The 119,834-nt window shown below is 26.9% G+C and overlaps 12 protein-coding genes across 17 annotated transcripts; 11 read left to right on the top strand and 1 right to left on the bottom strand.

The window, feature by feature from the left end:
• Positions 1-8,630: 8,630 nt before the first annotated feature.
• On the top strand, positions 8,631-14,724 carry LOC145741664 (uncharacterized). The gene is made up of 15 exons (XM_082559290.1): positions 8,631-8,791; positions 8,957-9,298; positions 9,532-9,732; positions 10,153-10,266; positions 10,381-10,443; positions 10,846-10,992; positions 12,204-12,405; positions 12,479-12,610; positions 12,795-12,947; positions 13,071-13,221; positions 13,291-13,430; positions 13,582-13,765; positions 13,905-14,085; positions 14,164-14,378; positions 14,474-14,724. Exons 1-15 carry the CDS (start codon positions 8,631-8,633, stop codon positions 14,722-14,724), a joined length of 2,637 nt encoding a protein of 878 aa, XP_082415416.1.
• A 2,037-nt stretch (positions 14,725-16,761) lies between these two features.
• On the top strand, positions 16,762-27,901 carry LOC145741673 (uncharacterized). Its single transcript, XM_082559302.1, has 23 exons — positions 16,762-16,810; positions 17,302-17,435; positions 17,845-17,934; positions 18,073-18,183; positions 18,462-18,529; positions 18,644-18,707; positions 18,850-18,904; positions 21,541-21,642; positions 21,764-21,812; positions 21,976-22,314; positions 22,547-22,747; positions 23,169-23,282; positions 23,397-23,459; positions 23,821-23,964; positions 25,103-25,295; positions 25,364-25,495; positions 25,685-25,837; positions 25,960-26,110; positions 26,179-26,318; positions 26,470-26,653; positions 26,786-26,966; positions 27,045-27,259; positions 27,355-27,901. Exons 1-23 carry the CDS (start codon positions 16,762-16,764, stop codon positions 27,603-27,605), a joined length of 3,183 nt encoding a protein of 1,060 aa, XP_082415428.1. The 3' UTR covers positions 27,606-27,901.
• Positions 27,902-30,501: 2,600 nt separating this feature from the next.
• Positions 30,502-33,819, top strand: LOC145763327 (transportin-3-like). Of its 2 annotated transcripts, none has more exons than XM_082574756.1 (8): positions 30,502-30,662; positions 31,072-31,161; positions 31,300-31,410; positions 31,689-31,762; positions 31,877-31,940; positions 32,091-32,196; positions 32,422-32,549; positions 32,723-33,819. In XM_082574756.1, the coding sequence occupies exons 1-8, from the start codon at positions 30,540-30,542 to the stop codon at positions 32,747-32,749; spliced, it is 723 nt and encodes a 240-aa protein (XP_082430882.1). In that variant the 5' UTR covers positions 30,502-30,539; the 3' UTR covers positions 32,750-33,819. The 2 variants fall into 2 exon arrangements, with proteins under 2 accessions (XP_082430882.1, XP_082430884.1); XM_082574758.1 differs by having other exon boundaries at positions 32,975-33,819.
• Positions 33,820-34,595: 776 nt separating this feature from the next.
• On the top strand, positions 34,596-41,290 carry LOC145741681 (uncharacterized). The gene is made up of 16 exons (XM_082559314.1): positions 34,596-34,797; positions 34,941-34,989; positions 35,154-35,495; positions 35,728-35,928; positions 36,282-36,395; positions 36,509-36,571; positions 36,974-37,114; positions 38,579-38,774; positions 38,843-38,974; positions 39,164-39,316; positions 39,439-39,589; positions 39,658-39,797; positions 39,951-40,134; positions 40,266-40,446; positions 40,527-40,741; positions 40,837-41,290. The coding sequence occupies exons 1-16, from the start codon at positions 34,602-34,604 to the stop codon at positions 41,085-41,087; spliced, it is 2,709 nt and encodes a 902-aa protein (XP_082415440.1). The 5' UTR covers positions 34,596-34,601; the 3' UTR covers positions 41,088-41,290.
• A 3,249-nt stretch (positions 41,291-44,539) lies between these two features.
• On the top strand, positions 44,540-48,862 carry LOC145750995 (transportin-3-like). 2 transcript variants are annotated; one of them, XR_014283700.1, is made up of 8 exons: positions 44,540-44,700; positions 45,107-45,196; positions 45,335-45,445; positions 45,724-45,797; positions 45,909-45,972; positions 46,126-46,208; positions 46,474-46,549; positions 48,828-48,862. XR_014283700.1 is itself a non-coding variant. In XM_082567067.1 (7 exons), exons 1-7 carry the CDS (start codon positions 44,578-44,580, stop codon positions 46,551-46,553), a joined length of 597 nt encoding a protein of 198 aa, XP_082423193.1. In that variant the 5' UTR covers positions 44,540-44,577; the 3' UTR covers positions 46,554-47,243. The 2 variants fall into 2 exon arrangements, 1 of the variants encoding a protein (XP_082423193.1); XM_082567067.1 differs by lacking the exon at positions 48,828-48,862 and having other exon boundaries at positions 46,126-46,180; positions 46,474-47,243.
• LOC145741691 (uncharacterized) lies at positions 48,734-54,318 on the top strand. The gene is made up of 15 exons (XM_082559326.1): positions 48,734-48,929; positions 49,071-49,119; positions 49,310-49,621; positions 49,855-50,055; positions 50,430-50,543; positions 50,658-50,720; positions 51,123-51,266; positions 51,466-51,593; positions 51,783-51,931; positions 52,053-52,203; positions 52,273-52,412; positions 52,566-52,749; positions 52,891-53,071; positions 53,150-53,364; positions 53,460-54,318. The coding sequence occupies exons 1-15, from the start codon at positions 48,734-48,736 to the stop codon at positions 53,708-53,710; spliced, it is 2,478 nt and encodes an 825-aa protein (XP_082415452.1). The 3' UTR covers positions 53,711-54,318.
• Positions 54,319-56,560: 2,242 nt separating this feature from the next.
• On the top strand, positions 56,561-68,148 carry LOC145746199 (transportin-3-like). Its single transcript, XM_082564416.1, has 23 exons — positions 56,561-56,721; positions 57,121-57,210; positions 57,349-57,459; positions 57,738-57,811; positions 57,925-57,988; positions 58,140-58,245; positions 58,498-58,625; positions 59,184-59,359; positions 59,458-59,596; positions 59,785-59,931; positions 60,187-60,386; positions 60,785-60,924; positions 61,093-61,232; positions 62,602-62,653; positions 62,928-63,041; positions 63,768-63,928; positions 64,010-64,080; positions 64,428-64,560; positions 64,999-65,138; positions 65,691-65,847; positions 66,305-66,466; positions 66,941-67,047; positions 67,508-68,148. The coding sequence occupies exons 1-23, from the start codon at positions 56,599-56,601 to the stop codon at positions 67,566-67,568; spliced, it is 2,796 nt and encodes a 931-aa protein (XP_082420542.1). The 5' UTR covers positions 56,561-56,598; the 3' UTR covers positions 67,569-68,148.
• On the bottom strand, positions 68,126-71,410 carry LOC145746208 (E3 ubiquitin-protein ligase MARCHF6-like). The gene has a single exon (XM_082564427.1). The coding sequence runs from the start codon at positions 71,225-71,227 to the stop codon at positions 68,609-68,611; it is 2,619 nt and encodes an 872-aa protein (XP_082420553.1). The 5' UTR covers positions 71,228-71,410; the 3' UTR covers positions 68,126-68,608.
• A 5,782-nt stretch (positions 71,411-77,192) lies between these two features.
• LOC145741699 (ras-related and estrogen-regulated growth inhibitor-like protein) lies at positions 77,193-79,474 on the top strand. Its single transcript, XM_082559338.1, has 5 exons — positions 77,193-77,353; positions 77,440-77,537; positions 78,644-78,768; positions 78,911-79,102; positions 79,211-79,474. Exons 1-5 carry the CDS (start codon positions 77,193-77,195, stop codon positions 79,472-79,474), a joined length of 840 nt encoding a protein of 279 aa, XP_082415464.1.
• Positions 79,475-81,485: 2,011 nt separating this feature from the next.
• LOC145753962 (dual adapter for phosphotyrosine and 3-phosphotyrosine and 3-phosphoinositide-like) lies at positions 81,486-86,335 on the top strand. The gene is made up of 7 exons (XM_082570519.1): positions 81,486-81,590; positions 82,148-82,267; positions 82,464-82,597; positions 83,274-83,410; positions 84,279-84,389; positions 84,795-84,977; positions 85,429-86,335. The coding sequence occupies exons 1-7, from the start codon at positions 81,535-81,537 to the stop codon at positions 85,465-85,467; spliced, it is 780 nt and encodes a 259-aa protein (XP_082426645.1). The 5' UTR covers positions 81,486-81,534; the 3' UTR covers positions 85,468-86,335.
• A 4,390-nt stretch (positions 86,336-90,725) lies between these two features.
• On the top strand, positions 90,726-104,736 carry LOC145753480 (uncharacterized). 3 transcript variants are annotated; one of them, XM_082569893.1, is made up of 10 exons: positions 90,726-91,158; positions 91,350-91,487; positions 97,299-97,860; positions 97,967-98,137; positions 98,421-98,614; positions 99,024-99,163; positions 100,005-100,239; positions 100,617-100,723; positions 101,646-101,869; positions 102,096-104,736. In XM_082569893.1, the coding sequence occupies exons 3-10, from the start codon at positions 97,453-97,455 to the stop codon at positions 103,170-103,172; spliced, it is 2,556 nt and encodes an 851-aa protein (XP_082426019.1). In that variant the 5' UTR covers positions 90,726-91,158; positions 91,350-91,487; positions 97,299-97,452; the 3' UTR covers positions 103,173-104,736. The 3 variants fall into 3 exon arrangements, with proteins under 3 accessions (XP_082426019.1, XP_082426026.1, XP_082426017.1); XM_082569900.1 differs by having other exon boundaries at positions 91,390-91,487; XM_082569891.1 differs by lacking the exons at positions 90,726-91,158; positions 91,350-91,487 and having other exon boundaries at positions 95,567-97,860.
• A 7,209-nt stretch (positions 104,737-111,945) lies between these two features.
• LOC145755092 (frizzled-10-like) lies at positions 111,946-119,308 on the top strand. 2 transcript variants are annotated; one of them, XM_082571298.1, is made up of 10 exons: positions 111,946-112,122; positions 112,380-112,543; positions 112,851-113,088; positions 113,194-113,412; positions 113,567-113,717; positions 113,929-114,090; positions 114,352-114,561; positions 117,135-117,301; positions 117,902-118,517; positions 118,682-119,308. In XM_082571298.1, exons 1-10 carry the CDS (start codon positions 111,996-111,998, stop codon positions 119,013-119,015), a joined length of 2,388 nt encoding a protein of 795 aa, XP_082427424.1. In that variant the 5' UTR covers positions 111,946-111,995; the 3' UTR covers positions 119,016-119,308. The 2 variants fall into 2 exon arrangements, with proteins under 2 accessions (XP_082427424.1, XP_082427434.1); XM_082571308.1 differs by having other exon boundaries at positions 113,197-113,412.
• Positions 119,309-119,834: the final 526 nt, after the last annotated feature.

Below are 119,834 nucleotides of genomic sequence, written 5' to 3' on the forward strand. Positions count from 1 at the left end.
CCCTGTTCTTTATTTTCAGATTCTGGTTGACGAGCAAAGCTATTGAGTTTGTATAAAACCTTTTTAATGTAAAAAGTCACCAACATGACAAATAAATAACCATATCTTAATTTAAATGGTACATTTAACAATAACACAATCAAATAATTACAACCACACTTTGAATATTTGTATGCAATATTCTAATCTTCATTATTTTATAGGAAAAAAAATCAGAGCATACATACAACATTTGCTAAAACATAAAATTACATAAACACTTTTGTAAATAAAACTGGACATATATTTATATAAACAGTAAAAAAATTTTTTTCTTAACAATGTCTAAATATGGAAAAAGTTATTATTCTTATACCCGGGCTCTTATACAGCAATGTATACCATTAAAAAATGTATCCAATGACATAAAATAAAACCTTAACTTTGTCCATAAAAAATAACTTTTTTGGTTCAATTAACCTGGCAAATATCTTAAGACTTTGTCCCTTATCATAAAAGTAATTTAACATCGGTTCCATAACATAAAAGTAATTTAACATTGGTAGCATAACATAAAAAAAAATTTAAAAAATGGAAAATAACTTAAAACTTTGTCCAATTAACATAAAAAATAACTTAAAATTAGTCCAAATAAAATGGAAATAACTTCAATTTGTCCCATTAAAATATAAAAAAATTTAAAACTGGTCAACATCGAAAATAACTCGAAATCGGTCTAATTAAATTGGCAATAACTTATTTTGTCCTAAAAGATAAAAAATAATTTAAAATTGGTACAATTAACATGGAAATTAACTTAACTTTGTCCTAAAACATGAAAAATCACTTTTTACGTTTATCGATAACATGAAAAATAACTCAAAAATGGAACAATTAACATCGATATAACTTAACAAAAAATTATGTAAAAAATTTAATTAACAAGTTTTTCCCATGCATAAATTAATACATTAAACTCAAGGCCAGGTCAAAGTAAAACAATATATTTTGATATTTAATAAGTCCAATAAAGAATTAATTTCTATTTCTAAGAAATTAACATTAAATTGTAGTGGTTTAAAGATTGTTTGGATGTCTTTTGTCAATTCTCTCAAAGGATGGGTTAGATTTAAATACAGGTTTTATTTTCATTTTTTCAACAATGCTTACAACATGTTGCCGTATTTTTATGTCACTTTCCTTTGCAAGTTTACCATTGATTTGATCCCTGACTTTGGTCATTTGAGGGCGCTGTTGAGGGTCTACATTCCAACATTTTTCCATTAGTTTTTCAAGGAAGTCAACTAGTTTTTTTCCATGGTTCGAAACTGACAGCTTCAACTCCCCGATCTCTCTTAAATTCGGATGCATTCCTTGTAACACTAACCTTTTGTGGTCATTTTTCACCCTATTGAATGTGATGAATGGAAGCTTTCGCGAAAGAATTGTAAACATCACAATTGAAAAGCTGTACACATCACCATCTGGCATATTTTTTGCTGTGATGTTTTGGAGTTGCTCCGGTGCTGTGTAAAGCCAAGTGATATCGGTTTGAGCGGTATCTGAAGTTGTTACTACTCTAAAATTAGATATTTTGCAACGAAGATCATTTGTTAGAAAAATATTTTCAAGTTTCAAGTCGCCATGTGCCATTTTTTGATCATTTTTTATGTTGTGGATAAATGAAAGTCCACATGCGATATCGGATAGAAACCTTAACCTAAGAGCAACTGAAATCTCTCTTATGCCATTAACTCGATCTATCATTAATGTATATAGGGTTCCACATGGCATGTGCTCCATTATAACTGCCATACTATTAGCCCACTCTGTATAGCCAATGTAACTGACTACATTGGAGTGACAGGCTTGTAGGCACGTTTCAATATCCGTCATAATTCTATTATAAAAATATGTGTTTAAATGGTACTTGAATACAAATCAGTAGCCTAAATTTTAAATTTTTAGTTTTAACTTACTAAATTTCGATTTTACTTTACAGAATATTAAAATTTTTCGAATAATTTACTGTTTTCTTTGCTTGTCAATCTCTGTTTTATCACCCACAAGTAGAATTTCTTCAACCGAAACAACTCCATAATGATTTAGAAAGCCAAAACTTTCTTTACTGAGAACTCCCTTTTTATCTCTTTTGATCTCAACATCTTTTGGTTTGTATTGCTGTCATAAAAGATCGAGCACATCATAAAACATATACAATTAATTATTTTCTTGTTGTAGTGGTGGCAATATAAAATACATTGGTCAGTTAGTTGCATAACATGTTGTTTGTGGGTAGGTGTATAATAAAAAACTTTATACCAGTATACGGTGTGACAATTTTGTGGTAAATGGATGGGCACAACGCTTAAGGCATTTAACATAATGCTAAAGGTCTGGTTTAATTTTCACCTTAAAATTTTTCGCATTCTATTTTTTTAGATAGGTTCTAATAATACTTACTCTTAGTTTAAGAGTTATTAGACATATCACGTTAAGTTAAGTTGGCCCTATTTTAGGAAAAAATCATTATATTTACATTAAACTAAAATACTTTTTAACCTTGTTTATGGATTGAATTTGTTTTTGTAAACTTTCAATTTTTTTTTGTTTTTTCTCAAGAATTTCATTTTGTTTTTCATTGTTTTCCTACAAAAAAAACAATCTTAAATATTTTTTTAATTCTATTTAAAGAATTAAATTGTACTAGCCTGAATATGAACTTCAAGGTCAACTTTTTTTTGTTTCAGCTTTAACTTTGTTGCTGATAATTTTTCTTTGCATTGTTTTAACTCCGTGGTAAGTTTTTCAAGTTTCTATAAGCAGAAAATATAAAAAGCGTTTAACGTTTTAAATAAACAAAACTCAGTAAAATCAAGATTGTATTCTAAATCTTTGGGTAAGCACAAAATAAGTTAGTTTACTTACTAAAATTAAAACTTTAGTGATATTTGATTTTATTTTACAAATGTATTTTAATAACATAGTTACTTCTTCAGTTTGGGTATAATCTTTTTCAAGTAATACTTGGGATTTTGTTTTGTCAGTTTCTGTCAGTGCATCTGGCAGATGTTCTTGTATCTAGGTTATATAAGAAAATTAGGTCTTATATAAATCTATTTTTTGTTCCTACTTTAATTTATCTAGATTAGAAAGGTCGACTTAAAAAGCCTAAATTAGTCAACACATACACTAAGTTGTTTTTCTGTATAAATTTTTAAATTTTATTGCCTTAAAATTTATTTTATTTTACTAACCTCGGATTTTTTTTCAAATTTAGTTTTGTATTCTTTTTTTGTTTTTTCTAGAAAATCTTGAAAGTTTTTGTTGTTAAAAAGATGAGGTTTTAGTAAATTTTTAATCACATCTAGTGTTTTTTTATGCTGGTTTTCAAATTCCTCATTATCAATCATATCATCTTTACTAATCTGTTTAAAATATTAAAACTTGTTTATTTCGTAAGTAGTGGTAGCTTTTTGGCACTTTACAATTGCATAACATAAGAAAAATTGTTGAACTATGGTAGTAATTTGTTAAGACCAAATGTTTTGTGTTTGGGTTGACTGTTTTAGCCTTTTGTTGCTAAAGTAAACATTAAAAACTGGATTGTTAAAAAAATTAAGGTAACAACTAAACCTTTTCCATTTCTTCTTTGTATGTGCTTTTTGCTTGGTTGATTTTCTACAAAAAATGTGAAATTATTACAAAATAGACAATCCTATTTTACCAGTTTATTTTTAGATGTAAAATTAATTAACTCTTACCTCTAAGTTTTTATCATTTTTAGCTTGATATTTGTTTTTAATAGTTTTAAGTTGTTCAGAAAATGTTTCGTCTGTTAAAAAATATGAGAAAATGGGTTCCACAATGCTTCGGAGTGCTTTTTCATTTTGGTTTTCAAATTCTTCACTTTCCAGTGCTTGATTTTCACACAGCTGTTAAAAGTAAATTTATAGAATATAAATTAACTTATTGTTTAGGTGGTATATTGAAAAACTTAGAATAAACTTTAAACCTGAATATGCTTTTACGAAACAAGACTTTAACATAAGGTTTCTACACAAATAGTTTGGCATATACCCTTCAAAAAAATTTAAAAAGGTTTTGTGGTAAAGATTAATTAGAAATATATTATTTACCATTTACCAAAGTTTTAAATAGGTTTTTAAATAATATTAGCCTTAACAATACTGAGTAGTCTTGAAATAAAAAGTTACATCAAAATCTGATTAGGCCAAGTCATAATAAACTTATCCGGAAATACTTTTTGTTGCGTTAAAATAATTAATATTTACTGTTTTTAGGGTTTCTTGATAATTTTGTAAAACTTCTTGTAATTTCTGTAAATAAAGTCCTGTTATTAAAACCCTATTAAGGCGGATTATTTATAAAAAAAAGTTAACTAATTTTTAAAATTTTAAGAAAAAATAATGCCTACAGGTTGCAGATAATAAGGCATAGACTTAACAAATGAATTAACTATTACTTTTGAAATTTAAATTTTTTTTAAACTAGTTATTTACTTTTATCAAAAAATAAATGTATATAATAAAATGGATTAAAAAGCAAAATACTTACTTCCTGTTGTTCCATTTACCATGAAAAAAAAAAAAAAAATGGGTTTGACAAATGAATCATATAAACAAAAAATTGTGTTATTTAATTCAAATAAAAATTAGAAAAAAAATTTTTTAACTACTAGCTGTAGTTTCTTACAAAATAAATATAGAATAGAATAATAAAAATAAATAAAAAATGTAGTAATTTCTATGGGTAACAGACTAATTATTTCTAAATGCTAATTTCTCCCTTATCCAAAACAACCTCGTCTTCAAAATACAATTGTGGTATAGGGATAGTTTTGAGCGTGGTTAATTAAGTTGAAATAAAAACTGTTTTAAGTAAAAAATTTAAAAAATAATTTTTACCTGAAGTTCTTTTTCTGAAAGAAATTAGGAGTATTTTAAGTTTTGAGTATTTTAAATAAATTTATTATTTCAAGTCTTGAGTATTCTTAAATTTTAAAAATAAATTAAATCTTAGATTTAATTTAAATCTTGTTATATTACAAAACACGAGTTTTAAAAGAGTATATGGATAACTCATCATTTAAGTAACAATAAGCCTGTTTTAAACAATTTTTTAGTTACCTGAATTTGGCATTTTGTAATCTTTGTTGTAGCTGAAGCTATATAGAGAGTAGAATTAAAATGAATATTTAAAATGTAAAGTTACAGCAGTATTTTTGCAATTTAAAAAACTGTTAAATTTAAAATATTTTAGAGTAAACATCACCCTTTTATTAAACTAGTTTGCTAATTTTGATTTTAGTAAATTTTCCTTTATATCACTTTTTAAATTTTCTTTTATATTACTTTTTTTTAAGTACTATTAAGTTTTTTTGCTAGCACAAATGCCACTGTACATGAAATAAAATTGTCCTAAAATTGGTTGTCCTGGACTACCAATCTGTAGGTTTCGTTGATAAGGCAACATTATTAATATTGGTTTAATGATAAGGTTTTGTAGACATTTGTATGCATATTCTACTCAATATTTATTTATTACTTGAATTTAAAACTAGTTGCTAACAGCATTAATAAACACTGAATAACTATTTGTTTTTAATTAACTGCATTTTTGTTAATAAATTAGACAAGTTTTGTATATTTTGTACCAAATACTAACATTTATACCTTACTTTTTATATCTAGCAATATAGAAATAAATTTGTAAAAATAATTTTGTAAATTTGATGTTAAATTTGGATTTATAATTTCACTTTTAAAAACATAAGATAACATTTAAAAAAATTGGCACAATTTAACTACTTATGTAAAGTTTTAAACATGTAATTATGGCTCAATTGTATACCGAATTTTAATTACACAATTTAGTTTGTTGTTGCCATTGGTAACATGTCAATAAACTTTGAGGGGGTATTAAAGTTAATTAAGCTTTATTTGCAAAAATGTTAAAAATACCAATTGAATTTTGAACTTTAAACAAAATTGAAAAGAAAAGCAACCTTTATATATTTACACTACCCATTTTTGTTTGTTGTATTCAAATTAGGTGGTTGCAAGATTTTTTAGTTTTAAAAACAATTTTTAAACTTTTCATCTGGATATATCTTTAAAATTACTCTAAAATATTGCACTTTAGGTAAAAACCCAGACTTGCATTAATATAAAAAAATGATCTTTTATTTGGTTTTAACAACTATTACCACATATCACATTTTATAGCCTATATTTAATGTAAAAAAATTGTAGAATGATTTTAATTTGACTATAAGCTTATTGTTTATTAAAAAAATTTAACCACTAACTTTTATTTTACTAAAATGTACATAGATTGTAATTTGATATTGTATAAAATAAATAAGATTTAAAATTAAGGAATTATTATTTATTTGCCATTGTTTTTAATTGAAAAAATTTAAATTTAGCGTTAATTTATTAATGTTTAGATGTCAAAATTAAAGTAAGTTACAATGTCAAAATTAAATGTGTTATTATTTTATCAACAAATAAAAGTGAGGTTATAAAATAATCAATGGTAAATCTAATATTTCTTTGTAAGGGGCCTAGAAGTGCACTTCGAATAAAGCTAAAGATGGTGCAGCTGTACCCACAGCAAAATCAATTAAAAGTATTAGTATAAAATTATTTTGACATCAATACTTTGTTTACCTAAAAGACATTTAAATCTGATTTTTATTTTTATATTTTAAGCTGTTCACCAAGTCCAGAAAACCTCTGGACCTCAAAAAATGCCTACATCCTTTTTTCGGTCGTCTGTTTTAATTTACTTCACCATGTTGTGCAACTATTTAAAAAAAATGTATGTTGCAGTTGGAATATGTCAGCCAGGTGATAATAACCCATGCTTTATTGCTTTGCCCCAATCTGAATTTTAAAGCTTGAAATTTAAAGCTTTCAAACTGAATTTAAAACCCCTATTTTTTATGGTATTATTCAAACAAAGAAAAAATTATGAGAATAAAAGACGTGTGGGTCATGTCTCAAAAACAAATTTTTTTATTAATAAATTTCCTTGTGGAAAAATAAGTTTTGTCTTTTTAAAAAGATTTTTTTGGTAAATTTATTTTCAGTCATGCAAAAAAATATTCCAAGATTAATATTTACATTTTTAATTCTGCTTATGCTTTCTTAATCTTTATCCAATCAACAGCTTACATAACCAAATTTTGTACTTTAATGTTTAAGATAAGGCTTTGAGACTGAAAACTTTAAAAAAAAACCTTTCAGCTTGCCTATCTGGGTAACTTTTTTAACCTTTCAGCTTGCCCATCTGGGTAACTTTTTTAACCTTTCAGGTTACCCATCTGGGTAACTTTTTTTTTCTGTATATATTTATATCCTTGATGTGGAAAAGTCGAATGCGCGACTTAAACACAGAGTAACAGTTACTCCGACCCAGTATCAAGTTGCCTGTGGCAGTTTGGGATATTATAGATTATAATTGCCCGATAATTATACTGCTGATTAAGTGCTGGCTCAGCAGGAGTTCGTACCGTTTATAGCGCCTTACTCAAGGGCACTACAGCATGATATCAGTGGGGATTGAACCCACGACCTCATGTTTGGTGTTGCAAGAGTTCTTACCACTACACCACGCTGCCGGTTAACCTGAATAATCATAATGTAAAACTGATTAAATAAAAAGCTATAAAATAGATTGATTTTATTAAGTAAAGGCTGTTATTTAATAAATTTACTTTTGCATGTTAGCTTATATGTGCTATACAGTATATTTTTAATTTTATTTAAATAAAGTGGTCACAGAAAATTAGTTGTTTTAGTTAAAACCAACTTTTAAATTTACTAAAAAATTTAGTTTTTTGTTTACTATTTTTTTTTAACTATTAGTTACTAACAGTACACAACAAATCTGTTATAAACCAGTTATGCAGTACAAAGTATATTTTTTTTATTTTTGATAGAAGTAAACATTTATTAGTATAAGTTTAAATGTGTTAACCTAATGCCTAAATAAAATTTAATAAAATTATGTTATAAAAGTATATGTAAAGAAATTGAGAGTTTTTACATATAAGGCATCTAGAAGTAAATTTGTATTAAAATTATTTTTGTTGGTTTATATTAGTTTTAAACATTTAAATGGTTTCAATTATGTTTTAGTCAAGTTTTGGGTAAAATGCTTAAAACACTGTTGATGATAGATTTATTTATTAATAATTAGCATAATTTAAAATGAATGGTATTCAATATTTCCGGTGTTTAGGATTGTGGTTTATTTGTATTTTTAAGATTGTGGTTAAAATATGCTTTTACCACATAATTTAAAATGAATGCTATTTTTTTCTAAGAATTAAATTTCTAAATACTAAAAAAGGTTGAAAGCTTTGTGGTTTTAAAATCAATTTTTATTGCATATTAAAAACATAAAATAAATAATTGAAATATTTTGTCTAATATACAGTCATCATGTACTTTATTACTTATATAAATATAGATATATTATATGAAATATGATATTAAAAGTTAGAGAAAAATAAAAAAAAAATGGATTTTTTTTATTTTAATTTTATTTTAATGAAAAATAAATTAAATCTAACTTCAATTTTAAAATTATTTTTTGATTTTATTATGTTAGAAATCAAAATGAATTTCTTCTTAGTTTTATCAATATTGTTTTTTGGTTGGCAAGTCTTTGGAGATAAAGTTTATTCTAATTATTCCAATGATGATTCCGGGGAATATGAAACTGAAGAACTTTTAGAAAATTCTGGCACCTATTCTCCGGATTATAGTGATGAATTAAGGTAGGTCATAAAGTTTTACTTAAATTACTAAAATAAAAAATTTTTTTTAAATTTTTTTAATATTAGAATTTTAAAATTTGTTTTTGTTTTTAAAATTTTTTTTTTTTATTATATGAGTTATATATACTATTTTTACAAGTATGCTTATATTAAGTCTTTTATTAGTTGTGATTTAAATTTGACTTCCTCTATAACCAATTTGTGGACATATAATTCTGATGATGTTTACAAATGTTCAAAGCTCTACCCAGAATTGTTTTTTGAATGTCCTTACCAATCTGAATCAACGGGCTGCAAGAGTAGTGCAAACAAAACAATTTGTTTGCGGGGTGGGATTAACAATGAATTCTTACCTTCCTGTTATGAAAGTTTTCAAGATCGAGGATTCAGATGCTCAATTCATGACTTTCAGTCTTTTTTACCCCAATTTCTTGTATATGATTTTATTGCTGACTGTGACAATGAAGCTGACTTGTGTTTTACCAAAGACAAACATTTAGATAGCGGGTAAGAATATATCCTGGCAACAAACATTGCATCAAGCAAAAGATTACAAAAATATGGCACAACTAATTTTCTGGTTTAATTTATGTTAAAGTAAATAAACTTTTAAAGAGCTTGTAGTTTTGGAACAATCATTTAATACAAACTAACAAATATTAGACTTAGGTTTTATAAGTAAGAAGGTATTGTATTTATAAAATTAATATATAATTTTATTTAAAATATGTTTTGTTTAGTTTTTTTCAAACGAAGAATTTAGTGTTTAATGAATCAGCGTGTTGGAAATGTTTTGATTCCACTATAATCAATAAGAAAAGTGTTTGTGATGGAAAAATTGATTGTCCAGATTTATCAGATGAGTGTCTTTGTCAAAATCAATTGAATATTTTTACCAATTTATGTCAACATATAGTTCCGGTTGCATCAACTTCTATAAGGTATTTCATTAAACAATGTAATATTGGTAATCTGTTTTTGCAGAAACATTTTTGCGATATATTTTAAATTAAAAAATCTGACAATCCTACTATGCTAATTAGGTTAGATATTATTATTTAAGAGTAACACAGTTTAATTAAAATCCAGCAGTGGTAATAAGTACATGTTTTAGATTAAGATGATTTATATGCTTTACACTAATGTTAAATGTAGCCTAAAAAAATTCTTTTAAATTATTGGTTATGGTTTAAGATCAATAGCTTTGGCTTTCTTAAAAATAAATATTTTTAATTTTTTTTTAACTCCAGTAAAACAACTTCACAGCCTTATTGTGGGTTGAATAAAATGTATTTTTGATTGTTTAATTTTACTATGTTTTATGCAATATAAGTAATGCAGCCTAGCAGCCTTTTTTACAGTAAAAAAATGAACATTTGCAATGATGGAGAATTGATGTGTGATAATACAACTTGTATAGACAAAACAAGGATTTGTAATGGAATTGTTGATTGTGAAAATCAAATGGATGAGAAGTAAATTGGAATTATTTTTTATAATACTTTTTTTAAATCCCTTTATATTTTAAATTGGGTAAAATAAATTTTGTTAATTTCCTTAAATCTGGTTGCTTTTTGTACTATGTTTAGTCTCCAATTTTGCATTAAACCATTACTATGCTCGCAAGCTACAAAACAAGGACAAATATGCAGGTACTGCTAATAGTATTGGTAAAACACTTGGCCTTTTGGCTGAACTTCGATTCGATTAGTTTTGTTACCTATAAATTACTTGTCATAGAATTATTAACTATAATTATTTGTCTCATTGGTTTATATACATTAAGTTAATTTTGTCTATTATTTTTTCACATATATATGCATTATTATTCAAACTATTATTTAGATTAATATGTAATAAGGCACAACACTACATGTAATTAGGCACTAATTGGGTTGAAATTTCAGAGTTGGGTCTACCTTTAAAATTGTTTAGGTTTTGTGTAAGTTTGTTATAATTAATTCAGTTAAAAATGTGAAATAACATAAAGTTTAGTGTTAATGCTTGATCTGGGTATATTTATTTAAAACTTTAAACAAAATAATCATTTTAAGGTGTAATTCTTATTATGGTGATGTTATTGCAACATTCTGTGATGAAGATCCACAATGTTATAAAAGCGAAGATGAGTGCACAACACGTTGTGATCGATATAATCCACGTTCTCAAATGTGTAACCTACGAAGACTACATCCATCGAGGTAAAAAGGCAAAGTAATAATGCACATTGATATTTGTTAAAATAATTAAACATGAAATAACTAAAACAATGGTAAATTTTTAGTGTATTGTTGCGATGACTAACATGTAAGGGTCTTAATGACACTTCTACTTTATTCATGTTAGTTGCTTGGGTTTTGACTCTTCTTGATTATTTTTTTATTTTATATTTTTGACCATACTTTTATGATCTTACACTAACAATATACACGAGAATTTTGTTGCCGACCCCCATTGTTATTCGCAGTCTGAATCTTCTGTCCAAATCTTTTCACGGCCTTCTGGCTTAATCTTTTCACATTTAAAAAGTTTTCATGCAGCCCTAAAGGTACAACCATTTCATGCCATATTTCAACAGGAATACCTCGCCCTATTGTTTCATTACTGTAGCAACATAATTATTTACTAATATACACGGTTTATCTCATTTGAAAAAAATAGCATGTCTGATTGCTTTTTTTACATGTCAACATCGAGTTTGTCGAAAAACTACCAATGTTGCAAAAAAAACCTTATGTTCTGACAAATGTGAACAAATTTACTAGATGGTAAGAAGCAATCCCATAAAAAAAACATTACAAATATAACTGTGGCTCGTTCTATATTTTAATATAGATTGCTTAATTTAGTATTTCAAAGAGAATAACTGTGTTAGCATTCTTTTTTATAGTATGACAAATTTTGGTTAAAGCCGATGCACACAAGGCGATTCATACTCACATTACATTTTATATAAAATTTAGGCGCATATATGACGAACATGTGTTAGTTAAATATTTTTTTTGTCTTTTAAAATCTGCTTCTATGACTCAACTACTGGGTAATAACTGGATTAATAAATTTCAATGAATTTTTTCACCATTTTTTTTAACCTTTGTAAAAGCAAGTCCCAATTTGAATTTTGTAAGCAAGTCCCAATTTGAATTTTGTGGCACACTTAACCAAATTTTAATTGCAATTCTTGCTATAAGGTTCTGTTTTTTACGAAAACAGGGTAAACAGCCTGCACTCCACCCTTACCATACTCGGCCATACAGAATCATATTATATTATGTAGTCCTTTTCAAATAAAAGTTAAAGAAAAAAAAAAAATTCCTTATTCTGTTTTTTTTTAATTTTTTGTTGTGGGGTTCAAAATTACAAATTTTAACAATATTTTAACAAATTTGGTTTAACTTAAATGTTATTATAGACCCCCGTTTTGTAACAACGCTTCACTTGAATATGATGAAGTTAAATGCTGTCAGTGCTTAAAAAGTTCGCCATTTTTTTCTGAACGATGCTGCGATGGTAAACAAGATCGGTTTCCTAATTCTTTTTTTGATCTAGACTTTGAGAATTTACAATTGTGTCACGATCGAAAACGTTTTTTTTGTGAAGCGAATAATAAAAGGGTATTTAAATTTTTTTGCAGATCAAACATTTCCAAATTTAAAAAAATATTTAGTTAAAACTTTGTATTTGTAGATATCCATTGGTAAACAAGAAGTATGTGATGGAGTTATAAATTGTGTTGATAAATCTGATGAAAAAAATTGCACAAATGATGGAAGATTTTATTGTGAAAATAAAAACCCATTGTTTGTTTCAAGACTAAGAGTAAGTTTAATGAATAAAATTGTTTTATTAAAAACCTTTTTTTTCTAACTTATTTAAAATAATAGATCTTCATTAACAATTTGTGTTTGTTATTAGTCTTTTTTCAGTAATATCCACTGTTTTATGTCGAGAAATACCCATTGTTTTTTAATTATTGTTAATTAAATCATTTGTAATATCATAGATAGGGGATGGGGTTTTTGATTGTAAAGATGGAACAGATGAATGTCCGACAACTAATGATGTTTTTTCATCACCCCAAAATCTTATCGGAAACAGTATTTTAAGATATTTTGGAATTTGGGTTATGGGAATTTTCGCTATTTGTGGAAACTTGGTATATAACATTTTTATATAAATGTATTTAATTTTCATGTTATAATGCTGTATTTATTTTAAGTGTAGTTGTAAAGTAAACTGGGAAAACTGGCAGTTTTTCAGATTTTTTTTTATCTTTTAGGCTGTTATTGCTGGAATTATAAAAGCTGTCAGAAATGATCCCCTTAAATCTATTTCTACAAATGAAATACTGGTTATTAATCTTGCATTTGCTGACTTTCTCATGGGAGTGTATTTACTAGCTCTTGCCATAGTTGGAGTGTATTATCAAGGTATTAAGTTTATTGAACAAAAAAATCATACTAAATTTTTTTTAATATAAATTTTATAATTTAATACAGATAGATACTGTGCTTATAGTCGAATATGGAGATCTAGCACCTTGTGTACTACCCTGGGTATTCTTATTGTGTTTTCAAGTGAAACTTCTGTAGTTACAATGGCGTTGTTGACTTCATACCGCCTTTTTTGTATTCTGAAGGTTAAAAAAATAGTATTTAGAATTGCAATACAATATAATATGTATGTACCTTTATATAAGGTATAAAAAATACCTATTATTTTTTTAAAACATTTTTGTTGTTTTTTGTTCATTTCGTGGCTGAAGTTATACTAAATAAAATTGTTTTTAGCCTTTCGCATCACAACATTTTCCGAAAACCAAAAATGTGGTTGTTGCAGTTTTAATGAGTTGGTGTTTTTCGGCTCTGCTTGCACTTCTTCCACTTGCAAATGTTTTACATAAAACATTTACTACTGAGATTAATCTGTCCACTAAAAGTCCTTTGTTTAATTCCAGCGAAGTTAGCTTTACAGGTCAAGTTGAATAAGTTTAATAATTTTAAAGCTTTATTTACAATCTTAAAAATGTTATTTTCGTGTTGCTCGTCAACTAAAATAAAATGCATTGAAAAATTATTTAATTAAACTACTATTTTACTAAAACTTTTTTTAGAATTTCAAGACCACCTTATCCTTCGAACTAAATTTTACCCGGCCAACTTAACAGAAGAATATTTAAACTCATCTTTTTTGGTGCTTGAGAAAATTAAACAAGCAACATCATGGCATCAGTTACAAGATATACAAATTGACCGATTTCCAGATTCACCGTTACAAATATCAAAGTACTTTGGGTAGGTTTAAAACATTTTAAAAGCAACATATATATAGTATGTATGTGAAAATAAAAGCTATTATTTGTTTTGTTATAGCTATTATAGTTTTCATAGCGTATGTGCACCAAAGATTTTCGTGACTACAAGTGATTCCTCTTGGCGTTTTTCCATCGCCATAATTGCATTTAACCTAGCAACATTTATTTACATTTTTGTTGCATGTGTTTTAATCTACAAACATTCTCAAGGAAATGCAGCATTACATCAGAATAATGATAGGGCAATTGCTCGAAGGAATAGAAGAAAAAAAAGTAAGTAATAAAAAAGGGATAGTTCAGTTTAAAAACTTTTAAGTTTGTGTTCGTTTACAGTTTCACAGTGCCAATACCAATGTATTTACTTTTAGTCATGCAAAAGAAGATTATGAGATTGGTGTTAACAGATTTTTGTTGTTGGGTTCCAATCTGTATTATGGCTTTCTTAAAAATTTCAGGAGTCCACATTTCGGATTCTGTTTATGCTTATTCTGCTATTATTCTCTATCCAATTAACAGCTCACTTAACCCACTTTTGTACTCCAATGTGTTAGATAATGCTTGGAACAAAATCAAATCTATTTTCTCCAGAAATCAAGATTTAAATCAAATACCATACTAATTAAACCAAAGACCAGTAAAATAAATTTTGTTACTTTTAAATAATACCTAAAACATGATAATTTTTAAACATAATGACAAAAATAAACCCTTTTTTAATTTTTTTTAAACTTTTTGTTGATTTTTTTACTACATTCTAATTTATATTTGCATGTAATCTTTCTTTGTCTGCTTAAACCTTTAGACAAAATAATTTTATTGTTGGAAATCTGGTCATTACTTCTTTTTGTCTTTGTAATAATTTGATTTTTTTTTTCATTTTAATTTGCCATCATGCATAGTAGCATATTGTATTTATTTCATCTTTAAAAAAAAAAATTTACTAAATGTAAAAAAAAAATAAAACATAGAATTTTTAGAAGGTTATTTTTTTTGTAACCAATTTTGATGTTTTCTGTTTTTCAAGATTATGTTTGGCTTTGGGACTGTAGCTTATATTGTATTTATTTGGTATAACAACATTTTGGACACAATTACTTATATTTAAACCTTAATTCTTTTTTAATGTAGACCCAATACAAACATTTTGTTAAATTCTATCGCACCAAAAGTTATTGTGTATTCGATGTCAATAATTTTCTGTTTGTTTTTTAATTTTTTTAATGTAGCTTATAACCATTTTATAAAAAAAAAAAAAAAAAAAAATTTTAGTAGCCTTTTTTGTTACTTGTTTTTTTTTATTGGTTTGTTAATATTATGTTTACTCTTTGTGATGTAACTTACATCGTATTTTTTTTAATATAGCAACATTTTTGAACACAAATAATTATATTTAAACCTAATTTTGTCTTTAAATTTCTCAAACAAGCATTTTGTTAAATTTCATTGCAGTAAAAATTTAATATCGATAATTTTCTGTCCAAATTTCCATTTTTAAAATGTAAATTATACCCATTTTATAAAAAAAAATAAAAAAGACATAAAAAAACTTTACTAAATACAAAAAAAAATTGTTTTTATAATTTCTTTCTTTGTAGTTTTCTTTGTTTGTTAAACTGGGTTTATTTTTGCCTAGCATGATGTCCCATTGCTCTTTTTGCAATGTAGCTTAACATTTTCGTCATTATTTCACATAGTTTATCTAGTTAATACCAAGTGTTTTTAAATCACTAACTTTCTGGTTACTTGTTATTTTTTTACTGGTTATATTTTGAAACTAAATTATAGTAATTTTGTTTTGATACCCATCGCATGTAAACTTTACATGTTATAAAATTATTCTGTGAACAATACAACAAAATTTAGAAAAGTTTTGTGTGTTTGTTACAGAATCCTTGGTTTTTTTGTGGTCTTAATCAGATAATTTATTTGTTGGTTTTATATAGAATATGAAAATCTGTGATAAATAGTAAACTACAATTCTGGGGTATAATTCCTACAAAATTCAAATGGCAATAAACATTTCATCATACTACATAGCAATGTAGCATGGTGTTGTGGTAAGAACACTTTGTACCCCACCATGAAGTCGTGGGTTCAATCCCCACTACTCTCGTGCTGTGGCGCCTTTAAGCAAGGTGCTATAAATGGTATAAACTCCTGCTGAGCCAGCACTTAATCAGCAGTATAATTACCGGGAAATTATAATCTCGAATGTTCCGAACTGCTAAAGGCATCTCGAGATTGGGTCGGAATAACTAATGGAACTCTTTGTTCAGATCGCATATTCGACCTTCCCACATCATGGATAAATATATATACAAAAAAATAATGTGATTTAAAAAAATTGTTTCCATTTAAAAAAATGGAATTCTTGTTGAATGTTTAATTATTATGCAAGGACATAATTGTAAATCATAAGAATCTTGTTTTTTAACACCTAAAATGCAATTTAAGCCCTTTTTTATCTCTAAAAATACCTAACATATGCATCATGGTTAAATAAATTGAATACATAAAACTGTTTAACTATGTAGATAAGTGATAAAAGGTTGTACCTTGGTAATATTTTATGTATTTTGTTGGAATATATTGTTTATAATACAAATTGTAAATATTACTTTTAGAAACTAAATAAACAAACTATTGTCAATATAACATGCTGGGAAATGTGTGCCATAAAATACAAGCCAACAATACTTCAACAGGTTTGACACGTTTGGTTATATCTTCTACTCGAATACAAAACTCATGTGCGATTTCATTTAAAAGGTTTTATTAAGTTGTCCAGAAAATGAATTTTGTTTAAATAAAAAACTGATTTGCTTTTGGTTATTAGCTTGTGTAAAATTCAAATTGCGTTTTTACGCCTAGTAGTAAGACTAGTGCGATTTTTCATTTTTGATGAACCTGTTTTACGTTTGCCAGGACAGGACTCACAGTCGAAGTACGAACGAGACAAGAGAGTGAAGTACTGTCTGACTGTTGTTAGCACATTATTAAATGGCTTTAAAACATAAAAATAGAAGCGATTGCTCCAAAAATCTATTAATTTAATATGGCAAAGCCAAATTTATTACTACACTATTACTTTTATATAACTTTAAAGTAAGTCTGTAAGTACACTTTGTAAGCTTAATTCAGTATTTATTTGTAAATTTTATAGATTTTATACATTTAAAAATAGAATAAATTTTAGTCTTTATAATATTGTCTTGTGGTTTGAGTTCAAATGCCAATAATGTTTTGCAAGCAGTTAATAAATTGTATCATGATTCGAACGTTACCGAAAAAGAAAAGGCTTCAAAATGGTTGGGTGAATTTCAACGATCAGTAAGTAATTATATTTCTATTGGTTAAATAAAAATTGGTGGTCTTGAACATAAATTTTTATTTTATAAGTCAATATTTAAGAATATTCTGCCTAAATATATAATTTTTTTGTAATTTATTTGTAACTTTACTTTCAAATTTTATGATCGGAATTAGAATAAGCCTACTTGATCTCCTGTAGAAACCTATGACAACCTAACAGATTTTAGAAAAATAAAACGACTAATTACTATTGTAAACCTTTGTTCGTTTAACATTATCTCAACCCTTTTTGTTCACAAAGTTTAGGTAAACAAGTTAAACCCATTCCTAATATTAACTATGTTTTTCTTAGGTTTCTACTAAAAGATTGAATCTTTTATCAAAAAAAGGATTAATATAAAAAATAATATTGTTGTTGTTGTTAAAGGTTTTTGCATGGGAGACGGCGAACCAGTTATTACAATTAAAACATGATGTCGAATCAACCTATTTTGCTGCACAAACTATGAGAACCAAGGCAAATTTTGTTTATTTTATAACACCCTTATACTAAAAAAATCTAAGGTCCAAGCTTTACTAAACTAATTTTTCAACATTTAAAATCCATTGTAAAAGAAAAAAAATTTTTTGTATTAAAAAACAAATTTAAATTTAGATCATGTATTCGTTTCAAGAGCTACCACCAGAATCTCACGAATCTTTAAAAGATTCTTTATTAACTCACATCGAACATTTATGCAATATGTCACCAATTTTGACCACCCAGGTATAATGTTTATTGACATTTTTAATCAATCAAATAACAATTATATTGGTGTGGCTCTACTGGTAAGGTTTATTAACAGTAGCCAAAATGTGTTTTTGTATCTAGCGAGTGCTGATGTTTTATTGCCATCATAATTAGGGTTAAATTAAATTTTACCTGTTTTATGGTAGACAAAAAATGTAATTTTCATTGAAAAATACGATATTAGTTGTTAAGTATTTTGATCCATTTGGTTAACTTACGTAAATACAAATTTTAAATGTAGTTGTGTTTTTTAGCTTGCCCTTGCAGTTTGTGACTTAGCTTTACAAATGCAAACTTTGCCGGCAGTAACTTTTATGCAAAAGTAAGTTAAAAACAAGTAAAAATGTTGTGTTTCTATGACTTAAATTTTTGGTTTGGTTAAAGTATTGAACATTAGTATGTCTTAAAAAAATGCTGTAAAGAATATGTTATGTAGATATGGCAAAGAAAAATCCTCACTACCCTACCTCCTTGAAATTTTAACTGTACTGCCAGAAGAGGTAATATATATTTTTGTATATAACATTGACTATGGCTTAATATTTTTTTTTATAAATAGGTTTGTACCATATTCTTTTTATAAATCTCTATTTTTTGTTACTGAACTTTCATATTCTTAAATTTTGCTCTTTTGTCCATTAGGTAAATGCACGAGCATTAAGATTGGGGGAAAACAGAGGAACTGAAATAATGAATGGTGATTGAACTTTTACAAGCTTGTGTTAGTAGGTTCTTAAGTAATTGCTTTTTTTTGCCTTTTTTGTTTAAAATTTTTATTTTTATCACTTTTAGTTTTTTTTTAACATTTTACTATTTGAATTTTTGTTATATCTTTACCCAATTTGCAATTTTTCTAAAATATATAATATAAATACAGTTTAAACTTTTTATGCCTAATATTAACATGAACTTGTATTCTTGTAATACCTTAAGGTATTGTTGATGGGGAAAAAATGTTGACTAAAATTTTCAAATGTTTGGCAAGTTGGTTTTATATGGATGTTTTACCTGGGAATCATGTTGCTAGATCAAAACTTCTGGAAATTCCCTTTAATATATTGGTGAGAAAAACAAACATACTTTTCTATATTGCTGTGTAAAAGTTATGTGTGTAAAATTTTTATAAGTTTTGTGTATTTTACCCCAATATTGAAAGGTAGACTGCATACTCTAACAATAAACTATGCTCCACAGTTTTAGGAAACCTTTGCTAGCTTTGTATCTAGTATTATTAATAGTATATCTACATTGACAAAAAACATAAACATAATTATCCTTTTTTTGTTTTAAATATTCAGATAGTTATAACTACATCTTCAAGTTGAATTTATTTTCAGTAATACAAAAAAATATTACAAGATTAGTGTTTACATTTTTTTGGTGTTTACATTATTGATTCTGCTTATGCTTTTTTTATCTTTATCCAATCAACAGCTTACATAACCAAATTTTGTACTTCAATATTTAAGATAAGGGCTTAAGACTGCAAACTCTAAATGTTACCCTAACAAAATGTGTTTACTGTTAACGAAAGGCATTTATTTTTGTAGGTTTGGTGCTTATAGTTGGGTATACCTACAGTTTAATTACCATTTGTTTTCTTGCTTTAAACAAAAAAAATAATTTTATAATTTTAATCATGCCAGTTAACGACCACCTTATTATTATTCAAAAATATAAGTTTTGTTAATATATTTAATGGTGTAAATTTAACCATAAGTAGTTTTCAAAATTTTTGTGACCATGTTAAACTTAAGAATAATATAAATACACAATTTTTACAATATTATTTAACATTGATGAGTTAAAAATATATCAAAAAAATTATTTGCAGTTTTGAAGGCATCTTTGACTTTAAAACTTAGTTGTTTTTTTTAAATGTGTTTACAAACCTTTTTTAAATACAAAATATATTTTCAGTTTTTAGAAAATTTATTTGCCAAATTAATTTATTTAATTAAAATATGTCATTGTTTTTCAAACTTTATTTTCACTTTCAAGATTATGTTTAAAATTAACTTTCAGATTTAAAATATATTTTTAGTTTTTGAAAATTCTATATTGCCAAATTAATTTATTTAACTAAAACATGTTATTGTTTTTCAAACTTAATTTTCTCTTTTAATAATATGTTTTTAATTAACTTTCAATTTAAGCAAAACATTTTAGATATACAGAATACTTTTAGTTTCACAATATATATTTTAAAAAATTTTAAAAAAAAACTTTCAGCTTGCCCTCCTGGGTAACCTGAATAATTATAATGTAAAACTGATTAAAAAAAAAGCTATAAAAAAATTGATGTCAATAAGTAAAGGCTGTTACTTAATAAATTTACATTTGCATGTTAGTTTATATGTGATTTACGTTTTTTTTAATTTTACTTAAATAAAGTGGTTACCGAAAATTAGTTGTTTTAGTTAAAACCAACTTTTAAATTTACTAAAATATTTAATTTTTGTTTACTATTATTTTATACTATTAGTTACTAACAGTACACAACAAATCTGTTATAAACCAGTTATGCAGTACAAAGCATATTTTTTTTATTTTTGATAGAAGTAAACATTTATTAGTATAGGTTTAAATGTGTTAACCTAATACCTAAATAAAATTTAATAAAATTATGTTATAAAAGTATATGTAAACAAATTAAGAGTTTTTACATATAAGGCATCTATAAGTAAATTTGTTTTAAAATTATTTTATTGGTTTATATTAGTTTTAAACATTTAAATGGTTTCAATTATGTTTTAGTCAAGTTTTGGGTAAAATGCTAATAACACTGTTGATGATAGAATTATTTATTAATAATAAGCATAATTTAAAATGAATGATATTCAATATTTCAGGTTTTTAAGATTGTGGTTTATTTGTATTTTTAAGATTGTGGTTAAAATATGCTTTAACAACATAATTTAAAATGAATGCTATTTTTTTCTAAGAATTAAATTTCTAAATACTAAAAAAGGTTGAAAGCTTTGTGGTTTTAAAATCAATTTTTATTGCATATTAAAAACATAAAATAAATAATTGAAATATTTTGTCTAATATACAGTCATCATGTATTTTATTACTTATATAAATATAGATATAATATATGAAATATGATATTAAAAGTTAGAGAAAAATAAAAAAAATTGGATTTTTTTTATTTTAATTTTATTTTAATGAAAAATAAATTAAATCTATCTTCAATTTTAAAATTATTTTTTGATTTTATTATGTTAGAATTCGAAATGAATTTCTTCTTAGTTTTATCGTTATTGTTTTTTGGTTGGCAAGTCTTTGGAGATAAAGTTTTTTATAATTATTTCGATAATGATTCTGTAGAATATGAAACTGAAGAACTTTTTGAAAATTCGGGCATCTATTCTGCGGATAGTAGTGATGGTTTAGTAGATCGTGAAATTCAAAAACATAGTGAAAATTATGGTATTTATTTAAGAATTTTAAAAATATAATGGAAATTCTGGTATTTATTTAAAAAATTAAAATATCATAGATTTTTTTGAAAGTAATAATATTTTTATAAATTTACATGATGTTTTTACAGTTGCTGATTCTTATCCTTCTCGGTTAAAACGTAGTTATTCACAATTATAGTATGTCTTAAAGTTTTACTTGAATTTCTAAAATAAAAAATTATTTTTGAAAATTTTTAATATTAGAATTTTAAACTTTGTTTTTGTTTTTAAAAAAAGTTTTTTAATATATGAGTTATATATACTATTTTTACCAATATGCTTATATTAATTCTTTTATTAGCTGTGATTCAAATTCGACTCCCTCTTTATTCCACTTGCTGAATTACGATTTTGATAATGTTTACAAATGTTCAAAGCTTTACCCAGAATTGTTTTTTGAATGTCCTCATCGATCTAGATCAAGATTCTGCATAAATAGTGCAAACAAAACAATTTGTTTGCGGAGTGGAATTTACGATAAATTCTTACCAGCCTGTTCTAAAAGTTTTCCAGATCGAGGATTCAGATGCTCAATTCATGACTTTCAGTCTTTACCCCAATTTCTTTTATATGATTTTATTGCTGACTGTGACAATAAAGCTGACTTGTGTTTTACCAAAGACAAACATTCAGATAGCGGGTAAAAAAATATCCTGGCAACAAACATTGCATCAAGCAAAATTTTAGAAAAATATGGCACAACTAATTATCTGGTTAATTTTTGTTAAAGTTAATAAACTTTTAAAGAGCTTGTAGTTTTGGAACAATCATTTAATATAAACTAACAAATATTAGACTTAGGTTTTATAAGTAAGAAGGTATTGTAATTATAAAATTAATATATAATTTTATTTAAAATATGTTTTGTTTAGTTTTTTTCAAACAAAGAATTTTGTGTTGAATGAATCAGTGTGTTGGAAATGTTTTGATTCCACCATAATTAATAAGAAAAGTGTTTGTGATGGAAAAATTGATTGTCCAGATTTATCAGATGAGTGTCTTTGTCAAAATCAATTGAATATTTTTACCAATTTATGTCAACATATAGTTCCGGTTGCATCAACTTCTATAAGGTATTTCATTAAACAATATAATATTGGTTATCTGTTTTTGCAGAAACATTTTTGCGATATAATTTAAATTATAAAATCTGACAATCCTACTATGCTAATTAGGTTAGATATTATTATTTAAGAGTAACACAGTTTAATTAAAATCCAGCAGTGGTAATAAGTACATGTTTTAGATTAAGATGATTTATAGGCTTTACACTAATGTTAAACGTAGCCTATAAAAATTCTTTTAAATTATTGGTTATGGTTTAAGATCAATAGCTTTGGCTTTCTTAAAAATAAATATTTTAAATTTTTTTTTAACTCAAGTAAAACAACTTCACAGCCTTATTGTGGGTTGAATAAAATGTATTTTTAATTGTTTAATTTTATTATGTTTTATGCAATATAAGTAATGCAGCCTAGCATCCTTTTTTTACAGTAAAAAAATGAACATTTGCAATGATGGAGAATTGATGTGTGATAATACAACTTGTATAGACAAAACAAAGATTTGTAATGGAATTGTTGACTGTAAAGACCAAATGGATGAAAAGTAAATTAGAATTATTTTTTATAATATTTTTTTTAAATCCCTTTATATTTGAAATTGGGTAAAATAAATTTTGTTAATTTCCCTAATTCTGGTTGCTTTTTGTACTATGTTTAGTCCCCAATTTTGCATTAAACTATTGCCATGCTTGCGAGCTACAAAACAAGGACAAAGATGCAGGTACTGCTAATATTAATAGTAAAACACTTGGCCTTTTGGCTGAACTTCGATTTGATTAGTTTTGTTACCTATAAATTACTTATATACATTAAGTAAATTTTCTCTATTATTTTTTTACCTTTTTATGCATTTTTATTAAAACTATTATTTAGGTTAATATGTAATAAGGCACAACACTACATGTAATTAGGCACTAATTGGGTTGAAATTTCAGAGTTTGGTCTACCTTTAAAATTGTTTAGGTTTTGTGTAAGTTTGTTATAATTAATTCAGTTAAAAATGTGAAATAACATAAAGTTTGGTGTTAATGCTTGATCTGGGTATATTTATTTAAAACTTTAAACAAAATAATAATTTTAAGGTGTCATCCTTATTATGGTGATGTTGTTGCAACATTCTGTGATGAAGATTCACAATGTTTTGATAACGAAGATGAATGCACACCACATTGTGATCGATATAATTCAAGTTCTCCATTATGTTACTCATCGATAAATTTATCGAGGTAAAAGGGCATAGTAATAATGCACATTAATATTTGTTAAAATAATTAAACATGAAATAACTAAAACAATGGTAAATTTTTAGTGTATTGTTGCGATGACTAACATGTAAGGGTCTTAATGACACTTCTAATTTATTCATGTTAGTTGCTTGGGTTTTGACTGTTCTTGATTATTTTTTTATATCATATTTTTGACCATACTTTTATGGTCTTACACTAACAATATACACGAGAATTTTGTTGCCGACCCCCATTGTTATTTGCAGTCTGAATCTTCTGGCCAAATCTTTTCACAGTTAAAAATTTTTCATGCAGCCCTAAAGGTACAAACATTCTATGCCATATTTCAACAGGTATACCTCGCCCTATTGTTTCATTACTGTAGCAACATAATTTATTTACTAATATAGATGGTTTATCTCATTTGAAAAAAATAGCATGTCTGATCGCTTTCTTTACATGTCAACATCGAGTTTGTCGAAAAACTACCAATTTTGCAAAAAAAACTTATGTTCTGACAAATGTGAACAAATTTACTAGATGGTAAGAAGCTTTCCCATAAAAAAACATTACAAATATAACTGTGACTCGTTCTATATTTTAATATAGATTGCTTAATTTAGTATTTCAAAGAGAATAATTGTGTTAGCATTCTTTTTTATAGTATGACAAATTTTGGTTAAAGCCGATGCACACAAGGCGATTCGTGCTCGCATTACATCTTATATAAAATATAGACGCATATATGACGAACATGTGTTAGTTAAATATTTTTTTTATCTTTTTAAACCTGCTCCCATGACCCAACTACTGGGTAATAACTGGATTAATAAATTTCCATGAATTTTTTCTAAGCAAATCCTTATTTTAATTTGTGGCACACTTAACCAAATTTTAATTGCCATCCTTGCTATAAGGTTCTGTTTTGTACGAAAACAGGGTAAACAGCCTGCACTCCACCCTTGCCATACTAGGCCATACAGAATCATATTATATGATGTAGTCCTTTTCAAATAAAAGTTAAAGAAGGAAAAAAACATTCCTTTTTCTGTTTTTTTTAATTTTTTGTTGTGGGGTTTAAAATTACAAATTTTAACAATATTTTAACAAATTTGGTTTAACTTGAATGTTATTATAGATCCCCGTTTTGTAACAACGCTTCACCTGAATATGATGAAGTTAAATGCTGTCAGAACTTAAAATATAATTATTTTTATCGAAACCGATGCTGCGATGGTAAAATAGATAAAACATTTGTTCGTCCAGACGATGAGAATTTACAATTGTGTCACGATCAAAAACGTTTTTTTTGTCAAGCAAATGATAAAAGGGTATTTAAATTTTTTGTAGATCAAACATTCTTAAAATTTAAGAAATAATTAAAACTTTATATTCATAGATATCCATTGGTAAACAAGAAGTATGTGATGGAGTAATAAATTGTGTTGATAAATCTGATGAAAAAAATTGCACAAATGATGGAAGATTTTATTGTGAAAATAAAACCCCATTGTTTGTTTCAAGACTAAGAGTAAGTTTAATGAATAAAATTGTTTTATTAAAAACCTTTTTTTTCTAACTTATTTGAAATTATACAAGGATCTTTCTTAACAATTTGTGTATTGTTGTTGGTCTTTTTTCAGTAATATCCACTGTTTTAGATCGAGAAATACCCATTGTTTTTTAATTAATATTAATTAAATTAATTATAATGTCATAGATAGGGGATGGGGTTTTTGATTGTGAAGATGGAACAGATGAATGTCCGACAACTAATGATGTTTTTTCATCACCCCAAAATCTTATTGGAAACAGTATTTTAAGATATTTTGGAATTTGGGTTATGGGAATTTTCGCTATTTGTGGAAACTTAGTATACAACATTTTATATAAATATATATAATTTTCATGTTGTAATGCTGTATTTATTTTAAGTGTAGTTGTAAAGTAAACTGGGAAAACTGGCAGTTTTTCAGATTTTTTTTTATCTTTCAGGCTGTTATTGCTGGAATTATAAAAGCTGTCAGAAATGATCCCCTTAAATCCATTTCTACAAATGAAATACTGGTTATTAATCTTGCATTTGCTGACTTTCTCATGGGAGTGTATTTACTAGCTCTTGCCATAGTTGGAGTGCATTATCAAGGTATTAAGTTTATTGAACAAAAAAATCATACTAAATTTTTTTAATATAAATTTTATAATTTAATACAGATAGATACTGTGCTTATAGTCGAATATGGAGATCTAGCACCTTGTGTACTACCCTGGGTATTCTTATTGTGTTTTCAAGTGAAACTTCTGTAGTTACAATGGCGTTGTTGACTTCATACCGCCTTTTTTGTATTCTGAAGGTTAAAAAAATAGTATTTAGAATTGCAATACAATATAATATGTATGTACCTTTATATAAGGTATAAAAAATACCTATTATTTTTTTAAAACATTTTTGTTGTTTTTTGTTCATTTCTTGGCTGAAGTAATATTAAATAAAATTGTTTTTAGCCTTTCGCATCACAACATTTTCCGAAAACCAAAAATGTGGTTGTTGCAGTTTTATTGAGTTGGTGTTTTTCGGCTCTGCTTGCACTTCTTCCACTTACAACTGTTTTACATAAAACATTTACTACTGAGATTAATCTGTCCACTAAAAGTCCTTTGTTTAATTCCAGCGAAGTTAGCTTTACAGGTCAAGTTGAATAAGTTTAATAATTTTAAAGCTTTATTCACAATCTTAAAAATGTTATTTTCGTCAACTAAAATAAAATGCATTGAAAAATTATTTAATTAAACTACTATTTTACTAAAAGTTATTATTTAGAATTTCAAGACCACCTTATCCTTCGAACTAAATTTTACCCAGCCAACTCAACAGAAGAATATTTAAACTCATCTTTTTCAGTGCTTGAGAAAATTAAACAAGCAACATCATGGCATCAGTTACAAGATATACAAATTGACCGATTTCCAGATTCACCGTTACAAATATCAAAGTACTTTGGGTAGGTTTAAAACATTTTAAAAGCAACATATATATAGTATGTATGTGAAAATAAAAGCTATTATTTGTTTTGCTGTAGCTATTATAGTTTTCATAGCGTATGTGCACCAAAGATTTTTGTGACTACAAGTGATTCCTCTTGGCGTTTTTCCATCGCCATAATTGCATTTAACCTAGCAACATTTATTTACATTTTTGTTGCTTGTGTTTTAATCTACAAACATTCTCATGGAAATGCAGCATTACATCAGAATAATGATAGGGCAATTGCTCGAAGGAATAGAAGAAAAAAAAGTAAGTAATAAAAAAGTGATAGTTCAATTTAAAAACTTTTAAATTTGTGTTAGTTTACAGTTTTACAGTGCTAATACCAATGTATTTACTTTTAGTCATGCAAAAGAAGATTATGAGATTGGTGTTAACAGATTTTTGTTGTTGGGTTCCAATCTGTATTATGGCTTTCTTAAAAATTTCAGGAGTCCACATTCCAGATTCTGTTTATGCTTATTCTGCTATTATTCTCTATCCAATTAACAGCTCACTTAACCCACTTTTGTACTCCAATGTGTTAGATGATGCTTGGAACAAAATCAAATCTATTTTCTCCAGAAATCAAGATTTAAATCAAATACCATACTAATTAAACCTAAAGACCAGTAAAATAAATTTTGTTACTTTTAAATAATACCTAAAACATGATAATTTTTGAACATAATGACAAAAATAAACCCTTTTTTAATTTTTTTTAAACTTTTAGTTGATTTTTTTACTACATTCTAATTTATATTTGCATGTTATCTTCCTTGGTATGCTTAAACCTTTAGACGAAATAATTTCATTTTTGGAAAGCTGGTCATTACTTTTTTTAGTCTTTGTAATAATTTTTTTTTTTTAATTGCCATTATGCATAGTAGCATATTGTCATTAATCCATCTTTAAAAAAAAAACAACATAGAATTAATCCATATAAAAAAAAAAAATTAAAAAAAAAACAACATAGAATTATTAAAAGGTTATTCTTTTTTGTAACCAATTTTGATGTTTTATGTTTTTCAAGATTATGTTTGGCTTTGGGACTGTAGCTTATATTGTATTTATTTAGTATAGCAACATTTTGGACACAATTACTTATATTTAAACCTTAATTCTTTTTTAATGTAGACCCAATACAAACATTTTGTTAAATTCTATCGCACCAAAAGTTATTGTGTATTCGATGTCAATAATTTTCTGTTTGTTTTTTAATTTTTTTAATGTAGCTTATAACCATTTAATAAAAAAAAAAAAAAAAATTTTAGTAGCCTTTTTTGTTACTTGTTTTGTTTATTGGTTTGTTAATATTATGTTTACTCTTTGTGATGTAGCTTACATCGTATTTTTTTAATATAGCAACATTTTTGAACACAAATAATTATATTTAAACCTAATTTAGTCTTTAAATTTCTCAAACAAGCATTTTGTTAAATTTCATTGCAGTAAAAATTTAATATCAATAATTTTCTGTCCAAGTTTCCAATTTTAAAATGTAGATTATACCCATTTTATAAAAAAAAATAAAAAAGACATAAAAAAAATTTACTAAATACAAAAAAAAATTGTTTTTATAATTTCTTTCTTTGTAGTTTTTTTTGTTTGTTAAACTAGGTTTATTTTTGCCTAGCATGATGTCCCATTGCTCTTTTTGCAATATAGCTTAACATTTTCGTCATTCTTTCACATAGTTTATTTAGTTAATAGCAAGTGTTTTTAAATCACTAACTTTCTGGTTACTTGTTATTTTTTTTACTGATTATATTTTGAAACTAAATTATAGTAATTTTGTTTTGATACCCATCGCATGTAAACTTTACATGTTCTTAAATTTTTCTGTGAACAATACAACAAGATTTGGAAAACTTTTGAGTGTTTGTTACAGAGTCCTTAGTTTTTTTGTGGTCTTAATCAGATAATTTATTTGTTTTTAGTTTTATATAGAACATGAAAACCTGTGATAAATAGTAAAGTACAATTCTGAGTATAATTCGTACAAAATCCAAATAGCAATAATCATTTCATCATACTACATAGCAATGTAACATGGTGTTGTGGTGAGAACACTTTGTACACCACCTTGAAGTCGTGGGTTCAATCCCAACTACTCTCGTGCTGTGGCGCCCCTAAGCAAGGTGCTTTAATGGTATAAACTCCTGCTGAGCCAGCACTTAATCAGCAGTATAATTACGGGGCAACTATAATCTCTATAATTTTCCGAACTGCTAAAGACATCTCGAGATTGGGTTGGAATAACTAATGGGACTCTATGTTCAGATCGCATATTCGACCTTCCACATCAAGGATAAATATATATACAAAAAAAATGTGATATAAAAAATTGTTTTCATTCAAAAAAATGGAATTCTTGTTGGATGTTTAATTATTATGCAAGGACATAATTGTAAATCATAAAAAAATCTTGTTTTTTAACGCCTAAAATGCAATTTAAGCCCTTTTTTATCTCCAAAAATACCTAACATATGCATCATGGTTAAATAAATTGAATACATAAAACTGTTTAACTATGTAGATTAGTGATAAAAGATTGTACCTTGGTAATATTTTATGTATTTTGTTGGAATATATTGTTTATAATACAAATTGTAAATATTACTTTTAGAAACTAAATAAACAAACTATTGTTAATATAACATGCTGGGAAATTTGTGCCATAAAATACAAGCCAACAATACTTCAACAGCTTTGTCACGTTTGGTTATATCTTCTACTCGAATACAAAACTCATGTGCGATTTCATTTAAAAGGTTTTATTAATTTGTCTAGAAAATGAATTTTGTTTAAATAAAAAACTGATTTGCTTTTGGTTATTAGCTTGTGTAAAATTCAAATTGCGTTTGAATTTTACACAAGCTTTGTGCGCTTAGTAGTAAGAGCGCTTAGTAGTAAGATTGGTGCGATTTCTCATTTTTGATGAACCCGTCTTACGTACGCCAGGACAGGACTCAATCTAAGTACCAACGACGGAGTGAAGTACTGTCGGACTAGTGACTGTTAGCACATTGTTAAATAGGAGATGTATTAGCGTCGTCCGCCCGCTTTAAAAATGGGGAAAAGACGAAATTTTTATAACCTTACCCTAATCTTCCCTTTCGCTTTATAGTTGACTTTGCATCATTTCTTAGCTGTGCAAGGGAAGATTAGGGAAAGGTATATAAATTTCGTCCTTTTCCGCCTTCATTTTAGTATTACTAGACTATCCCTTTAAACCTGGCGGACAACGCTGATAGAGTTTTATTATATGCCCATGTAACATTAAAATAGTGGAGATCGCTTCCAAGATCTAATAATTTAATATGGTAAAGCCAAATGTTTAACTACTACATTATCTAACTATCCTAATTGCTGATGATCTTTTTTTTATATAACTTCAATGTGTAGGTAAGTCTGTAAGTACATGCCTATACTTTAAATATCAAATATTAATACCTTGTATGACTTTGTAATCCTAATTCAGTATTTATTTGTAAATTTTATAGATTTTATACATTTAAAAATAGATTAAATTGTAGTCTTTATATTAATGTCTTGTTGTTTGAGTTCAAATGCCAATAATGTTTTGCAAGCAGTTAATAAATTGTATCATGATTCGAACGTTACCGAAAAAGAAAAGGCTTCAAAATGGTTGGGTGAATTTCAACGATCAGTAAGTCATTATATTTCTATTGGTTAAATAAAAATTGGTGGTCTTGAACATAAATTTTTCATTTATAAGTCAATATTTAAGAATATTCTGTCTAAATATATAATTTTTTTGTAACTTATTCGTAACTTTACTTTAAAATTTTATGATCGGAATTAGAGTTAGCCTACTTGATCTCCTGTAGAAACTTATAACAACCTAACAGATTTTAGAAAAATGAAGTGACTAATTACTATTGTAAAACTTTGTTTATTTAACATTATCTCAACCCTTTTTGTTCACAAAGTTTAGGTAAACAAGTTAAACCCATTCCTAATATTAACTATGTTTTTATTAGGTTTCTACTAAAAGTTTGAATCTTTTATCAAAAAAAGGATTAATATTAAACATAATGTTGTTGTTGTTGTTAAAGGTTTTTGCATGGGAGACAGCGGACCAGTTATTGCAATTAAAACATGATGTTGAATCAACCTATTTTGCTGCACAAACTATGAGAACCAAGGCAAATTTTGTTTATTTTATAACACCCTTATACTAAAAAAATCTAAGGTCCAAGCTTTAGTAAACTAACTTCTCAACATTTAAAATCCATTGTAAAAGTAAAAAAATTTTTTGTATTAAAAAACAAATTTAAATTTAGATCATGTATTCGTTTCAAGAGCTACCACCAGAATCTCACGAATCTTTAAAAGATTCTCTATTAACTCACATCGAACATTTATGCAATATGTCGCCAATTTTGACCACCCAGGTATAATGCTTATTGACATTTTTATTCAATCAAATAACAATTATATTGGTGTGGCTCTATTGGTAAGGTTTATTAACAGTAGCCAAAAAGTGTTTTTGTATCTAGCAAGTGCTGATGTTTTATTGCCATCATAATTAGGGTTAAATTAAATTTTACCTGTTTTATGGTAGACAAAAAATGTAATTTTCATTGAAAAATACTATATTAGTTTTTAAGTATTTTGACCCATTTGCTTAACTTATGTAAATACAAATTTTAAATGTAGTTGTGTTTTTTAGCTTGCCCTTGCAGTTTGTGACTTAGCTTTACAAATGCAAACTTGGAAATTGCCGGCAGTAACTTTTATGCAAAAGTAAGTTAAAAACAAGTAAAAATGTTGTGTTTCTATGACTTAAACTTTTGGTTTAGTTAAAGTATTGAACATTAGTATGTCTTAAAAAAATGTTGTAAAGAATATGTTATGTAGATATGGCAAAAAAAAATCCTCACTACCCTACCTCCTTGAAATTTTAACTGTACTGCCAGAAGAGGTAATATATATTTTTGTATATAACATTGACTAGGGCCTAATATTTTTTCATAAATAGCTTTGTACCATATTCTTTTTATAAATAACAAATAAATCTCTATTTTTTATTACTGAACCTTTATATTATTAAATTTGCCTTCTTGTCCATTAGGTAAATGCACGAGCATTAAGATTGGGGGAAAACAGAAGAACTGAAATAATCGACGAACTTGAAAACTCAGCTCCAATGGTGATTGAACTTTTACAAGCTTGTGTTGGTAGGTTCTTAAGTAATTTGCTTTTTTGTTTAAAATTTTTATCAATTTTAGGTGATATTTTCAACATTAATTTTAGGTGATATTTTCGATATTTTCAACATCAATTTTTTTTTTTTTTTAACATTTTACCCAATTTGCAATTTTTCCAAAATATATAATATAAATACAGTTTAAACTTTTTATGCCTAATACTAACATGAACTTGTATTCTTGCATTACCTTAAGGTATTGTTGATGGAGAAAAAATGTTGACAAAAATTTTCAAATGTTTGGCAAGTTGGTTTTATATGGGTGTTTTACCTGGAAATCATGTTGCTAGATCAAAACTTCTGGAAATTCCTTTTAATATTTTGGTAAGAAAATATTTTAACCCAATGTTGAAAGGTAGACTGCATAATCTAACTATAAACTATGCTCCACAGTTTTAGGAAACATTTGCTAGCTTTGTATCTAGTATTATTAATAGTATATCTACATTGACAAAAAACATAAACATAATTATCCTTTTTTTGTTTTAAATATTCAGATAGGTATAACTACATCTTCAAGTTGAATTATTTTCAGTAATGCAAAGAAATATTACAAGATTATTGTTTACATTTTTTTGGTGTTTACATTTTTGATTCTGCTTATGCTTTTTTTATTCTTTATCCAATCAACAGCTTACATAACCAAATTTTGTACTTCAATATTTAAGATAAGGGCTTAAGACTGCAAACTCTAAATGTTACCCTAACAAAATGTGTTTACTGTTAACGAAAGACATTTCTTTTTGTAGGTATGGTGCTTATAGTTGGGAGTTGGGTATACCTACAGTTTAATTACCGTTTGTTTTCTTGCTACAAAAAAAATAATTTTATAATTTTAAACATGCCAGTTAACGAATGCTTTATTATTAATTAAAAATATACGTTTTGTTAATATATTGAATGGTGTAAATTTAACAAATTGTTGTTTTTAAAATTTTTGTGACCATGTTAAGCTTAAGAATAATATAAATATATAACTTTTTACAATATTATTTAACATTGTTAAGTTAAAAATATATCAAAAAATTTATTTGCAGTTTTGAAGGCATCATTGACTTTAAAACTTATTTTTTTTTTAAATGTGTTTACAAATCTTTTTTAAATATAAAATATATTTTCAGTTTTTAGAAAATTCATTTGCCAGATTAATTTATTTAATTAAAACATGTTATTGTTTTTCAAACTTTATTTTCTCTTTCAAGATTATGTTTAAAATTAACTTTCAGATTTAAAATATATTTTTAGTTTTTGAAAATTCTATATTGCCAAATTAACTTATTTAACTAAAACATGTCATTGTTTTTCAAACTTAATTTTCTCTTTCAATAATATGTTTTTGATTAACTTTCAATTTAAGAAAAACATTTTAGATATACAGAATACTTTTAGTTTCACAATATATATTTTAAAAAATTAAAAAAAAAACCTTTCAGCTTGCCCTCCTGGGCAACCTGAATAATTCTGATGTAAAACTGATTAAAAAAAGCTATAAAAAAATTGATGTCAATAAGTAAAGGCTGTTATTTAATAAATTTACATTTGCATGTTAGTTTATATGTGATTTACGTTTTTTTTATTTTACTTAAATAAAGTGGTTACCGAAAATTAGTTGTTTTAGTTAAAACCAACTTTTAATTTTACTAAAATATTTAATTTTTGTTTACTATTTATTTATACTGTTAGTTACTAACAGTACACAACAAATCTGTTAAAAACCAGTTATGTGTTAACCTAATACCTAAATAAAATTTAATAAAATTATGTTATAAAAGTATATGTAAACATATCGAGAGTTAGTTACATTTACAGCATCTATAAATAAACCCTTTTTTAAATTTTGTTTTTCTTGGTTTATATTAGTTTTTACCATTTAAATGGTTTCAATTATGTTTTAGTCAAGTTTTGGGTAAAATGCTAAAAACACTGTTGATGATAGAATTATTTATTAATAATAAGCATAATTTAAAATGAATGATATTCAATATTTCAGCTTTTTAAGGTTGTGGTTTATTTGTATTTTTAAGATTGTGGTTAAAATATGCTTTAACCACATAATTTAAAATGAATGCTATTTTTTTCTAAGAATTAAATTTCTAAATACTAAAAAAGGTTGAAAGCTTTGTGGTTTTAAAATCAATTTTTATTGCATTTTAAAAACATAAAATAAATAATTAAAATATTTTGTCTAATATACAGTCATCATGTACTTTATTACTTATATAAATATAGATATAATATATGAAATATGATATTAAAAGTTAGAGAAAAATTTTAAAAAATGGATTTTTTTATTTTAATTTTATTTTAATGAAAAATAAATTAAATCTAACTTCAATTTTAAAATTATTTTTTGATTTTATTATGTTAGAATTCAAAATGAATTTCTTCTTAGTTTTATCGTTATTGTTTTTTGGTTGGCAAGTCTTTGGAGATAAAGTTTATTCTAATTATTTCGATAATGATTCTGTAGAATATGAAACTGAAGATATTTTTGAAAATTCGGGCATCTATTCTGCGGATAGTAGTGATGGTTTAGTAGATCATGAAATTCAAATACATAGTGAAAATTATGGTAGTTATTTAAGAATTTTAAAAATATAATGGAAATTCTGGTATTTATTTTAAAAAATCATAAAATAATTAAAAAAAGAAAAAAAATCATAGATTTTTTTGAAAGTAATAATATTTTTATTAATTAACATGATGGTTTTACAGTTGCTGATTCTTATCCTTCTTGGTTCAAACGTAATTATTTACAATTACGGTATGTCATAAAGTTTTACTTAAATTTCTAAAATAAAAAATTATTTTTGAAAATTTTTAATATTAGAATTTTAAAATTTGTTTTTGTTTTTTAAAAAAAGTTTTTTAATATATGAGTTATATGTACTATTTTTACCAATATGCTTATATTGAGTCTTTTAATAGCTGTGATTCAAATTCGACTCCTTCTATGATCAATTTTTGGAGATATGATTTTGATGATGTTTACAAATGTTCAAAGCTTCACCCAGAGTTGTTTTTTGAATGTCCTTATCGATCTGGATCAAATTTCTGCAAAAGTAGTAGTGCAAACAAAACAATTTGTTTGCGGAGTGAGATTCACTATAAACACTATGCAGCCTGTTCTAAAAGTTTTCCAGATCGAGGATTCAGATGCTCAATTCATGACTCTCTTTTTTTACCCCAATTTCTTTTATATGATTTTATTGCTGACTGTGACAATAAAGCTGACTTGTGTTTTACCAAAGACAAACATTCAGATAGCGGGTAAAAAAATATCCTGGCAACAAACATTGCATCAAGCAAAATTTTAGAAAAATATGGCACAACTAATTATCTGGTTAATTTTTGTTAAAGTTAATAAACTTTTAAAGAGCTTGTAGTTTTGGAACAATCATTTAATACAAACTAACAAATATTAGACTTAGGTTTTATAAGTAAAAAGGTATTGTATTTATAAAATTAATATATAATTTTATTTAAAATATGTTTTGTTTAGTTTTTTTCAAACAAAGAATTTAGTGTTGAATGAATCAGCATGTTGGAAATGTTTTGATTCCACTATAATCAATAAGAAAAGTGTTTGTGATGGAAAAATTGATTGTCCAGATTTATCAGATGAATGTCTTTGTCAAAATCAATGGAATATGTTTACAGAATTATGCCAACATATAGCTCCAGTTGCATCAATTTCTATTAGGTATTTCATTAAACAATGTAATATTGATAATCTGTTTTTGCAGGAACATTTTGCAATATATTTTAAATTAAAAAATCTGACAATACTACTTTGCTAATTAGGTTAGATATTACAATTTAAGAGTGATACTGGATGATTTATATGCTTTACACTAATGTTAAATGTAGCCAAAAAAATTCTTTTAAATTATTGGTTATGGTTTCAGATCAATAGCTTTGGCTCTCTTTTTTTTTAACTTAAGTAAAACAACTTTACAGCCTTATTGTGGGTTGGATAAAATGTTTTTTTGATTGTTTAATTTTATTATGTTTTATGCATTATAAGTAATGCAGCCTAGCATCCTTTTTTTACAGTAAAAAAATGAACATTTGCAATGATGGAGAATTGATGTGTGATAATACAACTTGTATAGACAAAACAAGGATTTGTAATGGAATTGTTGACTGTAAAGACCAAATGGATGAAAAGTAAATTAGAATTATTTTTTATAATACTTTTTTAAATCCCTTTATATTTGAAATTGGGTAAAATAAATTTTGTTAATTTCCCTAAATCTGGTTGCTTTTTGTACTATGTTTAGTCTCCAATTTTGCACTATACTATTGCCATGCTTGCGAGCTACAAAAAAAGGACAATTTTGCAGGTACTGCTAATCTTATTAGTAAAACACTTGGCCTTTTGGCTGAACTTCGATTCGATTAGTTTTGTTACCTATAAATTACTTGTCATAGAATTATTAACTATAATTATTTATCTCATTGGTTTATATACATTAAGTTAATTTTGTCTATTATTTTTTTACCTATTTATGCAACTTTTTTCAAACAATTATTTAGATTAATATGTTATAAGGCACAACACTACATGTAATTAGGCACTAATTGGGTTAAAACTGCAGAGTTGGGTCTACCTTTAAAATTGTTTAAGTTTTGTGCAAGTTTGTTATAATTAATTCAGTTAAAAATGTAAAATGGTATTAAATTTAGTGTTAATGCTTAATCTGGGTATATTTATTTAAAACTATAAACAAAATAAATATTTTTAGGTGTATTAATTGTGGTGTTGTTGCAACATTCTGTGATGAAGATCCACAATGTTTAAATAACGATGATGAATGCACAACACGTTGTAATCGATATAATCCACGTTCTCAAATATGTAACCTACAAAGACTATATCCATCAAGGTAAAAAGGCAAAGTAATAATGCACATTAATATTTGTTAAAATAATTAAACATGAAATAACTAAAACAATGGTAAATTTTTAGTGTATTGTTGCGATGACTAACATGTAAGGGTCTTAATGACACTTCTACTTTATTCATGTTAGTTGCTTGGGTTTTGACGCTTCTTGATTATTTTTTTATTTTATATTTTTGACCATACTTTTATGATCTTACACTAACAATATACACGAGAATTTTGTTGCCGACCCCCATTGTTATTTGCAGTCTGAATCTTCTGGCCAAATCTTTTCACGACCTTCTGGCTTAATCTTTTCACAGTTAAAAAATTTTCATGCAGCCCTAAAGGTACAACCATTTCATGCCATATGTCAACAGGTATACCTCGCCCTATTGTTTCATTACTGTAGCAACATAATTTTTTACTAATATACACCGTTTATCTCATTTGAAAAAAATAGCATGTCTGATCGCTTTTTTTACATGTTAACACATTAAGTTCGGAAATCTACCAATGTTGCAAAAAAACCTTATGTTCTGACAAATGTGAACAAATTTACCAGAAGGTAAGAAATTATCTCATAAAAAAACATTAAAATTGTAACTGTGGCTTGTTCTATATTTTATTATAGATTGCTTCATTTAGTATTTCAAAGAGAATAATTGTGTTAGCATTCTTTTTTTATAGTATGACAAATTTTGGTTGAAGCCAATGCGCACAAGGTGATTCGTACTCGCATTACATCTTATATAAAATTTGGGCGCATATATGACGAACATGTGTTAGTTAAATATTTTCTTTATCTTTTAAAATCTGCTTCTATGACCCAACTACTGGGTAATAAATAGATTAATAGAATTCCATGAATTTTTTCTAAGCAAGTCCTAATTTTAATTTGTGGCACACTTAACCAAATTTTAATTGCAATTCTTGCTATAAGGTTCTGTTTTTTACGAAAACAGGGTAAACAGCCTGCACTTCACTCTTACCATACTCGGCCATACAGAATTATATTATATGATGTAGTCCTTTTCAAATAAAAGTTAGAGAAGGAAAAAAAACATTTAAGTCGAACAGCTTAAACTTGGTTTTGATGACATCACAAAACAGATTTCTTTTGCTGTTTCTATTCAGCGTAGACAACCACTAAAAGTTAAAACTTCAGGACCAGTAAGACAACACCCACCAATAACAAAAAGCATGATTCTATTCTGCAAACTAGACAATCAACAAAATGAGTTGTACAGTTGCACCACCTAAATAATTTGCACAAAGCAATTATAATGCAGCTTGGCCATTAAGGATCCAGACGCTTGTTAATTAAATGTTGTTGTAAATCAAATATTAAACTAATTTTTAAACTGCCTTTTTCTGTTTTTTTTTAAATTTTCTGTTGGAGGGTTAAAAATTACAAATTTTAACAATATTTTAACAAAATATGGTTTAACTTAAATGTTATTATAGACTCCCGTTTTGTAACAACTCTTCACCTGAATATGATGAAGTTAAATGCTGTCAGGACTTAAAATCTGATATTTTTTATCGAAACCGATGCTGCGATGGTAAAATACATCACACATTTGTTTATCCATTCGACGATGAGAATTTACAATTGTATCACGATCAAAAACGCTTTTTTTGTCAAGCGAATGATGAAAGGGTATTTAAATTTTTTGTAGATCAAACATTCTTAAATTTTAAGAAATAATTAAAACTTTATATTCATAGATATCCATTGGTAAACAAGAAGTATGTGATGGAGTAATAAATTGTGTTGATAAATCTGATGAAAAAAACTGCACAAATGATGGAAGATTTTATTGTGAAAATAAAATCCCATTGTTTGTTTCAAGACTAAGAGTAAGTTTAATGAATAAAATTGTTTTATTAAAAACCTTTTTTTTTCTAACTTATTTAAAATTATACAAGGATCTTCCTTAACAATTTATGTATTGTTGTGGTTTTTTTTCAGTAATATCCACTGTTTTAGATCGAGAAATACCCATTGTTTTTTAATTAATATTAATTAAATTAATTATAATGTCATAGATAGGGGATGGAGTTTTTGATTGTGAAGATGGAACAGATGAATGTCCGACAACTAATGATGTTTTTTCATCACCCCAAAATCTTATCGGAAACAGTATTTTAAGATATTTTGGAATTTGGGTTATGAGAATTTTCGCTATTTGTGGAAACTTGGTATATAACATTTTTATATAAATGTATTTAATTTTCATGTTGTAATGCTGTATTTATTTTAAGTGTAGTTGTAAAGTAAACTGGGAAAACTGGCAGTTTTTCAGATTTTTTTTATCTTTCAGGCTGTTATTGCTGGAATTATAAAAGCTGTCAGAAATGATCCCCTTAAATCCATTTCTACAAACGAAATACTGATTATTAATCTGGCATTTGCTGACTTTCTCATGGGAGTGTATTTACTAGCTCTTGCCATAGTTGGAGTGCATTATCAAGGTATTAAGTTTATTGAACAAAAAAATCATACTAAATTTTTTTAATATAAATTTTATAATTTAATACAGATAGATACTGTGCTTATAGTCGAATATGGAGATCTAGCACCTTGTGTACTACCCTGGGTATTCTTATTGTGTTTTCAAGTGAAACTTCTGTAGTTACAATGGCGTTGTTGACTTCATACCGCCTCTTTTGTATTCTGAAGGTTAAAAAAAATAGTATTTAGAATTGCATTTACAATATAATATGTATGTACCTATATATAAGGTAGAAAAAATACTTATTATTTTTTTAAAACATTTTTGTTGTTTTTTGTTCATTTCTTGGCTGAAGTAATATTAAATAAAATTGTTTTTAGCCTTTCGCATCACAACATTTTTCGAAAACCAAACATGTGGTTATTGCAGTTTTAATGAGTTGGTGTTTTTCGGCTCTGCTTGCACTTCTTCCACTTGCAACTGTTTTACATAAAACATTTACTACAGAGATTAATCTGTCCACTAAAAGTCTTTTGTTTAATTCCAGCGAAGTTAGCTTTACAGGTCAAGTTGAATAATTTAATAATTTTAAAGCTTTATTCACAATCTTAAAAATGTTATTTTCGTCAACTAAAATAAAATGCATTGAAAAATTATTTAATTAAACTTTTATTTTACTAAAAGTTATTATTTAGAATTCCAAGACCACCTTATCCTTCGAACTAAATTTTACCCGGCCAACTTAACAGAAGAATATTTAAACTCATCTTTTTCAGTGCTTGAGAAAATTAAACAAGCAACATCATGGCATCAGTTACAAGATATACAAATTGACCGATTTCCAGATTCACGGTTACAAATATCAAAGTACTTTGGGTAGGTTTAAAACATTTTAAAAGCAACATATATATAGTATGTATGTAAAAATAAAAGCTATTATTTGTTTTGTTATATAGCTATTATAGTTTCCATAGCGTATGTGCACCAAAGATTTTTGTGACTACAAGTGATTCCTCTTGGCATTTTTCCATCGCCATAATTGCATTTAACCTAGCAACATTTATTTACATTTTTGTTGCATGTATTTTAATCTACAAACATTCTCAAGGAAATGCAGCATTACATCAGAATAATGATAGGGCAATTGCTCGAAGGAATAAAAGAAAAAAAAGTAAGTAATAAAAAAGTGATAGTTCAATTTATAAACTTTTAAATTTGTGTTCGTTTACAGTTTTACAGTGCCAATACCAATGTATTTACTTTTAGTCATGCAAAAGAAGATTATGAGATTGGTGTTAACAGATTTTTGTTGTTGGGTTCCAATCTGTATTATGGCTTTCTTAAAAATATCAGGAGTCCACATTTCGGATTCTGTTTATGCCTATTCTGCTATTATTCTCTATCCAATTAACAGCTCACTTAACCCACTTTTGTACTCCAATGTGTTAGATAATGCTTGGAACAAAATCAAATCTATTTTCTCCAGAAATCAAGATTTAAATCAAATACCATACTAATCAAACCAAAGACCAGTAAAATAAATTTCGTTACTTTTAAATAATACCTAAAACATGATAATTTTTGAACATAATGACAAAAATAAACCCTTTTAATTTTTTTTAAACTTTTTGTTGATTTTTTTACTACATTCTAATTTATATTTGCATGTTATCTTACTTTGTCTGCTTAAACCTTTAGACAAAATAATTTCATTTTTGAAAAGCTGGTCATTACTTCTTTTAGTCTTTGTAATAATTTTATTTTTTTTATTTTAATTGCCATTATGCATAGTAGCATATTGTATTTATTTCATCTTTAAAAAAAAAAAAATTAGTAAATATAAAAAAAAAATAAAACATAGAATTTTTAGAAGGTTATTTTTTTGTAACCAATTTCAATGTTTTATGTTTTTCAAGATTATGTTTGGCTTTGGGACTGTAGCTTATATTGTATTTATTTGGTATAACAACATTTTGGACACAATTACTTATATTTAAACCTTAATTCTTTTTTAATGTAGACCCAATACAAACATTTTGTTAAATTCTATCGCACCAAAAGTTATTGTGTATTCGATGTTAATAATTTTCTGTTTGTTTTTTAATTTTTTTAATGTAGCTTATAACCATTTTATAAAAAAAGATAAAAAAAAAAATTTACTAAATATAAAATAAAAAAAAAAATTCTTAGTAGCCTTTTTTGTTCCTTGTTTTTTTATTGGTTTGTTAATATTATGTTTACTCTTTGTGATGTAGCTTACATCGTATTTTTTTTAATATAGCAACATTTTTGAACACAAATAATTATATTTAAACCTAATTTAGTCTTTAAATTTCTCAAACAAGCATTTTGTTAAATTTCGTTGCAGTAAAAATTTAATATCAATAATTTTCTGTCCAAATTTCCATTTTTAAAATGTAAATTATACCCATTTTATAAAAAAAAATAAAAAAGACATAAAAAAAATTTACTAAATACAAAAAAAAATTGTTTTTATAATTTCTTTCTTTGTAGTTTTTTTTGTTTGTTAAACTAGGTTTATTTTTGCCTAGCATGATGTCCCATTGCTCTTTTTGCAATATAGCTTAACATTTTCGTCATTCTTTCACATAGTTTATCTAGTAAATAGCAAGTGTTTTTAAATCACTAACTTTCTGGTTGCTTGTTATTTTTTTACTGGTTATATTTTGAAACTAAATTATAGTAATTTTGTTTTGATACCCATCGCATGTAAACTTTACATGTTTTAAAATTTTTCTGTGAACAATACAACAAGATTTGGAAAACTTTTGAGTGTTTGTTACAGAGTCCTTAGTTTTTTTGTGGTCTTAATCAGATAATTTATTTGTTTTTAGTTTTATATAGAATATGAAAACCTGTGATAAATAGTAAAGTACAATTCTGGGGTATAATTTCTACAAAATCCAATTAGTAATAAAAATTTCATCATACTACATAGCAATGTAGCATAGTGTTGTGGTAAGAACACTTTGTACACCACCATGAAGTCGTGGGTTCAATCCCCACTACTCTCGTGCTGTGGCGCCTTTAAGCAAGGTGCTATAAATGGTATAAACTCCTGCTGAGCGAGCACTTAATCAGCAGTATAATTACGGGGCAATTATAATCTCTATAATTTTCCGAACTGCTAAAGGCATCTCGAGATTGGGTCGGAATAACTAATGGGACTCTATGTTCAGATCACATATTCGACTTTCCGCATCAAGGATAAATATATATACAAAAAAATGTGATATAAAAAATTGTTTTCATTCAAAAAAATGGAATTCTTGTTGAATGTTTAATTATTATGCAAGGACATAATTGTAAATCATAAGAATCTTGTTTTTTAACACCTAAAATGCAATTTAAGCCATTTTTTATCTCCAAAAATACCTAACATATGCATCATGGTTAAATAAATTGAATACATAAAACTGTGTAGGGTTTTCTTAACGTTTTAATTAAATTAATAATATTATTAGTGATGGTTTGTGGTGGTTTATTGAATTTTGGGTTGTGGATTGTTAGTTGTCTAATTTGGGGTCACCACAGGTTCTATCATAGCCTTTATTGCTAAAGTCTATGATAAACCTGACTACTTAATTAATAAATTGTTTAAGATTCAAGACTCCGTTTAACTAGAATTGCACCTAAGCTTTCTGATTAATTTAACTTGATAATAACAAACTTTTAACTAAGGATTGCGAGTTATATTGTACACACGAATAATATAAAACAAGTACTTGATTACACTAAATGCGCGATACTAAATTAAAACTGACATTACATTTTTATATTAATGCGTCTGGCCATAAGGCCAGACTTGACTGCTGTTGTCTAAACTTCAGAGTCGGCGAGTAAATAAAAACTAAGTAAGTAAGCGTAAGAGCGTAAGAGCGTAAGAGCAAGAGCGTCAGAGCATAAGTAATTTTATAAAATAAAATACAAGCTTATATACCCAAAAGGCGGGATAATTATAAAAACAAGGTGGCGTCGGGAAAGTTATACGAGTCGTCCTTTTCTTGGTTTCTTCTATTGCGATGACGTTTTAGAACCGGCCTGGAGCGGTTAGAAGTCTGATTGCTGGCATTGTTCCGATAAATTACGTTGTTTGGCCTGTTAAATTGTATTGTTTATGGCCTGACCGGTAAAACGTCGTCATTTGCCGCTAATTTCTTGACGCCCGAACCAACTTTGAAGACGTGTCGGCTCGGTGAACTCGTATGAACTTAACCCGTTGGAAAGCGGTTAAGAATTAAGCGCTTGCCACAACTGTTTAACTATGTAGATTAGTGATAAATGATTGTACCTTGGTAATATTTTATGTATTTTATTGAAATATATTCTTTATAATACAAATTGTAAATATTACTTTTAGAAACGCAAAAAACAAACTATTGTTAATATAACATGCTGGGAAATTTGTGCCATAAAATACAAGCCAACAATACTTCAACAGGTTTGACACGTTTGGTTATATCTTCTACTCGAATACAAAACTCATGTGCGATTTCATTTAAAAGGTTTTATTAAGTTGTCTAGAAAATGAATTTTGTTTAAATAAAAAACTGATTTGCTTTTGGTTATTAGCTTGTGTAAAATTCAAATTGCGTTTGTGCGCCTAGTAGTAAGACTAGTGCGATTTTTCATTTTTGATGAACCTGTTTTACGTTTGCCAGGACAGGACTCACAGTCGAAGTACGAACGAGACAAGAGAGTGAAGTACTGTCTGACTGTTGTTAGCACATTATTAAATGGCTTTAAAACATAAAAATAGAAGCGATTGCTCCAAAAATCTATTAATTTAATATGGCAAAGCCAAATTAATTACTACACTATTACTTTTATATAACTTTAAAGTTAGTCTGTAAGTACATGTCTATACTTTAAATATCAAATATTATTATGCAACTGTATGACTTTGTAAGCTTAATTCAGTATTTATTTGTAAATTTTATAGATTTTATACATTTAAAAACAGAATAAATTTTAGTCTTTAAAATAATGTCTTGTGGTTTGAGTTCAAATGCCAATAATGTTCTGCAAGCAGTTAATAAATTGTATCATGATTCGAACGTTACCGAAAAAGAAAAGGCTTCAAAATGGTTGGGTGAATTTCAACGATCAGTAAGTCATTATATTTCTATTGGTTAAATAAAAATTGGTGGTCTTGAACATAAATTTTTAATTTATAAGTCAATATTTAAGAATATTCTGCCTAAATATATAATTTTTTTGTAACTTATTCGTAACTTTACTTTAAAATTTTATGATTGGAATTAGAATTAGCCTACTTGATCTCCTGTAGAAACCTATGACAACCTAACAGATTTTAGAAAAATGAAGTGACTAATTACTATTGTAAAACTTTGTTCGTTTAACATTATCTCAAACCTTTTTGTTCACAAAGTTTAGGTAAACAAGTTAAACCCATTCCTAATATCAAGTATGTTTTTATTAGGTTTCTACTAAAAGTTTGAATCTTTTATCAAAAAAAGGATTAATATTAAACATAATGTTGTTGTTGTTAAAGGTTTTTGCATGGGAAACGGCGGACCAGTTATTACAATTAAAACATGATGTTGAATCAACCTATTTTGCTGCACAAACTATGAGAACCAAGGCAAATTTTGTTTATTTTATAACACCCTTATACTAAAAAAATCTAAGGTCCAAGCTTTAGTAAACTAACTTCTCAACATTTGAAATCCATTGTAAAAGTAAAGATTTTTTTTGTATTAAAAAACAAATTTAAATTTAGATCATGTATTCGTTTCAAGAGCTACCACCAGAATCTCACGAATCTTTAAAGGATTCTTTATTAACTCACATCGAACATTTATGCAATATGTCGCCAATTTTGACCACCCAGGTATAATGCTTATTGACATTTTTAATCAATCAAATAACAATTATATTGGTGTGGCTCTACTGGTAAGGTTTATTAACAGTAGCCAAAATGTGTTTTTGTATCTAGCGAGTGCTGATGTTTTATTGCCATCATAATTAAGGTTAAATTAAATTTTATCTGTTTTATGGTAGACAAAAAATGTAACTTTTATTGAAAAATACTAGATTAGTTTTTAAGTATTTTGACCCATTTGCTTAACTTATGTAAATATAAGTTTTAAAAGTAGCTGTGTTTTTTAGCTTGCCCTTGCAGTTTGTGACTTAGCTTTACAAATGCAAACTTGGAAATTGCCTGCAGTAACTTTTATGCAAAAGTAAGTTAAAAACAAGTGAAAATGTTGTGTTTCTATGACTTAAGTTTTTGGTTTGGTTAAAGTATTGAACATTAGTATGTCTTGCAAAAATATTAAGAATATGTTATGTAGATATGGCAAAGAAAAATCCTCACTACCCTACCTCCTTGAAATTTTAACTGTACTGCCAGAAGAGGTAATATATATTTTTGTATATAACATTGACTATGACTTAATATTTTTTTTTATAAATCGGTTTGTACCATATTCTTTTTAATAATAGCATATAAATCTTCATTTTTTATTACTGAACCTTTATATTATTAAATTTTGCCTTCTTGTCCATTAGGTAAATGCACGAGCATTAGGATTGGGGGAAAACAGAGGAACTGAAATAATAAATGGTGATTGAACTTTTACAAGCTTGTGTTAGTAGGTTCTTAAGTAATTGCTTTTTTTTGCCTTTTTTGTTTAAAATTTTTATTTTTATCACTTTTAGTTTTTTTTTTAACATTTTACTATTTGAATTTTTGTTATATCTTTACCCAATTTGCAATTTTTTGAAAATATATTTTATATGTAAATACAGTTTAAACTTTTTATGCCTAATACTAACATGAACTTGTATTCTTGTATCATCTTATGGTATTGTTGATGGGGAAAAAATGTTGACTAAAATTTTTAAATGTTTGGCAAGTTGGTTTTATATGGATGTTTTACCCGGGAATCATGTTGCTAGATCAAAACTTCTGGAAATTCCCTTTAATATATTGGTGAGAAAAACAATTATACTTTTCTATATTACTGTGTAGCAGATATGTTTGCAAAATTTTTATAAGTTTTGTGTATTTTAACCCAATGTTGAAAGGTAGACTGCAAAATCTAACAACAAACTATGCTCCACAGTTTTAGGATAACTTTGCTAGCTTTGTATCTAGTATTATTAATAGTTTATCTACATTGGCAAAAAAAATCATAAACATAATTATTCTTTTTTTGTTTTAAATATTCAGATAATTATAACTACATCTTTAAGTTAAATTTATTTTCAGTCATGCAAAGAAATATTACAAGATTATTGTTTACATTTTTTTGGTGTTTACATTTTTAATTCTGCTTATGCTTTTTTTATTCTTTATCCAATCAACAGCTCACATAATCAAATTTTGTACTTCAATATTTAAGATAAGGGCTTAAGACTGCAAACTCTAAATGTTACCTTAACAAAATGTGTTTACTGTTAACGAAAGACATTTATTTTTGTAAGTATGGTGCTCATAGTTGGGTATACCTACAGTTTAATTTCCGTTTGTTTTCTTGCTTTAAATAAAAAAAATAATTTTATATTTAAAAATATGCTATTTAACGAACACCCTATTATTATTCAGAAATATATGTTTTGTTAATATATTGAATGGTGTAAATTTAATTATAAGTAGTTTTCAAAATTTTTGTGACCATGTTAAACTTAAGAATAATATAAATACACAATTTTTACAATATTATTTAACATTGATGAGTTAAAAATATATCAAAAAAATTATTTGCAGTTTTGAAGGCATCTTTGACTTTAAAACTTAGTTGTTTTTTTTAAATGTGTTTACAAACCTTTTTTAAATATAAAATATATTTTCAGTTTTTAGAAAATTTATTTGCCAGATTAATTTGTTTAATTAAAACATGTCATTGTTTTTCAAACTTTATTTTCTCTTTCAAGATTATGTTTAAAATTAACTTTCAGATTTAAAATATATTTTTAGTTTTTGAAAATTCTATATTGCCAAATTAACTTATTTAACTAAAACATGTCATTGTTTTTCAAACTTAATTTTCCCTTTCAATACTATGTTTTTAATTAACTTTCAATTCAAGAAAAACATTTTACATATACAGAATACTTTTAGTTTCACAATTTATATTTTTTAAAGTTAAAAAACCCTTTCAGCTTGCCCTCCTGGACAACCTGAATAATTATAATGTAAAACTGATTAAAAAAAAGCTATAAAAAAATTGATGTCAATAAGTAAAGGCTGTTTTAATAAATTTACATTATTTGCATGTTAGTTTATATGTGATTTACGTTTTTTTTTAAATTTTACTTAAATAAAGTGGTCACAGAAAATTAGTTGTTTTAGTTATATCCAACTTTTAAATTTACTAAAAAATTTAGTTTTTTGTTTACTATTTTTTTTATACTATTAGTTACTAACAGTACACAAAAAATCTGTTATAAACCAGTTATGCAGTACAAAGTATATTTTTTTTATTTTTGATAGTAGTAAACATATATTAGTATAAGTTTAAATGTGGTAACCTAATGCCTAATCAAGTTTAATAAAATTATGTTATAAAAGTATATGTAAACATATCGAGAGTTAGTTACATTTACAGCATCTATAAATAAACTTTTTTTAAATTTTGTTTTTGTTGGTTCTAATTAGTTTTTACCATTTAAATGGTTTCAATTATGTTTTAGTCAAGTTTTGGGTAAAATGCTAAAAACACTGTTGATGATAGAATTATTTATTAATAATAAGCATAATTTAAAATGAATGATATTCAATATTTCAGGTTTTTAAGATTGTGGTTTATTTGTATTTTTAAGATTGTGATTAAAATATGCTTTAACCACATAATTTAAAATGAATGCTATTTTTTCTAAGAATTAAATTTCTAAATACTAAAAAAGGTTGAAAGCTTTGTGGTTTTAAAATCAATTTTTATTGCATATTAAAAACATAAAATAAATAATTGAAATATTTTATCTAATATACAGTCATCATGTATTTTATTACTTATATAAGTATAAATATAATATATGAATTATGATATTAAAAGTTAGAGAAAAATTTAAAAAAATGGATTTTTTTATTTTAATTTTATTTTAATGAAAAATAAATTAAATCTAAATAAAGATTTTAAAATTATTTTTTGATTTTATTATGTTAGAATTCAAAATGAATTTCTTCTTAGTTTTATCGTTATTGTTTTTTGGTTGGCAAGTCTTTGGAGATAAAGTTTATTCTAATTATTTCGACAATGATTCTTTAGAATATGAAACTGAAGAACTTTTTGAAAATTCGGGCATCTATTCTGCGGATAGTAGTGATGGTTTAATAGATCATGAAATTCAAATACATAGTGAAAATTATGGTAGTTATTTAAGAATTTTAAAAATATAATGGAAATTCTGGTATTTATTTAAAAAATCATAAAATAATTAAAAAAGGCAAAAAATCATAGATTTTTTGAAAAGTAATAATATTTTTATTAATTAACATGATGGTTTTACAGTTGCTGATTCTTATCCTTCTCGGTTAAAACGAAGTATTCAGCAATTACGGTAGGTTATAAAGTTTTACTTGAATTTCTAAAATAAAAAATTATTTTTGAAAATTTTTAATATTAGAATTTTAAACTTTGTTTTTGTTTTCAAAAAAAGTTTTTTAATATATGAGTTATATATACTATTTTTACAAGTATGCTTATATTGAGTCTTTTATTAGCTGTAATTCAAACTTGACTCCTTCTAGAATCCCTTTGTGGAAATATGATTTTGATGATGTTTACAAATGTTCAAAGCTCTACCCAGGGTTGTTTTTTGAATATCCTTATCGATTTATTTCATTGGACTGCATTAGTAGTGCAAACAAAACAATTTGTTTGCGGGGTGGGATTCACTTTAAATTATCACCAGCCTGTTATGAAAGTTTTCCAGATCGAAGATTCAGATGCTCAATTCATGACTTTCAGTCTTTACCCCAATCTCTTTTATATGATTTTATTGCTGACTGTGACAATAAAGCTGACTTGTGTTTTACCAAAGACAAACATTCAGATAGCGGGTAAGAATATATCCTGGCAACAAACATTGCATCAAGCAAAAGATTAGAAAAATATGGCACAGCTAATTTTCTTGTTTAATTTATGTTAAAGTTAATAAATTTTTAAAGAGCTTGTAGTTTTGGAACAATCATTTAATACAAACTAACAAATATTAGACTTAGGTTTTATAAGTAAGAAGGTATTGTAATTATAAAATTAATATATAATTTTATTTAAAATATGTTTTGTTTAGTTTTTTTCAAACAAAGAATTTAGTGTTGAATGAATCAGCATGTTGGAAATGTTTCGATTCCACCATAATCAATAAGAAAAGTGTTTGTGATGGAAAAATTGATTGTCCAGATTTATCAGATGAATGTCTTTGTCAAAATCAATGGAATATGTTTACAGAATTATGCCAACATATAGCTCCGGTTGCATCAATTTCTATTAGGTATTTCATTAAACAATGTAATATTGATAATCTGTTTTTGCAGGAACATTTTGCAATATATTTTAAATTAAAAAATCTGACAATACTACTTTGCTAATTAGGTTAGATATTACAATTTAAGAGTGATACTGGATGATTTATATGCTTTACACTAATGTTAAATGTAGCCAATAAAAATACTTTTAAATTATTGGTTATGGTTTCAGATCAATAGCTTTGGCTCTCTTAAAAATAAATATTTTAAATTTTTTTTTAACTTAAGTAAAACAACTTTACAGCCTTATTGTGGGTTGGATAAAATGTTTTTTTGATTGTTTAATTTTATTATGTTTTATGCATTATAAGTAATGCAGCCTAGCATCCTTTTTTTACAGTAAAAAAATGAACATTTGCAATGATGGAGAATTGATGTGTGATAATACAACTTGTATAGACAAAACAAGGATTTGTAATGGAATTGTTGACTGTAAAGACCAAATGGATGAAAAGTAAATTAGAATTATTTTTTATGATATTTTTTTTAAATCCCTTTATATTTGAAATTGGGTAAAATAAATTTTGTTAATTTTCCTAATTCTGGTTGCTTTTTGTACTATGTCTAGTTCCCAATTTTGCATTAAACTATTGCCATGCACGCTAGCTACAAAACAAGGACAAAAATGCAGGTACTGCTAATAGTATTGGTAAAACACTTGGCCTTTTGGCTGAACTTCGATTTGATTAGTTTTGTTACCTATAAATTACTTGTCATAGAATTATTAACTATAATTATTTGTCTCATTGGTTTATATACATTAAGTAAATTTTCTCTATTATTTTTTCACATATTTATGCATCTTTATTTAAACTATTATTTAGGTTAATATGTAATAAGGCACAACACTACATGTAATTAGGCACCAATTGGGTTGAAATTTCAGAGTTGGGTCTACCTTTAAAATTGTTTAGGTTTTGTGTAAGTTTGTTATAATTAATTCAGTTAAAAATGTGAAATAACATAAAGTTTAGTGTTAATGCTTGATCTGGGTATATTTATTTAAAACTTTAAACAAAATAATCATTTTAAGGTGTAATCCTTATTATGGTTATGTTGTTGCAACATTCTGTGATGAATGTCCACAATGTTTTAAAAGCGAAGATGAGTGCACAACACGTTGTGATCGATATAATCCACGTTCTCAAATGTGTAACCAAACGAGAACTTTTTTGAGGTAAAAGGGCATAGTAATAATGCACATTGATATTTGTTAAAATAATTAAACATGAAATAACTAAAACAATGGTAAATTTTTAGTGTATTGTTGCGATGACTAACATGTAAGGGTCTTAATGACACTTCTACTTTATTCATGTTAGTTGCTTGGGTTTTGACGCTTCTTGATTATTTTTTTATTTTATATTTTTGACAAGAAGTAAACAAGAAGTATGTGATGGAGTAATAAATTGTGTTGATAAATCTGATAAAAAAAATTGCACAAATGATGGAAGATTTTATTGTGAAAATAAAACCCCATTGTTTGTTTCAAGACTAAAGGTAAGTTTAATGAATAAAATTGTTTTATTAAAATACTTTTTTTTCTAACTTATTTAAAATTATACAAGGATCTTCATTAACAATTTGTGTATTGTTGTTGTTTTTTTTTCAGTAATATCCACTGTTTTAGATCGAGAAATACCCATTGTTTTTTAATTAATATTAATTAAATTGATTGTAATGTCATAGATAGGGGATGGGGTTTTTGATTGTGAAGATGGAACAGATGAATGTCCGACAACTAATGATGTTTTTTCATCACCCCAAAATCTTATCGGAAACATTATTTTAAGAAATATTGGAATTTGGGTTATGGGAATTTTCGCTATTTGTGGAAACTTAGTATACAACATTTTATATAAATATATATAATTTTCATGTTGTAATGCTGTATTTATTTTAAGTGTAGTTGTAAAGTAAACTGAGAAAACTGGCAGTTTTTCAGTTTTTTTTTATCTTTCAGGCTGTTATTGCTGGAATTATAAAAGCTGTCAGAAATGATCCCCTTAAATCCATTTCTACAAATGAAATACTGATTATTAATCTGGCATTTGCTGACTTTCTCATGGGAGTGTATTTACTAGCTCTTGCCATAGTTGGAGTGCATTATCAAGGTATTAAGTTTATTGAACAAAAAAATCATACTAAATTTTTTTTAATATAAATTTTATAATTTAATACAGATAGATACTGTGCTTATAGTCGAATATGGAGATCTAGCACCTTGTGTACTACCCTGGGTATTCTTATTGTGTTTTCAAGTGAAACTTCTGTAGTTACAATGGCGTTGTTGACTTCATACCGCCTTTTTTGTATTCTGAAGGTTAAAAAAAATAGTATTTAGAATTGCATTTACAATATAATATGTATGTACATATATATAAGGTAGAAAAAATACCTATTATTTTTTTAAAACATTTTTGTTGTTTTTTGTTCATTTCTTGGCTGAAGTAATATTAAATAAAATTGTTTTTAGCCTTTCGCATCACAACATTTTCCGAAAACCAAAAATGTGGTTGTTGCAGTTTTATTGAGTTGGTGTTTTTCGGCTCTGCTTGCACTTCTTCCACTTACAACTGTTTTGCATAAAACATTTACTACTGAGATTAATCTGTCCACTAAAAGTCCTTTGTTTAATTCCAGCGAAGTTAGCTTTACAGGTCAAGTTGAATAAGTTTAATAATTTTAAAGCTTTATTTACAATCTTAAAAATGTTATTTTCGTGTTGCTCGTCAACTAAAATAAAATGCATTGAAAAATTATTTAATTAAACTATTATTTTACTAAAAGTTATTATTTAGAATTTCAAGACCACCTTATCCTTCGAACTAAATTTTACCCAGCCAACTCAACAGAAGAATATTTAAACTCATCTTTTTCAGTGCTTGAGAAAATTAAACAAGCAACATCATGGCATCAGTTACAAGATATACAAATTGACCGATTTCCAGATTCACCGTTACAAATATCAAAGTACTTTGGGTAGGTTTAAAACATTTTAAAAGCAACATATATATAGTATGTATGTGAAAATAAAAGCTCTTATTTATTTTGTTATAGCTATTATAGTTTTCATAGCGTATGTGCACCAAAGATTTTTGTGACTACAAGTGATTCCTCTTGGCGTTTTTCCATCGCCATAATTGCATTTAACCTAGCAACATTTATTTACATTTTTGTTGCATGTGTTTTAATCTACAAACATTCTCAAGGAAATGCAGCATTACATCAGAATAATGATAGGGCAATTGCTCGAAGGAATAGAAGAAAAAAAAGTAAGTAATAAAAAAGTGATAGTTCAATTTATAAACTTTTAAATTTGTGTTGGTTTACAGTTTTACAGTGCCAATACCAATGTATTTACTTTTAGTCATGCAAAAGAAGATTATGAGATTGGTGTTAACAGATTTTTGTTGTTGGGTTCCAATCTGTATTATGGCTTTCTTAAAAATTTCAGGAGTCCACATTCCAGATTCTGTTTATGCCTATTCTGCTATTATTCTCTATCCAATTAACAGCTCACTTAACCCACTTTTGTACTCCAATGTGTTAGATAATGCTTGGAACAAAATCAAATCTATTTTCTCCAGAAATCAAGATTTAAATCAAATACCATACTAATTAAACCTAAAGACCAGTAAAATAAATTTTGTTACTTTTAAATAATACCTAAAACATGATAATTTTTGAACATAATGACAAAAATAAACCCTTTTTTAATTTTTTTTAAACTTTTTGTTGATTTTTTTACTACATTCTAATTTATATTTGCATGTTATCTTCCTTGGTATGCTTAAACCTTTAGACGAAATAATTTCATTTTTGGAAAGCTGGTCATTACTTTTTTTAGTCTTTGTAATAATTTTTTTTTTTTTTTTTAATTGCCATTATGCATAGTAGCATATTGTTATTAATCCATCTTTAAAAAAAAAAAAAATTTTAAATTAAAAAAAAAACAACATAGAATTATTAAAAGGTTATTCTTTTTTGTAACCAATTTTGATGTTTTCTGTTTTTCAAGATTATGTTTGGCTTTGGGACTGTAGCTTATATTGTATTTATTTGGTATAACAACATTTTGGACACAATTACTTATATTTAAACCTTAATTCTTTTTTAATGTAGACCCAATACAAACATTTTGTTAAATTCTATCGCACCAAAAGTTATTGTGTATTCGATGTCAATAATTTTCTGTTTGTTTTTTAATTTTTTTAATGTAGCTTATAACCATTTAATAAAAAAAAAAAATTCTTAGTAGCCTTTTTTGTTACTTGTTTTGTTTATTGGTTTGTTAATATTATGTTTACTCTTTGTGATGTAGCTTACATCGTATTTTTTTTAATATAGCAACATTTTTGAACACAAATAATTATATTTAAACCTAATTTAGTCTTTAAATTTCTCAAACAAGCATTTTGTTAAATTTCGTTGCAGTAAAAATTTAATATCAATAATTTTCTGTCCAACTTTCCATTTTTAAAATGTAAATTATACCCATTTTATAAAAAAAAAATAAAAAAGACATAAAAAAAATTTACTAAATACAAAAAAAAATTGTTTTTATAATTTCTTTCTTTGTAGTTTTCTTTGTTTGTTAAACTGGGTTTATTTTTGCCTAGCATGATGTCCCATTGCTCTTTTTGCAATGTAGCTTAACATTTTCTTCATTATTTTACATAATTCATCTAGTTAATAGCAAGTGTTTTTAAATCACTAACTTTCTGGTTACTTGTTATTTTTTTTACTGGTTATATTTTGAAACTAAATTATAGTAATTTTGTTTTGATACCCATCGCATGTAAACTTTACATGTTTTAAAATTTTTCTGTGAATAATACAACAAAATTTAGAAAAGTTTTGTGTGTTTGTTACAGAGTCCTTAGTTTTTTTGTGGTCTTAATCAGATAATTTCTTTGTTGGTTTTATATAGAATATGAAAATCTGTGATAAATAGTAAAGTACAATTATGGGGTATAATTCCTACAAAATCCAAATAGCAATAAACATTTCATCATACTACATAGCAATGTAGCATGGTGTTGTGGTAAGAACACTTTGTACACCACCATGAAGTCGTGGGTTCAATCCCCACTACTCTCGTGCTGTGGCGCCTTTAAGCAAGGTGCTATAAATGGTATAAACTCCTGCTGAGCCAGCACTTAATCAGCAGTATAATTACGGGGCAATTATAATCTCTATAATTTTCCGAACTGCTAAAGGCATCTCGAGATTGGGTCGGAATAACTAATGGGACTCTATGTTCAGATCACATATTCGACCTTCCGCATCAAGGATAAATATATATACAAAAAAAATGTGATATAAAAAATTGTTTTCATTCAAAAAAATGGAATTCTTGTTGAATGTTTAATTATTATGCAAGGACATAATTGTAAATCATAAGAATCTTGTTTTTTAACGCCTAAAATGCAATTTAAGCCATTTTTTATCTCCAAAAATACCTAACATATGCATCATGGTTAAATAAATTGAATACATAAAACTGTTTAACTATGTAGATAAGTGATAAATGATTGTACCTTGGTAATATTTTATGTATTTTGTTGGAATATATTGTTTATAATACAAATTGTAAATATTACTTTTAGAAACTAAATAAACAAACTATTGTCAATATAACATGCTGGGAAATGTGTGCCATAAAATACAAGCCAACAATTCTTCAACAGGTTTGACACGTTTGGTTATATCTTCTACTCGAATACAAAACTCATGTGCGATTTTATTAAAAGGTTTTACTAAGTTGTCTAGAAAATGAATTTTGTTTAAATAAAAAACTGATTTGTTTTTGGTTATTAGCTTGTGTAAAATTCAAATTGCGTTTGTGCGCTTAGTAGTAAGATTGGTGCGATTTTTCATTTTTGATGAACCCGTCTTACGTACGCCAGGACAGGACTCAATCTAAGTACCAACGACGGAGTGAAGTACTGTCGGACTAGTGACTGTTAGCACATTGTTAAATAGGAGATGTATTAGCGTCGTCCGCCCGCTTTAAAAATGGGGAAAAGACGAAATTTTTATAACCTTACCCTAATCTTCCCTTTCGCTTTATAGTTGACTTTGCATCATTTCTTAGCTGTCTGGCTGTGCAAGGGAAGATTAGGTAAAGGTATATAAATTTCGTCCTTTTCCGCCTTCATTTTAGTATTACTAGACTATCCCTTTAAACCTGGAGGACAACGGTGATAAAGTTTTATTATATGCCCATATAACATTAAAATAGTGGAGATCGCTTCCAAGATCTAATAATTTAATATGGTAAAGCCAAATGTTTAACTACTACATTATCTAACTATCCTAATTGCTGATGATCTTTTTTTTATATAACTTCAATGTGTAGGTAAGTCTGTGAGTACATGTCTATACTTTAAATATCAAATATTATTATGCAACTGTATGACTTTGTAATCTTAATTCAGCATTTATTTGTAAATTTTATAGATTTTATACATTTAAAAATAGAATAAATTTTAGTCTTTATAATAATGTCTTGTGGTTTGAGTTCAAATGCCAATAATGTTCTGCAAGCAGTTAATAAATTGTATCATGATTCGAACGTTACCGAAAAAGAAAAGGCTTCAAAATGGTTGGGTGAATTTCAACGATCAGTAAGTCATTATATTTCTATTAGTTAAATAAAAATTGGTGGACATAAGCATACATTTTAGATTTATAAGTCAATATTCAAGAATATTCAGCCTAATTATATAATTTTTTTTATTCTTTTGTTACTTTACTTTAAAATGTAATGGTTGGAACAAGAATTACTTGATCTCCTGTAGAAACCTATGACAACCTAACAGATTTTAGAAAAATAAAGTGATTAATTACTACTGTCAAACTTCGTTCATTTAACATTATCTCAACCCTTTTTGTTCACAAAGTTTATGTAAACAAGTTAAACCTATTCCTGATATTAGCTATGTTTTTCTTAGGTTTCTACTAAAAGTTTGAATCTTTTATCAAAAAAAGGATTAATATAAAAAATAATATTGTTGTTGTTAAAGGTTTTTGCATGGGAGACAGCGGACCAGTTATTACAATTAAAACATGATGTTGAATCAACCTATTTTGCTGCACAAACTATGAGAACCAAGGCAAATTTTGTTTATTTTATAACACCCTTATACTAAAAAAATCTAAGGTCCAAGCTTTAGTAAACTAACTTCTCAACATTTGAAATACATTGTAAAAGTAAAGAATTTTTTTGTATTAAAAAACAAATTTAAATTTAGATCATGTATTCGTTTCAAGAGCTACCACCAGAATCTCACGAATCTTTAAAAGATTCTTTATTAACTCACATCGAACATTTATGCAATATGTCGCCAATTTTGACCACCCAGGTATAATGCTTATTGACATTTTTATTCAATCAAATAACAATTATATTGGTGTGGCTCTACTGGTAAGGTTTATTAACAGTAGCCAAAATGTGTTTTTGTATCTAGCGAGTGCTGATGTTTTATTGCCATCATAATTAAGGTTAAAATAAATTTTACCTGTTTTATGGTAGACAAAAAATGTAACTTTTATTGAAAAATACTGTATTAGTTTTTAAGTATTTTGACCCATTTGCTTAACTTATGTAAATACAAATTTAAAATGGAGTTGTGTTTTTTAGCTTGCCCTTGCAGTTTGTGACTTAGCTTTACAAATGCAAACTTGGAAATTGCCGGCAGTAACTTTTATGCAAAAGTAAGTTAAAAACAAGTAAAAATGTTGTGTTTCTATGACTTAAACTTTTGGTTTGGTTAAAGTATTGAACATTAGTATGTCTTAAAAAATGTTGTAAAGAATATGTTATGTAGATATGGTAAAGAAAAATCCTCACTACCCTACCTCCTTGAAATTTTAACTGTACTGCCAGAAGAGGTAATATATATTTTTGTATATAACATTGACTGGGGCCTAATATTTTTTCATAAATAGCTTTGTACCATATTCTTTTTATAAATAGCAAATAAATCTCTATTTTTTATTACTGAACCTTTATATTATTAAATTTTGCCTTCTTGTCCATTAGGTAAATGCACGAGCATTAAGATTGGGGGAAAACAGAAGAACTGAAATAATCGACGAACTTGAAAACTCAGCTCCAATGGTGATTGAACTTTTACAAGCTTGTGTTGGTAGGTTCTTAAGTAATTTGCTTTTTTGTTTAAAATTTTTATCAATTTTAGGTGATATTTTCAACATTAATTTTAGGTGATATTTTTGATATTTTCAACATCAATTTTTTTTTTTTTTTTAACATTTTACTATTTGAATTTTTGTTATATCTTTACCCAATTTGCAATTTTTCCAAAATATATAATATAAATACAGTTTAAACTTTTTATGCCTAATATTAATATGAACTTGTATTTTTGTAATACCTTAAGGTATCGTTGATGGAGAAAAAATGTTGACTAAAATTTTCAAATGTTTGGCAAGTTGGTTTTATATGGATGTTTTACCTGGGAATCATGTTGCTAGATCAAAACTTCTGGAAATTCCTTTTAATATTTTGGTAAGAAAAACAATAATACTTTTCTATATTACTGTGTAGCAGATATGTTTGCAAAATTTTTGTAAGTTTTGAAAATATGGCGCAATTTTAAGTTTTGGGTATTTTAACCCAATATTAAAGGTAGACTACTTTACAGTGTTAGGGAACCTTTGCAAGCTTTGTATCTAGGTTTATTAATAGTTTATCTACATTGGCAAAAAAATAATTATTATGAAATATAGTCAAATTGGCAACCATTAGTTTTAAAGTTAAAATACTTGCAAAATGCTATGTCTTCTGACCACGGTGATTTTTATGAATAAATTTAAACTTAATTCATAAAAGGGATCGTGTATGTTGTCCGGCTCTAGACAAAACAACGTGCTGTTTACTATAAGAGATAATTATCTTGCGCCATAATCCAGATGGGAAAATTTAGGAGAGCTGTAGTGTAGTTATGTTTGTCTAGAACCAGACAACATACGCGACCCCATAAAAAATTTTCTGAACAAATTTGGTTTAAAGTGTAAGTTTTAACTTGTTTAACTTATTTATCTTTTGTTTGTTTTAAATCTTCAGAGAGATATAACTACATCTTCAAGTTTATATGAATCTGCTTGTGATTGTGTTTGTGCTGCACTATATTCCATCGAAAACATTGAAACACATCACGATTTAATCGAGATTTTGTACCAAGGAACAACTAGTTTAAGAGATACTTACCACAACGCTGTTGCACATGAAGATACTGACAAGTTTGTAAATTTTCTTAAATTTTTTTTAGCATTTTTTTAAAACATTAAATTTGTATTTTTTAAAAAGCTGAGTTTTATTTTGTTTTTCTTTTTTTTAGATGTTTAAACTTAAGTCGAGTGTTTAGTGATTTGGGGAGTTGTTTAATTGAAACAATTATAATTTCGCCTGGCAAAGGTTTTGGGGATCTTTCCACTTTAGATTTAGTTTTGCTCTGTAATGGACATTGCCAATATGAGGTTAACCAATATTTATTTTTTTTTCAACTCATTTAAGAATACTGTTCTCTATTTTTTATCATTTTTTTTTTTATTTCTCCGAAATAATTGTATTTCCTTACTTATTCAAATTCTTTAGGTAATTTAAATATGAAAATTTTGTTAAACTAACTTTTCAAATATTGAAATCTCTTTTTTTTGCATACAAGGTAGCGGAAATTACTTTCAACTTATGGTACCAGTTATCCGAGAAGCAATATTTAGGAGATGAACTTCAGTTTTCCAATATTTTTGGTCCATATGTGATGAGGTTAATAACATCGCTTGTAAGGCATTGTCAAATGGAACCAGATAATGTAAGAACTCTGTTTTTATCCAAATTTATTTCTATAAATTAATTGTTTAAATTTTGAATTTAAAGGTTTTGTTACATTTCGTTATAAAAATTTCAAAAAAAGTTTATTTTAAAAGTTTTATGTCTCTTTATTGTGCCCCTAATTCTGTTTTATCATACCCTAAAATAGGGGTAACAATTTACTTTAAATTTTTTTACTGAACTTTGTTAAATTCAAAAAAATATTTATATTTAACTATTTTGCAAAAAATTTTAGGATAAAATTCTGGACAAGAATGACGACCTCCACGAGTTTCGAAAACGAGTCCTCAGTTTGATCGGAGAAATTGTACCGATAGTTGGCGCCATCCAGTGTTTCACTCATTTATTTACCATGTTGAGTAACAGTGAACCTACCTGGGATGTTACCGAGGCTACTTTGTTTGTCATGTTTTCAATCACCAAAGTTTTAAACTTGTGAGCAACAACTTCTGTTTTGTGTAAATAAATTTTATATTTAACCTCTTGTTTCAGAGGCTGACATATCCACTATTTACTGACATCGTGGTGTAGAGATCATACCACTTGTCTTTACTACATAAGGTCCTGGGTTCAAACACTGCTCTTATAAGCCCCCTTAAGTAAGATGCTATGAACAGTATGAACTCCTGCTGAGCCTATACTTAATCAGCAGCTTAAAACTAACGACAATTATAACCTATAATATCCTAATCTGCCAAAAACAACTCAAGACCGGGTTGGGGTAACTGATGTTACTTTATGATAAATAAATGTAACGTGACCTTAGATACTATTACAAATTAAAAATTCTCCTTTTTTATGTTATTTTTAACGTTTAATTTTGGTCTTGTTAGGAGAAATGAAGAAGTGGCATCAAAAGTCTTGCAAGCCATCTTGAGTCTGCCACCTGGCACCCATGTGGCAGTTTTTTACACCGGTGTCAGATTAGTCGGCAAATTAAGTGGTTGCATTGAACTTAAACCGGAATTACTAGGTAACTATGTTTTTTTTTCTAAATGTCTGTTAACAGAAATAAAAAAGGTTTTTTTTAAATTGTTTAAGGTGCTTGAAATTGTTTTTTATGTTTTCAAAGGTCTTTGGTTCGATTCTTAGTTGTTTTTTCGATTTTTTATTGTTTTTTTATGAAAATTGTTTTTGACAGACCCTACTCTACATTTTCTTACAAACACTCTTCAAAAACCAGAACTAGCTTCCATATCAGCAGAATCTTTACAATATCTTTGTTTCGGTTGCAAGAATTTGATGACGCAACATTACTCAGCACTGATACAACTTTTACAGGTACAAATCTTTTATGTTTTGGTTAATTTCTAATAATATAAGAACTTAAATAAATTAATTAGGTATTTGGAGAATTATTTTATTTAATGCTAAGTTTTAGATTTTACTCACAAATATAAAGATTTTACTCACAAATATAAAGATTTTACTCACAAATATAAAGATTTTACTTACAAAAATAAAGATTTTACTCACAAATATAAAGATTTTACTTACAAACATAAAAGATTTTACTTACAAACATAAAGATTTTACTCACAAAAATAAAGATTTTACTCACAAATATAAAGATTTTACTCTCAAATATAAAGATTTTACTCACAAATATAAAGATTTTACTCACAAATATAAAGATTTTACTCACAAATATAAAGATTTTACTCACAAATATAAAGATTTTACTCACAAGTATAAAGATTTTACTCACAAAAATAAAGATTTTACTCACAAATATAAAGATTTTACTCTCAAATATAAAGATTTTACTTACAAACATAAAAGATTTTACTTACAAACATAAAGATTTTACTCACAAAAATAAAGATTTTACTCACAAATATAAAGATTTTACTCACAAATATAAAGATTTTACTCACAAAAATAAAGATTTTACTCACAAATATAAAGATTTTACTCACAAAAATAAAGATTTTACTCACAAATATAAAGATTTTACTCACAAATATAAAGATTTTACTCACAAATATAAAGATTTTACTCACAAATATAAAGATTTTACTCACAAATATAAAGATTTTACTCACAAATATAAAGATTTTACTCACAAATATAAAGATTTTACTCACAAATATAAAGATTTTACTCACAAAAATAAAGATTTTACTCACAAATATAAAGATTTTACTCACAAATATAAAGATTTTACTCACAAATATAAAGATTTTACTCACAAAAATAAAGATTTTACTCACAAATATAAAGATTTTACTCACAAATATAAAGATTTTACTCACAAATATATAGATTTTACTCACAAATATATAGATTTTACTCACAAATATAAAGATTTTACTCACAAATATATAGATTTTACTCACAAATATATAGATTTTACTCACGAATATAAAGATTTTACTCACAAATATATAGATTTTACTCACAAATATAAAGATTTAACTCACAAATATAAAGATTTTACTCACAAATATATAGATTTTACTCACAAATATATAGATTTTACTCACAAATATAAAGATTTAACTCACAAATATAAAGATTTTACTCACAAACAAAAGATTTTACTCACAAATATTAAGATTTTACTCACAAAAATGAAGTTTTTTTAACGGTATGTTGACCATTACATTATAAATACCGAACTAGTCCATTCAAATTTGTTATTTTGTAGGTGGCTGATGATTTAAAAGTTTCTTCAAAAGCTTCCTTGGGTCTTTTGGATGGTAGGTTCAATTTATTAAAAAAACAGTCAAAAATTATTTAAAATTTATTTAAAATCCATTTATAAAGTTCTTTGTATTACTTAACAATATGGTATTGTATACCATTCATGTGCTCAGTCTTAAGTTGCTTTAACAAGGTTTTGGAATAGCCTATTAAATAACCAAATAGAGTTAAGGATATTAACAATCTATGTTTTTGAAAAATTTTGTTATTAATTTTTTTTATGAAATAATATTATCAATATTAAAAAAAAATGTATTTTTCTTTTTGAAGGAGTTGTTTTAGTTATATCTAAACTTTCGAGTCAACATATTAAAGAAGCAATCAACCGATTATGTCTTGTTCAAGCCACGAAACTACAAGAAGACCTAAACAAAAATAACCCAGGTAATATTCAGTTTGTATTTAAAAAATTTTATTGAATTGAAATTTACAATATATCATTCTATCAGCTTGCTACAAAATGCATTTTGCCCAGTTTGGTTTTAATATACTTTAAAACCAAGTTTTATCTATGTTTATATATTTATTAAACTTTAGCTAATGTTACTTCAATTTAATAAAGTTCTAATTAAGACAGTCAGACAATAAAATTCTAAAATTAACAATATACTGACAAAGACAACTCTAAAATTGAGTTTTTTTAAGTCAGTTTTTTGCATTAAAGTCTTATATTAGTGATATTTTTATACTCAAAAATTGATAAAGTTGGTGTCACTGAACACAAAAATAATTTTAACTTTAAATAATTTCACTTACTTTTTAAGTTATTTATACAATTTACAAAAAAAAAATTAAAATTGATTAAAAAAAAGAAAGGAAAGTCCTGTTTGTGATGACGTAGAAAGTACTAGCTTGTATACTTTCACTACGCTACCTAATACTTTTTACGTCACACAAAAAAATATGGTAACCTGGTTTTTGGTATTGATCATTTTCCAGTATTTTTGAAAATTAAATTGTAAGTATCACAGACATTTTTTAAAGGTTCTAAAGCCATTTTGTGATTCTTCATCAACCATGCTAACGTGCTATATACATCACTTACAAAATTAAAAAACTCTCTAATATAACACTTTAAGAATAAAAAATATAAATTAATGTTAACTATAGGGCACACATACAAAGGAGCAATAGAGGGTATAGATTGTCTAGCACAAATTTATAAAAACACAGAAGTTAGAAGAATACATGGTGAAACATTCGGTGGGAATGATAATCTAGCTCAACCTCCCATCTTAGATACTCATATGTGTAAAGATGTTACCGAACAGGTATTTAACATATTCTACTTTTAATCGTATTTTGCATGAAAAAAATTTGGAAATACATTTTAAACTTTTTTTTGTTTTTAGATGTGGCCTGTTTTGAAAGCAATATTGGAAAAATATATTTCCAACAATCATACTGTGGAGAGATGGTGCAGGTAACGTTTCTTTGTTTTCGATTTGTATAATTTTAAAGTGCAGTGTTATTTTTACTTGATTATTTCTTGCTGTTTGTTTATATCATTATGTTCAATTAAGTAAATGTTGTTAGAGCATTATTAAAGTCCTTGTTTAATAATGCAAAGTGCCTTATCCCGGTGGCAAGGTATAGTGGTTAGAACACTTGGCTATTCTAAATGAGGTCTTAGGTTTGATTCCCATTGCTTTCATGTTGTGGTACCTTTGTGAAGCAAATGTTCGTCTGTTTAGGCCCCGAAGTTGGCCTTTTCACATCAAGGATATTTTTGATAAAATTTTTAAAATTATTTTTTGTTTTTTTAATCAGATGTGTGAGGTTTATGATAAGATGCTTGGGCAGTTCAATTCAATCAAGTTTATTGCCTGTAATTGCTGAAACTATCACAACAAACTATACAACCCAACCTCATAGTTGTTTCCTCTACCTTGGCAGTGTTTTGGTAAGTTTTGAATACTTTAGTAATGTAACCGACACCGTGATGTAGTTGTAAGAACACTTGCTACACCACCATGAGGTTGTGGGTTATATCCCCACTGCTCTTATGCTGTAGCGCCCTTGAGTAAGGCGCTAAAAACGATATAAACTTCTGCTGAGCCAGCACTTAATAAGCAGCATAATTACTGAACAATTATAATCTATATAATATCCTAAACTGCTACAGGCAACTTGAGACTGGGTCGAGTAACTGATGTTACTCTATGTTTAGGTCACGCATTCGACCTTCCCACATCAAGGATAAAGATATATACAAAAACTATATCAATTAGTTATTTTTTTTCATGAAGCTCTTTCTGTTATATTCAATTTTGTAGATTTTTTTAAATTTTTTGTAGTGCGTATTTCTCTATTTTTTTTATTTTGTGTTATATTCACACAGGTTGATGAATATGGAAATGATTCTTCCCTTATTTTAATGTTATCCCCATTCTGTCAACCTGCTTTTGAAATACTTAAACAAGATGATGGACTAAAGAATCATCCAGATACTGTGGATGACTTGTTTAGACTGTGTGCAAGGTGAAAAAAATTTTTAAATTTTTAAATACAACCGGCAGCGTGTAATAGTGGTAAGAACACTTGAGCTACACCACACTCTTGGGTTCAAATCCTACTGATTGCATGCTGTAGCACCCTTAAGTAAGGCGCTATAAACGGTATAAACTCTTGCTGAGCCAGCACTTAATCGGCAGCATAATTACCGGGCAATTATATTCTATAATATCCCAAACTGCCACAGGCAACTCGAGACTGGGTCGGAGTAATTGATGTTACTCTATGTTTAAGTTGCGTATTTGACTTTCCCACATCGAGGATATAAGTAAAAATTTTCATATAGTTTTTTTTTATTTTTTTTTATGCTTATACTTTTACAGCTTTTTAGGTTAATCATTTAGTTATAAATTATGTTATTTTGGTTTAAATAATTCAAATTTACCAGTATTGTCATGGTATCTTAATAAAAAAATGATTTAAATACTTAGGATTAATATAAAAAAAAATTCAAAAATTCACAAAAAAAAACTTTTTCGCTAAATTTTAACATTCAAAAACATGAAACAAATGTTTTAGATTTATTGAAAAATCCCCCATCCAGTTTTTATCCCATGAGGCTTGTCCCATGATAATAGAATGTGCAATTGTTGGTTTAAAACTTGAACACAGGGAAGCCTTTGCTTCGGTAACCAAGTTCTTGCGAACTATTATTGAATGCAAACCTAATGAAGAGGTAAGTGGTTTAAGTTTTTACTCTTTTTTTAATAAATGTAAGTGTATTTTATTTTCATTTTCGAGTTAGAACTTAGGTAATTTAGAGGTTGGATTTTTTAATTTTTGTCCTAGAATATTTAAATTATTTTTGGGTATTTTATTTATAGAATAAAAATATTATATACCTTATTTTAAGGCTATTTCACTGTTGTTTTTTTTTGAATAATTTTAAGTGTTTTTTGTTTTTTATCTTTAGGTTGGGATATATGTAATTTAGAAGTTTAAATATTTATTATTTTGTTTTAATAATTTTTAGTTATTTTTGGATATTAATTTTGTAAAAAAAAAGTAATATCTTATTTTAAAATATTTTACTGTTATGTTTATAATGCTAGACCCTAATGGATAGCTCTAATCTAAAATATAACTTTTAACCTATTTTTTTCGACACATTTTATTATAAATTATTTATGAAGGCAACATCAAATAATCAAGCCTTGCTCTTGGACAATGTTGTAGCCACTTATGGTCCGAAAATTATTGAGGAATCTTTACAATCTTGTTTATTTCATATTCCTCCTTACTTGTATATTGACACTGCTGATCTGTGGTGGTCATTTATTAAAAGAAATAAAGAGGTAGGTTACGTAGTTGTTTATTTTTTTAAAATAAAAAAAAAATTAAAAAAGTGTTGAATTTTTTGTATATATCTTTATCCTCGATGTGGGTAGGTCGACTGCTTAACCTAAAAATAGAGTAACATCAGTTACCCTGACCCAGTCTCAAGTTGCCTATGGCAGTTCGGAATATTATAGATTATAATAAACAGTTATTATGTTGCTGATTAAGTGCTGGCTCAGCAGGAGTTTATATTATTTATAGCGCTTTACTCAGGGCGCTACAGCATGAGGGCAGTAAGGATTGAACCCACAACCTTATGTAGTTTAGCAAGTGTTCTTACCACTACATCATAGTGCTGGAATTATAAATATTTTTTTTTTTTTAATTTTTAAAAAATTGTTTACGTTTATAATATATAACCACTATTAAAAATATGTTTATAATTAACTCGGTAATTGTTATTTTTATTTATTAATTTTACTATGTTTTAGTCTTTTTTAACTTGGGTTTCAAATGCACTTAAAAACTTACCAACTGAACATACATTAGCTTCTGCAACTCCAGAACAAACTATTCAGTTTTTTAACAATATTAAAATGTAAGTTAAATTATATTAAATTTCTTAAGTTTTTTTTATTCTTTAAATTTTTTTAGGTTTTTTATTTATATATGTTTTTTTACTAACTTTCTAAAAATAAGTTACATAATGTGGTATATAAAACAAGCATCGACTTTTCCAAGAAAAGCAAACAAATAATATTTGTTTAATGTTTGGCAGTATTAAACTCGTTTAGTTCAAGTGGTGAATGGGTTATAATAAAATTGTGTTTTTTAAAGTACAAGTAAAAATATAATGTGTGGACTTTATATAATAACTCCTTATCATTCTTTATGTAATAACTCCTTACCAATAAATGTTGTTACAAAAAAAATGAACATTCAATTTTTTTTAATTTTCAACCCAGTGATTTAAAAAATATTTGTAGGGTTCTCTTCTTTTATAATGGGACATTTTGGGGTTCATATTTAACCTATTTATTACCCAATTTTTTTTTTAGAACTGAAGAATGGTCGAAAGTCGATCATCTTTTAAGAGATTTTTGTCGATTGTACAGATAACAATATTTTTTGTTACAAGGACAATATGGTAATATTATTTTTAAACTTTTTTTTAACAATTTTCTTAAATAAAGTTGACTTGAATCCTATGAAAGAAGGTTTAATATTTTTCGAAAAAAATTGCTGTTAGTAAGAATATAATATTCTTAAAATTATTATCGTATTTGAATTATGATTTTATCTTTTGCAGTTCATTCTAAACTGATTTATTGTTCATTCTTAATATTTTTATTTTTTTTATAAGTAATATTTAATGTGCCTGCTTTTAGCGCTAAACAATTTTGCGAAAATTGTATTTGCAAACTTTTAAGGACACATTAACTGGTGTGTCGTTATTTTTTAGGTAAGTTCGAAATGTTTTTTTATTTTAATCATGATTAAAAATAAATGATTTTTTAAGTAATTTTTTTCCTACCAAAGTTGCGGGTTTAATAATCAATTACTTTTAATAATATTAGAAAGTCCTCAAAGATGTTTCCCAGCTTAGCATTTACTGCTTTTTTATTTTTTAAAAAGTACCTGATAATATTGACCATAAATATACTATAAGCGCGACATTTTAATGATACTTTATTTACGATGCTTGCAAATTTTAAGTAATTAAATCTAAAAATTTCATTTTTTAATATTTCACAGTGAATTAAAAATAAGCATTTTTTTGTTGAATTCGAAACAAATTGAGTTCAATTTATAATTTTTTTATGATTTTTTTTTTGTCAACAATCTTATTTTCAAAAAATAAGTTTTTAACAAAACAAAATACTAATACGGGAAAAATAGTATATACATCTCATAGTTGAATTTTTACAATAATACACATCATTAATTTACAAACATAAAATTTACTAAATAATTAACTATATCATTAAACACAATTTACAAAACATAATGGCTATAAAACAAATCTTATTTAAATTAAAAACATATTTCACACACTATTTACAAAACAATTTTTGTACACTTAATAATAAATTGCTCTTAATGGTGGTTACCTGATTTGAATGTACATTATAAATAAAACACATTTTCGAGTTTAAATTTTAAGTTACTTTTATTTCCTTTTGAGGGTCGTAATCAACCAACCTTCTACCGATAAGATAACGTTCATTTTTAACCCGATCGCACCACTTTCGGAACTGATTTACTTCATAAATACAGAAATTAAGAACTCCTGTTGCTGTTATAAGGATTGGATAAGCCCTCCAATGATAAAAATAAGTGTCAACTAAGCTCATTTCAAATAGCATTGGAACCAAATGACCGAGAACATACGGTGCAGTTAAGTATACCATTAGCTTCTTGACAACAGGAAAAATTGTATTTAGAAGGCAATCTTTAAGATTAAGTCGTCTTAATCCTTGTCTGTATGTTGTTTCAATCTGTGTTTTTAGCCAGCTGTTGGGTCCAAGCAGTATGCCAGCCAGTGCAAGTTTTACTAACAATATACCAAGAGCCCAGTCCTGCCAAACAAACACAATGGGGGTTTCCGTAGTTAATACCCTAAGTGGTATCACAAATGTAAGATCAAACAAAATACCAAGTATTAGCGGGAACAAACCCAACAGAAAACATGACAACACAAGTGCTTTGGCAACCATTTTAATACCGGTCACAATTTTTTCTTCGATAATTTTCCAACCTTTGGGTAGCCAGCTGCTTAGAACATTGAACAAATGAATTAATGATAAGAACATGTACAATCCAGTGGCAAACGTATACAACTCGTGCATTACAACCTCCTTGTTGGCACTATTTAAAAGACCATTCACACCAAATAAACTACGGAAGGCAACGCGACCAAGATAAACAGGCATAAAAAGCCAAACTGTTGCAAGAATAGACAAATAGACAAGACCTATTAGAATTACAATTACAAGTCTTAGTATGAAATATGTAGGTTTAGTGTAAGGTTCTCCTATATTCCAATGATCAGCGTGTAAAGGTTGGTTTATCTCGTGTATTGGAGGCAAAACATCGAGGTTGGGTATGTTATTAGGTTGATCTGGGTTTTGGTTATTTTGTTGGTTTTGGTTGTTTTGTGCACCATTCACTGCACGGTCACCAAGTAAATATGGTGTCATGCCAAGCAATCTACCTGACACATTTGCCCATATTTGAATTATCCTTTTAAACCAGAGTTTTGCATTACCTTGGTCTAGAAAACCAGGCAGAAGAAATTGTACCAACATGAGCTGCAAGGGAAATTCGCCAATAGGGGATGAGGACTGAGGGCCACTGTTGTACGGAAGAAAATTTGGAGCAATGTAGAATAGGATTTTTACCGGCACCCACGATATAACTATTATAAGCGATCCAAAAACAATAACAGAAAGCACAAATCTCCTAAAATGGTTGTGCACTGGCATGTGAATCATCTCGTGTATTTGGTTAAATTCTGGGTCGTTTAAACTTCTTAAAAACCATAAACACCCTGGTCTTAAAATTTCTTTTAGCATCAACAGAAAAGTAGCAAAATAGAACACGAAAACCATTCCTGCAATCCAGTGGCAAAATAATGAGCCTCCTGGGGAGTTTAAATACGATGTTTGTCTATCAGTAATTGTCACATTAAAGACTTTCAAGGTACAGATGTCAAGCCATAATCCACTGAGTAATGGTAAAACTCCCATTTCAACCAGAAAAACAAATGCAACTTTGAGGATAATATAGCAAAGACCGAAAATTCTCCCAGGCCATTGAAGTTTGGTAACTTGTAAAATTGCATGGCCAACTAAAAATCCTATAGCAACGATAACATATCCACATAGAGCCGTAATTACCCCTTCAAACCTAGTGGCAACTACGTAAGTGTTTAAATCGATAGACACAAGAAAATAATGCCCTAAATGATAGGGGCAAAACGCGAAAACTATAATAAAAAGTGTGTTTAATGCGACAACCCAAAAAACAAGTTCGAGGAATAATAAAGATCCATCAAGACCTAAAATTCTATCCCATGTTGGTTCCTCTACCCCTCTATCCCAGTCTATTGCGTTCCAGTTTATATCATTGTTTTGTTGACGCTGTTGTACTACTTGTGCATTGTTGACATTTGCATTGTTGTTGTTGTCGACATTGTCCTCATTGTTTTCTGGTTCGTCAGCATTGTTTGGTTGCTGTGGCATTAACCACGCTGGTAATTCACCGTTCAAAATTTGAACCCTTAACCAAGCGATGCAAATAAAAGCTGACATTGTACAGCCTACGACCATGCAACCATGCAAAATATCTCGCCCAATGTGCTGTGTAGAAATCATATCCATTGGTAAGTCAAGCAAAACTTTTAAAGACCCCGCGAAAATACAATTATAAACCCTCGACGCTGTTAATGGTACTACACCTAACCAGGCTATAGCAACCAGAGTGTAATGCATCCAACATTTAACAGCTGACACTATACTTTTACCCAACCCATATAATAAGTCTTTTATTGGTAAATGTTTTGGCATATCCGGGCTATATATAGGTTTAAATGTATATTTATGTTTACAAAGTTCGCAGTATTCTTTTTTGCTGTGGCGTAACCACTGTACTAGGCAGTCTTGGTGTACGTGTCCTATGCTTCCTGTACAAATACATGGGTGAAATAATGGGTTGTCGTTTGTGCTCGCCGAACGACAAACTCGACATATTTCTTCTTCGTCCTCTTCTGCGGACATTTTTTGATTTAATTTGAAACAAAAATCTACAAAAAAATTTTAATATTTAATTTTGAAACAATTTATTAAAAATCAATTTTTTTTTTTTTTAAGTTTTTCTTTCAGTGTTAAATTTTTCTTAATTTAAAAAAGCTGATTTTTTTTTTTTATTTTTAATTTTTTAAACAAATGACTTGTTTTATATTTTTAAAGTTAGTCTGTGGGTCTGACAGTTTAACGCTCAGATAATATTTACAGATTTTTATAAACGGGCAAACGGCGTTTTAAGCTGTCACGTAGCCTTTTGGCTAAATATATCATTTGACCAATACAATTTGAAAGACAAAGAAACGATAATTCTATTACATATTATTTGTTCAAAGTCAAATGATGTAATAACAAAGACTTTTTTTTACCTTCGACTTAACATAAAAGAAAATATTTTGTTACCCTTCAACCCAACAACAAGCCTTTCGATTTCAGTCCGAGCCTTTTTCTAAAAATCTCTCTCAAATATGCTTCAGTGATTTCTCTTTAAAAAAATTTCTTCTTTGGTTATTGACGTCACGGTTGGTATTCTATTTTTATGTATTTATTTATCCTCGTTGTGGGAGGGATGACTTTTTACTTAGTTAAAATACAGTAAAAATTGTTTTTTTTGGTTAGTTTTAGATACTTTTGTGAATTTATTCAACATAAATTATAATAATAGTTTTTTTAGGTTTTTAATTTAACTTTTTTAAACAGATTTTGTCTTTGTTGAAATTTGTATTTTATCTCTTCTGATAGTAATGGTAGTTAGAGTTATAACTTACACAAAGTAAGAGAAATATAACCCATAAAAAATGAAATGTTTTTCGGATTCTTTAATTTGTGTTGTCGCGTAAAAAACTGTTTACATTTTTTTTTTAAAAAACGGCTGATAAGTTAAATTTCCTTTAAAATATAAAAGTAAAATTACTCCTGTAAACGACAAGAACTCTGTTTTGTGGAATCGAAAAACTGCAAAAAACCCGCAGCGTGATATTGTTGTAAGAACACTTGCTACACCACCATGAAGTTGTGGGTTCAATCCCCACTGAACTTATGCTGTAGCGCCCTTGAGTAAGACGCTATAAACGGTATGAACTCCTGCTGAGCCAGCACTTAATCAACGGTATAATTATCGGCCAAATATAATCTATAATATCCCAAACTACCACAGGCAACTCGAGACTGGGTCGGAGTAACTGAAGTTACTCTATATTTAAGTCGCGCATTCGACTTTCCCACATCGAGGATAAAGATATATACAAAAAAATAAAAAAAACTTACATAAAGTAAGAAAAATATAACCCATAAAAAACCAACACTACAAAATAATTAAAAAATTGTTTTTCGGATTCTTTAATTTGTGTTGTCGCGTAAAAAACTGTTTACATTTTTTTTTTTGAAAAACGGCTGATAAGTAAAATTTATTTTAAAATATAAAAGTAAAACTACTCCTGTAAACGACGAGAATTCTGTTTTGTGGAATCGAAAAACTGCAACAATAACAGTTTTCAAAAACGCTGTGGTTTGATAAAACTAACTACCACAAAAAGGCGCGGTGGTAGAACAAGAACAACTAGATTTATTTGATAAATAAAATATGGTTCGAAATTGTTTGATTCTTTTTTATAAATATAATTTATTTAGTAGGTTTATTAATTAAATTATAAATTTAAATATGAATTTTTTTATATTTAAACCTAATTTTAACAAGCGAACACGCACTCATTGATATTGTAATATGAAAGTAAACTAAATTTAAATGCAAAATACCAATCTTAATTTTTTAGTAATCAAACAAGTATTAAAATATAATAATAACAAAACAATTAAAACAAAAATTTTACACATTTTTTACTTATATTTTAACATTTTACTTAAATTTTCAACCAATATTTTTTACTTTAATGGACAGCGAAAAGGACGATTTTTGACGGCGACCAGAACGCTATTAAATTATTCAAGCGTTAAACTCACACTGATTCATTATTTTATAAAAAAACAAAAATAATGATTAAACGATATTTAGTTAGAGTTAAATCTTCATTTTAAATAGCAACATACAAAATAATAATACCAACAACATATTGAAATTTCAGCAAATTTAATCTTTAAATTTTAATAATAAAATATATTAATTAGTAATTAGTGATAATTAAATGTCGTTAATAGGAGGTTTGCGATTCGTTGGGATAATAACAAACATACTAAAAATTTAGAACTTTTAGTTTTAAAGAACAAAAGTTATCGTCTTTCAAAATTTGTCAAATAAGAATAAAAACAATAATAATAATAACTAGATTTATTTGATAAATAAAATATGGTTCGAAATTGTTTGATTCTTTTTTATAAATATAATTTATTTAGTAGGTTTATTAATTAAATTATAAATTTAAATATGAACTTTTTTATATTTAAACCTAATTTTAACAAGCGAACACGCACTCATTGATATTGTAATATAAAAGTAAACTAAATTTAAAAGCAAAATACCGATCTTAATTTTTTAGTAATCAAACAAGTATTAAAATAAATAATAACAAAACAGTTAAAAAAAAAAATTTTTACACATTTTTGACTTATACTTTAACATTTTACTTAAATTTTCAACGAATATTTTTTACTTTAATAGACAGCGAAAAGGACGATTTTTGACGGCGACCAGAACGCTATTAAATTATTCAAGCGTTAAACTCACACTGATTCGTTATTTTATAAAAAAACTAAAATAATGATTAAACGATATTTAGCTAGAGTTAAATCTTCATTTTAAATAGCAACATACAAAATAATAATACCAACAACATATTAAAATTTCAGAAAATTTAATCTTTTAATTTTAATAATAAAATATATTAATTAGTAATTAGTGACATTTAAATGTCGTAAATAGGAGGTTTGCGATTCGTTGGGATAATAACAAACATACTAAAAATATAGAACTTTTAGTTTTAAAGAACAAAAGTTATCGTCTTTCAAAATTCGTCAAATAAGAATAAAAACAATAATAATAAATATAATGACAATAACAATATGTTTCGAAATCTAAGATTTCGAACCATAATAATAATAATAACTAGATTTATTTGATAAATAAAATATGGTTCGAAATTGTTTGATTCTTTTTAATGAATATAATTTATTTAGTAGGTTTATTAATTAAATTATAAATTTAAATATGAACTTTTTTATATTTAAACCTAATTTTAACAAACGAACACGCACTCATTGATATTGTAATATAAAAGTAAACTAAATTTAAAAGCAAAATACCGATCTTAATTTTTAGTAATCAAACAAGTATTAAAATATAATAATAACAAGACAATTGAAACAAAAATTTTACACATTTTTTACTTATATTTTAACATTTTACTTAAATTTTCAACCAATATTTTTTACTTTAATGGACAGCGAAAAGGACGATTTTTGACGGCGACCAGAACGCTATTAAATTATTCAAGCGTTAAACTCACACTGATTCATTATTTTATAAAAAAACAAAAATAATGATTAAACGATATTTAGCTAGAGTTAAATCTTCATTTTAAATAGCAACATACAAAATAATAATACCAACAACATATTTAAATTTCAGCAAATTTATTCTTTAAATTTTAATAATAAAATATATTAATTAGTAATTAGTGATAATTAAATGTCGTTAATAGGAGGTTTGCGATTCGTTGGGATAATAACAAACATACTAAAAATTTAGAACTTTTAGTTTTAAAGAACAAAAGTTATCGTCTTTCAAAATTCGTCAAATAAGAATAAAAACAATAATAACTAGATTTATTTGATAAATAAAATATGGTTCGAAATTGTTTGATTCTTTTTTATAAATATAATTGATTTAATAGGTTTATTAATTAAATTGTAAATTTAAATATGAACTTTTTTATATTTAAACCTAATTTTAACAAGCGAACACGCACTCATTGATATTGTGATATAAAAGTAAACTAAATTTAAAAGCAAAATGCCGATCTAAATTTTTTAGTAATCAAACAAGTATTAAAATATAATAATAACAAAACAATTAAAACAAAAATTTTACACATTTTTTACTTATATTTTAACATTTTACTTAAATTTTAAACCAATATTTTTTACTTTAATGGACAGCGAAAAGGACGATTTTTGACGGCGACCAGAACGCTATTAAATTATTCAAGCGTTAAACTCACACTGATTCGTTATTTTATAAAAAAACTAAAATAATGATTAAACGATATTTAGCTAGAGTTAAATCTTCATTTTAAATAGCAACATACAAAATAATAATACCAGCAACATATTAAAATTTCAGAAAATTTAATCTTTTAATTTTAATAATAAAATATATTAATTAGTAATTAGTGATAATTAAAAGTTGTAAATAGGAGGTTTGCGATTCGTTGGGATAATAACAAACATACTAAAAATTTAGAACTTTTAGTTTTAAAGAACAAAAGTTATTCGATTTCAAAATTCGGATTAGTAAGAATAAAAATAAAAATAATAATAAATATACGGACAATAACAATATGTTTCGAAATCTAAGATTTCGAACCATAATAAATATAATGACAATAACAATATGTTTCGAAATCGAAGATTTCGAACCATAACTAGGGTAACTGAATTAACCTTATGAAAAGACCGTGTTTGGTGAAATTAAACGGATCAAATGGATCAAATATTAAATGAATATCACATAGATCAAATAAATATAAACGGTGTTTAAATTAAACGAAAAAGTAAATTAAACTCTTTCGAAATAGGCAAAATTTGTTTGAACGACAATTAAGATTAATCTTATTTCCGTCGTTAGATAAATTAGTTTTCTTGATTCTAATGCTTATCATTTATTTGAGCTGACAATCTAAAAAAACAAACAAATTTCGTCTATGCTTGTTTATGAAAATTATTTAGTATATGTCACTAAAATGTTTTTAAAAATTGGAAATTTTTGAAAATATAAAACAATTAAAAAAAAATGAACTGAAGATAATATAAAAATAAATTACAAAAATTATAAATTTTATTGTGGTTTCTGTATTATTTTTTTTTTTTTTAATATTTAAAAAAATTCTACTTAAAAGTTTTAACTGCTACATTTATTTTAACTTCGGTAGATTTGCTATTTTATGCAATATGCAGTCTAATGCAAAGCAAACGTCATTATTGGCACTTATTTTGTGAACTTGACATTGGCTGTTGCTTACTGTCAATTAACAGGTTTCGTAAACGCAAACCTTTAGTCTAAGCAACGGCAATTGTAATTAAGATGTACGTAAATTTTGCAAAACGGCAAGAAAATTTCATTTAATGGTATCTATCATATTTTGTAGACAACCTAATTTAATTTACGAGTCGTATTTTTGCATGTTGCAACTTACGTAATATTACTTTTAATTGTGTATGAAATACATCCTTTCAAAACAAACAGAACATTGACTTACAATTGCCAAAACATTACGGCCACTATTAGCAATCCTTCTAATTGGTTCTTATTTACACATCGGTTAAAACGGCGAAACGTTTTATTCGCACTGATAGTGTAAATACGAGTGGATGTTTGTCGTGCGAATTAGCTTGGTTAAATAAGTAAACAACGGTGGCGACAACCTTTCTCTTTTTAAACTGAAGCTATATAAGACCGCAACCACATCATTTGTTAGTTATTTAAACCTAGAAAATAAGCAATATTGCTCATTTAAACAGTAGACCAGATTAAAAAACGATGTTATTAATTTAATGTAATACATTTAAATTTATAGATAAATATGCTAATATAGGTTTAAATATGTTTAGTAGTATTAGTAGTTCAAACAAAGCTAAAGCAAGTTAGGCTTTTTACAGGCGTTTAAAGGGGAGTTTAATTAATATGGTTAGAATAAATTTAGCATAATTATGGCTAGTTTTATTGTATTTTGATTCATTTTTTTAGAAGTAATATTTTTTAATAAAAATGACACCTTTTGAACAAAAAATGAACTTGTCGTCTCATCATAATTCTTATTTAAATATTCTTTCGAAAACCGAAGAAATGTTCGACAATTTTCGAAGAGGTTCTTGTCCGGTTTTAAATGAAGATAATTTTGATTCAAATGATTGTCTGTCAACTAAAAAGTAAGTATTTTGTTAATTTTGTATTTAAGTATTTCAATAATTTTAATTTGGTTATTTTTGTTAATTCTTTTTAAATTTTTTCGCAGAAGCTTTTTGAAAAAAATCTCGAAAAATTGTCAGAAATTGTGCAAAAATGACGATATTAATATTTTAGTAATCGGAGACAAAAACGTTGGCAAGTCAGGTAAGAAAAAAATATTTAAAAAAAAACGGTAAAAATAAACTACTTCGTTTTCGAAAAATAATTATTATTGTACACACAAAATTAATTGTCAGTTCTATTGTAAACCGCAATATTCATTTAATAAGAACAGGTGATTTTAATGTGCCTGCATAAGCGCAGCTGCCTATGTTATTAATAATGAGCAAGTTTAAACCCATGGGGCTTTAGTTAACTCATGCGCTTGCGTGTAATTAGCCTATTGTGTTTTTAGGCAATCGAAAAAGCAAAACGGATTAAAATATATGTTGTTTTTGACACATTTAAAACAATCTCAATTTAAGTTTTCTTTTTTCGTATTTGTTAAAATTTTTACGAATTAAGGTAACTCGAACAAACGAGTTATCTAAAATATCCCAAGTAGTTAAAATTAAATTTCCACCTCCCATGGCGAGCAATAAAATGTCGTGTCATTTGGACCATAGCAGTTTATTTACTCAGCTATATCATACAGATAAGCGAATTCCAATGGAGTTTGATGTAAATCGCGAAATAGACTTTGTGTGTGAGATATTTTAATATTTACACAATATTGTAAACAAGGCCAATTTACCAGAACTTCACAGTAGTAGGTAGCACGGGCGCATGTAGTTAAACTTTAAATAATTTGCATTTCTACCAACGCATAAGTAGCGATATGACCTGTCTGGGAATTCTATTTCTCTGTATTTAAATTTACGACCTCAGTTAAAGTGCACAAGTTTTTAAAAATAAAAGCATAGACTTGACTTACTCAAACAAAGGCTGTTTACTAATTTGTCTGATATATTAGCACTTCGGGTTGCGTACACTAAAATTACAAATCAGGCGCCTGTATTAATTATTTACTGATTTACTAAAACAAGACAGTAAATATTAGCCTTTCCTATAATCGGCAACTAAATACGTCAAGGCAGTATAAATTTATTTTTGGGTGTTACAATTTATGGAAGTAATAAATTTTCTTACAAGTTTAATTTTTTTCGACAACTTGTAAACAATACGTTTTATTTAAAATTTAAAATTATAAATTGTTAAAAAGTTAGCCTGTTACTGAATTTAAAGTAATTCTTCCTGTTTTTATTTTTTAGCTTTAACTGTTCGCTTCTTAACTCGACGTTTCATTGGAGATTATATGACGGGGGAAGATCAAACTTATGTTCATTCTTGCAACAATAATAAAGTCGTCTTTCTTGACACCAGTGCAGAAGATGAGGTAAGCCCACTTTTAAAATGCGTCATATTTAAAAGTTCTTACTATTATTTTTTGTAAGTGTTTACTTAATAACTTTCTTTGAATCTTAAATTCAATATTTGAAATTTCACAAATTTAATTTATTCAATTTTCAATTATTTAGGAAATTTTACCTTTTGGCCAACAAATGTTGCGTTTTGATTGGTGTGACGCAATAATTGTTGTCTATGACGTAGGCAGCATCTCATCGTTTCAATACGCGAAAGATGCTATCAACCACGTGACTAAATATTCACTGCAAAGTGAAATCAAAGAAAAACCGATTTTATTAATTGGAAACAAAACCGATGTCATTGTAAGTATTTTGATTTCTATGTGACTTGATGACGTCACTATTTTAAAACAATTTATTAAAAAAACTTTTTTAATTGGTGCAAGATTTTAATTTTTTATTTTTTTATAGAATCGCCGCAGTGTTTCTCTTAAAGATGCCCAAAGTGAAGTTTCAGGGTTTCCAAAATCTTTGCAATTCTGTGAATTGTCGGCAGCTGAAGATTACGACTTAATTTCCAAGAATTTTAACGATTTAATCATCTCGACAAAAAACCTAAAACGTTCACAACTTTTGTCTAAATTGAAATTTCGAAATGTAGTAATATCAATATTTGCAGCGTCACAGTTAAGAAAAAAAACAAAAACAACGTTAAAGAGAGAAAAAAGCATATAAAAAATAAATTTTTTAATTTTTTACTGATTTATTTTTCCATCTTGCATCTTTTTGCATGTATTTTTACTTTTCTAACTATTGAACTTTTTCTGCATGACCAAATCTTGGTTAAAAATTCCATTTTTTCCCTTTTTTACTGTGTTTGTTCCATTCTTTAACACTGTGTTTAAGTTACTTTTTGATTGTTACTTTTTATTTAAAAATTATAAAATACAAATATAAAAATTGATTTGTTTAGTTAGTGTTATACATAGATAAGAAAAGGGTTTTATTTAAAAAAAATAAAGAAAATTCAGCATTAAAATTTAAAAAACATTTAAGCTTATGCTTTTTATATAATTTTATGTGATTGCTATAATATGACCAAATATTATTTTATTGAATAACTTTCAACCAAAAACTGTTTGCTTAAAACGTCATCTTATCGACAACATTTTTAATAATTCTCTTTTACCCTTCCTTGAAAAATCTCCCTTTTTTTTGGTATATATATTTATCCTCGATGTGGGAAAGTCGAATGCGCGACTTAAACATAGAGTAACATTAGTTACTCCGACCCAGTCTCGAGTTGCCTGTGGCAGTTTGGGATATTATAAATTATAATTGCCAGATAATTATATTGCTAATTAAGTGCTGGCTCAGCAGGAGTTCATACCGTTTATAGCGCCTTACCTAAGGGCGCTACAGCATGATATCAGTGGGGATTGAACCCACGACCTCATGTGTGGTGTAGCAAGTGTTCTTACCACTACACCACTCTGCCGGTTTTTAATTTTTGAGAAAAAGTGTTGACCTTAATTTTATAAAATGTCGTTTTATTGAATTTTAGGAGTTTTTTTAAAGTTAGAAATAACTTAAGTCATGTTAGTTTTTGAATTGGAATAATACGAATGAGTTTACTTTTCTTTAGTAAGGTACAAGTGGGATTACTTTATTACCACGAAATTTGGTTTCCAGTAAAAATCGTTTTGATTAAAACAATATAACAGGGCAATATAAACTTTTAATACATTTAAATTTTAATCATTTTTTAAAAAAAATAATCGTAAGTTTTGATGTTTTACCTATATTGTTTTTCCCGCAATCGGATTGACGTAATATTTCCTAAAAATCGAAGACCCACTCCTTTTAAAATTCTCTTTTAATTGGCAAAACAACATTCTTTTAACACTGTACTAATATTTGTTAATTTAAAACTACCAAAAGCTCACGTGCTCACCTTTTCGTACTAACAACCATAAAGAGTTTTATGCATATATTTACTTAAGTTATGTTTGCACAGTTATTACATGGTAATTGGTTGGCGTTTACTAAAAACTGGTTACCAAAAGTTTATTTTTTATGAATGACTAAGACTAAAAATATTTAAGTCACAAGTTCCTAAAATTTTAAAATAAGTTCTAAATTTTAAAAGTAATTAGTCAAATCATTATTACAAAATAATAAAAAACTTAGACTTTTATTTTATGCGACGGTGCGGTATAGTGGTCAAAACACTTGGCTTTACAACATGAGCTCCTGGGTTTGATCCCTACTGATCACATGCTGTAGTCCACTTTAGTAAGTTGTTATAAACGGTATGAACCGCTGCTGAGCTAATACTTATTTAGCAGTTTAATGATTGGACAATTATAATCTGTATATTTTCAAATTGCAAAAGTCAACTCGAAACTTGGTCAGGGTAACTAATGTTACATTATTTTTGAGTTGTGAAGTCAACGTTACCACATCAAGGATAAACAAATAAGAAAATAAGCAACAAAAAATAAAACAGTAGTGGTTAGCTTCTTTATAGTGGTCACATTTTGTCACGACTTTAACTCAAGTTTTGGGCAGCAAAATTTGTTGTTTACTTTCGTTTTATTGTTTGGTTTTGAGGCTGCATTTTAAATACATGTAACTAGTATTAGTTTTCGTACATATTTACTTTATTATGCACAAAAAAAAATCTAAAAATACTATTGTTTGAGTTTGTATATTCTTAAGCTAAGTTATCAATTTTGTAATACATTTTAAATTTTTTTTTAGTTTTTTTTTTAAATTAGTAATTTTGTTAAAAAATGGATACTGCAGATTGTAATTCAAATACGGGAATAAAAGAAATCACAAAATTAAAGTAAGTAGTTTTGTTTTATTTGAATTATTTTATGTTGAAAATAGAACTAAAGCTACATTTTATAAATTTTTTTTTATAATGAAAATGTTATTTATCATTATTAGTTGTGTGATTGTTGTAATTTCAGCTTAACCTTTTTTTGTACATAATTTATCCTAGATGTGGAAAGGTTAAATGTGCAAATTAAACATAGAATGTGTAACCTAAACATAGAGTAACAACATAGTACCTTGACCCAGTCTCGAGTTGCCTGTGGCAGTTTTGGATATTATAGATTATAATTGCCTGATAAATATGCTGCTGATTAAATGCTGGCTCAGCAGTAATTTATACTGTTTATAGCGCCTTACTTAAGCGTGCTTCAGCATAAGAAAAGTAGGGATTGAACCTACAGCCCCATGTGGTGTAGCAAATGTTTTTACCACTAAACCACGCTGCTGAAACTTTAAAATTAGCCAATAACTTAAAATAGGCCTATTTTTTTATTAAAGTAAATATATACTTTCTTTAAATGGGTAAAAAGTTAACTAGTTTTTATAATCTTTTTTTATTTTTAGTTGGTATCATGGTGCAATAACAAGACATATTGCTGAGGCTCTGTTAATGGCAAATGGGATTGAGGGATCATATTTATTGAGAGATGGAACTGAGGGTGGAACTTTTTCCATTTCTGTGAGGTGGGACCGAGTTTATTTTTATTTTTTGAATTTATAAATTTAATGAATTTATTTTTGCTAAAATAAATTAAAGTTGTAATTTTGTAAACCTAATTTAATATCTTTATGCTTGTTATAAAAGTTATATATATATATAAAATGTCATTTGTAAAATATATATAGCCTATATGCAGCATGTTTAAATTTTTTTTTACAGAGGCAGGGACTCGGTTAAACACTTCAAGATTGGCAAGGAAGGAAACGTTTTCAAATTTGGAATAACAGAGTTTGATAGTTTAAGCTCACTTATCACCCATTTTGCTAATCAACCTTTACTCGGTGGTAATTCAGGTAAAAAAATTTTTTTTTTTTGTATATATATATACCTTTACGTGGAAAAGTCGAATGCGCGACTTAAACATAGAGTAACGTCAGTTACTCCGACCCAGTCTCGAGTTGCCTGTGGCAGTTTGGGATATTATAGATTATAATTGCCCGGTAATTATTCTGCTGATTAAGTGCTGGCTCAGCAGGAGTTTGTACCGTTTATAGCGCATTACTCAAGACCGCTACAGCATGAGATCAGTGGGAAGTGAACCCACGACCTCATGTGGGATGTAGCAAGTGTTCTTACCACTACACCACGCTTAGTTCAACAATATGTTGTATTAGATGTTGATATTATGTTACTCTTTATGATATATTTCATTTTAGTTCAGATATTTTCTATTAGTATAATTTGGTATAACTTGTTATATCTATCCATGTTAAATATCATGTATGCTACTCTATTTTGACATTTCATGTAAATTTAGTTTAAATATTAGTTTTCTACACTACATAACTTTATATCTTTTATTTACCCAAGCCTTATATAAATACTAAAATCCTTGAAATATTAAGAACATTTAAAAAAATATTTATATTTATTAATTTTTTGTAAATATACAATTTGTATCAAGTTTTAGTAATTTTTTATTTTATTTTTTTAGTTTACTAATTTCAAAACAAAAAACATTTTTTTCAGGTACTCTTGTTTTGTTGAAATATCCGTACCCAAAGACTGTTGAAGAACCAGAAAATTATGAAGATATAGTTTTACAATCTACAGTAAGAAGTGGGGGTACAGAAGCTGATTTGCAATATGAGACCAAGGCCAACTCGGTAAGTGTTTTGAAAGGCCAATTATACTTTACAGAATACAAACATTTTTTGGGTTAATATCGTAGTGCAAAAAGGGTTGACTTTGCTGTCTTAGAATGCGATAAGGCGAAAATATGTTTATGTTAAGCAATATATATATATATACAGAAAATGGCCTGATTTTATTTTTGTTTAATTCCAATATATTATCACAAAAACCTAAACTATGGATTGTACTTAGTTTAATGATGTCTACAATATGTTTTGTCTATTTGATAGGTTGTTTCCAATAAAAAGTAAATAATATAAAAACAAAACTTATTAGGTTATGTAAAAACAATACAGCTAAACATATTTGTTTTGTATCTTGTGGTTTTAAAGGAGTATAATATAATGTGTTGGCTGGGCAACCAAACTTTACATGAAAACTAATTGTCATTTCACATTCTTGGCACTATAGTTGATTGCTACATTACATCATTTGTTATTACAGATGGCTGTATACTACTTTTTTAAATCATGATTTGTCATGTCTGTTTTAAAAAAAAATTAGAATTCTAAAAATGTTTATTTCTGTGAAATGTTGTTTATTTTTTCCTAATGCTTTTTACTTTATTTTTATTTCTGCCAATGTTTAGTATTTTTTAGACCTCGCAAAGTGAAATGAAATTAATTTTTAGAAATTTTTACTGCAATTTTGCTATACTTCGTTACCAGCTAAATAAATTCAACAATATTTTTAACAATAGGTCTATACATAACCATGTAACTGTATCAAAAATTCAATTTTTAAATAAAAAAAAATTAAAATGTAATTTTACCAATATATCAATAATTTTGCTATAAATATGAACAGTATAATTAAACTAAGAATATTATTTAAATTTAGTTGGCATCAAAAGAGGGATTTCTTACAAAGCAGGGGTGGTACAGAAAGAATTGGAAAACAAGATGGTTTGTTTTGGCGAAGAATGAACTCAGTTATTATGCAGATAGAAAGGTCAATTATTAGTTTTTATTGATTTTTAAACTTTTTCTTGGTATAGGGAAATTTTATGAAAATTACACATAATGTTATATTGTTTTATTCATATTTTATATATTTAAAATACCCGCCGAATGTTATTCTTTAAATTAATAATAACAGGACTTAAGATTTTAGATAATGATTTAATTTTGGTAACATTAACAAAGTGTTGCCTGAGGACAAACAGTATTGTGTTTGTTAAATTTGTTTTTGTTTAGAAGGTTAAATAAGGTATAATCTGTATTGTAAGTTTAACTACAGGTATTTTACAATGGTTTTTGTCCATTTATGTATCTTAGTAAGTTTATATAATTTGTCAAAAATTGCCTTTTTTTGAATTTTTTTAATAAAATAAAATATTTTAACTTTAATGTTTAGAAAGAGAAACCGATCAAGACTCTGAATCTTCTGGATTGCCAGGGATGCGGATTCAGCTCCAAAGAGGAAACGAACGGAAAAAACTTTTCGTTTAAACTTGAATTCCCGGATCGAACTTGGTTGTTTTACGCAAACACTGAAGAGGAGCAAAAAGAATGGATGGAAATGATAAAGTGGAAACTTGTAAGTTTTTTTAAATTTTTATTTTTAAATTTGTATAGACAATATGTATATTTTTTAAAATTATTAGCAACGTTTAAAAACAGTAAACTTTTAAATATTTTTAATGTTGTTTAATTTTTTTTTAAATTTGCGTTACTAACTATCTTAGTTTTTTAAACAGTTTTTTTGTTTTTGCCATATTTGATACTGTCCCTATCTTAGGTTTTACTTTTAGTATAATAAGCATTTAAATATTTTAAAATTCATTTTGGTGCAGTTGGCCTACTCGTAATGCTTAGCCAAGCAAGAATAATGTTTAAATTACTGTTAAGTCATGCAATTTAATACTATAATGTCTTTAATTCAACTGGACAAAAGTCTTGCTATAATAACATAAATTTAAGTTCGGTACCTTATAAATTAAGTTTATAAAAGTTATTGGGAAAAGTTAAAACTTTAATTTTTAATTTAGGGCCAGATTCGAAAATCTTCGTTACGAGATTCAATTTAAAAAAATTAAAAACTTAGTTTTACTAACTAATTACCCAACCATTTGCGAAGTGCAATTGTCACTTGTGTTTATATAAAAACTGCTGACAAGTGATATATAATTTAAAGTTTAATAGCAACATTAAACAGGGCTTCGGTAATATGTTTTAATTTGTTTGCAACATATTGTTTATTTTAAAATTTTGTATGTTTACCATGAAATTAAATCGAATAATAAACATATAAAAATATTTTTTGACCTTTTAGAAATCCCTTTTAAAGTTAATACAAAAAATAATCAAAATTTTAGTGTAATTACCTAGTTTTTTATTTTTGTTCATATTTTTATGCTTATTGGGCTATTTTTTTGTTTTAGTTGCTATAGACTGTACTATTAAACTTCTTAATTAAAAATATTGCTTGTTAAGCCTAATCACTAGCTTGTATGAGTAATTTTAAAAGCATTGTTAGTTGTTTTTATTTTATTTTTTATATTTTGTCAACTGTATTTTAATTTGCCAACTACCAAATTTCTGTCATATTAAATTAGCACTTTTTGTAATTTAAAATATTCAAGTGAAAGTTGTTTTTTTACTGTATAATTAGAACACTATTTTTTTTATTTTTAGTTACTTTAAAGGAATTACACTATACCAGTATAAATTACCCATTTTTTTGTTTGATAATTGAGCCTTATTACATATTTGTATGTTTTTAAAATATTGTTATCTTACCGTTGTTTTCTTTTTTCACCATAAACAAATTTGAATATAAAATATTTTTATTCCTAATTATATATAAATATGCAGACATATACAACTATACCATACAATTGGAAAAAGGTACACATATAATATAAAGAGTGTAATTTTGTTTTGTTGGTATTACATATTTGTTTCAGTGTCGTTTTAAATGTATAGGTTTTATTGATTGCAATTTTATCAAACGAAAATATTTTTGCAATTTTTAATATTTTTTGTTTTACTTTAAATACAATACTGACTTTACTTATTAGTATTTAATATAAATTTAATTTAGAGAATGGGGATAATTTGTATAGAATTTAAGATAAAAAAATATGGGTTAAATATAAGTTTACGTTATCGGCCAGTATTTGAAAAGTTACTGAAGGAGTTTTCTCATCTCCACGTGCCGTAGAGAATTTAAAATTTACATCTAAAATAATCAAATATAAGTATAAGTCTATTCACGTCTTTACTATAGGCCCTTTGGCAACATGAACATGCTGACAGGCTTTAACGTATTTTCCTCCCTATTTTAGTAAGTATATTAAATCCTTTTAAATATAACTTGTTTATTGAATTGGCAGTTTATATTGGACTACTTTTTTCTCGTGGAAACGTAAACTAGTTTTTCTGATATTGACTCATATTTTTAAACTATTTATTTTCGCTTTAAATTGAGTGCAAATGTTCGTTTTAAAAAACAGATTTTTGTTCTGCTGAGCGAACGCCACCCAATAAAAATGGATTTAGACTTAATGTAAATTCAATGTTTCGGGTTCGATCCGCACCAACGTCACACTATTCGCCCTTGAGCCCGGTGTTTATGGATAGCTCAAAACACGTCATAACAGCACACCCTTCCCCAATAAAAAATATAAAACCTATCACCTTAAGGTGATATGGAAAAAAAATTCAATGTTTATTTTTGGAAGAATAGCCAAAGTTTTATATCCTTTTACCCGACTAACAACAAAGACAATTGTTATTTAATAAATTTGCTACGCTTCATATTTGGCTTTTTTTACCAGAGATATTTATAATACTAAAAAGTATGACACTTCTGTAAATATAAGGTTCTGGCTGCCAACCTTTTTTAATTTTTTTTACAAAATTGGTTTTAAAGGCCTTCAAAATCAAACTTTGGTTTCTAAATAATACAAAATGATCGATTTAAAATATAACTTATAAAAGCGTCCTGTGTTTTTATTACTACAAAAAAACTAAAGAAATTACAAAAAATAAACTTAGCCGAAACCTACATGCAGTTTTGTTATAAAGATAATTCTTTTAGATGGATTATCATAATTGATAATATAGTATACGTACATTAATACTTCGCAAAACGATAAATTTATACAAAATGAAGATAGCCAGTTACAATTTGTTAAAAAGTTTCCAATTTGCATTTTTTTAGCCGTTAGTGGGCAGTATTGTGCAAGCATATAATCTTTTTTAAGCCTAACATTTTATTGTATAAAGGTTAACAAAAAAATTTGAATGTTTTGTAAAAGTTTTAGTTTTGCAAATGCTATACGCTTAAAATAATTATTTAAAAAAAAAGTACAACTTTAATTTATAAAAATATGTTATTTAATACTTTGGGTTGTATGTTGTTTTAATTACTAGGCAATTGCTTTGTTTTTTATTTACAAAAATGTAAGTGTATTTGCTATAATAGGCATTTAAACACGGGCTAAAATCTAGTCGTAAAACCTTTTGCGCAATTCAAAAACCATATATTATTATAAACATGTACAGTTGGTTTTGTACAGTGTTGTAATACGCAACCAAGCGTTTTAAATAGAAATCAGAAATATTTTAACCCGACTTCGAGATTCGATCTCAAATTTGAGTCTCGTTTCGGGACTTCCCCGTTCGCTCTAAACGTGAAGCAAATCATGGGTCTGTTTATCGCAGTCGTTTACCTTCGATTTTCGAAACGGTTTTAACGTAAGATATACACACAGAGACGCTGTTGTTTATTTACGTATGATGCCCGCATATCTGATATGTGTTGAGATCGACTTTTAAGATTCCGGTATGGGACAAAAAGTCAAAATCTTAAAAGTCGTGATTTTAATTTTTTTATCATTGCAACTTGCAAAAAAATGAGCATTCTAAAATAATGTTAATCCATTTTTTTACTTAACTCAAGTTCTTAGTGTCAAAACACAACTGTTTTAAAGTGTTTAATCTACTTAATTGTTAAAATTTGGCCGTTTTTTTGTTCTTTTGTTAGAGGTTTATTTTATCACATGTTAAAATCAAAATTTTTTCCAATTAAAATTCTAAGTTTTAACCTTGAAACGACATTTTTAGCAAAACTTTGTGCGGTCCGAGTTATGTAAACTGTTTAAACGATGACGTCATTGCATTTTTAACCTTACGTGATCCCCAATCTGTTTGTTGTTAATAAACCTCATTATTACGTCATTAATGACTCACAGTCACGTGGTTGTATCAATTAAGGCAGAATATTTGCTCAAGTTTTGCTAATTTTTATTTACAAAAAAATTCAGATTTTTGGATTAAAATGGCTCAGATAAAAAAAAAATAAGTTATGTATATAAATACAATAAGAAATTAATATTATTTTCTCTTAAATGCTTAACATGCAGATTAAAATTACAAATATAACTGAAGACATAAATAACAGTTTGTGTAATCCTATTTAAAACACACTGAGTGTAGTGCTTATTAAGTGGGCCCACAAATATTTGTTACAAATGTTGAACTTGAAACACTAACACGTGGTTTAATATGTAAGAGTCATGCAGGTGCTTATACTTTAATGTTTATAAGCAGCTTACATTTTCAAAGGTTTGCAGTATAAATATTAAAGAGTGTTGATATAACTTAGCATAAAAAAAACTAAAATTGACATTAAAAAATTCGAAAAAATTTTTTTTTTAAAGGCACAAATACCTTTGCAAAACAAACTTTTTGTTATTTTTGTTTTTTTCTATCTAATTTTTATCAATTTAAACTGCGAACTTTTAAAATGGCATAAAATTTCTGCGGTGCATTTGGTACCAGTTTGCCACTGGTCTTTATGCGTTCCGCGGCTTCCTAAAATTTTCGTGCGCCATTTTTAAAATTAGTATTTTTAAATACAATAAATGTTTAAGTTTAAACAAAAAGTCAACATTAAAATCTGAAGGTTGGATTTTTTTATCTAAATTTTACTCTTTAAATAGATTAAATATTATAGGTTTAATCTGTATTTATTTAAGGGTCGATAAAATAAAAAAAAGTTAATTATGATTCATTTAATATTTTCGGTAAAAAAATTGAGTTTCGGTAAAAAAATTGAGTATAACTAGTAGCAAATTTGGGTTCAAAATTTTAATTTTACAAAGTTGGAAAAAATGATAACTATTCAATTAAGAAGATCTGTAATAAAACAGGGTATAAAGAGAAAAAAATGGTTTATTAAGAGATTTAAATAAAAACATTGCGATTTTTTATTATTTTTAAATTATTTGCATTTTACTTTTAACCTATAACTTATACGTGTAAATTTTAAAGCAAGGATTTAAAAAAATGTAACCTAACGTTTTTACGTGCTGTATTTTTACATGAATTTTCCATATATTGCTTTTTAAACAATACCTCTACGTTTTACAGTTAATTTAAATATCGAGCTTAATAACATACCATAAAAGTTATGATGAATTTTCGAAGATAATTTTTATATAAAGACTGCTATTGTTTTGTATTACAACTTCGTCTTTACCTTAACACAAAGATAGAAAAATCGTGATATTGTAATTCGTGTGCTTTGAGCATGTTTCTGGTTTATTTTAATGGAAAATTACATAAAACGTGTTTTGCTATATTTACATTTAGTTCTTTAATTATTCTCTGTATTACATTGACCTTTTTTTTAACGATTTCAAGCATTGAAATTGGCTAACATATGTAACATAAGAACTGTATACAAACAGTTTTAATAAAGATATGACGGTATATAAAGTGGGCAAATAATTTAAATTTTAGATTTTTGCAGACCGTTTCCAGATTTGCGCATAGCGAATTTGGGTTGGCAGTTAAAAGTACGGCTTTAAAATAACGTGTTCTGAATAAATTACTAAAATCTGAGCTGTCAAATTCTAGCGTAAAAATTTAATATATACGTAAACACCAAAATATTTTAAAATATCGTAAAAAAAAATGTTGTGTTTTATATTTGCGATAATAAAATTGTTTTGCAAAAATTGTTGATAAAATTCAGGGTGAATGCTTGAACAGTTGCGCAAAACATTATTTAGCAAAGTGTAATAATTAAATTATGTTTTTGTGTCGATTTTATAAAGTCGTCAGAATTCGCAGACGAAAAATCATTTCTTGGCGCGTTTTTGACCACCGAAGCGTCTTGTTGTTTTAGAATGATAAAAAACAACCTCAAATATTTCTAGCGAGCAAAAAAACGTGACCAGTCATAAAGCCCTGTGTTTACAGCAATAAAACATAATACTTTTGTTCTCGTGAGAATAGTGACAAGTTGTACGAGGAATTTAGACAAACATTGCTTTTTCTACTTCTCGGCTTTCTACGCCCTATATTACATTTCAACATCTAGTATAAATAACGTGACAGTTCAGGCAATAAGAAACTTAGTTGGGCAAGAACTCATCTCGAATAGGGACTCCCCCTCGCAAAACGTGTCCTGGGTTTAAACCTTGAAAACAGTCTAATTGGTTTACCCAGTATTGGGTAAGGCAAACCCTGGTCTTTAGCTCAATAATAGGTTTGAAGTCCGCCTTTGATTGATGGGCTATGTTGTCATGGTAACGATTTAACAGTCACGTTGTCATGCAATTTGAAGATGCAGATTTGCATACATTGTGTTGTATTATATTTAGGGCGGATTAGATAAGAGTAGAGTTATAAAAAGATGTTGTTTTTAAGTTAGGTATAGATCGACGCTCCTGTTCTAACGAAGCTACAGAAAACAAAGGGTCAAGGTTGGTTCACTTATTTTCATTCAAAAATTGTAACTTTTTGTACGTTGTCAAATTTCAAGTAAAAATTAATTTATTTAAACAAAGAGTTTAATTTAAAAAACAAATTTTAGATTTTTTGGAGAAGCAAACAAGTTTTTAAAGTAATTTTAAAAGAGTATTTTTAATATTTTTTAAAATTTTTCTATATTTAGAAAAATAACAACGCCCAATTTTAACACGTTGTTACTTCAGTAGATTTACCAAGCCTTGATGAGTCATCGATGTCACAATAACCTTTATGACGTCATAGGAATGAAGTCATCTGGTCGGCAACACACCGCTTGATGGAGGTAAAGTGCAGTTGTGTTATTTTCTGGACAGGTCACTACACCCTGTAAATTTTCGCCTAACTAGTTTCTATTAAGTTTAGTTTGATTTTTTGTAAACAAATATAGTTTTTTGGGGGCTTGGTTGAAAAAGTTGATCTTTAAGGGGTTAGGACAAGAATTTTAGGGCTATCACTCTCTTAAGTCGTTTAAGTCACCTTTTAGCGAAAAAATCTTAGGGGTAATGTAAGAGAAAGTTTTTTTTTTTTATCTTGTAAGTTAATATTGATGCAGCAAAGATGCAGTTTTAAAGATTATTTTAAGTTTGTTTTGATTCATGCAACTTAATAACTAATTTGTTTAATTTTTGTTTTGGTATTGAATTTATTTGTCGACTATTACTTTTAGTTTTTATTTTTGCTTGAAAATGTTAACTTCTGCAAAGGGAATTGATGTTAGCCTCTTGTACATTTTGTTCAGTTGATAAATTTGTTTTTGTTTTATTAGACCTATGTTTCAAGCATACTTATTAAACAATGTTTGTTAATATTATTTATTTCATCTTTTAAAAGTTCTTTTCAGAACATTTTTGAATTTTTTTTACACTCTTTTAAACATTTTTAAGTTTTTTAAATTTTTTACGCCGCTTCACAAAAAACATAACACATTCAATCTTGCTCTAATATTTATAATAAGGTTAAAAACATTTTAACATTGTATATTAACTGTTTGAAAACATTATTTTTACACCATTTTATTCTAAAACGCTGTCATTATATATTACTTAGGTTAAACACTTAGCCATTACGTGATAAAAATGGGACTTAATTGTTGGTTTGCTCAAATAAAAGTTCAATCAGAAGTTAACTAGTTCGTCCTTAGTAATTTTATCGTTCAATCACAATTATTCTAACACGTCACATATTAATTATACGTTTAATTAAAACCACGTAGAAGTTATATTGTAAGGTTAATGTATTTGTTGAAGTAGTATTTTAGATTAGACTAACGCGTCGTAGAAAATAATATTTTTATTGAAAGACTATAGTAAAATTTTAAAGCGTATAAAATAGTACAAGTAAGATTAAAAATTATGGTTGCTTTTTTGTTGAATTAGTAGTAAATTTTGTAAAAGTCGCGCAAAGAAAAAAATCTTAGATTTTATTTGAATTTAGCAAAAAAACTAATATAAAACTTTTAAAAATAATTTTGCAAAAAAATTTAAAATAAAAAGTTAGTTATTTATGTAGCGACAATTTTGGCGCCAAATTTGCAATTTTATTTAAAAATATTATTTTTGTTTTTTTAGCAAAATAAACATTTTCTTACAGACTTATAAACAAATCATCGTCTCGCATTTAAATTCGATTTCAAACAAAGTGTTTAATTAGTTTTACAATATGCAAAAATCGTAATTAAAATTTAATTAAACAAATGTATTCCAAAAGCGTTTTTTATAGTTTATATTATTCGTTTTGTTTTAAATTTAACAAAAAAACGGAAGTTAAATAAGTCATCAATCAATAAAGTCGTGCATTTTATTTTTCTTTTGTATTCAAATAAAGGAATTTCTTATTCGAAAAAACATGACAACTTATTTGGCTAATTTTGAAAACTCGATTCACGAAATAGGCAATAGTTGAAACATTTATTACATTAATGTTTTGTTACATAACTTCAGTAGTTAAAAAAAATATGTTGTTTCGTTTTAGTTTAGATAAGTTATTAATAAGAATTAAGTTTTTAGTTAAGTGGGATGTATTAAAATTAATTTTTTATTTTATAGCGTTACGTTTTATAATTTATTTAGTAAATTAACAGTTAATTTGTAGTTTAGTTCAATCAGTACTTTTGTTTTGCTTCTGTTTTGTTATTGTTTTTTGTTGTTGTAAGTCTAAAATTTTTTTGGTTATTGTTTTTTTTGTTGTTATTATCTTAATTGTTGTTTTTTTTAGCAATTCTACATTTTTTAATTTATTTTTTCGGAGATATTAGAAAAAAAAATTATTTTCGAAAAATTTTTCGGAAATAAAATGAGCATAATATTTTTTCGGAAAATAGAATAAGCATAATTCAATACAAAGTTGATATCAAAGCCGTTTTTCAGTTAAAAATATTTACTTTTTAGCTGATCCGCAAAACTCAATTATAAAAATTAATAAGCAAAAAAAAAGCCCGAAAAAATCACAGACCAAAAAACGTGAGCAACTCACACTAAAAAACATTTACTTTAAATCATCATTATTTAATTTCAATTATGACGTCACGGTGTGCTTTGTAGTTTCAAAGCCAAAACACGGGTTTTCGCGTATGTTCAAACATAATTGGGTCACGTTTTTATCGTAGATGCCTCGCCCGAATACGCACATTGTTAAATACACAAAACCAGTTTGTTTTCAAAGGTTGGTTGTTAACGTTTTTTTTTGTGTTTTTTTACGTAATTTGTTCCCGGTTCGGAAAATATTTTTCAGTTTAAAATGTTTAAAATTTTTTTTTTGCGACAACTTTTTTAAATATTATGTTTTCAAGCCATATCTGTATTTAAATAATAAATTTTAATATTGTGATAAAAAAATAAATGGTAAATAATATTCATCAATTTTTGTAATATTTAAATATTTAAATTTTTTTATCATTTTTAGTAAAAAAAAATTGTCATCCCCCTCAAAAAAAATTGCGACATTTTGTGCAATTTTTTATCGCAAATTTCCATAAAAGGTCAAAATTATAAACTCAAAAAAATTATATTAATGGGTTTATAAACGCTGTAAACGAATAACGTTTTAGGTTTTGAGATTTTCCAAAATTGAATATTTTTCCTTACTCTGTATTGGTCTTGCGTGCGAGTAAAATATAATTGTTATATACTGTCGAGGTGGTATCACTTATTAATATAATTACATTTGGTGAGGATACACGTTTTTGCTATACAACCCTCACGAATATTACCAAGAAATTTACAATTAAAATTTAAGGACGATATTTCTCTAAAGAAAATTTAAATATTTCGACAATAAAAATTTTGATAGGATATTAATATAAGTAAAAAGATTTAACCCACATGACTTTTTTGCATGAAAATCGTATTTTTTATACACGATTTGTAATATTCTGCATGATTATAAATTTTTTAAAATGGTAGCCTATAACGGATTTTAAATAAAAACGTTTATATAATGTCCCGTGCCTTAATAATTTTCTTTAGTTGTAAGTTAAACGTAGGCGACCATCCAGTAACAGTTTAATTTTTTTGTTTTTAAAATCTTGTCAGTTATTTATTTGTTTGATTGGTCAACATTTTAAAGCGATGTTTTTACAAAAAAACGCGCGCAAAGGTCGCTGCGATTTTATTTATTTTCCTACAAGCGTATGACGTCACAAGAAGAGGGTAATCTGTATTGTGATGCAATGTCTCGTGCGAAAATTACAGTCATCCAACAATTACGATTAGTTTTTCATAAACAATTCGTGTTGGGTAATTGTTCGAAATCTAGCCTTCGATGACTTGTCGCATATCTTAAAGGCACGTTTAAGAGGTAAACTAGTGATCGTGTAAATTTTTCACTCGTCTTACAAGGCCGACTCTGCGCGCGTGAGGTTTGGGTAAATAATGACTTTACATTGACATTGACTGCGATCACGATGTTAAAGTATTTATACAAATCCCGAGTCACGTTTTTTCGCCCAAGCGAATTAATTCGACGCACTAGTTCAGCTTCATCAAGAGCATACTTTGTATTGAACATTCCCTCGGGCGTTATGTCCTGACTTCTCTATATTTTAGCTTCAAGAGAGACATTAGTTGTCAGAGAGTCTTGATTAATAAGCACTGAAACTTCGTACAGTCGATTTTTTTCTAGAAAATAAGATTTTTGTTGTTTTTTTTAATTTTTTTGCACTCCATTTTAATATTATTATGTATGCTAGTTGATTTCACAGTAGTAAGTAAGTTTAGAATTATTCTAACCAGTAGAAATTTAAACTTTTTACAGAAATAAGCAAAATTATTATAAAAAAAGAATAAAAATTAGTTTTAATCAAATAAATAAAATATTTTTAAAGCATTGAAATTGGTTTGCAGTTTGAGAAATTAGTTTTAAAAATGTTTTTACCAAACATCAAATTAAAATTGTTTTATTGTTTGGATTTAACGGTAGATATAGCTCGCCGTTAGATAGCGCAGCGGGGCAATTAATTTATAAAATTTGTTGCCGTAATTTTATTTAATTATGTTAAATTAGTCAACTCACATTTAAACTTAAGTTTAGAATCAAAATTTGTCATGCAAGTTAAAATTGATTTGGATAATTATATTTTTTTTAAATTGACAAAAATAGCTAAGTACATTTAAATATGTATGATAAAATATGGGCGCATTGTCGCGGTTACCAAACAAGGATTTCAGGAAATAAATATGAATTTAATTTGATTTTCCTTTCATGTGTATGCATACATTATACAGAATGACGCATTAGCCTTATAAAATTCAGATTTATTTTTATTGTACTGACGCAAATATATAGTAAATGCAAATCAGTTATGTTACGTTGGTTTTGGACTTAGTGTTAAGACTACATTACCAGTTTAAAAAAACTAAATACAATAGTTAGGGTTTTCCAACTGAAGCGCGTAATTTTTTGCTCTAAAAATAACCACAAGAACTATGTAACACCATGTTCCGCTGAAAAATTAAAACAATACAAAGACAGGTTTAAAAATACGTATTTAATGTGTGAATTAATAAGGAACACGTAATTTGAATGACAGATTATGTAAGTGTTATTGAAAAAAGCGAAGGCCTTTCAGTGTAATTCGATGGTTCCCTTTTTTCTCTGTACTGAGCTTGTATGCAAATTTATCGGTGTCGCATTCGTGCCTTTAGTCTGTTGTTTTCTTACTGGTTTAAATTTCAACCAAACAAAAAATTATATGATTTATAGTGTTGTTGAATTTTATATTTTTTAATGTAGGGGTTACTTTGCTTTATGTTACGACAGGAATTTCTTATTCATAAAGCTATGACGTCATTCAAATTTAGGATAGGTCGTTGTTGTGTTTGGCTTCTTTAGTGTAGTTAAAATTTTGGTGTGCGGTTGTTGGCATAGGTTTTAGGTTAATAAAGATAAATTTTTATATGTTTTATTCATTTTTAACTATGTAGAATGTTGTTAGTTTTATGTTTTGTATATCAGAATATTAACTTGGCAGTCAGACAACAGTATTTTGCCTTAGAAAATGTCAAATGTAACTTAAGTCACTAGCTTCATTAAATTTTAAAATTATAGTCATCAAATTTATTCAGTCTGTCTGTTATTCTTACTATATTTAAATCAGTTCTTACTGTCTGTAGGTAAATTTACAATAATGTTAGTTGGAAAAAAAAAACTTGATACTGGTCTGTGGTTGTGTTTTCGATTTAAAACTGGTTTAAAATGTAATTGAGTCTGAGTAGTTCATTATATCATCTTATATGCACTGTTTATTCATACCCTTAGTAAACAGTTTAATGAAATCAATCTAATTTGCATATTAACTCGAATGGTATTAATCGAATCGATTTGTTGTTCTTTGCCTTTTTTGTAAGTTCTCGCTAAGCTAAAAACTCAAATTTAAATGGAACTTCATAGTAGTTTGGTGGTCAGTGTGTTAACAAAGAGTTATTTGATTAATTGAATTTTAAAATTTTTTGTCGTAAAAATTTTAACTTTTATTTTTCTTTATTATTTTAGAAATGTAATAAAAACCTAACTATTTTGTTTAATGGGTATTGTTAATTCTGCTAACCCCTAAAACAATGGATAATATAAATATGGTAATAAGTAATGTTGACAACAGTAATCGAGAATTGACAAGCACGACGAATCTAACCTCAGACCCATTGGATAGTTCGACCTTTTCTTCTGATGATAGAAAATCGAATACATCTCAGCACAACGCTGATAGCGGCTACTACAGTTCTGGGAATATTGAATGTTCAACAGGGTCCGAGATGAAAATGCAATCTGAAAAACTAAGCCAAGGTCGTGATAACAATTGTATTGTGTGTACAGCTAACGGGCCTTACCAGTTTTCTACAAGTTTATACACAAATAATAATAATCTTTCAACCAACGTTACCTCGGCGATCAATGGGCAAAAATTTTCCAGCCAAAAACAATCAGATAGTTTTAACAAAAATAACAATGTTTATATTTCAAAAATTCCAATTGCAATAACAGAAACAATCGCAATAAACAATACAACAAACTCAGAAAATATTTTATATCAGAAACCTACGAGCGAAATAGAGTCAAATGGAATTCATAAAAATAATTCTTTAAATCAAAAGACTGAAAATGAAACCGATCTAGCGATGAAAATTGAGTTTTGTTTAAAATTTGGATACACTATTAACCAGGTTTGTAAATTTTACTAAAAACTATATTTTGTAATATTTAAAAATAAGGCTTTTTTAAAGCTTAGTGATTATTAATTTTAATTGGCGAAATTTTATTTTTTGTTAGGTACGCTCTGCGATTTCCAAGTTGAATTGCACAGCTACAAAAAACGACATTATTACCGAATTATTTAAATGTTCAAGTTTACAAAGTGGAATAATAAATAAACAACATCTACCAGTGTCAAATAATAATGTAATTCAATCGGAAAACAGAAATTTAATCTTGAAAGAAAAAGTATGTTGGGAAAAACTATGTTACAAAATAAACATTTGTTTTGTTGTGTTTTTAGTTCTGCTAATTTAAATGTAAATTTGGTTTGTATTTGTTTTATGAACAGGGTGCTTTTGTTGTTGTAACTTGATACTATTTACTAGGCTTTGATTGTTTGAATTTTAAGTAATTGAAAAGGTTTCTATATTTGAGTTCCTTAAAATGACAAAAAAATAACTAAATATATAAGCAATAGCTCTATTATTTTACTTTAATTATTTTTTTTTAATTTGTGTTTATTTTGCAGAACCTTGAAAAATATTCCTCTTCCGGAAAGACCAATAGAGGTCTTGAATCTTCTGAAATTGAGAGAGGAAATCCAAGGTTGGTAGCAAGAGGACCTTCCACTTTTGAGAACGAGACGAAAGAGAAAAAAGAAATGGAAGATGATAGCGAAAATTTAAGACCAGTTGTTATAGATGGTAGCAATGTTGCGATGAGGTAATTTTTAAAATAAAAATTTTTGTGTCAAATAAAGTTTATTGTTTTAAAAAATATTGAAAGTTTTTAAAAAAATTGTGTAGGTAATGTTACTTTTTAAATATTAAAAAAAATATTATTGGTTTTTTGTTTGAAATTTTTACGCTGTTTTGCATTTGAAAGTTATTTTTAGAACAGTAAAAAATTTCAGTTGTGTTAAGAACAAACACCATTTGCTGTAGCCTTGCAACTAAAAGGCTTTACTCAATGAACTGTAAAAAATAAAAACTTGCAAAGTGCTTTTTAAGACCAAACTTTTAAATGCAAAACGAAGTTAATTTAAACAAATTTTTTTCAATATTTAAATAAAATAAAATTTAAATAATTAGAGTTATATGCAAATTTTAACTAAATTTCTTTTATTTTGTAGTCATGGTAACAAGCAATATTTTTCGTGCAAAGGGATAAAGATTGCGGTCGATTATTTTAGACAAAGAAATCATCGGGACATCACCGTTTTTATCCCCAAATATCGTAAAGAGTCCCCCAGACCCGATGCCCCTATAAAAGGTAAATTTTAAGATTTTGTGTAAAAAAGTATTTTTCTTCAATTTATAAAAATAATATTGAACTAGTTTCAGAAAAAGTTCATAAAAACTCAATTTTAATTTGGGCGTAATTTTTTTATTTTTTTTAATTGGGTTTTTTATTTTTCAAAGCCTCTTTTTTAGTTGGTACTGCTTACTTATTTTTTATGGTTTGGGTTTTTTTACACACTTCGCAAGGTTTCAGTTATTTGTAAAAATTTTTTAAAGGTCAATATCTGCTTTCTGGCAATTTCGTATTTGTTAGTGTTGTGTGGTTATCTAACATTGAAAACCTAACGCTATAAATATTGTTTACCATGTTTTTTATTAAAATAAAAAAATTAGTCATTGAATGTAAACTTCTAGAAAAAAATAAAGGCTGGGTTGTTTATAAAACAAGTTTTTCTTAACCAAGATTTATAAAAATAAACTTATTTAAATAACCAACAGTTAAACCCAAACCTAAGGCAATGTCATAAAAAATCTCTGTGTATATAATTACAAAATTTGACTCAGATTTGAAAATCACCAAAAATATTAATAATTTATGTAAATATTTTCCTACATGTTTGGTTTATTAGCATATATATTTAAATGCAAATTAGGTTTCCTTATTACCCTAGAACAATATTTCAACCTAGACTTGTTTAAATAGATAGGCTAATTTAAAACCTTCTCTTTTTTTGAAAAATTTATTAACCTAAAATCAATAAATTGTATCTTTTTAAAACATACAAAAAAATGATAGTTTTGTAATGAATATTTAAACAAATTAAAAATTTTTTTTAATTTTTTGGTTGAAATTTTTTTTTATGATTTTTTAGATCGTGAAATATTGGAGGTCCTTGAACAAGAACGAATCTTAGTTTACACTCCTTCGAGATGTATCAACGGGAAGAGAGTAACTTGTTACGATGATCGTTTCATCCTTCGGTTAGCTGAAGAAACCGAAGGAGTCATTGTGAGCAATGACAATTTTCGAGATCTCCAAAGCGAAAAACCTCAGTGGAAAGAATTAATCGAGAAACGATTGCTCATGTACTCGTTCGTTAACGACAGGTAGATTTAATTTTTATTTTAAAATTTATTTCTAAAAAAAATGTTTTTTGTTTTTTTTTAAATCGAAAATTAATTAAAAAATTCTGGATAATAGGTTTTCATCATTTAAAAAGCCTTTTTTTGAATAGGGAAAAATAACCAGCTTTTGGTTGACTTCTTGCTATGTTTATGTTAAACTCATGTAACCATTAAGTTAACAGTGTTCATTTATAAACATGAAGTATTGAGAAAAAAATTTGACACAATTTTTTGTTTATAATAAATTATTTTGTGTAACGTTTTCGTATTGAGAAATAAAAAACTGCTACAAGTTATTTTTGTTTATAGTATACTAAACTTTATACAAGTAGTAAGTAATCCAACTTGATTTTTTTCAGGTTCATGCCACCGGATGACCCACTAGGTAGAAATGGGCCGAGTATTGATAATTTCTTAAGGAAAAGACCAGAATGCGAAGAACAAAGCAAACCACAATGTCCTTACGGTAAATTCCAAAATTTTAATATTATTTTAGGAAATTTTTTTGGTTAAAAATATGTTTTCTAATTTTTAGTTATTCTAGCATTTTTTAAGGTTTAATTTTTTATGGTAGTATATATAAAAAAAACTAAATTATAATTTGCCATAATAAATGATTTATGATTAATTATAAAGCCTTCCTATTACCAAAGTATAGATTGCCAGGGTATTTTTGTGAACTGAAATCATGACACTAATAAAAACTTTAAAGCAATTTTTCAGGATATTTCATTGATGTGATATATTAAATTTTTATAACAAAAGAGTATTATAATGTTAATGTTACTAAGTCAATATTAGACCTAAACTGTACAAACATTCCATTTTATAAGAGTTTAGTTTTTATTTAGGTGTTTTATTCAAACAAAAATAATATTTGTACTTGATTTTTTACTGCCTAAATTTTTTGTAGTTAAATTTTTTTTAAAGTGATTTTGAAATTAGGCTCGAAATACCAAGGTCTTAAAAGTTCAATATTTGCGTAGGTTTGTTAGTCCTACTAATTCCAATTTAAACTTAAATAATGTGTAGTTACTAAATATTGATATAAAACAAATATTTTTTAAGGAAATAATTTATTTGCTTGGCAAATATTAAAAATCAGTATCGTTTGTGGTTAGTAAAATTGTATGTAAATTTTTTTCCTGTTTTTTTTTAACCATTGAAAATTGTAGTATGCAAATTTAATGGTTGTTAAGAATTTTCCGTTTTGGTCGTTATTGATTGTTTTGTATTTAAATTATATAGCGGTTTGGTGAATAAATGACTTTTTTATACGTTTTTTATTCAATTTTTATGGAAATTTTTACATTCTCCGAACAAAAAATTTTTTACATTTTTTTTTGCCTTTTTACAATTTTTAAATGTGTTTTTGATTTTTTTAATAGGTAAAAAATGCACGTACGGGAAGAAATGCAAATATTTCCACCCCGAATGTTCCTTTTCCCAAAAATCGGTCACCGAGCGCCTTAAAGAAAACAACGAAAAGCGATTCAATAAAACTTCAAGCGATGCCGAACAGTTGGCAGCTGAATTAATGAAAAGACCACCACAAAAGACAACTCAAAACTCTCATAAAGATGTACGCCCACAAACCCAAGCAATTAAGCAGGTATTGTTTCCAGAAACGCGATACTAAAACTATTTTTAGATAACCATTCAGTGTTTGTTTAGTAACTTGTTCTATGTATGAAATATTCTTGTATGGTAATTCTGACATTTCATAATTTTAGTGAGGTTTATTTTTTAAAGGTTCACATGAAAACTTTAAAACTTTATTTTTTTTATATATTTTTTTAAAAATATTTTGACAACATTTTTTTCTTTATCAATTTTAGGATATTCTAATGCACCAACCCAATATACCAGAACACCAACAACCCCAACCAGACTCGAACCAGCATTTGAAAAACCGTTCACTAAACAATCAGATGCAGACTGGTTCGTATGGTTCCTGCTCGAACCATTCACAACCACATTTAATGGAGCAACCAAATTACCAAACACTGCCTCCTTGTGACGACTTAAATGAGGATCTGCGACAATTGTCGTTAAGCAACTCGTCGATGCAACTCAATCAACTGCAACAACAACAACAACATCGATTTGCAACATGTCAACAACAACAAATTCCCCAAGTGTATATTTACCCTGATGGGGGTCCCCCTGCATTTCATAAAAACACCCCCCAAACTGTTCGTAGTCATAGCAACATGGGGCAACTTCAGCCTCGTGCTCACCCCCTCCCATACCAACACAGCTCACCCCCTAACTTTCAAATGCAAGAAAGGGGGCCTCCTAACAACTCAGCCCAACAACAAACCTTTCCAAATATCCAATCTTATCCTCATTACAACTTGTCCCCAAACCCAGTATATCACCAAATGTACCCTGATATGGGGTACCAACAGCAACCCATGCAGCAAATTATCTATAACCCATATCCAATGGCAAGACATAATTCACCCATGCATACCCTGGTTCAACCCAACCCAATGTATTCATCGAATTCTCATCGTTCCGAGTCTTCTTTGTCACACAGTTACCCCTTTGTTCCATCTGAAGACAGGGTTCATGTTAACCTAGTGAACCCAGGGAGTAACCACAGCTCCCCTAACCCCGACGATCCGAAAACATACCCCCCAAGTACATCGCGGAGGGTGTATTCATCACCCAATCATCCCCAACCCCCTGTTGTCCATTCGGTAATGAGACCCCACACTCACACCCCTCAAATGGAGCCCCACCCAAGACAAACCCAAAATCACCCCCTAAATAGCCCCTCAAACCCCCGACATAACTTATACAAGAACCTTTGTGGTTTGTTTCCAAGGTCAACTGTCGAAAATATCATGATTAGTAAACCGAATGAAGGCGACCCGAGAGTTCTTATTAAACTGTGTTTGGACCAATAAGAAAAGTTGAATCCAGTTCGTTCTAAATGGGACAAAAATATTAAGAAAACGTGAAACTTATTCATAGCTGAAAGATCGTTTGATAATATTTTCGATTTTCTGTCGGATAATTCTGAAGTTCGGAATTTCTTTTAATATGTTGGTAGCCGAAATCATTCGTCACGAAAAATTCTCTTTGAATTGCCACGGGCGTTTTTGTACAGGTTAAGTCACGCACGACCCATTAATGTGACGCGATTTCAGCCGTGATTAAAAACGAAATTATCAATTTTTCTTTCGAGCTATGGTATGCGTGACCTTACAGAACACTTTCTTCTAGGAAAAAACTATTACAAAGAACTGATTCTTAAAATTGAAAATCGGTTTTCACAAATTCGAATTTTTGCTGTCTAATAAAGTTAGAAATTTAATTTTGGATTTAAAAAGAACAAAAAACTGTTAAAACTGTCACGAAAATGGATCACGCGACAGTTTGGCATATCATTAAAACCGGGTTTGGGAAATTAAAGTAAATTGTTTTAACGCAATTTTAGCATGCTTGTCATGCTATTTTTAAAACGTGTTAATTCAGTTGGTTTCACGCAAAAAATCCGGGTTTTAAAGCCACTTTTCAATGCGATTTTCCTTTATTTGTTGATAAAATAGAACCTGAGCTATAAGAGATGTCCCGAATTATTCTAAATTCGAGAAAAATGCGAAAATCCTTCGAATTTTGAAAAAAAATAACTTTTCTGTCCGCCTGTTTATTGATTCGACATTTTCTGACGTCACGGAGTTGTCCGTGCGTGACCTCGCATTAAGCAAGAGAGAGGGTTGTTTTTTTGTTGAGGTTTTTGACGGGGTGTTTTTAAACCGAATTCGAGGGAATCAGCTTCGCGCTATTACTTTGAATTTGTTGTTCAACTTAACCTTCAGAAACAAACATCAGTTTAATATTCCTCTTAATCGGAAAGATAAAGTAACTAGAAGTTGAACAACAAAATTGAAAAACAAAAAATCCCCTTTTTCTTTTTTGTTATGGGTATTGATTACAACTTAAAGTTTCTAAATATGCATTTTTTTTTACACTTGAACTTTTAAAAGTGTGCAAAATTCTGTATAGTAACAACATCTAGTAGTTACTATTTCTATTTTACCTTTCCGTTTTAATAAGTTTTCAAATGGCAATTACTTTTTTGTGCCCTAAATAATCGTTGCTGGTGTTGCGGCAATCTCTTTGTACATTGGTTTTGTCAATGTCGTTTAATGTAAATAATCGTGCTCATATTTTTGACTGTGTTTTTATTTATTTTTGTCTTTTTTCGGTGCGATATATTCAAAGAGGCACCTTTGTGTCTGACGTCATACTATTATGACGTATTTCCAACGCGAGGTTTACGCTCATGACGTCATAATTTACGTTGTTAAAAATCATACTATCTATATTTTTTGTTGTTATTTTGGAATTTTAACCTCGCTTTGAATATTTTTGTTATTGCATTTTTTGGATTTTTCTTAATCAGTATTTTTGTCAATTCCTATTTTTCGTTCTCTTTGCCTCTATTTACAAAATAAAAAAATAATTTAAAACAATTTGGTTGTTTTTAAAAGGTTAATAACCATTCACAGAATAAATTTGACTTATTTATAGGTTTTAAAAACTAGTTTTGGTTTCTTTTTTTTTTGAAAAAGTTCAGATCAAAGACCATTTTGGCTTTAAAATTACTTTTAATTTCACTTTAAATGGCCCAATCTAGTTAATTAACGCTTCAATAATTACACAGAGTACATCTAATTACTACAAAATCCAGTCGCAAAAAAACACCAAACCAATATAACAACTTCAGTATTAACAAATACGATTTCGATTCAAAAACAATCACAATTGTCAGGCTAATTATGACGTATTCGATTTTAATAAGCTGGGAAAATTTGAATTGCGAAGTCGCGATTCTGCTTTCAAGTCAGCGCCTTTAGTAAATTAAATTTTAATATTAAAAGTCAACATAAATCCTAATAAAATAAACAGTTTCTAGTTGCGTTTTTCTAATTAGTTTCCTGATAAATATGTACCGCATAAGTGACGTCATAATGTAAATAACGTACGTGTAATAAATATCACAGTAGTTTTCGTTTAATATAGACAAGTCATTAACCCGACAATTTTGAATATGTATTTTGATTTACATAATTTTATTGAATTTTTGTTTAATTTAAATATAGTTTCCTGTTTTTAAATTTGGTTGCATACAGTAGTTTAATAATACCGGTATCAAACCGCTGACTGGTTCTCTATATTTAAACAAGATGGTTTGAAAGCAATCGGCTTTTATTTTTTAAATAAAATTAAAAATTTAATATCGTTTTTAAATATTAAATTTTTATTGATCAAATAATAAATTTTTATATATTTAAATAACTACAATTTTTTTTAAATTACTAAAAATATTAAATTTATTTTTATGCTTATTTGTTAATTTTTATATTCTTACATATTTCATAAACTTATTACATTTAAGTATAGACGTGCTTATAATTATTGGGGAAATTTTGATTCGTTATTTTTCTGACGTCACTTCAAATTTAGTCACAATTGAAAAAAGGGAAAACGTGATATTAGCAATTAAATCGTGTTTTTAGTTTTTCTTAAACAGGTGTTTTATTGAAATAAACTCACACCTAGAATTCGTAATATGACGTCATTTTTGTTAGTCACGTGCTTTTGTATAACGCGAAAAGTTGACTCACAAGAACTACTTGCTTTTGTTATGGAGTGTTTCACCAAAATTTCGAAATTTTTATTAAATTTGTAAATTTTCGTTTTTTTTGTTGTGAAATGTTTAAAAATGGCAAGTATAGGCTTTATGGTATAATGAATACATGCTTTTTTGGTGCTTTTTCTGCAAAAAATATGCTTAAGTTTGGATGGCAATATTGTAAAAAGAACTACTTTACTAAACTAATGTTTCATTTAAATAATTGCCATTCAAAAATTTTAATTGTTTTTCCGTGTCAAGTTTCAGAAATTTTTTTAAAGGATTTTGATTCGGAAATTTTGCAAAAGTGGGCGTAAAAATAAAATGCAATTCTTATTGGGTTGTCTGGCGTAGCGTAAAGACCAACAATTTGGTAATTCCGAGATTTTGAAATTCGAATTCTTTTCGATGCAAACGTTTTACGGAAAGTTGTAAAATTGTAAAAAAAATACCCCAAATTTAAAAATTTAAATTATTTTCAACAAAAAATGTTAAAAAATAGCCTACAATATTAAAAAATTTTTAAATTAATTAACATAATATAATTTTAAACCGTTTGGCGGCTCGTTAAACAAAAGTTTAGCTTTCTACAGTTTAAATGGTAAAAAAGACAAAGAACTTTAAATATATATGCTAATAGGAAAAACCCGGTTTGTAATACAAACAATTTTATTGTGCTTAATTTCTTTTGTTAAACTTAACTGAATTATGATTTTTTTTCGGGTAGGGTTTTGAAATTAATTTAAAAATCTTGTCCTTAGTTTTTTTTGTTATATAATAATTAAAATTTAAAGTCTATTTTTGGAATCAAGTTTTTGCATAAATGGCTTATTTTTTTTTTATTAATAAACTTGTTATAATTTGCTTAGTCATAATATGCGCAAGTTCTTACGTCACTTGAACAAAACTGCTGGCCTATGCAAAATTTTGTAAAAGATAATGGTTTAAATACAAATATTCAAAATTGGTAAATGTTAATTTTTTATACTAAGCACTTGAGCAATCTGTATCAATATTTATTTCCAACCACTTAATAATCATTAAGGGCTCCTTTAACAGTTTTACATTCATCATTTTATCACTATTTTAACTATAACACCTACAAAATTACGGAGAAGTGATTATCCTACTAGAAAGGCAAACGGAATAGATATTTACATGCAAATTAATAATCGTAAATGCAAATTTGCACATTTTAATATTATTTTTTGTCTTATTATTCAACATAATGTAATAAAAATGCATTCAATTTTTAACCGCATGTATTCAACGAATATGATTTATTGTTTGCATACATTATCGATGTATTTAATACTAGGGGTTGCTTGAACAGCATGAACGATATATTTACAAATGCAGCGTTTATTAAGTCACAATAACGACATTATTGTTGTAATACAAACATTCATATATTACTCAATACCTATATTCGCAAGAACTGTATTTACATACTATTAAAATCTTATTTATTTAACCGTAAAAGTTGTAAACTGCAATAAATTTATTATGTGAATATTTTAAAGTTAACATCTGTTAAGGTATGGAAATATCCAGAATTAACTTTCCAAGCTTTTTATTATCAGCCAAACTTAGCCATAATAGGGTATCTAGTTTTATTTGATTGGTGTTAATATATATGTACGCTAAGTTTGTGCTACAATTGGTATAATACACAAATGAGCAAGCTCTTGAACTTTTACGAGTTTTTCTATTACTTTACACGCGTTCTTTCATTTTAAAAATGAACTCAATTGCATCATCTAGCGGTTAAAAATGTGCTGGATTAGATAAGATTTCAAAAAAACTTCAACTTTTTTTCACCCTTAAACCCTCGTTGTATTCATATTACACTTTTTGTCTTGTTTGTTTTCGGTTCTAAGTTTTTCGTGGTAGTTTTATGCTCTAACACGAAAGTCGTGCCGGAATGCATCGCGGCGAAAGCGTCGTGACTTGATTCACAATAAACGCCATTGTGACGTCATAAACACTTGACAATCGACTCGGAAAAGAGTCGTTTTTCAGCGTAATCGGGCGATAATTTTTTGTTTTGCTTAAAATTGAATGTCGCCATGTTTTTTTGGGAATATAAACAAGATTACAAAACCGGAAAATTGCTGAAATTTTTGATGAAATTTTTATTAGGAAGATAAAATCAGAATCTTGATTTTTGAACACGTTTAATTTCCGAAAAATTAAAAAAAATTTAAAAAAAAAATTTCAAGTCATTAAATAATTTTTTTTTTAAATTTTTTTTATACATAATTAAGGTTTAATTATATTTTATTTAAGTTAACACGCCAGTTTAATAATTTTTTTCGTTTTATGATGACGCTTTATTTTTAAAAATAAATCTTTTAAAATTTTTTAACCAAATATAGAAATTAATTTTAATAATTAAAAATATTTTAAACTTTGAACTTTATCGATTATTAATTTAATAACTTGTATTTAAATTTAAATGATAATTATATCAAAAATAGAATTAAAATTTTATTTCGCTAAATTTGAAGACACGACATTATAAACATATGGAAATTTTGTCGTATTATTTAAATTCATTTTTGGAATATTCAGCGGGTAGCCAACCTTTTTATTAACATACTTTTCATTGGGAGAATTTAATTTTAATAAGATTAAAAGTGTTTAATGTAGCTTAAGTATAATGTATCTTTTTTATGTTTATTAAACTTATATAAGAATATTTATTTTTGGTTATTAGCAATTTTTTTTGCGCCATTTTTTTACAAAGTTACTAAAGTTCAAAAAAAACATTTTAAGTCATTTTTTGTTACTTTTAAATTACGTTATATACTTTAAAAGAGTTTTTTTCTATTACAAAAAATTGTTTTTTAATAAGTAAATGCTAAAAATTGCGTCAAAATATTAGTTTAACTTAACAAAAAAAAATAAAAATAAATATTGAAATTGTTTTTTTTTACCTATTAATTTAATTTATTATCAATTTATTTAATAGGTTTAAAAATATTAATAAAATTTTATTGTAAATTTATTTTTTTTAAATGTTTAATTTATTTATCGCAAAAATTTCACATTATCTTTAATACTTTAAATCCCTACAAATTTGTAAAATTTTTTTCTTAAAATTAAAAGAAAAAGTGGTTTTCTTTTTCCTGAAAACGGGATCCGCCCATTGTTGTATAGCTTAAGGCTCCTATGTTAACTTGACAATCAAAATATCACATTTGTTTTGTAGATTAACTTCTGTTTTGGTTTTGATCGTCAATTAATCACTAACCAGTTGAAAAAGATTAATTTTCGGTAAAACCAGTTTAAAAAATGTCGCTAAATTTTTGCGAAAATTTTTTTAAAATGAATGACAATTTTTTTCTTAAATATTTGACAATAAAATTTTGTTTTTTGATAAAATACATTTTCTATCACGACTTTAGTTTTAAAACGTGTCAAAATTTTCTTATTTTTATATTTTGTCTGTTATATATTGCGTAATTTCGGGGTTGGATTTTCATGTTATTATTATTCGTGATTGTTTATTGACTCTTTAATAAAATGTCACTGACCTTTCAATTTGCAGACCAATCGTTTTATTCGTTAAAGGTTAATAGAGTTCATTAAGGGAAATGGTTTGATATTTTAATTTTTTAATTGATTTTGCGTTTTCATAAAATGTTGTTTAAATTTTGTAATTTTTTTTACAAAACTTTTTTTAAATAATAAAATGTGATTTTTTAGATTAACTACTCATAGATCCGCTAACTTATACGTCGTTGTCTTAAGCACATCAATTTTAAAGAAACCGCTAGATGATGCTAGTGAGTAAAGTAAATAAAAAATTATTTGTTACTTAAAAAGTGTCGACTTATTAAAAAATAAATTTTAATTATAAAAATTAATCTTAACATTAAATAATATATTTTGTTTGCAAAACCATAATTCCAAAACTAAACATTCAAAATATTTTTATTATTTCAATAATAAAATAAGAACCACATAATAATTCTTATATTTAATACCAAATAAACCAATAAATAAACACTTGAGAATTGAATAAAATAAAGTTAAAACATTTCAGTTGGGCAAATTTATTTATTCAACAGTTTACAGTTTCAGACCAAAGTAAGAATATGTTTTTATTGAATTGAAACAGACAGTGAAGCGGTGTGGCTACAACGGATTTTGTTACCGAAATACGAAACGCTGAGATGGCTGTCGTTATTTAAAAAAGGGGTAAAGGCAATTAAGTAGTTTTAACAAAAATTTACCAAGACGTTTATTGAGAATTGTGTTTAGGGTTTATAAAACAGGTTTATTAGAAAAAAAAAAATAAAACGGAGAAAAAATAAAATTAAAATTCTATTTAAGAAAATAGTTAGAGTTTCTTAGTGTAAAAATTATTTTTTTATGTAGATTTTTTTTATAAGTTTTTTAATAGTATATATTCGACCACCAAAAAAATAGGCGAACTATATTAAGTATTAGAGCGTTTTTATTACGGAAATACAATTATATCGTATTTATTTAAAATAAACAAACACCTTGTCGTTTGAAGACTTTTATGTCGCTGTAGCGGTAAACAAAATTGCTTCAAATTTTGACTCGGACTGCCTCCAGCTATTACTTATATGAATAACCAACAACTTTAACTAAAATTGTCCGAATTCGATTTTGTAATTTTGTTATTTTAGTTTAAAATAACAATTTGAGGCCCAACAATAAAGTGTATAGCGATAACGCTTATGTCAAACCTCAATTTTTTTGAGAATAAATTTGAAATTCGAATTTGGATTAAAAATAGTGTTAAAAGATCGTCCACGAAAAGGTGCTCGTTATATCTAGGTTTCAACTTTAAAATAGATCTAATTTGTATTAAGATAAAATCCAAACAAAGATTAGAATTGTGCGAACAATGATATCAATTAGTTCAACGGCCTATTAGCAACGACAGCGCGAACTTTTGAACACAATTTGTTATTTTTCTCGCTTTAAGAAAGAACGCTGCTAATTAAGTCTACTGCGAGAAAACAAAACAATAATTCAACTCAGTCTAAAGTAACGGCAAAGGCTTGAACTTCTTTTATTGTGGCCAGTTGAATTGAAAAAGTTTATTTTTATAAGCAGATAGTTTATTTACGAAGCTCAAGTTGATATTGATTTAATATGAATAGATAACTGTACAGTAAAAGGAGTTAATATTAAAAGATAGCTTAGTATACAAGTAATGTATTAAACGTAATCAATATAACTTGTTATATCCAATACCACATGTAAATAAATAGAAGATATGTTGTTAAGTGTGTATAGGTGTAGTTAGTAGACCTATATGATTAGGCTGTTACGTAATATTAAATGTAGGTGTGTTGTTGTAACGTTAATAGATGTACATATATAAATATGAGATTAATTCTTTAAATATAGATTTATATTAAAATGTTGTATATTACAGTGACCAAAAAATTTAACGTTTTTACCAAAAACTATTAAATAGTCAAATTAGGGTGAATATAATAAGTAATAATTTAATTAATTAAATTTTTAAGCTACTTACATATTGCATGTGCTTTGTATTACAAATCGTGTTTAAATTCAAAACCAAATGGAATCGAATTTAACTCAATCTTCTAATTTAATCGCTTTTCATAATTCTAATCTGACTGATCTTTTGCGCTGGGAAATAGATATTCGCTTTCCGGCATTTTGTAATCTCGTAAATTTGGAATTAGGAATATGGTAAAGGGATTTGAAGGATAGAAAGTCTAAGCAGAGTGAACGTCTTTTTGGAAAATAGTAGATAGTAGTCAAAGCATATTATTTATTATGCAGACTTTAGTGTCAAAATAGCGTTAACGACATTATTCGTAAAAAGCATTTAGAATTTTAATGTTACATTTTTGACAAATTATTAATATTTGTTGTTAAAAAATTATATTCTTGTTAAAAAGAAAAAAACGCATTTTTAATATTTAATTAAGCTACTGCTGTTTTTATTTATATTTTAACTTTAATAATATCCTATTTAAAACGTTTAAATTATTTTATTTTGATATATATCTATAGAAATTACAAATTAGTGTTTTCAAATTATGTTTTAAATTGCCCAAATTAAACAAAAATGTTAAGATTTGGAGTTTTATTAATAACGTTATTTGGATTTATAAGAATTGGAAATTGTTATTATTCTGATTATAGACGAAGACCTCCTCATATTTGTGTTCCAATACAAGAACGATCATGTTCAGGTATAAATATTAGTTTTTAATTTATCTATTTGTTGGCGAAATCATTTTTTAATCAATATTATCGTGTTTCAACGCCTATAATAATTTTGTTCAGCTACGACTGTTTTTTAAACTAAAAAAAAAAATTAATTTTAAAAAACTCATTTTTTTATTTTTTGGATTTTATTTTAAATTATATTTTAGCTTATTTTGTATCTAGAAAAATTAATTTTCAACATTGGAGTTTTTTACTTATTTAACTTACTTATTTTGTACAGGATCTTTGTACAACATGACTATTATGCCCAATATATTGGGTCACGAAAACCAACGAGATGCGATGGTAAGATTCCACGAGTTTCAACCTCTGCTTGATACAAATTGTTCTCCAAAACTTCAATTCTTTTTGTGTTCTTTATTATTTCCTATGTGCACACCAAAGGTAATATATAGGTTTGGAGATAATTAATTAAAATGACCAAAGTTCTTTAAATTGTATTTTATTTTTATGAATTTGAAGTTAAATTTTTTAATTTTAACTGCTAAAAAAAAACTTCTTTTTAAATTTAAAGTATGTAAAAAAATAAATAATTTTTGTGTCTTATTTTTAAAAGTGTTAAAGCACTGAAAAAATAAACTTCGATTTAAAAATAAATCGATTAAATTTAATTGAAATAATTCTAATTTTTGTCTTTGAATAAAATACTAACATGCTTAAATATAACAAATCCTACTATGACGTCATACAGGTCGATGTTCCCGTTCCTGGATGCAGACAAATGTGCGAAGAAGTCAGAGACAAGTGTGAACCCTTTATGGCCCCATTCGGGTTCAGCTGGAGTATCAACTGTGGGAAATTACCCTACCTTAACGAAGAGGGAAGACTCTGCATGCAACCTCCGGCTAAGGAGGAGGATTACGGAGAAGCCGCAGAAGTGGAGACAGTCGAGTATCCTGTGCATTATGACGTATACGATGACGTATATGGTAAGATAAAAAAAATTAATTTTTATTTTAAAGAAGATGTTAGATATCTTTTGGAATTTTTGTGATTTAAAAAAAACATTTATTTTATTCAATAACAAACTATAGCAGGTACTTACCCGAACGGTGAATCCCCAGATCCCGCACCCCCTTTAAACCCCAACTACGAAGACGAAAATGAAGATGATAGAGCAGGAAGCGAGTGGTTGGAAAATATGGGTGGTTTCGAGGCACCAGGACCCGGTTTTGGGGTCCCCGTGCCAGGATTCGGGTTCGAGGATGCAGATTATGATTGGGACCGCACGAACCCGGGCCCAGTTAATCAGGGTAAGATATTTTTTTTTTTTTAATAATTTATTATTTTTTTAGAACTTTTATGTTAATTTAATGGTGATTAAATATTTCCAATATTTTAAAGTAATTTATGTTTGTTGTAGATGCAATTTAAACAAATATTTTTTGTTTTTGTTGTTAAACTTAGATGACCTTGAAGAATTTGATTACGTAAAAACTGGTGACGTCATCGATAAGAAAGAAAACGAAAATTTTGGTAACGATGGCAACAAGTTTTACAAAAACATAAACGAGAAACCAACTTGTAAAAATTCTCAAAAATTTTTTTTTTTGGAAAGGTAAAAAAAATTTTTTTTTAGATTAAATTTGTTTTCGTGAATTTCAAAAAATGCAGTTAACTCGAGATATATTTAAAACAGAAAATTTTGCTTAAAAATAATCTTAAAAAATGTGAATAACTTAAAAAAATTAAATCTATTCGAAGAGAATGTTTTTTCCAAAACAAGAAAAAATTTAAAATAATTTAATAAATATAAAAAAAATTCACAGGGCAAAAGAATGTGTACCACGATGTGATATTGGAACTGATGTTTTATTTAGTTCATCTCATAAACGTATAGCTTATTGGATGTTAGTTGTATGTTCTGTAGTCTGTTTTATTTCAACGAGTATTACAATTTGTACATTTGCTGTCGATACCACAAGATTCAGGTAAAATAAATAAATTTAGGTATAATATTAGTATTTAAACTAAAATCTATAACACAACTGCATATTTGTTTGTTTTAATAAAATTATAAGTTTTTTATTTTAAGTTTTTTATATAGACCAACATTAAAAAAAAAACTTGATTAATTAAATAAAATATTTAATTCGTATCTTACTTAGAATATGTGAATTTTTGAAAATATTCTTAGATTTTTTATATGTTATTATTTTTTTAAATTTAAATTAAAATATATATTTTTACAGATATCCAGTGCGGCCTATTATATTTATGTCGATATGTTATTGTTTTTATTCCGTTGCCTTTTTGGTACGTGCCGGAATGGGACCGAACGGGACCCTCTCTTGTATAAAGGATCAGGATGTTTATCATTTAGTTAAAGGAGGATTTGAAGGAACGATTTGTACAGCAGTTTTCTGCGTTCTTTATTACTTTGGCATGGCAGCTTCAGCTTGGTAAGTTAAAAAATAACTGAAAATTAGTTTAAAATTTCACTTTTACTTAAACTGGTTAAAATGGTATTTTTTAACATAACACTGGTTTAAATGGTGTATTTGTAGCTAAATTTTGGTTAAAGTTGTGTTTTCTTTAACCAATAACTCAACCTTTTCTGATACTTTTCTTTTTTGAGTTTAAGGCCTTAAAATTTTCTAGTTTGTTTGTCGTTTAAAGATTGACAAAAACGATAAATTTTAAGCCCGTAAAATATTAAACAAACCTATAATCAATTTAAACTATTACAACACATACGCACATATTGTGAGGTCATAATTGGCCATTTATGCCATCATGGTTAGGGTTAAAATTTTAGCTTTAAATCCTTAAAAAAATTATTTTTTATTAAAATTATCGCCCCAGGACCGAATAAGTATTTATTTTTAAGTTGTTATAAAATCACTTTTCTACGTTTGCTTGATATATTAAGTTACAGCGAAATTGGATCGTTTTAATATTAACGGAAAAATTGGGTTTAAAATTTTATTTTAAATACGTTTTTATCTTTCGGCAATATTTTTGGTGGGTTTGTTAGAAAATAATATTTTATTCTTAACATTTAGAATAATTTTAAAGTCTTTTTTTTCATTAATTTAACACTTTTTTTAGAAATTAAAAAAAATATATTTAAATTATTAAACAGAAAATAAAAACTTTATTTTTTGCTTAAAATATATTTCTTGTTAAAACTGAGTTTATTTTTTTGGTAATTAAATAGTTTAAATATTTTTTGTTTTATTTTTACACCTGCACTTATAATTAGGGGGCGTATAATCTGCTATTATTCGATTTTAAAATTTTATTTTTGTTGCGTCACAAAGCTTTCTTGTTACGTCATAATGCGCGACAAATGACCTGCTAATTACTTAAATCTTTAACTTTTGTTTACAAATATTTTCGCAAGAAATAACAAAAGATTATTTTTTAAAAAATTGGTTTTTAAATTGTTTGTTTGTATTTAATTTTTTTAATACTTTATAAGAATCGTTTTTCTTAACATTTTTATTTATTTATTTTTTTGCGAAATTACCTAAAAAATTTATTTTCAAAAAATTATATAAAAATTTTTTTATCTATTTTGAAGCAAAATTGATAAAATTTTAAAGAAAATTTATGTTTTCACATATAATTAAAATATTTAAATTATGATTTTTATGTGTGTGGTCTATACAAAAATTGATAAAATTCTTATTTTTAATACACACTTTTAATGCTTTGACTTAAACACTGAGAAAGTCTAATGTTTAAAAACGTGTGCCTTTAATTTATGTGACAAACAAAATTAGGAAAAATAAATTTGATATCACATCAAACGCACCGACAAAACTTTGCTATGGGCCTACCACACTTGTCTAAAATAGGCGTGTTTCTATTATACGTACCCTAAAAAGGAATCTACGTTTGGAAACTACTCGATATTTTTTAGGGGTTTATTCGGGTTGATTTTGTAGCCCTTTGGTTGGTAAAGGGTTAATCGGATTGCTGTAGTTGATTCAATTTATTTTTTTTTACAAACCTAAACTATTGTGTTACCTTTGGAACAGATTGAAACGTTGTTTTTGTAATGAAAAGGTATCAAAAGAAATGTATCACGGGCTAAAAGGTACTTGTTCTACATTTGTTAGGTTTTGATCGCGTTCGTATTGTGCGCAAGTCGATCTCAGTTTCGCTTCGTTGAAAATAACAAGAAATAAAATCTGAACATTTTTCCGAAAATTTTTTTTTCCCAGAGGTTTCAAAGTTCTTGAAAAAAATTTGGGTTTCGAAATCAACAAATTAAAATTTTTTTTTTGAAAAAATTTAAAAATTTTTTTTTTGAAAGATTTAAAATTAATTCCTATAGTTATATTTCTTAAAAGAGATTGGTGATTTATATTTTATTTTAAAATAGTTTGAGTTTTAAATACTAGATACTTTTATTGACAGGATGTTACCACGTGTTTTGGAGGTAAATGTTTTACACAATCTTGTAAGATAAGAAATGTAAAAAAGTATTTTTAGAAAACAAACTTATATATATATTACCAGACATCAATTTTATAGCTTAACTAACAAAATAATATATTTTTATTTAAGCTTAAAATTTGAAAACGGCGATGAAAATTTAAAATAATTTTACCAAAAAATGAATTTAAAAATTTTGTCGCAAAAAATTACGTTGAAAAAAATTTTTTTTCGTTGAGTTTTTTCTCCTAAACCAAACTAACTAAAAGTAGACAATTGCCGTGACCGACATGCAAATATCATTTGTTTGACATTCAATCTTGATTCATCCTGTTTTCATTTTTCCGATAAATTTAACTATTTGTATCCGTTCTCATGACTTTATATGGTTTATAAATTTGAATGATTTCTCAAGTGACTCATAAAATGGTGCCTTTGAATTTTGTTTTAAGTTTGTGAATAATTTATTTAATTGTATTATGTTTTTTAATCAGTTATAGAGTAACTACTGTTATTTAAAATAACAATACTTGTATTTTTTTAACATTTTGAAATATATGTTTTTAAAGTTCAAAATTTGTTTTAACAGGTGGGTTGTTCTCAGTTTAACTTGGTTGCTCTCTGCCGGCCTCAAGTGGTCAGATGAGGCGATTGGGAGTTACGGGTTTTATTACCACTTGGTGTCATGGTGTTTACCCGCATTTCAAACTATTTCTGCTTTATTGTTGGCAAAAGTCGATGGAGACGAATTGTCAGGTAAAAATTATTTTAATTTAATTTAACATTTTTTGGTTTATTTTTTTACACTACATTTTTTTAGGGGCGTTATTTGGTTTCTGAAATTCAAAGGTTAAATAATTATTATACCTTTTTTTAAACAAGATGGATTTTTAAAATACTTTTAACAGTTAAAATTTTATATTTTCACGATTCTCAAAACATTTCCCTTCAAACGCTTGAAATTTTCAAGAGGCAGTTGTTATTATTAAAAGTCGCTTATTTCCCTTTTCGAGCAAATTATTGAATTAATAAGAGAGCCACTCGTGATAAATGTTGTGATATTTCGCGTCTTGACATACTTTAATAATTACTCGTTGACATAGTAAAGAATAAAAAAGCTTTTGTGATTTTTTGACGATGTGATTTTAGGTACAAAAGGGTTAAATGAATTACGGTATAGTGTGTTTAAAGAGTTACGGTTTAAATTATTTACCAACATAACTAAATTTAACAACCGAAGTATAACAAATGGTCACATATAAGTGTAACATTTAAAAAACTTTCACCAAATTCTATAATTTTATTATCTGGTTTAAAATATTTAAATTTTTTTTTAAAAATCAAATTATTTTTTAGGTATGTGCTACGTTGGGAACTTGGACCCCGATTCGTTGATGTATTTTGTGATTATCCCAATGACATTCTATCTTCTAGTCGGCAGTGTTATTCTTTTATTTGGATTCAGCTACTTGTTTAAAATTCGACGAGTTATTCGCCACCAAAGCAAAAACGAGGCCGGAAGTTTCGAAAAATTGATTTTGAGAATCGGGGTTTTCACTGTTTTGTACACAGTGCCTGCTATATGCTTGCTTGCTATCAATTTTTATCAGTATAAAAACTACAAATTCTGGATAAAAAGAGCTGAAAATTTACGATGCTTGGTGTCCCATAATACCCCGTTTTATTACAACCAGTACCCAACCTGGAACGGGGCACAGAATGGGGTTCAAAACCCCCCAAATCATATTTCTTCAACAGCATGGAATCATTTTCAATTACAAAACAATTTGGAGACTAAAATCGAACCTGGATCGGGTCCGAGGCTGAATTGTTTACTTCCGGACTCAGTGCCGTCGTTCCCGGTGTTTTTAATTAAAATTTTTATGAGTCTTGTGGTGGGAATTACCTGCGGAATGTGGGTTTGGAGTAGGAAGACTTTAAAATCCTGGAAACAACTTTGTAATTCCTACAGGTAGGTTAACTTCTAATTTTTTTAAAACTAATTCTTACTTTTTGTGTAACACATGAAGTGGTAACATCAAGCTTTATATTTATAGTAAATATGTGCATTTATTAAAGCTAAAAATTAATTATTTTTTAATTTTTTATAACAATTTGAAAATTTTTCGTTTTTAGATGTGAAGGTGTTTGTGGTGTGACGTCATCGAATATTTCTGACAACGTTGACACGCTACAGGTTTCGTCGATCGAATCTCACATCCACGAGGAAACATTAAAATTAACAAAAACTGACGATAATTCTCGCCACTTGGTGTCGAGCGTTAACCACGATAAACGAGCACGCTTAAACGAATACGTCACGGTGCCTCAAAGCAGACTTTTGTTGAAAAATGAAATTTCTACGCATTGTGATCATAGAAATTCACAACTCTTTAGCCCCAGCTCGCGGAACTCCAAATATCAATCTCAGCGTAACTCTAGAGTCGATTCTGCGCCTTATCATGTATAAACATTTTTAAACCCTCTCTTCGTTAAAATATCTTTTTTTATTTAAAACTGACTGCTGGCAGTTTTGTTTAATTTTTTCTTTTTTTGTATTCGGGTCTCATGATTTTTTCCCAAAAATTTACAAGTCAATTTGCAAGAATTTTAAATGTTTTATTTTAAAATATCGTACTTTTTTATATTTTTTCATTATTTTAAAGTTTCATTTATCTTTTTACTCTGCATGTCGTTATTATGTATTTTTTTGATATTTTTATTATTTTGAATATTCTTGCCAACTTAATAAATACAATTAGACTTAAACACTGACCATTTGAAATAATTTTAAATGGTTTATAAATATAGTAAATTAATAAGTAGCTTAATATATGTTCAGCAATTTTGTAATTTGCGATCTAAATTTTCAGGTATTGATACTTTCAAATAGATTATATTTATTTTAATATTTTGTTATTCAATAATAAAAAAATGTTAAAATAAATTAATACTGAATTAAATTCCTGGTGATATAAAACTTAAGTTAAGAAACGGATTTCTTCTGTAATTGCACAAGCAGATTACTAAGGTCACGTGATATTTTTGGCCAATGATATTGCATATAAATTTTTTTAAAAAAATAAAAAATTTTAAAACAAAAAATAATTGCTTCGTGAGAACTGCACAGGTCCAATTAACGTGTTCACAAAATATTTTTTGAAAATATTAATATTCATAAAAGTTATGACACTTTTATTGAAATTTTATGAAATCTCAAAACCTAAAATTTTATATTTTATTAGACGCGCATTGGTGTGACTAACATTCAAGATAAAACATTTAGCAA

The sequence above is a fragment of the Corella eumyota genome, chromosome 1 (genome assembly GCF_963082875.1).
Source record: "Corella eumyota chromosome 1, kaCorEumy4.1, whole genome shotgun sequence".
NCBI lineage: Eukaryota > Metazoa > Chordata > Ascidiacea > Phlebobranchia > Corellidae > Corella > Corella eumyota.

Excerpts from the sequence above, each read along its gene's own strand:
- LOC145741664 (XM_082559290.1), top strand. The coding sequence starts at position 8,631 with ATGAATTTCTTCTTAGTTTTATCAATATTGTTTTTTGGTTGGCAAGTC. Across the intron at positions 12,611-12,794 it reads TGTTTGTTTCAAGACTAAGA|ATAGGGGATGGGGTTTTTGA; the intron begins GTAAGTTTAATG and ends GTAATATCATAG. Across the intron at positions 12,948-13,070 it reads TCGCTATTTGTGGAAACTTG|GCTGTTATTGCTGGAATTAT; the intron begins GTATATAACATT and ends TTTATCTTTTAG.
- LOC145741673 (XM_082559302.1), top strand. The coding sequence starts at position 16,762 with ATGCTGGGAAATGTGTGCCATAAAATACAAGCCAACAATACTTCAACA. Across the intron at positions 22,315-22,546 it reads GACAAACATTCAGATAGCGG|TTTTTTTCAAACAAAGAATT; the intron begins GTAAAAAAATAT and ends TGTTTTGTTTAG. Across the intron at positions 26,319-26,469 it reads GCCTTTTTTGTATTCTGAAG|CCTTTCGCATCACAACATTT; the intron begins GTTAAAAAAATA and ends AATTGTTTTTAG.
- LOC145763327 (XM_082574756.1), top strand. The coding sequence starts at position 30,540 with ATGTCTTGTTGTTTGAGTTCAAATGCCAATAATGTTTTGCAAGCAGTT. Across the intron at positions 31,411-31,688 it reads CGCCAATTTTGACCACCCAG|CTTGCCCTTGCAGTTTGTGA; the intron begins GTATAATGCTTA and ends TGTGTTTTTTAG. Across the intron at positions 32,197-32,421 it reads ACTTTTACAAGCTTGTGTTG|GTATTGTTGATGGAGAAAAA; the intron begins GTAGGTTCTTAA and ends CATTACCTTAAG.
- LOC145741681 (XM_082559314.1), top strand. The coding sequence starts at position 34,602 with ATGAATTTCTTCTTAGTTTTATCGTTATTGTTTTTTGGTTGGCAAGTC. Across the intron at positions 38,975-39,163 it reads TGTTTGTTTCAAGACTAAGA|ATAGGGGATGGAGTTTTTGA; the intron begins GTAAGTTTAATG and ends ATAATGTCATAG. Across the intron at positions 39,798-39,950 it reads GCCTCTTTTGTATTCTGAAG|CCTTTCGCATCACAACATTT; the intron begins GTTAAAAAAAAT and ends AATTGTTTTTAG.
- LOC145750995 (XM_082567067.1), top strand. The coding sequence starts at position 44,578 with ATGTCTTGTGGTTTGAGTTCAAATGCCAATAATGTTCTGCAAGCAGTT. Across the intron at positions 45,446-45,723 it reads CGCCAATTTTGACCACCCAG|CTTGCCCTTGCAGTTTGTGA; the intron begins GTATAATGCTTA and ends TGTGTTTTTTAG. Across the intron at positions 46,181-46,473 it reads AGGAACTGAAATAATAAATG|TTGGTTTTATATGGATGTTT; the intron begins GTGATTGAACTT and ends ATGTTTGGCAAG.
- LOC145741691 (XM_082559326.1), top strand. The coding sequence starts at position 48,734 with ATGAATTTCTTCTTAGTTTTATCGTTATTGTTTTTTGGTTGGCAAGTC. Across the intron at positions 48,930-49,070 it reads AATACATAGTGAAAATTATG|TTGCTGATTCTTATCCTTCT; the intron begins GTAGTTATTTAA and ends ATGGTTTTACAG. Across the intron at positions 50,721-51,122 it reads AAACAAGGACAAAAATGCAG|GTGTAATCCTTATTATGGTT; the intron begins GTACTGCTAATA and ends AATCATTTTAAG.
- LOC145746199 (XM_082564416.1), top strand. The coding sequence starts at position 56,599 with ATGTCTTGTGGTTTGAGTTCAAATGCCAATAATGTTCTGCAAGCAGTT. Across the intron at positions 57,211-57,348 it reads CACAAACTATGAGAACCAAG|ATCATGTATTCGTTTCAAGA; the intron begins GCAAATTTTGTT and ends ATTTAAATTTAG. Across the intron at positions 61,233-62,601 it reads CACTGATACAACTTTTACAG|GTGGCTGATGATTTAAAAGT; the intron begins GTACAAATCTTT and ends GTTATTTTGTAG.
- LOC145746208 (XM_082564427.1), bottom strand. The coding sequence starts at position 71,227 with ATGTCCGCAGAAGAGGACGAAGAAGAAATATGTCGAGTTTGTCGTTCG.
- LOC145741699 (XM_082559338.1), top strand. The coding sequence starts at position 77,193 with ATGACACCTTTTGAACAAAAAATGAACTTGTCGTCTCATCATAATTCT. Across the intron at positions 77,354-77,439 it reads GATTGTCTGTCAACTAAAAA|AAGCTTTTTGAAAAAAATCT; the intron begins GTAAGTATTTTG and ends ATTTTTTCGCAG. Across the intron at positions 79,103-79,210 it reads GAAACAAAACCGATGTCATT|AATCGCCGCAGTGTTTCTCT; the intron begins GTAAGTATTTTG and ends ATTTTTTTATAG.
- LOC145753962 (XM_082570519.1), top strand. The coding sequence starts at position 81,535 with ATGGATACTGCAGATTGTAATTCAAATACGGGAATAAAAGAAATCACA. Across the intron at positions 82,598-83,273 it reads TTTACTCGGTGGTAATTCAG|GTACTCTTGTTTTGTTGAAA; the intron begins GTAAAAAAATTT and ends CATTTTTTTCAG. Across the intron at positions 84,390-84,794 it reads GTTATTATGCAGATAGAAAG|AAAGAGAAACCGATCAAGAC; the intron begins GTCAATTATTAG and ends TTTAATGTTTAG.
- LOC145753480 (XM_082569891.1), top strand. The coding sequence starts at position 97,258 with ATGGATAATATAAATATGGTAATAAGTAATGTTGACAACAGTAATCGA. Across the intron at positions 98,615-99,023 it reads GGTAGCAATGTTGCGATGAG|TCATGGTAACAAGCAATATT; the intron begins GTAATTTTTAAA and ends TTTATTTTGTAG. Across the intron at positions 100,240-100,616 it reads TACTCGTTCGTTAACGACAG|GTTCATGCCACCGGATGACC; the intron begins GTAGATTTAATT and ends GATTTTTTTCAG.
- LOC145755092 (XM_082571298.1), top strand. The coding sequence starts at position 111,996 with ATGTTAAGATTTGGAGTTTTATTAATAACGTTATTTGGATTTATAAGA. Across the intron at positions 113,089-113,193 it reads CGTATACGATGACGTATATG|CAGGTACTTACCCGAACGGT; the intron begins GTAAGATAAAAA and ends AACAAACTATAG. Across the intron at positions 118,518-118,681 it reads CAACTTTGTAATTCCTACAG|ATGTGAAGGTGTTTGTGGTG; the intron begins GTAGGTTAACTT and ends TTTCGTTTTTAG.